Here is a 142,352-nt window from a genome sequence, read left to right on the forward strand (position 1 = left end):
AGTATTAGCTATTTACTGCCCCTATTTGAGACTCTGTCCCCTAATGAATCCGTTAAGAGAAGGAGGTCCTCTGACTGGGCAGCCCTGGCCACTTGCGTATCCTGCACTTTTGGAAGCGTGTGTGTATGTGTGTGTGTGTGTATGTGTGTGCCATGGCTGAGGGCCCCATGAAGGGAGACTGGACACAGGAGATAGGCAGAGAGCTGGGTGTGCACAGCCAGGGCTACCAGACTCTTCTCAGAGAAACTTGCCTTTGAAGATCCTGTCCTGAAGTCAGAAATTCAGGCAGGAATGCAGCCCATCCCACTGGATTGACAAACCAGAGGACTGAGGCCAAGGCCACACTCAAAGTCATCCTCCTGCAGAGGCATGATGTCATTCCTGGCTCCAGCTCTAATTATTCGAATCAGGAGCCAAGTGCAGTGGTCAAAGGGTTGTTTGAGAACTCCCTTCCCCAGAGCATCACAGCAACCAGGCAGGGAGGGGAGGAGGAGATTGCAGAAGTCTTGGCTAGCTCTCCTCCTTCCTAGAGTTCCTTGTTAATAGTACCCCCCCACCACCACCTCCACCCAATCCTCCTCTGCCCACTGAGGTCAAGCAGACTCCAAAGTGGCTGGTTGACTCTGAAGCTGGGAGATCACCCAGCAGGAGGTGGGTCTCCAGGTGAGGTCATGTGATGTCTACAAAGAGAGTTCTAGGACAGCCAGGGCTGTTACACAGAGACACCCTGTCTTAAAAACAAAAAACAAACAAGAAAAAAAAAAAAAAAACTCAGAAAAAAATTCTGCTTACTCCTGTTGTTACAGAACACCCTGCTTTCTGAGATCCTCATTTACATTTGGGAATCAGACCTGTTTTTTTATAATATACATACACACATACATCAAAACATATGTATATGGTTTGAAAGAAAATGGCCCCCAAAGGGAGTGGCACTCTTAGGCAGTACCTACTCCTTGTTGGAGTAGGTGTGGTCTTGTTGGAGGAAGTGTGTCACTGTGGAGGTGGGCTTTGAGGTCTCATATATGCTCAAGATACTGCCCAGCGTCTCAGACCACTTCCTGTTGCCTACATATCAAGCTGTAAAATTCTCAGCTCCTCCAGCACCATCCCTGCCTGCCTGCATGAAAGCATGTCCCACCATGATGATAATGGACTAAACCCCTGAAACTGTAAGCCATCCTCTTAAATGTTTTCCTTTGTAAGAGCTTCTGTGGTCATCGTATCTCTTCACAGCATAGAAACCCTAACCAAAGTTAGTGTGGTGGTGCATGTTTAATCCCAACATTCAGGAGATGGAAGCAGGTGGATTTCTGTGAGTTCAAGGCCAGCCTTGTCTACAGTGAGTTCCAGGACAGCCAGGGCTACCCAGGGAAACTTCGTCTCAAAAACCAAACCAACCAACCAAACAAACAAACAAAAAAAGCAAGCAAAAACTTTAGCTAAGACATATATATGTATGTATACACACACACACACACACTATATATATATATATATATACACTTATATATGTGTATATATATACTTTTACACATACACTTTTATACACACTTTTTAAAAGTTTTTAAAATTGATTTTATTGAGCTATGTATTTTTCTGCTCCTCTCCCTTCCTCTCCCCTCCCCTTCTACCCTCTCCCATGGTTCCTATGCTCCCAAAAATTTACTCAGGAGATTTTGTCTTTTTCTACTTCCCAGGTAAATTAGATCCATGTATGTCTCTCTTAGGGTCCTCATTGTTGTCACTGTTCTCTGTGATTGTAAACTGGTTTTTCTTTGCTTTATGTCTAAAAGCCACTTATGAGTGAATACATATATTTGTCCTTCTGGGTCTGGGTTACCTCACTTAATATGATGTTTTCTAGATCCACCCATTTGCCTGCAGATTTCAAGATGTCATTTTTTTCTGCTGTATAGTACTCCATTGTGTAAATGTACCACATTTTCCTTATCCATTCTTCGGTCAAGGGGCATTTAAGTTGTTTCCAAGTTCTGGCTATGACAAACAATGCTGCTATGGACATAGTTGAGCACATGTCCTTGTGGTACAATTGAGCATCTTTCGGGTATATGCCTAAAAGTGATATTGCTGGTTCTTGAGGTAGGTTGTTTGCTAATTTTCTGAGAAATCACCATACTGACATCCAAAGGAGCTGTACCAGCTTGCATTCCCACCAGCAATGCAGCAGTGTTCCCTTTACCCGACACCCACTCCAGCATAAGTTGTCATCAGTGTTTTTGATCTCGGCCATTCTTACAGATGTAAGATGGAATCTCAGAGTTGTTTTGATTTGCATTTCTCTGATGGCTAAGGATGTTGAACATTTCCTTAAGTGTCTTTCAGTCATTTTAGATTCCTCTGTTGAGAGTTCTCTGTTTAGATCTGTACTCCATTTTTTTTTATTGGATTATTTGTTCTTTTGATGACCTCTTTTTTTTGAGGGGGGGGGTTCGGGACAGGGTTCTCTGTAGCTTTTGAAGCCTGTCCTGGAACTAGCTCTTGTAGACCAGGCTGGCCTCGAACTCACAGAGACCCGCCTGCCTCTGCCTCCCGAGTGCTGGGATTAAAGGCGTGCGTCACTCAATTTCTTGAGTTCTTTGTATATTTTGGAGATCAGCCAAAAGAAGATTTTTTTCCCATTCTGTAGGCTGTCATTTTTGTCTTGTTGACAATGTCCTTTGCTTTACAGAAGCCTCTCAGTTTCAGGAGGTCTCATTTATTAATTGTTGTTCTCAGTGTCTGTGCTACTGGGCTTATATTTATGAAGTGGTTTCCTATGCCGGTACGTTTGAGTGTACTTCCCATTTTCTCTTCTGTGAGATTCAGTCTGGTTGGCTTTATGTTGAGATCTTTGATCCATTTGGACTTGAGTTTTGTACATGGTGATAGATATGAATCTATTTTCATTCTTCTACATGTCAATATCTAGTTATGCCAGGACCATTTGTTGAATATGTTTTTCTTTTTTCCATTTTGTATTTTTTGCTTCTTTGTCAAAAATCAAGTCTTTGTAAGTGTGTGGATTGGTATCTGGGTCTTCGATTCAGTTCCATTGGTCCTGTCTGTTTTTATGCTGTAGCTCTGTAGTAGAATTTGAAGTGAGAGACTGTGATGCCTCCAGAAGTTCCTTTATTGTACAGGATTGTTTTGGCTATCCTGGGTTTAATACAAAAAAAAAAACTTCATCTGGTTTATTTACTTGCTTTGAAAGTTATCTATCTGTCTGTCTGTCTGTCTATCTATCTATCTATCTATCTATCTATCTATCTATCTTGTGACAATGTCTTGCTACATATTTCTGGCTGTGCTGGAACTCATTCTGTAGGCCAGGCTGACATCAACACACAGAGATCCACCTGTCCCTGCCTCATGAGTGCTGAGATTAAAGACATTTTTATTTTATTTTATTTTATTTTTGACAGGATTTCGTTCTGTAGCCCTGGTTGCTGGCTCAGATCGCACAGAGATCTGCCTGCCTTTATCTCCAGAGCTCTGGGATTGAAAGTGTTTGCTACCATACTCAGTTAAATTCATCTTTAAAAAAGATTTATTTAAGACTGGGCAGTGGTGGCGCCACTCAGGAGACAGAGGCAGGTAGGTCTCTGTGAATTGGAGACCAGCCTGGTCTACAGAGTGAGTTCCAGGACAGCCAGGGCTACACCGAGAAACTCTGTCAAAAAAAAAAAAAAAAAAAAAAAAAAAACCAAGCAAAAAGATTTACTTATTTTAAAATTATGTTCAACTGTGTGTGCCTGTGTTTGAGTATGTGCGAGCAGGTGCCTGTGGGGGCCAGAAGGTGTCTGTCACCCTGGAACTACAGTTCCAGGCAGTTGTGAGCCTTCTGATATGGGAACTAGGAGCTGAACTTGGGTCCTCTGTAAGAGCAGTGCATCCTTTTAACCATGGAACCAGCTCTCCAGCCTTCTGGATAGATTTCTTTTTTAGTTTCTCAAGACAGGGTCTCTCTGTGCAACCACTGTAGCTGTCCGGGAACTTGTTTTGTAGACCAGGCTGGCCTTATATAGATATTTTAAAGACAGGATCTCAATATGGAGTAGTCTAGTAGGACTTCAGACTTACAACAACTCTCTTGCCATAGACCCCCATGTGTGACACTACACCAGACTATTGCACTGTGTACTGTATCGTGTTGTACTGTAGTATATTGTATTAAGGTGTGTGTGTGTGTGCGTGTGTGTGCGTGTGTGTGTGTGCATGCACATTTGTGCTGTATGTGTGTGCATAGCATTTGGAAGTGCAGATTTGCATTTCTTTCTACACACCTGTGGAAGCCAGAGAAGGAAACTGGACATCTTATTTTGTCACCTGGGCTAGGCTGGCCAGAGAGCTCTCAGGTGTAGAGACTACACGTATGTTTCCCAGACTCCCAGACCCAAATAATCACACAAAAACTATATTAATTACAACACTGTTTGGCCGACGGCTCAGGCATATTTCTAGCTCGCTCTTACTTTAATCCATTTCTATTAACCTATGTATTGCCATGAGACTTGGCTTACCAGTAAGGTTCTGGCATCTTTCTCCTTTGGCAGTTACAAGATGTCTCTTGGACTCTGACTTCTTTCCTCCTCTGTCTCTGCTTGGATTTCCCACCTTTCTATATTCTGTCCTGCCTAGGCCTACAGGCCAAAGCAACTTCTTTAGTAACCACTGGTAATGAAACATATTCAAAGCATACAGAGGGGAATCCCACATCACTCAGGATCTGCCAGTCTCTGCCCACAAATGCTGGGGTTACAGGTAGGCACAGTTATGCCTGACATTTTATGTGGATGCTGGAGATTGGAACTCAGGCCCTCATACTTGCAGAACAAAAGCCCTTACCACCTGAGCCATTTTCCCAGTGCCTGTATTTAATTTTTTAACGATCCATCTCTTCATGCTGTTTTGTAATCTGCACCTAATTCCATCTTGACCATCTTTCTAAGCCGTTTAAAATTTTTTTTTCCTATAAAGAAATGTCAGCAGCTGCCCAGGAATCCATAAATAAACTGCTGTTTGTCTAGCCTACCCGTTGATGTTTTCTACCTCATTCATGACCTTGTTTGGATCCTGGCTCTGTTGATAGCTGTGTGATAGCAAAAAAGCCCTGTCTACTTTCTGAGCCCTTCTTGGCTGGGAAGTCTGGTGCCTCTATGCCCTTGGGCATTGCTTTGAAGATTGTTCTGCTGGCGAATGATGTAGCCCTTGGCATGGTGCCTGGGCTAGCTTTGTTTTCTCAGTGTGACTCCTCAGTATCTTCCCTGCTGGATTCTTCTGCTGGCTCGGGAGTTCATCTTGGCTACTCTCATGGCCCCAAGGCATGACCATCTTTTTTTTTTTTTGGTTTCTCGAGACAGGGTTTCTCTGTAGCTTTGGAGCCTGGTCTAGGCCTAGCTCTTGTAGACCAGGCTGGCCTCGAACTCACAGAGATCCGCCTGCCTCTGCCTCCCAAGTGCTGGAATTAAAGGCGCGTGCCACCACCGCCCGCCTGGCATGACCATCTTTTAGTACACAAGTCTTTTGCTCAGTTCCCAGCAGCATTTAGCCTTGAGAACTGGCCTCAGACGCTGGACTAGGCACTAGCATCTGTGGGGATTGGGCAGATGTGCAAGTCAACTTCTGTGGCTGAGCTTGGGTTGAACTCAGCTCTCTGAGGGCAGATCCCCTGGGGCAGAGCTTCCTTTTACTAAGCCAGCAGGAGCACCACCCTACCTATCTCTAGCAAGGTCATCTGCTCTGGTCCCTGGCAGATGCAGAGCCCTGGGCTACCCCTTTGGCATTCAAAGATGTGGCCTTTCAGGATAGCAGACAGTTATAAGAAACTTTTTACACTGCCACAGGCCAACTTCCTAGAGCTAACTGCGTGTGAAGATCTGACCCTGGCTGTTGGGACCAGTAAGGGTGTAGTTGCCGATCCCAACGTAGCCTCCACCTCCACTAGTCCCCGGCTGAAACCTTTGGTGACTAAAGGCTACTCTCAGCTTGGCATCTGCTTCCAACAGCTGGGCTGCAAACCCTGACTCCAAACAGAAAACACATGTAGAGGACCGAAATGCACACGTATATTTTCTCACACACCCTCCCACAATCCCTTGCTGTCAAGCCCCTCCCTCCCCCCCATCTCATTCACACACTCTCATGGACCCAAGAGTCCGTCTGTACCAGAGCCACATGGCTGTCTCACAGCCATCTGCAAGTCTCTGTCTTAGATCTCCTGAGTCAAATGGGAGAATGGGTACTATGGGAGAGGGTTGAAGGGAAATGGGGAGGATGGGATGGGAGGAGAAAAATGTATATAGCTCAATAAAATTAATATATAGAAAGAGTCTCTGCTGTACATTCTTAGGGCTGCCGGCATCGCTGCTTTAACCCTCTATTCCCTCCCTTTTGTTCTCACATCCGCCCCTCCATTGCATCTGTGGTTTCCCTCAGGGGCCCTTTTCTTTCTCCTGTATGATGAGTGAGCCAGCTCGTGATTCTCGTCTTTCCTTCCTTCCCTATTTTCAGGGTCTCAGAGATCCCAGGCTAGCTATGTAGCCTAGGTCTATTAGCATAGACTCCTAATCCTCGGATCAGAGGGATGTATCGCCCTGCCTGGGGCCCTCAGTTTCTCTCTACCCCAGAAGGTAGGTGTGTCAGCACCACGCTGCCGCTGCCGCCACCTGGCAGTCATCCTTCCTGGAGAGGGGGCAAGAGAGCTGGCAAAGGTGGGGGACTTTGGTGTCACATCTGGCTCAGCTACAGACTGGCTGGGTAGCCTTGCCGGCCTCACTCAGCGGAACACCAAGTAGCGGTCACTCATCAAAGAAGAACCAGGCGGTGGTGGCGCACGCCTTTAATCCCAGCACTCAGAAGGCAGAGGCAGGTGGATCTTTGTAACTTGGGGCCAGCCTGGTCATTCATTATAGTGAGTTCCAGGACACCATACTCAACTCACCTTTCAGGGCCACCCATATGTGTTGGCATCTGCTGCTCTGCCCTTTATGAAATGACCTTTGCCGTTGTCCTTTTGGAGACAGGGTCTCACGTGTCCCAGGATGGAGCGGATGCTGGCCTCCACCTCCTGATCTTTCAGCCGGGCTACAGGGAGATGACATCACGCCTGGCCTGCCCTACGCACCTTTGACAAGCTCTCTTTCATTGTTCCCTCTTAGTCACCATGTTACATCATGCTTTGTGGCACACAGTCTTTCCTCAGGAATGCAGACTCAGGACCAAGGCCATCCAACCCTGGTGGCCGCTCCTATGAGTGGGAAGTGTGGGTGCAGGGTGTATGCTCTGCTGCTGCTGTTCCTGCACCCCTCCACACCCCAGGGAGTGGGGCAGATGGGGAGGGAGAGGAGGAAGGAGCAAAGAGAAAGGAGAAGTATCCTGCTTAGACCGTCTGTAGGGCCCAGCAGATGATCTATAAAAATTCTGGGGTCTTTCCAACAGATTTCCTGCTTTTCTCAATCGGGCCGAAGTTGGTTTCTATCCCTCACCACCACGGTCCCAAAGAATTTGGAATGAGCAAGTTGGAGCCAAGAACAAAGTCTTGACACGTGGTATATAGTATATGGTGCATTCCAGAGCCAAATATGGTAAAACCTCAATTGCCCAGAGGTCACCAGTATGGCCTGCTTGTCTGGACAGAACACTGGGAAACCCCAGAAGGGGAAGGGGGGCTTATTATTTTTGTGCCTCTCTGAGGGAGGGGACCAGAAGATGCAGAGACAAGTTGTGATATCAAAGACAAACACAGAATGAAGTATGAGGTATGGCAAGGAACCAGAACACAGGGGAACAGAAGCCGAAGAGGCCAGGCAGGCCCCAATGGGTACAGAACTCGTGCTTAAACATGGTACCGCCAGGATCTGACCAGGCACCAGGAAGCCTGCTGGGCACCAAAGCAGAGGACAGGGAGCCACCTCCTCCTGAATTCCCTCTGACACCAACCACAGCAGTGGTTTCTGTTTTCATACTCCCGAGGGAGAAGAATTCAGGCAAGTAGAGTAAGTAAGGCATCAAGGTTTGTTTTTTATCAGGTAAGAAGTAAAAGCAAAGGGCGCCCTCCAGGGTAGGGCAAACTGCTGCCTCTAACATCTGGACTTAGTCTTGGTCTAACCTGGGGCAGTCTTCTTTCTGGAACAGGTGGATGTTGTTTTAGAAGCCATCCTTACCCATAATTCAGTCTGCTACAATTAGATGCATAGATGTGATAATATGTATAAAAGGGCTGGAGAGATGGCTTATCTGGTAAGGATGTTTTAGATATCTGGGACGTATGTAGTGAAAAATGAGACCCCATTCCTGACAGCTGTTCTCTGACCTTCACATACTCACACACACACACACACACACACACACAGAGAGAGAGAGAGAGAGAGAGAGAGAGAGAGAGAGAGAGAGAGAGAGAAATCTAATATAATTTAATTTAAAAAGAATATGTGGGGCTGAAGAGATGGCTCAGAGGTTAAGAGCACTGGCTACTCTTCCAGAGGTTCTGAGTTCAATTCCCAGCACTCACATGGTGACTCACAACTGAAAGACCTCCGGAGTGGGGAGACTCTCACTCAAGTCTCTGGATAACACAACCCCCCAGGAACTCATGAGAGACCATCCTTGCTGCAATCACATGAGGTTTATTGACAGGAACCAGTGCACTGGGGCTGAAACTCATTTCCTACACAGGGGTAGAGAGTTAGACTCCGAGTAGCTGGGAGAAGGGGTATTTAAGGGAAGAAACCACAACCCAGTAATCCAAAGGGGGTAGGGAGGATGTCATTAGAAAATTCCGAAAATACCAGTGATCATTGAAAAATTTCGAAAATACCAGTGATAATCACAAGGGGGTGACTCCCTGTTTCTCAAGATTATTCTCAAGATTATAATCTAACTTTATCTTCATCTAGTTCCTGAAACAGAGTCACTGAACTGCCTAGCCTAGATTTTTGGCTCTTCTCTTCCAGCTGGATGGGTCTGGGTTTATCTGGGTCTTTCACAACCATCTATAATGAGATCTAGTGCCTTCTTCTGGCATACAGGCATACTATATGTACAATAAATAATTAAAAAAAAAGACTCAAATCCTGCCCTCCGTGAAGTACTTCTTCCAGAAGCCTCCCCAAACAAAGCTACCAACTGGGGACCAACTGTTCTGAGCCTGTGGGGACATTTCTCATTCAAACCACCACAGTCTTAGCAAGTTTGACTGAGCAGCAGCCTCAAGGCCTGCAGCAGAGGAGGTGGGCATGGAGACAGATGGTTCTAGAAGGATGCTTAGACAACATCAGAACTGATATTTCAGCTGGGCGGTGGTGATGCATGCCTTTAATCCCAGTACTTGGGAGGGAGAAGCAGGTGCACTTTTGTGAGTTTGAGACCAGCCTGGTCTACAAGAGCTAGCTAAACAAACAAACAACAACAATAACAAAACAACAACAAAAAACCCCAAAACAAAAACAGAAACAAAAGAAAAAAAGAAAAAGAAGAAAAAAAGAGCTGATGTTCCTTGGCGGTGCTTCTCTGCTTCTCTCTGCTCTGCTGTCACTCAAGGCCAGCAGTGCTCTGTTGGGGGACGGTCCTCTGCTCTACAGGGCATCTGATGGCATCACTGGCCTCCACACTCTGGGTGCCAATAGCACACCTCCCTTATGTCAACCCAAAAGAAGAAAAAGAAAAAAATAATAATAAGAAGAAGTGACACATGTCCCTGAGGGGGGGAAATCACCTCAGAGAGCTAGGCATAGTGACCCATAGCTATGATCCCAGCACTTGGAAGCTGAGGCAGGAGAATCTGGGTTGCACAGTGAGTCCTTGACTCAAAAACAATAAAATGTACAACCCTCATCAGAAAAGTGGGCTGGGATGCAGCTCTGTTCAGAGGAGCGCTTGCCCAGTGTGCATGAAGCCCGCACAGCACACACAGGGCACAGGGGTTGACATAAGTAGCACTCGGGAGGTGGAGGAGGGAATCAGAAATTCAAAGTCATTCTCAACTATATTGGGAGTGTGAGACTAAGCCTGGACTACAAGAGATTGTCTCAGTCCGGTGGTAGTGGTGATGCACACCATTAATATCAGGACTGAGGGGGCAGAGAAAGGTGGATCTCTGTGAGTTCCAGGCCTGATCTACAGAGCAAGTTCCAGGACAAACAGGGCTACACAGAGAAACTGTGGGTTTTTTTTTTTTTCTGTCTCAGAAAAAAGAAAGAAAGAAAGAATCAAAAAACAAGCCATCTATGACCTTTAGACTTATGAGTCCATACCTATTAGTGAATTTGAGGCTAGCCTGTGTAACATGAGGAACTTCCCCGCTCAGGAAAAAAATAAGATGATGTGGAATTCCCCTCTGTATACTGTGAATATTTTATTTCCATTTTTATTCTTTATTACCATTGGTTAATAAAGGATCTGCTTTGGCCAATGGCCTAGCAGAGTAAAGTCAGGAGGGAAATACAAACAGAGATATATAAAGAGAGTAGGCAGAGTCAGACAGATGCCATGTAGCTGCCGAAGGAGAAGGATGCCATACTGGTAAACCACAGCCTTGTGGCGATACACAGATGAAGAGAAATGGGTTAATTTGAGATGTAAGAGCTAACTAGGAATACACCTAAGCTGTTGACCAAACAGTGTTGCAATTAATATAGTTTCAGTGATTATTCAGGTCTGAGCGGCCGGTAAATCTAAGTGCAGTCTCTGTTTATAATAAGATGTACAGAGAGAGAGAGAGAGAGAGAGAGAGAGAGAGAGAGAGAGAGTCTGTTGCCTTAGAAGTTATGAATGGGGGTTGGATGAAGAAAATCAGAAACATCATTGAATCTAAGTTGGGGAATTATCAATCTATTCCATCTAACAGTTTTTTTTAAAAAAGATTTATTTATTTATTTTATGTGTATAAGTTCTCTATCTGCGTGTATGCCTGCAGGCCAGAAGAGTGCATCAGATCCCATTATAGATGGTTGTGAGCCACCACGTGGTTGCTGGGAATTGAACCTGGGTCCTCTGGAAGACCAGCTGGTGCTCTAAACTGCTGAGCCATCTCTCTGGCTCCCTCTTCCCCATCCAACACAGTTTTAAAGGCAGGGTCTCCCTATGTAGCTCAGGCTAGCCTCTTAGGTGCTGGCATTGCATTTGACACATACGCTTTTTGTTTGGTTTCCATTTGTGTTTTTCCAGAAAGTCTCATGTATCTCAGGCTGACCTCATACTCATTCATAGTCAAGGGTGGCCTTGAACTCCTGATCTCCCTGCTCCTATCTCCCAAGAGCTGAGATGACCCACTGGTACTACCACATCTGCTTCGGACATCTTTTCTTTTAACATTTATTTATTTTTTGGGGGGAGGGAGATGCCGTGGTGACCTGTGGAGGTCAGAGGACAGCCTGTGGGAATATATTCTCTCCTTCCACTATGTGGGTTCCTAGGGTTAAACTTGTATCATCAGGTTTGGCAGCAAGGGCCCCTAACGGCTGAGCCATCTTGCCAACCCATTCTTGGCATTTCTTTACCAGGTGGGTAGCACATGCCTTTGTTCCAATTTTTGAAGTTCCACCCCCAAGCAGATCCCAGGTAAAGAGAGACCCGGACAGACACACGGAAAACTAGAGGATCAGTTGGGGCTTTCCAGAATCCAGAGACACAGGCAGATGTCTTGCAGGTACCAGTGAAGGGGACAGTGAACCCTAACGGGCTGGGTTAGTTTATGTAAAGCTACTAGGGGAAGAGCCCCTGGGGAGAGCCCCTAGAAGTGGGGGGATGGGGGAGAAGGAAGGGAAATGGTTGTGCCAGGAGCTCAGGGAAAGTCTCCAGGGTCTTGGGTGGGATCAGAAACTCAATATCCTTGTGTAAATATCTTTTTTCCTTTGCCCACCGACTCCCGTCTTTCCAACCTTTGCTTAGTGGCTAAAATGTTCATTTAGAACTCTTACGGTACTGAAGTCAGAAATCCAGCATGAGTCTTGTGCATTTGTTTGTTCTGAGACAGGGTCTTGGCATTGTCGCCCAGGCTCACCTCGAATTCAAGATCCTTTTGCTTCAAGCCTCGCAAGCAATGGGGATTAAAGGTGTGCCTGGCTCGAAATGAATCTTATACGGCAGAGTCAAGAGCGAGAGTCCACACAGCCAGTAGAGTTAATTCCCTGCCCTTGTCGAGCTTCTAAGAGTGGTCAGCACTCCTTGGTTTAGAGCCCTTTCCTCCACTTCAGAGGCACCAGTTTAATCTGTACGTCTCTGTCCCGTCTCCTTCCACCTTTGTCCTGTCCTTCTTGTCTAAGAACCCTTCTTAGGGTTTGGGTTCCTAGGGTTCACCTGGATCACTGGACAATCTTCTCATGGAAAAATCCTTAACTTCACCATACTAAGAAGTCCCACTTGCTATCAATAGCGTGTAGCAACCCAGTGTTCAAGGGTTGGGATATGCTCATCTTTGGGGGCCTCCATTTGGTCTCCTCACCCTTCCCCATTTCTTTACACCGGAAACAAAGTCTGTAGAGATAGCTCTGAGACAGCAAAGCTCTCCTGAAACATAGGTGTCTAGTAGGGTGGGGATAGAGTGCTTCTGGAGTTATACTTTGGGCTATCCTAGGCTAAGCAGATGAAGCAGACTTTTCCTGTAGGTTTTAAACAGCAGAGCTGTTTAAACAGTCTCCAGTGTTCCTTTGTGACACATGTCCCCACCCCGCCATAATTATTACGTGCAAAAGGGATTTTGGCTGTTGGGGGGTCCAAACCACTGCGGGTGAGAGACCACTAAAGGTGAGGGACAGATATGTCTTGTAGATAGAGCTTAAGTGGGGAGTTTAATGACATAAATGGAGTGGGAGAAGGGAAGGGAGAGAGAAAGAGAGAGAGAGGCAGAAAGAAAGGAAGAAGAGGAAGAGAGAAGTAGGCGGAGTTTCACCTTTTAGGGACAGGGTTATAACATGCACAAAGGGCTTAGAGCACTCTGCCAAGTCCCCAAAGGATGGGGTCAAGGTGTGCCCGGATGCACCCCCCCCCCATCAGCTATATAAAGATCCTTGCAGTAAGCCCTGCCTCCCTGGGTTTCAGTTTCTTCGGCTTTACTTGGAGGGTTGAGGAGGGCTGTTTAGGGTCTAGAGCTGAGGAGGAAGCTGGAGGCCCCTGAAGGTTAGCAATGAGCATTCGAAAGCTGGTTCTGTAAGCAAGGCTTTGCTTAGATCCCTTTGTGTTCTCCTGAGGGCGTGAGAGGGAATGGAGGGTCCCCCACTTCTGCCACAGTTACAGACACACCAGAGCCCTGGGAGAAGGAAGTCCAAAGCCCAGAGGAAAAGGGCTCATTGTCCATCACGTGACTGGGACACAGTGGGATTCTGTGCTTGGTCCCAGGACCGAGCCATTCTCAATACATTTCTAGGAGTTTGCCCCGGAGGAAAAGACTGGAAGGGGTCATGTGAGCCGTCTCTGGAAGCTAGAAAAAAATCGCATTTGTTGAGTGTGAAGGAAGTGTTGCTAATTTCTCCGGAAATGTCGAGAAACAAGTGTTTATCTTTCTGAGACACAGGAGCTCAGATAGTTCAGGAATGTCTTGAGATTCCACTGGAGTTGGGGGTCTGCCTATCACTCCCAAGAGATGGCTTCAGCCTTGTCCCAAAGCTGACTCTCTAAAAATGCGTGCAGATAGGGCTGTCGGGGCTTGCCCAAAGTCATTCTGTTCCTTCTTTCCTGGTAGAGCACACCGTGAGGGTAAAGATGGCCCTGCTCCTAGGAAGCCCACAGTGACACATTCTAACTTATGTGGCAGAAGCAAAAGTCAACTGGGCAGTTTGGGGAAAGTTGTCTTGGTGCCTTTCCTTTGTGTGTGTATGAGTGTGAGCGTGCGTGTGTGCGTGTGTGTGTGTGTGTGTGTGTGTGTGAGAGAGAGAGAGAGAGAGAGAGAGAGAGAGAGAGAGAGAGAGAGAGAGTGCTTGTGAAGTCAGAAGACAATTTTCTGCCCCGTTGAGGCAGGGTCTCCCTTGTTTCTGTCATACTGTGTACTGCAGTCTGGCCAGCCTAGGGGCTTCTGGATGATTCTCTCATCTTGTCATGGGACTGTTGGGATTACAGGTTTGTAATACTGCATACTGCATCTGAGTTTTTGTTTTGTTTTGTTTTTTTTTGTTTTTTTAAATGTGGGTTCTGAGGACTGAACCTGGGTCATAAATCTTATATGGATAGATGGATAGCACCTTTAATAGCTGAGCCTTTTCCCTGATTGTCTATTGTTCCTTCCTTCCTATCCTTCCTTCCTATCCTTCCTTCCTTCCTTCCTTCCTTCCTTCCTTCCTTCCTTCCTTCCTTCCTATCCTTCCTTCCTTCCTATCCTTCCTTCCGTCTTTCCTTCTTTCCTTTCTTTCAATGCAGAGTCTTTCTATTATGTATCCCTGGCTGTTCTGGAACTTGCTCTGTAGACCGGGCTGGCCTAGAACTCAGAGATTTGCCTCTAGAATGCTGGGATTAAAGGCATCCAACACCACAACTGACTTTTTTTTTTTTTAAAGACAGGTCTCACTATGTAGTCCTCCCTGTCCTGAAACACACTCTGTATAACAGGTTGGACTCAAACTCACAGAAACCTGCCAGCATCTGACTCCAGAGTGCTGGGATTAAAAGCATGGACCACCAAGTTTGGTGGATTTATTTATTTATGTGTGGGTAGCTGCACCAGTCCCCCAGAACTTGTGTAAAGATCAGAACGCCCACTGTGGCTGGATTTGAAGGGTGGTACATGCCTATGATCCCAGGACTTGGGCAGTGGAGTCTCCTTGGTTACACAGAACTCAAAGCCATCCTGAACAATGTAAGTCTAACCCAAGTGGTGAGCTCCAGGGAAATGAGAGATTCTGTTTCACAGGAAGCAGGAGTTGCTGAGGTTGTCCTTTGGCCTCCCTATGTTATAACGTGCACACACACCATATGCGTGTACACCCACAAGCATGTGCACTTACTCGGGTGTTCAATTTGGTGGGTTTTTAAAGCAAAAAACTCCAGTGCTTAGAAACAAAATCAAAGAAGAGAAGGAGGAATCCTCTGCCCTTGTGCCCCGCCATTCACAGCCCTTGGCTGGAGCTGTCTGTTCTACTTTGCCCTCAGGCAGTGCTTGGTGCCCAGCAGTGCAGGACTGCAGCACAGTGTGCCCTGAGCCTTGAGACCAGCAGGTGAGTGTGAGGCCGGCAGGTGAGTGTGACGTTTAATCGCCACAGCCACCTGACTGGGTTTAGGATCACCCACGGGACACACCTCTGACTGTGTCTAGGAGGCCATTCCTAGAGAGGGTAACTGAGGGCAAACACCCACCCTGAAAATAGTAGCATCTTCCCTTGGTCTGAGGAACTCTACCGAATAAGAAGGGAAAGCTGAGAAAGTGAGCTGAGCTCCGGTATTCACCACCCAGCTTCCTGACTGTGGATGCAGTGACCAGCTGCTCTGAGCGCTGCCGTCATCCACCATGATGGGCTACATCTTCACGCTGCCAGCCAAACCAAACCCTTCTTTATTCAAGTTACCTGTGTTAGGAATAATCTTAAGACGAGCCTCTCCACTGATGCAAATAATTCCAATCAGACCAAATTAGATAGAATAAAAAATGCCCACGTTTACGCCAGCACTCCCGGATGGCGGGGAACATGGCGAGGGAAAGAAGGGGTGGGGACCATGCAAAACCTGAAGACCACGTGTTCCTTTCCTGGGCAGCAGCCTAAACAGCCTGTGGGAGTGGTCCAGACCCTCCCTGGGGAGGGGTCAGCGCTTGGCAAACTTTTCTGGAGGTGGAGTCATGACTAAGGCAACTCCCAGCCAGGGCTGGGGTGACACTTCCAATCATCCCAGGTTCCTTGAATACAGCAGTGTCAGAGGGCTGGGATCTCACTTTTGACCACACATCCCGTAGTCCTTGGATATAGGGGCATCAGCTCAAGTCTGGCTACTTCCTGTGGGCATGGGGTGACGTGGGGGAAAGGAGAACTGGAAGTTGCTGGGCTCACGCTCAGTGAGAAGTGTGACTGGAGGGGCATCTGGTTTACTGTCATTCTGGAGTCCTCAGATATTACTGGGTCTTGAGGAAGGTTGTTTCCTAATTTTCTGAGAAATCGCCACACTGACATCCAGAGGGGTTGTACCAGCTTGCATTCCCACCAGCAATGCAGAAGTGTTCCCTTTTCTCCACAACCTCTCCAGCATAAGTTGTCATCAGGGGTCAGTGCTTGGTGGGCTTTTCCAGAGGTGGAGTCTGGACTAAGGGAACTCCCAGGCCAGGGGCTGGGGTGACACTTTCAATCATTCCAAGCTCCTTGGATATAGAGGTGCCAGGGGGCTGGGATCTCACTTTTGACCAAACAACCTGGTATTTTGTCACAAGGAGAAAGGCCATCATTGATGGAGGAAGGTCATTGGTTAATTAATAAAGAAACTTCTTGGCCTCATAGGTTAGAACATAGGTGGGTGGAGTAAACAGAACAGAATGCTGGGAGGAAGAGGAAGTGAGCTCAGATGCAGGGCAGCTCCTCAGAGAGCCAGACACCAGGTCAGACATGCTGAATCTTTCCCAGTAAGCGCACCTAGTGGTGCTACGCAGATTATTAGAAATGGGCTAAATTAATACGTGAGAATTAGCCTAGAAGAGGCTAGATATAATGGGCCAGGCAGTGTTTAAAAGAATACAGTTTGTGTGTTGTTATTTCAGGGCATAAGCTAGCCAGGCGGCCGGGAGCTGGGTGGGAGGAACGCAGCCCGCAGCTCTCACAACACATCATCACACCAAGGATTCTACAAGCAGAAAGGAGACTCCTTGGGAAGTGCTGCAGAAGAACAGACTTCACACCTTCCAGGAGGCTTCTGCTGGATCCCACAGGACAAAGCCTCAGTACTTCTTACAATTTTAGTTGATTAAATTGCCAAATGACTGTGGGAGACAGAGGATCCTGGAGAAGATAGTGTTCAAAGCTGGATGACAGATAGAGCTTCTAGAGGAAGACTGTCTCCATCTGAACCTGCTAAAACAGGAGAGCTGGCCCCACCAGGCACGTTGCTAGAGTCAGAGGGCAGCTGCCAGCTTGTCCCTCTGAGTAGAGCATCTTATGTAATATGTTGATGTGGCAGTCAGTTAGACCCAGATGAGAAGACACTTGGGGCAGAGTGTCTCCCAGCATGTATGGTGGAGACTCAGTGTGTTATTCTAATTCCTGTCAATGATAGGCTGTTTCTTTCTTAAAGGAATTCGAAGAAATTGCTAGAAAGATGAAGGGGAAAAGCATCATACAAAGTTAGAGTCCCATCATTTTATTTAAATTGTTAAACTGTCATGAAACCACTCTGCCCCACCGCTGGAGAAGTTTCTAAATGTTCCCGGGACACGTCTGATCCTACCTCCCCTTGGGCCTGCTCTGCCCAGGCCGGCTGTGGAGGAGGGCGGGATGGCTGTGTGGGACCATGGGAGGCCTCCTATTCCCCTCTCTCTGCAGTTTGCAGGAGGCCTGGGAGCCACATCTTTAGTCCGTCTGCGAGGGAAAGCAGACATGCTGCTAGAACACTCAGGGGACACCCAGAAGTTGAGGCTGGAAAGACGTGTCTCCTAATCTCGTCTCCATGTGGAAAGTGATGGTTTCTGAGTGGCCAACGGTCCTGGCTGGGGTGGGGTTCAGAGGCTTCCCAGTGGTGTTTTACATGGCATACATGGGTTCAGAGTCCTTCAGAGGAGATATTGAGCCTTCTATGAGAGCTTAGGGCACAGGGGTAGTCTGGGAACAGCCTCAGTTTCTCCCACATTTGCTGCAATCTGGCTCCATGTCAACCTGTTGAGGCATTTCCCTAAAGCCTTGCCTCTGCCTCCCCAGTGCTGCGGTTAAAGGTGTGCACCACCACACCTGGGTCATTTTCTATTAAATTACTTGTTTGTGTGCGTGTCTCATGTGGTTATGTGCACATGAGTGCAGGTCCCCTGGAGCTGGAGTCACAGGCAGTTGTGGGCTGCCCTATGTAGATGCTGGGATCCTAACTCAGGTCCCTGCAAGAGCAACACTCGCTTTCAACTGCTGAGCCATCCCTCCAGCCCCTAGAACGCTCACTTTTCTTTCTTTCTTTTTTTAAAGGTTAAATTTGGACTGATGTGAGCAAGGCATTCAGGTAAGATCAACTTCGCTCCACTTGCTCCCACATCACCAAATCAGACAGAGAAAGGCAGTTCTCCAGGCCAGGGGAAGACAGCTGCAGCCTTGGCTAACTGCTAGAGAGAAGGAGCTAGGAGCTTTAGGAGCTTGCCCGGCACCTCTCTCGCTGTCCCACCTCAAGCTGGGCTGCATCTTCTTAGTGGGGAATGGGATGGCTCAGTGATCTTTGGATAAGCAAGTGGAGGGGCCTGTATCCCTTCCAGGCTATGGTTCTGGGAGCAGATGGTCTGAGGACACCAGGGTGTGGACACTCCACGCACCCCTGTGGCCCTGTGGTCCTGATTAGGGTTCCTGCAGCCTCCCTTCAAAGCTTAAATAACAAAGCCTCTGCAGTCCACAGTAAAGAGCGGGCTGAGGCCTTGGGTTGTTCACGGTCTGGTGACATAGTTGAGAGTCCAAAGCCTTGTCCTTTGGTTTTCTGGAGAGCCAGACAGGATATGGTGACCTGCGTTGGAGCCGTTTACCTTGGCGGTGAGGAAGTTGTAGATTGTCCAAGTCCTGTGACTGTAAGTACCAAGCCTGGAATCTGCCGCATCCTGGAGGGCTCAGGATAGATGGTGAGGAGGTCTCGCCTGGGGGCAGTTGCTTAACTGTTGACCCCATTTCTACATTTCTGGGCCTCAGTTTCTCTGCCTGTCCCACCCCCACCCCAACTCAGGCTGGCCGACAGATCTCTTCACCAGCTTGAGGACGAGGAGCCTGTATCAGTTTCTTCCGGGCTCTGGGAGAGTTGGCATCTGTGCAGGGAGGGGATGAACTGGCTGACTTGGGAGATGCTAAGGGAGGAACTTGAGGCCAGGTTCCCAGCCTTCTGGACAGAAGGTGGGTGTTACAGAGTGGGTGGTGCCGCCTGAGGCCCTGGCTGCTGTCTAGCTTGTTCTTGCCAGGGAGGGCGGGTTTTCTGCTGTCTGGCTTTCGAGAATCCAGGCTGGACTGAAGACAGGTCTGGAGGCTGTCTCCACTGTCCTCACCCCAGCACACACAGGGTGGGGCCCTCTCTCCCCCTCTTCTGTGGAGCCTGGATCCTTCCCCAGGCCTAGTTCCCTCCCATCAGCTCAGTTTCAGGTACCAACTGACCCTGGACCAGCTGACAGGGGACACAGCTGGAAGGTGGGTCTGCTGTGGCTGCTGGCCTTGGCAGCTGGCTTGAGCTAGGAGGAGCAAGGCAAGCAGGCCCCAGCAGCAATCTGGAGAGTTTCTGAATTACCCACTGGCTAGAGACCAGAGGCCAGAGCTCGCCTGGGCCCGCCCTGCTGGCTGGAATTCTAAAGAGCCTCCTGGCTCTAGGCCTTGCCGCCACTTCCTCTCTCCTTGTGTCTTCAGCAGCCTCCTTGCTCTGCAGGCTCCTATCCAAAGGCACTGCCAGCTCACAGTGACTATCAGCTGTACACTCATTTTACCCATGCGGCAGACAGAGGAGACCACCCAGGGCTAGTGGCTGCTCTCTCCCTGACTCTACCTGCCACCTGTTGAGGTCAGTCCTGGACTCTGCCTCTTTTGTCTTAGAGACATGAATTCCATTTGTCAAGCCCAGGCGGAGGCCTGGCCACATTCTTCACCGTTCCCAGAAATGTGTGACTGAGATTGTAGTAAGGGGTTCACTGTCACCACAGCCTCTACTGCTGACCTCCAGGCAGGATGGCCTCTTAGGTTTAACGTCCCTCCCATCAGGGCTAGGGATCTGGCTCCGTTGGTAGAGCGTCTAGTGTACACAGATGTTCTGGGATAGCTCTACAGCACCACGGAAACCGGTTGTGGTGGCATACTACTTTAATCCTCATGCTCTGCAATCCCAGCCCTCAGGAGGTGGAGGCAGTCTGGGCTAACTGAGATCATATCTTAAAGAAAAAGGTTCTCCCCCAGACATGATGGGCTGTATAATTTCTGAGGTCATTTGTTTCAAAAATTAAAATGTTTCGCCACTGGGCGTGGTGGCACACACCTTTAATCCCAGCACTCGGGAGGCAGAGGCAGATCTCTGAGTTTGAGGCCAGCCTGGTGTACAAAGTGAGTTCCAGGACAACCAGGGCTACACAGGAAAACCCTGTCTCAAATAAATAAATAAATAAATAAATAAATAAGTAAGTAAATAAATAAATAAATAAATAAATGTTTAAGATAGTTAGCCGGGCAGTGGTGGCACACGCCTTTAATCCCAACACTCGGGAGGCCAGCCTGGTCTACAAGAGCTAGTTCCAGGACAGGCTCCAAAGCTACAAAGAAAAAAAAGATAATAACAAGAGAGCATGAAACTCACTGTGGGGCCTTGTGCGACTTGTGAGCCCATGAAACAGAGTCCCCAGAAGCCTTGGTCCTCCCCAGCCCGCTCCAGTTTTCCTAGATTTGCTTCAAAAGCTTGGCTGCAGAGTCTTGGCACTCACCCACCCCATTGTCCCCCCTCCCTTCCAGCTCATCTTCAGTGGAAGGCTTTACCTTCTCATGAACACTAGGGAAACTGAGGTAACGGAACCCCTAGGCCTTCTGATCCTTTGCAGAATCGCCCATTTCAGTTGGCCAGGGGAGGGGCTGACTCCGCTGGGGATGAACTCTGGGACCAAGGGCCCTCAAGTGCTGACAGGTGCCAATCAAGGCTCTTGGCAGGAGTCTGGTAAAGGTGGAGTCCAGCCATGTCTTCTGTTCCCTATTAGTGTGGTTTTTCCTGGGCGGAGCCAGGGAGCACTAGCGTCTGCAGGGCCCTGCTCGGTGTTATGTTCATGCTGCCATCACGTGCTTGCTGGTTGCGACTTTTATATGTTTTTCTAAAAAAATGCTTCAAGATCCCCGGCGGCAGTAGGCAGCAGAAATGCTGTAGGTCCCAAATGGTGGTAGCAGGCCCTGTGGCAGACAGCGGGGGGCCTGGGAACAGCCAGTCCCAGGCAGAGATGTCTGCCGGTCCCAGAGTGGTGGCCCAAGCGGTGGTGGTGGTGGTGGTGGGGGCCCTGGGAGCAGCCAATCCCAGGCAGAAATGGCTGCCGGTCCCGAGCAGTGGCTGGTCCCAGGCAGGGAGACACATGGCGGGCGGGCAGAAGACAGAGACATGGATAGACACGACTTGCAGAGTGAGGTTGAATATTTATTCAGGGAGTTATGAAGGGGGAAGGGAGAAGGGCGGAGAGAGAGAAGGAGAAAGAGACGGGGGAGGGGGGAAGTGCAGAAGTGGGGGGAGAGGCAGAAGCGAAGCTGAGAAGATGGAAAAGAGAGCAAGCTCAGGCCGGAAGCTGAAGATCAGCCTGCCTCAGCGATGGGGGAGGGAGTGGGCGTGGCTTGTCTCTTAACAGAAAACCATAACAGCGACAAGCTGGTGCCGTAACTGTCTTTGGAGCTGTTCAGTCCCCTGAGCCATGGGGAAGGCCGGGACCTAGGTTAGTGCTCAAACATTTCTTGGTTTAGGAGGTGGGCTGGCTCTGGCAGACAACTGGGCAAAGTCAGTGCAGAGAAGGGTGAGACCCTGTAGACAGATGGGCCAACGCTCTCTCTGATGGGCTGTGCTGGCCATGGCCAACTCCAAGCCCCTGCTCTCATGGCCTGGTCTAGTCATCCGGGCATGTCATTTGCATCTCTGCTTTTCCATTAGGGGGTGCTTAGTCAGGACACTGGGAGTCGCAAGAGTGGGATTCAGATTAACAAGCAATGGCTTGTCCCACAGCTACGAAGTGGCTCCTGGATGGTGTCTTCTAAGAGTGTCCTTATGATCGTTTAACATGTGCCTCTTTAATTAGGGCTTTGTGTTCCATGTTACCGAGTAGAGCGGCCATTTGAATTCCCTCGTATCTGTGATGCACTACTCAAGGTGGTAGCCTGGGCACTCGATAGGACTTCCATACACAATAAGGAATCCAACGTAAGTCAAGCTGGTGCCAAGCCCGTGTCCTCACCACTAGACAGCATTTCCTCACCAACACCTGTATCCCCTGAGGAACTTCTGTATAGGGCCTGAGCTGGGCAAGGGGGTTGGACTGATCTTAGCTTTGTGGAAGGAGTTTAAGCAGATGGGGGAAGGAAGCCCTGTCTACTCAATGAACATCTTCACTCTTGTGTTAGGAGTGTCCGACTTCATGGGGGACCCTTGGGTCTAACTGGATTGACTCATTGCCCCCCAAGTCCTGTAACATGGCGTTCTTAGGCAACTGGGAAAGGTTACTGTCAGGAAGGTGTTGAAGTTTCTGCATTCCTAGTATGCTTTCAGCCTTGCTCACGGAAGTCAACTTCTCAGTGTCCCAATGCAGCTGGGGGTGCCTGCTCTCACAGTTTTTAAATGTCACGTGTTTGTGGGTGTGGCTAAGTGGAGGTGTGTCCATAGAGGTCGGAAGAGGACATTGGATCACTGGATGGTCCCCTGGAACTGGTGGTACCGGCAGTTGTGAGCTGCCATATGGGTGCTGGGAATCGAACCTGGGCCCTCTGGAAGAGCAGCCAGTGCACTTAACCACTGAGCCATCTCTCCAAGCCCTGCTCTTACAGTTTTGTTGGAGCTTCAGCCTTTGAGATATCCCTCTGTCTTCCTGAGTGTCTGGGGGCATTCGCCCAGGGGGTGCTTATGCGTTGGCACTGTCAGACAGTTACTCTCAGGGGAAACCCGCAGCAGGGCGGCAGAGAGTATTGTCTGCTTGCCCTTCTGCCTGGCCTTTAAATGTATGCATTGCATTTCCCAAGGTCTGCACTGTTTCTGGCATGGTCCAGGCAAGGAAATCACTAGGGCATGGCGGGAACTCAAGGGGCTCTAAGTCTGAGGATGATGCATCGCTAGACTCTGACCACACAAAGTGTTCATATGCAAGGAGCGCATGGTGTGAGCGTTCATCTTCTAGGATGCTTTAGGATAAATAGCTACAGTTGTACTTTCTCGTCGGGACCGCCAGGCAGAAAATAATGACATGAAGGTTTATTACTAGTTATGAAAGCATGGCCTTAGCTTAGGCTTTTCCCCACCTAGCTCTTATAACTCAACTTAGCGTGCTTCTGTTAATCCACATTCTGCCACGTGGCTTGGTTACCTCTCCTCTGGACTATGTGTTCGACTTGTTTCGAGTTTTGCCAGCATCTCCACCTCTCTTCTTCCCAGAGTTCTCTCTCTCCCAGAAATCCCGCCAATTCTCTCCTGCTTATCTATTGGCCATTCAGCTCTTTATTAAACCAATCACATCTTCACACAGCGTAAACAAATATTCCACATCAAGTAACAGAGAAGTGGAGTGAAAGCAGCCTAGAAATACTTGCCCACTTCACAAGAAAGGCTTGGGGTAGTGGTGCCATCAACGACTATGCAGAGATGGGTGTCCTTCTGCCTTGCCATCCTCTCTCTGTTCCATCATCTTTAGTATGACTGGGGACACTACCTGCATTTTTTTTGTTTTTAAAGATTATTTATTATGTATACAGTGTTCTGCCTGCATGTATGCCTGCATACTAGAAGAGGACACCAGAGCTCATTATAGATGGTTGCGAGGCACTACGTGGCTGTTGGGAATTGAACTCAGGACCTCTGGAAGAGCAGCCAGCACCTGCAATCTCTAAGATGGATGCCACAGTTCCAAACATCACATCCTCACACAACCATGGCAATTCAGAGTGGAAAGCAGGCAAACCTCCTGCATCTATTCCTTTCATCAGAGGTCCCTGATACACGTCCCTTTATGTCACCTTGGGTTAACTGGGTCACCTAAGGATGTGTAGCTGCAAGGGAAGCTGAATGTTCTGGTTAGCTTTTCGTCAGTTTGGCACCAGCTAGAGTCATCAGGGAAGGTAGAACTTCAATTGAGAAATTGACTCCATCAGACTGGCCAGTGGCATGTCTGGGGGCACATTTTCTTGATTAGTGATTGATGTGGGAGGGCCCAGCTCACTGTGGGTGGTGCCACACCTGGGCAGGTGGCCAAGGGTTCTATAAGAAAGCAAGTTGAGCAAGCCATGGGGAGCAAGGCAGTGAGCAGTGTTCTTCCATGGCCTCTGCATCAGTTGCTGCCTGGAGTTCCTGCCCTGACTTCCTTTCATTATACAGGGTGGTTAGGACAGGTGATCTGACAATAACCCTTTGTCTCCCCAGGTTGGTTTCAGTCAGTATTTATCACAGACAGATAAGTAGATTGGGACACTGGAGAAGTGAATTCCGGGAATGCTAAGTTTCGGTCTCAGTAGAAGACAGAAGAGAGGCAGTAGGTACGGAGTGGGAAACATCACCCGCCTCTGCCTCATCAGTGAAGAGTCCCAACTGTGGCATAACCAACATGGCTGATAATTAATTTTATGCATGTGTGTTTCTCTGCCTACCTTTTGTGGTGTGATACACTTGGTTGCAGGCAACAAACAGAAGGCTTTGGCTTTTGCCTGAATTCACTGGTCTGTGGATTTTGGTTGGGGAACGAGGTCATTCAGAGTTAATATTCAGAGTTAGTTTGGAAAGTGGATATTGGCTTTTGCCTTTTTTGTGGTGTTTTTCCTCCCCCCTATTCTCTTGCTTAGTATTGTGCTAGCATGGTTTATTTATTTACTTTTTTTTTTTTGGAGACAGCATTTCTCTGTGTAGCCCCAGATGTCCTGAACTCTCTTTATAGACCAGTCTGGCCTCAAACTCATAGAAATCCGCCTGCCTCTGCCTCCTGAGCTCTGGGATTAAAAGTGTGCTCTGCCACCATCCAGCTGCTTTATTCTTTTCGTGGGTGAGGACTCTTCTCTGACTGCATCCTGGGCCTTTATTTCAGGTCCATCCAGGTTATCTTAAGTGGGGCGAAGAGCAGGGAGTAAAATCACTATTGATAGCCACTTAGTAAATCTTCCCTGAGTCTTTAGGAGGAGCAGGGAAAGGGATCTCAGTTTATTTTCTGTTGCTGAAACCAAATATCCGAGGCTGGTGATGCATAGAGAAAAGAGGGTTTCCAGGTGTGGTGGTCACACCTCTAATCCGGGAACGTGGAGGCTGATCTTAGGGACTCCTGCACTCCTGCTCCGGGCCTTCGCAATCCTCCCAGCTGGCACAGCTCCTCGAGGCGTCCACAGGGCTCCTCATTGCCTCTATCCTTCAAACTCCATTTCTCATCATCTAATTGTAGCCCTTCTCTCGTTCCCCTGCACCACGGCTGACTTACTGGATGATATAGTATTGTTGTCAGTTTTCTCTTGTAAGAATGTAGACTCTGTTTAAGAAAGTCTTTTCTTTAAAGAAAGATTTACAGGCGGGAGAGATGGCTCAGAGGTTAAGAGTGCTGGCTGTTCTTTCAGAGATTCTGAGTTCGGTTCCCAGCAACCACATGGTGGCTCACAACCATCTGTAATGAGGTCTGGTGCCCTCATTAGGCCTGCAGGCAGAACTCTGTATACACAATAAATACATAAATCTTTAAAAAAATATTTAAAAAAAAGACTTATCTTAAGGCAGGCATGATGGTACACGCCTGTTAGCAGAGGCTGCTTGTTTGTTCCCAGCCACCCAGACCGGAGATAATCACACAGAATGTATTAATTACAACACTGTTTGGCCAATAGCTTAAGCGTATTTCTAGCTAGCTTTTATATCTTAAATTAACCCCTCTCTGTTAATCTGTGCATCACCACGAGGTCGTGGCCTACTGGTAAGGTTCCCAGGCATCTGTCTCCTTAAGTGGCTACATGACATCTCCCTGACTCTGCCTACTTTCTCCTCTATCTCTGCTTGGAATTCCTGCCTTGCTTTATTCTGCCCTCCTGGTAGGCCAAAGCAGCTTTATTCACTAACCAATAAAAGCAACATATAGACAGAAGGATTTCCCACACCTCATCCAGTACTTAGGAGGCAGAGGCAGGCAGATTGTAGGTTTGAGGCCAGCCTGGTCTACAGAGTGAGTTCAGGGACAGTCAGGGTTGCAGTTATAGTAAGATCTTGTCTCAGACAAACAGAAGGATTTATTGTTGCGCGCGCACGCGCACGTGCGTGTGTGCGTGCATGTGTGTGTGTGTGTCTGCCTATATGTTTGTGGGTGCTGGCGGAGGCTGGAAGGGGTGTTACACCCCCTGAAGCTGTAATTACAGGCTGTAGTGAGATGCCTACTGCTGGGAACTGAGCTCCTGTCTCCTGAAACAATGACCTTTCTCTTCCAGTCTTCCTATTGCCACCCTGAGAGCTGGAATTGCTACTATGTTCCACCACACACCACGGTTTACGTGTTACTGGGATTAAAACCCAGGGCCTCAGGCATGCTAGGGAGACATTCTACCCACCGAGCTTCACCCCCAGAGTCCGCCCCTGTTTTTATTAATTAATTAAAACATTATTCTTTTATTTTGAGATAAGAGTCATTTTGTTTGAAGGTTTATTTATTTATTTATTTATTTATTTATTTATTTATTACATAGACAGTGTTCTGCCTGCATGTATGCCTGCAGGCCAGAAGAGGGTGCCAGGTCTCATTTCAGATGGTTGTGAGCCACCATGTGGTTGCTGGGAGCTGAACTCAGAAATTCCCCACTGTTTTTTTTTTTGTTTTGTTTTTTTGTTTTTCCAGACAGAGTTTCTCTGTAGCTTTGGAGCCTGCCTGTTAACTGCCTCCCCAGTGCCGGGATAAAAGACATGTGCCACCACTGCCTGGCTTTCTTTGTTTTTAAATTTTGTTTTTAATGTACTTGAAGTGTACATACACACACTATATGTCTGCCTGGTGCCTGCAGAGGCCAGAAGAGGGCTCCCTGGGACTGAAGTTACAGACAGTTGTAAGCTACCATGTGACTGCTAGAAGTCAAACCTGGGTCTTTTTCAAGAGCAGCCAGTGCTTTTAACTGCTGAACCATCTCTTTTGCTCCCTCCGTTTTCTGAAGGATATATATTCTGAATTTCCCCCAGGACCAACTGTGGGGCCAGGAAGCAAGGATGCGGAAGTACTTAGAGCCATCCAAGAGCCGGCTGGTGTGGCAACCTCCCCTCGTGTGTCTGGGGGAAGGGAAAGCTTTCCACACTTGTCTGTGGGGTGCCTACACTTGTCTCCTTCTCAGACAGGGAAAGACAGTGCTGGCACTCCTTGCTGGGAAACAAAAAGGAGCAGCTGGAACTGGGGACCCTCACTACAGCAGGGGACACATTGGGGCCTCCCAAAGAAGCTCCTTGCGAGACCCCAGGATTTGATGTTCATCACATTGTCAGCTTTTGCAGTTTCTCACTGGCTCCAATTCTAAATAAACATCTAATCCATCCCCTAACATTGTCTGCATCTTTTTTTAAAAAAGGGACTCTCTGAGTTGCCCAAGCTTGGCGCCCACACGACCTGAACTATCCATGTCAAGAAGCTGCTCCCCAGGCGGGTCGAGGTTCTGACCCAGGTTGTCAGTATGCTGTGTGCTGCTGTTGATGCCAAGAACAAGGCTGCTTTCTTTTCCTCCCTCCCTCTCTCCCTTCCTCCCTCCATCCCTCCCTCCCTCCCTCCGTCCCTCCCTCCCTTCCTTCCTCCCGTCTTTTCTTCCTTCCTTCCCATCCCTCCCCGCCCCGCTCTCACTCTCTTCTTCATTTTTTTTATAGCCAATAGGAATCTGATTTTCTTGAGCCAGCGGGGTTCTGTTTTCTTTCCCCTTTTTCCCATTACCAGGTTTCAGAGAACTGGGTAAATCTTAGCCCAAATGGAGGACTTGTAAGGTCAGAGCGCCGCCTGCTGGGCAAAGTAGAACACAACACGGAGAGGCGGCGTCTCAGCAGGACTCTCAGGGATGAGGCCAGTTCTTGCCGGCTTCTGTCTCTGACAGGCGCCTGTTTCAGTATGGAACACACAACCGATTCAGACATGAGCATGCTTTTGCGTACACTCGTATTTCTCGTTTGACTTGGGCTAACTCCGATGGATCTGCCGCAATTCTCATCGACCCTACTCACGCTCGACCCTACTCAACGCTTGACCCTTCTGCACCAAGACTCTATGGGTTTAAAGGCTCTATCCTATGCAGGACAGCTACTTAAAACACCAGCTGCAAATGGGGTCACTGGGATGTCTGCATTTCTGACTGGCCATGTAAAAGTCTGAGGGTCCTGTTTCCCCCTCCCTGCAGGTGCCGCACCAATGATTAGAATTTCATCATAGAGGCTGCAGGCTGGGGCGGGTGGCTCGTTTGGTAAATGTGCACGCTACTCAAGCCGGAAACCTGAATCTGGATCCCAGAAGCCCATGTAAAAGCCAGATAGGGTGGCCTGTGTCTGGATGCGTACCCCTCCCACGGTAAGATGGGAGGAAACAGGGAGCTTGTCGACCTGATATCCAGAAGTATTCAGCCAAACCAGAAAACAGAATCTATACCCAACACCGTGGAAGGTGACGACCCACACTTGAGGTTGTCCTCTACCTCTACACGCACACTGTGACACGCACATATTCTGAAACATGCACATGCGTGTGTGGGAACACACACACACACACACACTAAAAATAAACCAGACTCATAAAGGACAGCACTCCAGGACAGCCAAATGAAGGGGAACTTAGAGCAGGATCCGAGGGCTGACGCTTGGGGACCCCTCTTTGTGGAGTCTGGACACACCACCTCCTCCACAATGCTGTTCACCATCAGGCACTCCAGGAGCCAGAGTTTTCTGGAGTTTCATGAGGTGGGCATGATTGACAGGAGGAGGCTAGAGAATTAAACTCTACCTCCAAGCCACCCTCCTGGGAGCGGGACATCTGAGTCTGGATTGGGAAACCCAGCTGTAGTCTTGGTCTTTTTGACGTCAGCTCCCATCCCAAAGCCATCTGAGGGTTGTGTGGTTCATCCATTGCCACGACAAAGACATTTCTTCTCAGGAAATTCCAAGGGTTTTGGCACTCTTGCCTAAGAACTACAGAAAAGACCAACCTATTGTTTTTAAGCTGGGGATGAGGGGTTTCTCCTCTAGCCTAGTCTGACTTCAATATGGCAAATGCTTTTTTTTTTCTTAAAAAAAAAAAAAAAAAGCCAGGCGGTGGTGGCGCACGCCTTTAATCCCAGCACTCGGGAGGCAGAGGCAGGCGGATCTCTGTGAGTTCGAGACCAACCTGGTCTACAAGAGCTAGTTCCAGGATAGGCTCCCAAACCACAGAGAAACCCTGTCTTGAAAAACCGAAATAAATAAATAAATAAATAATAAATAAAATAAAATAAAAACACAACTGTATCTGCACACATTCGTACAAGTAGGAATGTTGTGTACCAGGCATCTTGAACTCAGAGCAGTCAGCCAGTTATCCTGGCATCGACAAGCACTCTCAAAAACCATGGTAAGACAAAGTTTTTTTTTTTTTTTTTAAAAAATCTCCCTGCCAGGCATGATGGCTCCGGTCTAAGAGACTAGCACTCAGGAGGCTAAGATAAGAGGATTGCAGAAAGCTTGAGGCTAGTCTGGGCTGCAGTGTGAGACCAGAGGTGGGGACATCGGGAGGGGGGAGGGTGGGGAGGGCGGGTGAGGTCCCTCTGAGGATCAAGCCACTATTCTTCCCTGTGGGGCATGCTGGGCTGGGAGCCAGCTTCCACAGCTGCCCAGCCTTCCTCTCCCCCTGGAATGCAATGCCGGCTTCCTGAGAGCCTTCCCTTCATTATGGTTCAAGGCTGCTGGTCAGAAGCCAGGGTCTTAGGACACAGGCTAGCTTTGCCAGCCATTGTTTTCTTTTGTTTAAAACCAAACGAATCCTGAGCCCCCACTTGGCAGGCAGGCTTGGTTTCCTGAGGACACTGTAGCTGTCACCAAGGCTGACATTGGAGGCGGTGGCATGTGTACATGCTCTCACCCATTCCTAACCAGCATCAGGACCATGCCTGCTCTGAGAAACAAGTGGGTTATGATGCTTGCTTCTAGGATGGAAGCTTCTGAATCTGGAGTCGGTGCCTTCCCCAGGACTGAGGGTGGGGCTGGCATCCTGCTCTGTTGGTCGGTGAGCTTGTGATGCCCACTGTCCGCCCTGTGAGCTAGCACTGGAATTCCTGCCTCCTGTTTCCCTGTCATTCTTAAGACCCGGGGCTGTTTGCCAGTCTTAGCCAAGGCTCAAGGTTGAAACTCCTCCAGAGCGTTTTTAAGATTCATTACTGGGGTGTATTGAGTGCGCCCCGCCTGTGCCCTTTGGGTCCTGTAGTTCCCACTCCCCTTTCTCAGGAGTGGAATACCACTGTAAGGAGGTTGAGACAGGGGTAAAAAAAGAAAGGGTTTCTTTCATATACATTATTCCATTTACTCTTCACAGGGATCTATAGAAGAAAGGGTGCTATTATCACCCCCATTTACAGATGAGAAAACTGAAGCCAGAAACATGGAACCCACTTGCTGCTCAAGGTGATGAAGGTGGTAACTGGTAAAGCTAGTTAGATTTCAAACTGAGAATTGTAAAATGCCAGGATTTACGTGGGTTGACCGCGTTATGGCGCTAGCACACAGAGGTATCCACCCAGTGTCCTGCCACTTTAGTTCCCCCAGTAGGATAGCTGAGCCCCGTGGGAGTGGAGGCCGGGGTGGGGATCGGCAGGACTTAACCACTGAAGAGAATGGGATTCCTCTCACAAGCCGTTCCAGCCCTCACAATGTATTTCCCACTTTGATGTCTTCAGAGCGATCCGCCTTAAACTGCCCCCTGGTGGTGAAAAGGTGCGAGGCCGCCTCAGAGGGACAGGGAAAGGTCAGGGTTAAGACACATTGCAGGGTCCTGAAATCTCAGCGTTGTTCTTTGCTACCTGGGAGATCGTGGAAAGGATGCTGAAGTCCTCCTAACTGGGAAATGAATTGAACGGTGCCCATTCTACAGTCCCGGGAGGATACAGAGCTTGTTCTCAAAGCCCAGTTGGAGTATAGAACGAGGGATAAACCCAGTCTGCCGTGTCCTAGGGTTTATCTCTCTCCTTGATGGCCTCTGCTATTCCTGCAGGGTCCTCCCGCTTAAGCCTACGGTTTACCAGTAGAGAAAGAGTTGCCGCAACCCCTCCCCACCTCCGTGCTCCCGCCGGTTTTCTTGTCGGGCTGGGCTTGCTGGTGCTCCTGCAGTCCTACTCGGTGTTTCCTGCTACTTAGCCGGCTGGCTAGATAGGGGGCTAACTTTTCTTCCTGATTACAGACGTGCACGGTAGTTCTTAGTAATCCCAATCGACTGTGAGGACACGGAGCCTTGGAGGGGTCAGCGCGGGTATGGACTCCTGGGTTCCTGGGGCTGATCAGGGTAGGTTCCAGGGGCAGACGTTCAAGATGTTGAAAGAAGTTTCTGGAAGACTCCAAGTAAAGGGACCGTCTCTAATGAGGACTTTTGAGGCTAACCTGACACCTAGTGGCTATAAATGGGAATGACGCCATCTTTGGGAGTTGCAAAAACAATCTGGTTTTGGGGGGAGGCCTCTTGAGATACTGGGGGAAGGTTTGGGTTTGACCACCTGTCTCTCACTTACTTAGAGTGGAGTGTCAGGGGCAAGGGGTGACCTAGAGGGATGGAACTGGTCATAGGGGTAGGTTTTAGCTGTCTAGAATCTCCACCATTTCTAGAAATCAGCCTGAAAGAAAATCAAATGCATAGTAATCATTGCTCCCTTTTCAATTTTATACAAAGAAGAACAAAGAAATGGGAGCTTTAACTGATGCACAACTATCCTAATTTTCATTTTTTTTTTTTACACATTTGGATGTTCGTTTCAGCCACACACAATCCCTAGGCCCTACCAGTTATGGATGCTCCATAGTAAGTTTGTAGGTTATGAAAGCTTTAAAAGATCCCTGACTTCAAAAACCTCACCTCCCTTTGAGGAGACAGTTCCAACATCCACAGAACACCCCGATATGTCTGCTGCACTTTCTCCACCATCCTAGCCGTGACCCTGAGCCCTTATTTTACCACCCAGCTACTGGAGACTCAGCTTCAGCTTGGGATTCCTGTGGCACTGACCTGTGAGTCATCTTATTATCACATGCATAAGACAGGTATTGCCTGCCCCGACTGCTCCACAGTGTAATTGGTGACCTTATGCTTGACACCCTTCAGCAGGCCACAGCCTGACCAGTGATGACTTGAAAGAAGAGGGAAGGGCACTACTTGGTGTGACCTTGTTGGAGTAGGTGTGGTCTTGTTGGAGGAAGTGTGTCACTGTGGAGGTGGGCTTTGAGGTCTCATATATGCTCAAGCTTACTGCCCAGGGTCTCAGACCACTTCCTGTTGCTTGCAAGATGAAGGACTCTCAGCTGCTTTTCCTGCACCATCTCTGCCTGCATGCTGCCATGTTGCACCATGAGGTCAATGGGCTGAACTTTGAACTGTAAGTGAGCCACCCCAATGAAATGTTTTCCTTTGTAAGAGTTGCCGTGGTCATGGTGTCTCTTCACAGCAACAGAAACCCTGACTAAGACACCAACCCACCTGAGCGCTGTGTGTGCTCATGGCTCGTCCTTCCTTCTTTTTACAAAATTCTTGCAACTTGCCTTTCTTTTCTCTTCTTTCCCCCTTTCTTCCTCCCCACTTTTTTGCATTCACATATGTGGGTGTAGGTATGTGTGTGTCACAATACCTTTAACTCCAGAGCTACCTCTCTGGCCTCTTTAGTTTTTTGAGACTGGCCTTGGAGTCACTATGTAGGCTAAGCCACTCTCAAACTTATGGCAATAAATTTTCTGTCTTGACCTTGAGAGCGCTGGGATTGTAGATAGGGGCAGCCACACCTGGCTTTGCCTGCCTCTTTTCTCAAGACTTAAACCCTTTTGTAGTGTGTGTGCATGTGTGTGTGTGTGTGTCTGTGTGTGTGTATGCTCACACCACAGCATGCATATGCAGGTCAGAGGACAACATCCAAGTGTTTTCTCCTTCCGTCATGGATTCCAGGATTGAATTAATGTAAACTGGCTTGGCCAGCAAGCGCCTTTGCCACCTGAGCCATTTTAAAACATAACACAGAATGATGAGCTCTGGAACACACTGAGAAATCAGTTTCATTGTTCCATTGGTCAGGCAAGACCATGGAGGCTCCAAGGTCAAGTGACCAGCTCATGCTGTGATCGAGTTGGACTAGATGCCAAGTCTTTGGTTTCTTATCCTAGGGTCCTTCTATGTGGCCCCACAAAGTTTCCTTCTAAAGGGCCCTTGTTTCTTCAGTGGCTCTTTCTCCTACCACTGCCTCCTGTCTATACAGTCTTTCCCCTTGACAGAGTTTAACCCATTCCCTGTAGACTCTTTTCCTTCTGTCTAGCAATTCTACATTTCCAGTTAGTCTCATAGACTGTGTCCTCTTGATGTAACTAAACCCTGAGTGTTTCCCCACCCCAGTGAAGGGAACAACATGAGCAGCACAGAGAGAGATGCCCATGACCAACATGAGCAGCACAGAGAGAGATGCCCACGACCAACATCAGCAGTACAGAGAGAGATGCCCAGCCCACGACCAACATCAGCAGCACAGAGATAGATGCCCAGCCCAGGACCAACATCAGCAGCGCAGCACAGAGAGAGATGCCCACGACCAACATCAGCAGCATAGAGAGAGAGATGCCCACAACCAACATCAGCAGCACAGAGAGATGCCCAGAATCAGCACACACACACACACACACACACACACACACACACACACACACATACACAGAGAGAGAGAGACAGACAGACAGACAGACAGACAGAGAGAAACAGGACCAACATCAGCAGCACACAGAGAGATTCTATTTGTGGGATTTAGCCCTAGTCATGACATCCATCTGCCCTTTGATTGAATCTTCTCACAGCCTCCACAACTTGCCAGGACTTTTCTTGTTGGGGCGTCTCCCCGGACCTGACCGGCTGTTGTGATTTTCAGCCTTTAAGAAGCTGATTTGAAAGGAAAGGGAACAGGGGGAACGATAGGCTGGGGGGATGATAGGGTTCCCGGCATGCGAGCATGAGGACCTGAGTTCAGATCCCTAGTGCCCACACGAAAGCCTGTGTGATGGTGTTCTAGTGCTAGAGCTGGGCTAGGAAGCTCACTGGCCAGTACATCTAGCCAATCGGAGAGCTCCTTGTTCAGTGAGAGACACTGTTTCAAAAATTAAAGGGGAGCGCAGTCAATGAAGATGCCAAGCCTCTGGCCCCTGTATGCATGCACACACATGCATGCGTGCGCACAACAAATGACCAGAGAGACAGAGAGATGACTCAGCAGTTAATGGCCCTTGTCAGAAACCCGACAACCCGAATTTGCTCCCCAGAACCCATGTCATGGAAGTGGCGAACTTACTCCCACAAGATGTCCTGGACCTCTGTAACAGAAACGTGGCATGCGTCTACCCATCTTGTCGGACCCAGCTGAAGCACTGCCCCAGTGATGCCTCCCTCGGTCTTCGGCATACTCCCCTCCCCAGTCTCTCCTGTCCTCACCTTGGAGGCCTGAACATTGTCCCTTTGTCACGTGGGCTGGCGTTCCTCAGGCACGGGTCCCAGTGTCTTGTTCAAGTCTTGCTACATAAGGCAGCTGAGGAAGGGAAGGAAGGAGGACTTTGGAGCCCGGTCGTGGGATCTGGGGCGGGGCCTCTGGTCCACTGTAAGCAGTGTCCGCTATCTCACAGAACACAGACGGCTGGATCCCCGGGCTGATGCCCCTCCCACTAGGGCCCTTTGGCAAGCCAGGTGGGGGAAGACCATGCTCACCTGAAGTCCACCATACCGTTCTTCTCATCCAGTTTCTTTAGGAGCTCCCTGACCTGGTACCGGTTGATGGGGACCTTGTTTTGCTGGGAAGGTGGGGGTAATGCGTTATGGATCCCTCTGTTCCTTCACACCCAGTGACACCCCCCCCCCCCATAATGTCTCACTCTTGGGACCGGTGGTGTCATTTGAGGACTCAGAGGTGGCTGCACCTACCACAGGGAGGTACTGGAGGCAGTGGCTTTCCATGGCATGGCCTTGCCTCCAGAGTGACCCCCCCCCCCCCCCCCGCTTCTGCAAAGTGGCAAGGCTCAGGATCCGGGAGCAATGAGTGGCTTGCTGAGGGGGGCAGAAGCTGCACTCTCCAACATGTGAAGGTCATTCTTGCTCCCGGATACCTAATCCTGGCCAACCCTCTTGCTCCATGGGTCTGGGTCCTTAAGCACTCATCCCTGCCCGGGTCCCTAGACCCTTCTCCCAAGGCCTCCCCAGAATGCTGTCACAATCGATCCCTTCGTGCATACATTTCAGGGGACCTGCAATCCAGTCACTATATTGCTAAGAGGGACGGCGGGGGGCTCAGGTAAGCTGGGAAGGTGAAAAGCAGAGTGTGGGAACTACAGGGAAATGTCATTTCCCCCACTCTCACTTTTCATCTTCCTAGGAGCCAAACACAGCACGACGAGGGGTCGGAGGCCCCTGAGATGGACGTATGCCTCTGGGGTGAGGAGTGGCATCAGGCCACGTGACAGATTTTGGTGGAGGGTTGAAGGAGGTGTTGCATTTCCCTCTAAGTCTAGATGAATGACAGCAGTGTCCTCAACCAAGCTTACAGGGCAGTGTGAAATGCGAGCATATGCTTGCCGGTCCGCTCCGCTCCCCCACCCCCATTACCCAGAGTCTCCGGGAATCAGCACACCTGTATCATGGCTTTCCGAAAGTCCCCCACAGGCATTATCATTGATCCCGCTGGATTCAAGCTCTTGAAGAACTCCACAGTTGAGATCTTCTGTTGTTCTGCGTAGTTCTGAGAGGAGCAGGAGGTGCCAGGAGCAAGCACTTGCCTTTATTACGGCTACCACACCTCTCCCCTCCGCCCCCAAAGGATGGGCCACCACACGCTTGGACCCAGAAATGCTTGGGAAGTGGGGGAAGGCAGCTCCAGCTTGAGGCATCTGTAGTTTAAACACGGCTTTAAAGCAAGCACCAAGTGCAGACAGAGACGTGACAGCCTCACCCCAACCTAAAAGAGGCCCCACTCATCCCATTTACTCCCTGACTTCACAGAGGGACACCAAAGCGGCTAAGCGGCCCCTAAATATCACAGAGGCACAGACGGTGACCGGATCTAAGTCCGGAATTTGGCTTTGAAATGGCCTCTATTAACACTGGCACAGTCGGTGCTTTGTGGCTTTCCCTCAGCTGCTGCGTGATTGGTTGGACAGGCTCTGGGCACACCTAGGCTTCTCGCAGTTTCCCTACAGCGTACACATGGGGAACCGCCTTGCTAGGCACCTTAAAGGTAGCATCTCATGCCGCTCCCCCGGAGTTCTGGCGGGTTCATGCCGCTTCCAGTACTCCACGGTTCTCATGGCTCCCTATGCCGGATGGAATCCAACCCCAACTCAAGGTCTGCAGTTTGAGGATTCCAACCACTTCTAGCCCAGTTTGGGCTTTCTGGCTCTTTTTGGAGTCTGGCGTCCCGGGCTTCCTCAATTGGACTGACTTGGTTGTGTCTCCAGTGCCCCTGAAGGCTGCCTGCACTGTCAGTGTGCAAAAACCCTCCCTGCTCTGCTGGCAGAAACCCTCTTGCTAGAACCATCTTCCAGGCTCTGTATCATTCCAGTTCTTCCCATTCATCCAGGACCTTCCCCAGCCCCACTTCTGCCGGGAAGTCCTTCTTTTCTCTTTGCCTCATCCTGGCATGTCCTGACTTCAAATTCTGATGGAGCTTTGTAATATTTCTTCTGTGACATTTTTTTGGTCATTACTGAATCCATCCCATCTTTCTAAACACACGGTCGCCTCTTTCCAACTATAGTGTACCCAGATGTCTTGTTTGGTCTGTACCTGAAGATTTTTTTCCTACTCTCTCTTTGTTCTTTATGGTGCTGTGGTTGAACCTGGGACTTCACGTATGTTAAACAAATGCACTAGCACTGACCTATATACTTAGCTAGCCTTCTTTTTACTTAGAATTTTGAGATAAGGTCTTGTTAAGTTGCCCAGGCTGGCCTTGAACCCACTCTGTCTGTAGCCCAGGAAGGTATTCTGTGTACTGTGGTTGTAAGTCTGCACACCACTGGAGATCCAGTGGCATCTGGCTCAGAGTCTTCAGCTACTAGGGTTTCTCTGTAGAGCCCTGGCTGTCCCAGAACTACATTCTGTAGACAAGACTGACCTCAAACTCAGAGATTCACCCGCCTCTGCCTCCTGAGCACTGGGATTAAAGGTGTGTGCCACCACTGCCTGGCCCATTTTTATATTCTTTTAAAACAAGGGGTGGGACCGTCGCTCTACATCCGGCTGTCCTTGTAAAACCTCCCCCTGGTTCCATTGGAGTCACTTCTTCCTAAACAAACCCGATATCTTCTGCCTTCTTGAACTTTGCACAAAATTTTCATGTAAGACCTTTTTAGATTTGGTTTTGAAAATTGAGGAGCAGAGCATATCAACCAGAGGCCAGAAGCTGCCTGAGGGGGGCATCCAGTCTCAGAAAGAAGCTTCAAGCTCTGGGCACTTACTATGTCCGGGCGTAACTCTGAGCACCTCATAACTGCCGAAGAATTCATCCTTCACAACCACCCTTTTCATCTCTTTCCATTTTACAGGTGGAAAGACTGAGGCACTTAAGACCTCAATGACTTGCCTTTGGTGACACATTAGTAAAAGGCAGGTCCCAGGTAGCAGACTCCATCTTGTGCCTCCATCCCCTCTCCACCTTCTTCCCCTCCACCATATCAGCTCTTCTTTGGGGTGAGAAGCAGTATCCAGTGACCCAATAACCCAGGGCAATGTTCCAGGTCTCCATGGAAAAGAACCTTATTAGAAAGGACCTATGGGCACGCAGACAGAGCCAGTGCTGGGTGGGTGATTTGGGACCCATGTGGCAGCATTCCTCCAGGCTTCTCTGAGGCTCTGAGGGCTCACCTGGATCAGTTTCATGGGGTTGGTCCACAGAGAGGCGGTTTTCTTGCTGGAGAGACCCTGCAATCCCTTGTATATCACATCCAGCTGGGGGTGAATGGCACAGACCCCATCCAGGGCTTTCACAAATTGCTCTGTTACCAGAATGTTCTGCAGCAGGGAGAGATGGGCCGTGGTGGAGATGCTGTCATCATTCCATGTGTCTGCTGCCCGGAGTACCCTTCCCTCCCACCCAAGCCAAGTTTAGGGGTGCTGGTCCTTTCTGGTTTGTTCTTCTGGACTGGTACGGGTTCTGGTGTTTTCTAGCTTGTGACTAACTTGGGTCCTGGGTTCCTTTTTGAGGCAGAGTCTCACTCATTCTGTAATCTGATATAGCTTTGGATGTCACCCAAGCTGGCTTGTCTCTTCTCCCAAATGCTGATTATGGGGGATTATGGGGTGTGTCATTATGGGGTGCTAGGCAAGGAATCCCAGACTTTGAGCATGCTAGGCAAGCAGTCTACCAAATTTAGCTACATCCTCAGGGCTGCTCTGGTGTTATGGAGCTTGTGATCTGATTTGTAAGTTTCCCAGAGTTAACTATTTATAGTCTTACTCTGCAGCTGGCCTTGAACTTACTACGGAGCACAGGCTGGCTTTGAACTCATGGTGACCCTTCTGCCTTAGTCTTCTGAGCACTGGGATTATAGGCATGTGTTAATCTGCCCATATCTAGGAGATTTTGATTAGATGTTTTCTTTGTATTCGGGTGGCTTGTTTGTCACATGTTTGTCACTCAGCTCTTCTCTGAGGCGGTTCTTTAAGTGACTACATTTGATGAAAGCGGTTCTTTAAGTGACTACATTTGATGAACAGAGGTCAGAGACTGGTCTATGCACAGATATCCTGACCTGTCCAGGTTCTTGTGAATGTGGTTCTTCGGAGCAGGTACCCAGGATCCCTGGTGCCAACCATCCTGCTGTGGCTCACAGCAAACTACAAACTCCTCTTTTTGGAAGAAGTCAGAGTTGACTTCCAGGACATGGAGAGTGTGTGCTTTGGAAGAGCGATCTAGCTTGCTCTCCATCAGCTAGACGACCCTCATCTTCAAGTGTGTTCCTGAGTATCTTTCGTCTTTTTTAAATAATTTAATTTTATTTTATATGAATTGGTGTTTCACCTTCATGTATGTCTGTGTGAGGGTGTTGGATCATCTGGAATTGGAGTCACAGACAGATATGAGCTGTTATGTGGGTGCTGGGAATTGAACCCGGGTCCTCTGAAAGAGTAGTCAGTGCTCTTAACCTCTAAGCCATCTCGCCAGCCCCTGTTTGCCTTTTCAAAGGCCTGAACTCACACTTAAGGGCTCAAGGCTTTGCAGATACTCTGGTCCTAGGAGCATCTACAGAGCAGGAATTCCAGTACATTCAGAGTCTTGGCGTCATCACTGACAAGAGGGTAGGACCCGTGGTCCCCAGGGTGGCAGTGTGAGTAGTGATGGAATCTTTCAGAGGTGCAGCCTAGCGGGAGGACACTGGGTCACTGGGGACACTGCCCTCCCAGGAACAGATGTCATGCTCAGGGGACCCGCCAGTTCAAGAAGGAAATGGACTGTCTCTCCATGCAGCATCCTTTCTGTCCCCTATGCAAGACCACGATGATGCCATCTGCTGTGAGGTAAGGTGATCCAGAGGGCCATCACCAGAGCTGGAGCCGTGCTACTGGGTCATTCGGCCTCCAGGGATGTGAAGTAAATAGCAATCCTTTGTAGCATCTTGGCTTCAATCATTTCATCAGAGTTCCGGGAAAAGACTAACGGGATAACAGTCTATTGGCTGTGGCAGGCTCATTTACTAGCAGTTAAGTCATGGCTCACGGACCCCTGTGCCATCTAAGCCCTAAGCAATGCAGGTTCCCTCAAGTGTACCAAGCATGCAGGAGTTAGATGAGCCAGTGACTACGAAACCTGGATATGGCTGAGTGGGTTGGGGCTGAGTGGGTTTTGCATCCTGGCGCAGTGGAGGCTATAGTGTGAGTGTGGAGAGATGGGGCCTCTGAGGAGAAGGACTGAGGAGCAGGAGGAGCAGGGAGGGGTGGGTGGCGGAGGAAAGAAAAAGAAGAGCATCAGCGGCTTCAGGTGGAGAAACGTTCAGCTTCGGATATTCCAACTATCATGGCTCAGATAGTGGCAAGCATTTGGGGAATCTTATAAAACACCGCTGGGAAGAATAGGGGAAGAAAGGGACTCTTGTATAGCACCAACCTTCACGGGACTAGAGAAGGAGGCGGGGCCCTAGCTGACTCCTCAGTGTTTCTCATTTGCTGTGGGTCCTGGGCAAATCACCTAATGACTCTGCTTCAGATTCCTCATGGGTAAAGTGGGAAATGAGGGAAAGTATGCGCTATGGACTGAGTTCACACCCCTACCTACATGATGGTTGGTTGTTTGGTTTTTCGAGACGGGGTTTCTCCGTGTAGCTTTGGAGCCTGTCCTAAAACTCGCTTTGTAGACTAGGCTGACCTCGAACTCATAGAGATCACCTGTCTCTGCCTCCCGAGTGCTGGGATTAAAGGCATGAGCCACCACCACCGGGCATCGTGATGGTTAGTTTTAAATATCAATTAGCCACAACCTGAGAATCACTGGGGAAGGGGACCTGCAGGAGACCTGCTAGCTCGGGTTGGCTTGTAGACGTGTCTGTGTTGGATGGTCTTGATCCCATTAACTGATGTGGGAAGACCCAGACCATTCCCTGGACTGGGGACCTGGGCTATGTAAGAGTAGAGAGGGTTAGCCAAGCACTAAGCCTGCGAGCATGCATGCAGTCATTTCTCTCTGCTCCTGACTGGTTGTGACCTGCTGCAAGCTCCTGCAGCTGTGAACTTGTCTGCTATGATGGACTGTAGCCTGAAATAAGCTTCTCTTTCCTCATTGGTCTATTTTTTTTTATTGTCAGGGTAGTATACCACAGCAACAGCAACAGAAATAAAACTTGAATATACCCTCCCAGGGCGCTTGAACTCTTTTCTGTTTTGTTTTGGTTTTGGAGACAGGGTCTCACTGTGTAACCCTGGCTGTCCTGGCACTCACTCTGTAGAACAGACTGGCCTTGAACTCATAGAGATCCACCAACCTCTGCCTCCAAAATCCTGGGATTAAAGGCACATACCCCTGCACCAAGTGGGTTTGAAGCCTTAACCCCGTAGATGCGATCTCATTTGGAAATAGGGTCTTTGCAAGAGGGAATCTAACAAGTTAAAATGAAGTCAGTAGGGTGGGCCCTGATTAAATAATGGAATCCTTACAAAAAAAGAGGCGGGGGGGGGGATTTTGTTTAGAGATGGACGTGCACTTAAGGAAAAAGCCATGAGAAGCTGAAGGCAAGGACTGGGGTGGTAAGTCTGCAAGCCAAGGGGTGTCGATGACTGCCAGCAATAGCAGACACTGGGAGAGAAGCCAGGGGCAGGTTCCTTCTCAGGTCTAGAGAAGGAACCTAGCCACTCCACACTCACTGCTTACATTTCTGGACTCCAGAACTAAAAGGCAATGCATTTTTGCTATTTAAGCCACCTGGTTTGTGGTATTTTGGTACAGCTGCTCTGGCAATGAACACAGTGCTTTACCAACCTTCTATGGTAGCATTTGAGGAGCTAGCACCCTAAAACTGCTTTGGGGTCAAAAGCACCGGTGGTTAAAACTGTAGGATGTTAGTATCCACTGCCCTCCCTGCGGTGGTTAGTACCCGCTGCCATCCCTGCGATGGTTTGTTAGTACCTACTGCCCTCCTGCGGTGGTTTGTTAGTCCCTGCTGCCCTCCTGTGATGGTTTGTTAGGATCCGCTGCCATCCTGCGGTGGTTTGTTAGTCCTTGTTGCCCTCCCTGCCATGGTTTGTTAGTACCGGCTGCCATCCCTGCGGTAGTTTGTTAGTACCCGCTGCCCTCCTGCGGTGGTTTGTTAGTACCCGCTGCCATCCTGTGGTGATTTGTTAGTACCCGCTGCCCTCCCTGCCATGGTTTGTTAGTACCTGCTGCCATCCTGTGGTGGTTTGTTAGTACTCACTGCCCTCCCTGCGGTGGTTTGTTAGGACCCGCTGCCCTCCCTGCCATGGTTTGTTAGTACCCGCTGCCCTCCCTGCCATGGTTTGTTAGTACCCGCTACCATCCTTCGGTGGTTTGTTAGTACCCGCTGCCATCCTGCGGTGGTTTGTTAGGATCCGCTGCCCTCCCTGCAGTGGTTTGTTAGTACCCGCTGCCCTCCCTGCGGTGGTTTGTTAGGATCCGCTGCCCTCCCTGCGGTGGTTTGTTAGTACCCGCTGCCATCCTGCGGTGGTTTGTTAGTACCCGCTGCCATCCTGTGGTGGTTTGTTAGTACCCGCTGCCCTCCTGCGGTGGTTTGTTAGTACCCGCTGCCCTCCTGCGGTGGTTTGTTAGTACCCACTGCCATCCTGCGGTGGTTTGTTAGTACCCGCTGCCCTCCCTGCAGTGGTTTGGGCAAGTCCCTGGTGAGGCTGGTGACTTCCCTTCCTCCTTCACAGAAGGATCACCTTGCAGCTCTGAGCACAGAAGGCCACACGTGAGGTGGATCCTAAAAACCCTGGGATTCTGGCTGGATATGTAGTGCACACCTTTAATCCCGGCACTCTGGGAGGCAGAGACAGGCAGGTTTCTGTGAGTTTGAGGCCATCCTGGTCTATATAATAGCAAGTTTCAGACGAGCAAGGGCTGAAAAAAAAATCCCAGGATTCTGGAACATTCTGAGACTCGATCCATTTATTACCGAATTTGGTAGTGTACAAATTTGTTCTGGAGTTCTCCACGCCCTGGCCCCTTTTTGGTTTTTCCTCATTAGTACTCTTAGGTGCTCATATTCTAGGTTCCCAGGATCAAATAAATTCTTTTACACTGTGGTGAGATTTACTGAAGGGTTACTCCCGTCAATTGAGCCCCTTACTTCTTGTGTGTGAGGGTCTGTGAGGGACACAGCTGGTGGCACTAGTGGTAGAGCCAGGAGCGAATAAATGGTATTTGAGCACTTACGGAAATGTCAAGCTCTTCCATCCTGGATTTGGGGTTCCTCTTGATGGACATGATGAGATAAACTGCCCCCTCCATACTCATAGGGTTCAGGAAAAGCTGTGGTAGGAAGACACAGCAGGAGGAGGTTGTGTTAGACTAATTTCACCTTCCCCGCCGAATTGCGACCTCCATGCTGCTCCTAGACTTCTCCATCTATTCCTGTCCGTCTGTCCAACCATGCGTCCATCCATCCATCCATCCATGCATCCACCCATCCATCCATCATCCATCCATCCACCCACCCACCCATCCATCCATCATCCATCCATCCATGCATCCATCCATCCATCCACCCATCCATCCATCCATCCATGCATCCATCCATCCACCCATCCATGCATCCATTCATCCATCCATGCATCCACCCATCCATCCATCATCCATCCATCCATGCATCCATCCATCCATCCATGCATCCATTCATCCATCCATCTATCCATCCACCCATCCATCCATCTGCATCCATCCATCCACCCATCCATCCATCATCTATCCATGCATCCATCCATCTTACCACCTTACTACCCATCCATCCAAAAACCTATCCATCAATCCACTTCACCCTCCACCCATTCAACACATCCATCCTCCAACAAATATTTATCAAGGCCTGCTAAGCCCAGGTCAACTTGACAAGGGCTCTGTCTTCAGATAACATTACTCTAGTTGGAGGAGACAGTTAAGTAAATGGTATCAGATATATGATGGTAGCAGTGACAGAGGGACATACTGTAGGAGCAAAGTCCATCGTGGGTAGGAGACCCTTGAGTAAAGCCTTGCTGGGATATGGGGAATTAGTCATATCTGAAGGGGGAACAGGAGCAGAGTGGGTAAAGGTTCATGGAAGAAGAGCAGGCAAGGGTGGAGGTGAGCTGGAGGGCACAGCACGCTGTGGTGCTGGGCAATAGCACATGTTCTGTGAGCAGGAACAGAGAGGACGAGGCAACGAAGGCAGGAAAGGCCATGGCATGGTGGACCTTGATAGGTTATTATTGCAAGGGTGTTGAGAGCCACTGAAGCATGGATGGAGATTAGCAAGAGGGAACTTGTAGGCAGCTGGCCTTGGGTTTCACTTCCTGGCTTCTTTGTACCTGGCTCCATGGAGGAGCTGTCCCAAGGGTCCCAACCTAATAATCCAATCAAAGCATCCAAAAGGTGCCCAGTGAACAGCACACAGTGTATGAATGGTGGCCATTGCTATAGAAGGCCACTTCAGGTAGCTACATTAGGAGGGAGGCCAGGGGTTTTATTGAGCATTTGCTGTGTGCCAATTTCCTAGGCTCTGATGTTCTCTGGTGAGAAAAACCCAGTGCTTATGCATCTTGGCATGTGAACTTTGTGGGACTCATTTCCCAAGGAAATTTCTTAGTTTCCCAAGACTGGGGGCTGAGGGAGGATGAGTGTGGAGAACAGTAGATACTTCCTTCGGGAATTTCCTCTTCTATTTTTTCTTTTATTTAAAACATTAAAAAATGGTGTGTGTGTGTGTGCGCGCGCGCGTGTGTGTGTGCATGCTCCAGATCCCCTGGAGTTGGAGTTACAGGTGGTTGTGAGCCACCCGACATGGGTGCTGGTAATCTAACCCAGGTCCTCTGCTAGAGCAGCCAGTGCTCTTAACTGCTGAGCCATCTCTCCAGCCCCACTTGAAACTTCTTTTAGATTTAAAATTCATTTGTTACACATGACCATTGTGGAAGATTAGAAGCTGAAAACATGTTTTGGACCATTTAATTCCAATAGTCGGAGGCGACCAGATTCCTTCTGTGATGTAGCCTCTTAGTCTTAAAAAAAAAAAAAAAAAAAAAAAAGAGAGATATGGGGCTGGAGAGACGGCTCAGAGGTTAAGAGCACTGGCTGCTCTTCCAGAGGTCCTGAGTTCAATTCACAGCAACCACATGGTGGCTCACAACTATCTGTAATGAGATCTGGTGCCCTCCTCTGGCATGTGGGTATACATGGAGGCAGAATGTTGTATACATAATAAATAAATCTTTTTTTTTTAAAGAGATATGTTTTAAAGCTATATGTATTTGTGTGTGTGTGTGTGTGTGTGTGTACACGAGTGCAAAAGGAGTCAGAGGACAGTTCTCAGTAGTTTTTGTTCTTTCAACATGTGGTTCTGGGGACTGAACTCAGGTCATTAGCCTGGCATCTCGCCAGCCTGATGTCTTAGTCAACAGAACGTTTAGAAAGGTTTGGGTTCTTTCAGCAATCCCTGGTTCCACCGGACCTTGAGGCTGAGTTGCTCGCTGCCTGGGCCAGTTCTCTGAGTGGTCCCATTCTGCTGCAGGGGGCTTCCCGTTTTCCTCCTTGATGTCCTTCCCGTGTTCCTCCTCTATTGGCCATTGTCACACTCCCTCTGCCAGAATCTGGCTTTTTGTCCCTTTGATGGCACCTCAGGCAGCAGGTTCATCCTCAGTTTTCTCATGCCCATCCCTCCTCCATTAGTAAGGATCCCAACACCTGCCGTGACTCTACCAACCTTTTGCAGGGAGTTAGAATGGCCTTAGAAAGCCAGATACAAGTGGCCACCCACTTTATAGTTATGTGGTCTGAATGAGTGTCACTTGGCCTCTGTTTTTCCATCTGGAGAGGGGAGCTGGCAGAGATACCCGGTCACCCTGGGCAATGGCTGATGAATTATCGCATCATCATATTCAGGGTATGGCTTGAAAGAGCCCAGAGAGAAGATCTTGGAGCAAATGTCCTCTTGCATCTGTTTCCAAACTATCCAACGGCCTGTGTCATAATTAGTCTCCACAGGTAAACTAATTTACAAATAATATTAATCCATTTATCCATTTACTTCTACATATTCATGGTGTGTCCAGCACCATGTGGTATGAGGGGTATGATCAGGGCCAAAATAACATTCTTTTTTTTTTTTTTTTTTTATTTTTCGAGACAGGGTTTCTCTGTAGTTTTTGGTGCCTGTCCTGGAACTAGCTCTGTAGACCAGGCTGGCCTCAAACTCCCAGAGATCCGCCTGCCTCTGCCTCCCGAGTGCTGGGATTAAAGGCGTGCGCCACCACCGCCTGGCCCAAAATAACAATCTTGTCCTTAGGGAGATTTCACATTCACATGAGCGTATAGTTAGGAACCATAGAATAAAGTTCTGCAGGGAGGGGAGAGCAGAGTGCTGGCCGCAGTCCCCTAACTCAGGAGGACGCAGGCTGACATAGACCTTTGTGTGCCATGCTCTGCAGCAGAGCAGACATGAAAGCAGGTGTGGGCATAGGCAGTGCTACTACCAAGAGGAGGAGCCAGGGGAAGCCACAGAGAGCAGGGGTGAGCTGAGGCTGCAGGGAGAGCCACGGAGAGCAGGGCTAAGCTGAGCTGCAGGGAGAGTCACGGAGAACAGGGGTGAGCTGAGGCTGCAGGGAGAGCCACGGAGAGCAGGGGTGAGCTGAGGCTGCAGGGGCTCATGGGATCAGAGGACCAGACTGGAATGCAAGCAACCACTGGGTTTAGTATCCTCAAAGCATAATATGGCCTTAGTATGAAGAAAATCCCAAGAGAGACCCAGATGGCATGAGGGAAGACTTGTATAGATGCACACGTCACCAGAGAGCCGAGGCAGCCCTGGGTCTATAGCAAACATGTGCACATGGAAGTGTGGGACAGGGGCTAATGATCGTCCCCAGCATTCTGTCTAGTTCTACCGCCCTGCTTTCCCACAGATGAATCACATCCATACATATGCACATACACGCACACATTCACGGACATACACTCACGGACACATAGGCAGACGTTCATGGCATCCAGACGCAGAGGTGCATATGAAGACGCCAGCTCAGCGAGTCTACCTTCAGCACTTGGAGGCTCTCGTTGACTTCTAGTCCCTTGCTGATTCTGGAGGCTCCCTCATTGGTGATGCCATTTCTGCTGATGTCGATGTAGACCAGACAGCTGTTGAGTCTGAGGACATCCCCCAGAGCCAGAGCGCCTTCATTCCCAAAGCCATTCATGGACACGTCCAGTTTCTTCAGGGTCACGTTAGACTCCAGGGGAGGGGAACAGCACTAGCATCAGGGTGGAGTGAGGCTTACCCAGGAAAATGTCTTGACTGCCAGCCCAGCCCCAATTCTCACCCTCACCCTCATCTAAACCTCAACCCTCATCTTCACCCCTGACACATTCCTTCACCCCCTGCGACTCTTACCCCATCCCGTCCCATCCTAACGCCATTGCCCCGCCCCCACCCCCCAGCCCGGTGGTTTTCTGTAGAGACAGATCTACACAATTATTCTGCTGCCTCCAGATGGGGGTTCATTCTCAAGACCTCTTGAGAGATTCATCCCTTTTGAGAGCTCGTCTCTCTGCCCTCAAGCTAAAGCACCCTCTGAAGCACCCCTAACGACGGTGCTCAGGCCTCAGCAGAGAGGATCTATATACAACAGAAGCGCACACCGGGAGTCACGGAAGGAAACCCAGCAGCTTCAAAGACACTTGGTGAGAGCTCTGAACACCCAAGTCCACGGTGACCGCGAGGAAGCAGTTCAACTCACCTCTCAGAGTGTGACTTACCCGGAGACCGTTACACAGGGCCACAGCTGCCCGAATGTGGAAGTGATTCCAGCTTAGGTTCAGCGACTGGAGCCCTACATTGAGGGCTGGAGGGGGACAGAGACTCCGGTCAGCATATCCCCCATCCTGGAGATCCAGCCGCAGACCCACAGTACTGGAGATGGGTATGCAAGCTGCGACACTCGGGTGACAACTTTTTTAATTTAAAAAATGTTTTGAAAATCTTATGTGCATTGATGTTTTTCTGTGAGTGTCAGGTCCCCTGGAACTGAAATTACAGACAGTTGTGAGCTGCCATGTGGGTGCTGGGAATTGAACCTGGGTCCTCTGGAAGAGGAGTCAGTGCTCTTAACCACTGAGCTATCTCTCCAGAGACCTCTCCTCCCTTAAAAAACTTTAAAGACAGAAGCTCACTATGTAGCCCTGGCTGGCTTGGAATGCACAGAGATCCATCTATGCCTCCCAAATGCTGGGATTAAACTTGTGTGCCACCATATCTGGCCAGATGTAACTTTCAGCTAGTTACTTAGGTTGAAAAATGACCCTTAATCTGGGGAAAGATGACTTAAAACAGTCCCGCTTTTCTACTGAAGAGGGGACAGTCTTCAGGGGCAGTATGGGAGCCCATGGTGACTCTAGTCCATCTTGACCTAAGGTCAGAGAGTGCAAGCTTGTTCTTGCTCCTCAAGGTCAGTTAACAGGATGTTTGGTCAAAGGCGGGGTCTCAGATGTCTTGCTCCTCAACTAGATGTCTTGAGAATTAAGGAGGTGATTATGCTTGTTTGTTCCTCGAGCCTTGGTAAGGAAGTCTTTGCCCACCTCTTTTGCTTTGGTTGTAAAAGGGCTAAAAGAAATAAACTCGAGGCTTCTGCAGTATTCACTGAGAGCCCTCCCGATTCTATCTCTGTCTTTTGTCTCTTTCTTTCCTAATCCTGACTCCCCATTGAGGCACTGTTTGACAGGTTGGCTGGCCCCGACAAGTGGCACGATCTACCTGGTAAGTATGTGGCCACAGATATTCTCCCATGGAGAGGTGTATACGCCGAGACACCACCTGAGAACATAGCCCAGAGTGGAAAGATTCCATTATAGATGTTTACCCCAATGACACAAATACAGTGTTGTGTATCTTTCTTTTCTTCTTATATGGGAAAACATTTCACTGAGGCTGACTTACAGCTCAGAGGTTTAGTCCATTATTTTTATGGTGGGAAACAGGGTGGCATGCAGGCAGATACTGTGCTGAAGAGGTTCTATAGCTTGATCAACAGGCAGGAAAAGGAGACTGTGAAGCCTACTGGGTATATCTTGAGCATATGAGATCTCAAAGCCTGCCCCCACAGTGACACATTTCCTCTACCAAGGCCATACATCTCTTAATAGTGCCACTCCCTATGGGCCAAGCATTCTAATCCATGAGTCCTATTCAAACCAGCACACTCCACTCCCGGCCCCCGTAGGCTTGTATCCATAACATAGTATGGAAATGCTTTTAGTCCGACTTCGAAATTCCCATAGTCTATACCAGTCTCAATCCTGCTTAAAAGTTCAAAGTCTCTTCTGAGGTTCGTGCAATCACTTAATGGTAAAATCAAAATCAAAATGCAGATCACATACTTCCAAGACACGGTGGTACAGGATACACATTACTGTCTTGAATGGTAGGGAAAGGAGCATAGTGAGGAAATACTGGACCAAAACAAGACTTAAAAAAAAAAAGCTGGACAGATTCAACGCAATGCCCATCAAAATCCCAGCAAAATTCCTCAAAGACCTCGAAAGAACAGTACTCAACTTCATATGGAAAAGCAAAAAAACCCAGGATAGCCAAAACAATCCTGTACAATAAAAGAACTTCTGGAGGCATCACAATTCCTGACTTTAAACTCTACTACAGAGCTACAGTACTGAAAACAGCCTGGTATTGGCATAAGAACAGGCAGGAGGACCAATGGAACCGAATAGAAGACCCGGATATCAAACCACACATCTTTGAACACCTGATCTTTGATAAAGAAGCGAAAAATATCAAATGGAAAAAAGAAAGCATATTTAACAAGTGGTGCTGGCATAACTGGATATCAACATGTAGAAGAATGAAAATAGACCCATATCTATCACCATGCACAAAACTCAAGTCCAAATGGATCAAAGACCTCAGCATAAAGCCAACCACACTGAACCGTATAGAAAAGAAAGTGGGAAGTACACTTGAATGCATTGGCACAGGGAACCACTTCCTAAATAGAACCCCAGCAGCACAGATACTCAGAGAAACATTTAATAAATGGGACCTCCTGAAAATGAAAAGCTTCTGTAAAGCAAAGGACATGGTCAACAAGACAAAATGACAGCCTACAGAATGGGAAAAGATCTTCACTAACCCCACATCAGACAGAGGTCTGATCTCCAAAATATACAAAGAACTCAAGAAATTGGACACCAAAAGATCACATAATCCAATAAAAAAATGGAGTACAGACCTAAACAGAGAACTCTCAATAGGGGAATCTAAAATGACTGAAAGACACTTAAGGAAATGTTCAACATCCTTAGTTATCAGAGAAATGCAAATCAAAACAACTCTGAGATTCCATCCTACACCTGTTAAGAATGGCCAAGATCAAAAACACTGATGACAACTTATGCTGGAAAGGTTGTGGAGAAAAGGGAATACTTCTGCATTGCTGGTGGGAATGCAGGCTGGTACAACCCCTCTGGATGTCAGTGTGGCAATTTCTCAGAAAATTAGGAAACAACCTTCCGCAAGACCCAGTAATACCACTTTTGGGTATATATCCAAAGGATGCTCAATCGTACCACAAGGACATGTGCTCAGCTATGTTCATAGCAGCTTTGTTTGTCATAGCCAGAACCTAGAAACAACCTAAATGCCCCTCGACCAAAGAATGGATAAGGAAAATGTGGTATATTTACACAATGGAGTACTACACAGCAGAAAAAAATTACGACAACTTGAATTTTGCAGGAAAGTGGATGGAGCTAGAAAACATTATTTTGAGTGAGGTAACCTAGACACAGAAAGACAATTAATCATATGTACTAACTCATAGGTGGTTTTTAAACATAAAGCAAAGAAAGCCAGCCTACAAACCACAGTCCCAGAGAACTTAGACAACAATGCAGACACTAAGAGAGACTTACATAGATCTAATCTACATGGGAAGTAGAAAGTAGAAAAAGACAAGATCTTCTGAGTAAATTGGGAGCATGGGGACCTTGGGGGAGGATTGAAGGGGGAAGGGAACAGAGAAAAATGTAGAGCTCAATAAATATTAATAAAAGAATGTAAAAAAATAAAATAAAGAAAATTCAAGGTAAAAAAATCAAAATAAGAAATATTCCCAAAAGATCATCTTTGTTATCTTTCATCATGTATATGTTTTCAATAAATTTTTCTAAAATATGTGAATTCTTTTAGGTGAGGTTTGTGTTACCAGTGTGACAATACCAGCCAGTAGCTTTTAAAAAGGTTTATTTAGTCTGGTTTTTTTTATGGATATAATTTTTAAACTTTTTATTTAGACTTTCTCAGTTTTGTTTATGTGTGAATGTTTTGCCTGCATATATGTACGTGTGCCAATGTGTGTTTGGAGCCCGTGGAGGTCAGAAGAAGGCATTGGATTCCCCAGAAGTGGAGTTAGAGGTAGTTGTTAATAATCACGTGGGTGCTGGGAATCCAGCTGGGAGCCTCTGTAAGAGCAACAAGTGCTCTTAACTGCCGAGCCGTCTCGCCAGCTCTGGGCTTCATTCTGTTTTTATCCATGTATATGTGTGTGTATCAGTGTGAGTGCATGCCATGTGTGTGGCTGCCCAAGGTACTGGGAACAGAACTCTGGTCCTCTGCGAGAGCAGCAAGCAGCCTGAACTGCTGAGCCGTCTCTCCAGTCCTCTCGTGCAAGCTGCTTCTCTACACCATCTCAATCTCAGTGGCAAGTTTTGTCTCTCACACCCAGATGTTGGCTTTGCTCTATTATTCCGAGCATGATTTGCACCACTTTTGTAATGGGAACACTCAGGACACACACCTACGATCCAAACACTTGGGAGGCAGACGCAGAAGGACCTCAAGTTCAAGGCCAGTCTGGGATTCAGTAACAGTGAGATTCTGTTTAAAACAAACAAACCAACCAACCCAACCAATAAACTGAAGAACAATAACACAGCAGCAACAGAAGCATCAGAAAACAAATCAAAAGAGGAACCAACAAAACAAACCCCGCAAAGGAAACAGTCATGGCTAAGTTAATAAGAAAGGGAATGGGGATGGAGAGATGGCTCAGTGGTTAAGAGGACTGGATGCTCTTGCAGAGGGCTTGGATTCAATTCCCAGTGCCCATATGGTGGTTCAAAACTGTCTGTAACTCCAGTTCTGGGCAGTCCAGTGCCAATGCCCCACCTGGCCTCCACAGGCATCGGACACACTCACGGTACGTGTATATACATTCAGGCAAAACACCCATATGCATACAGGGAGAGCTGGAAGTGGTCTCCTCCCAACCCTTCCCTCCATGGGGACATACCTAGCATCTGTCCCAGATGCTCCCCTCCTATGTCAGAGAATTGGTTGTGGCTGAGGTTCAGTGACCTAATTCGGTAGTTGGACTAAAGGGACAAATTGTAGAGAGGTTAGTTGTCTTCCACTTAGTTATCGCGAGACAGGATATTATTGCATAGCTAGTACAGGCTGGCATGTACTCCATCCTTCTCCCTCAGCCTCCTGAGTTCTGGGATTTCTTTGATGGCATCTCTTTCAGTCAACCTTAAGGCAGAAGGATGAGGGCTCCTAGGTACCTGAAACTGGGTGGGCTAGTGTTCTTTTTTTTTTAAAAAAAATATTTATTTATTTATTTATTTATTTATTTATTATGTATACAATATTCTGTCTGTGTGTATGTCTGCAGGCCAGAAGAGGGCACCAGACCTCATTACAGATGGTTGTGACCCACCATGTGGTTGCTGGGAACTGAACTCAGGACCTTTGGAAGAGCAAGCAATGCTCTTAACCACTGAGCCATCTCTCCAGCCCTGGGCTAGTGTTCTTAAGCAAATGATTTCCTATACAATTAAAAAAAAAACTTAACTATCAGGCTGGAGAGATGGCTCAGCAGTTAAGAGCACTGGCTGCTCTTCCAGAGGTCCTGAGTTCAATTCCCAGCAACCACATGATGGCTCACAATGATGCGTAATGAGATATAGTGCCCTCTTCTGGCCAGCAAACATACGTGCAGGCAGAACACTATGCATAAAAAAATTAAAAAAAAAAAGAGCTCCATTAAAAAAATAAATAAAGGCCGGGCGGTGGTGGCACACGCCTTTAATCCCAGCACTCGGGAGGCAGAGGCAGGCAGATCTCTGTGAGTTCGAGACCAGCCTGGTCTACAAGAGCTAGTTCCAGGCACAGGCTCCAAAACCACAGAGAAACCCTGTCTCGAAAAACAAACAAACAAACAAAAATAAATAAATAAAATAAACAAAATAAAAATAAAGACATACTTTGGGCTAAGAATGGAGATTTAAAAAAAAAAAAACTTAAGTACCAATGGTTTCTTGGAGAATTATTCCTACCCAGGAAGCCCTATGACTTGCTGAAGCTTTTGCAGGGAACAAACATATGTTAGTTTCCCAAACCAAGCAAGTGGCTTTGCCCAGTGTCCCCCCAGGTCACCCAGAATTCCCAAGGGACATCCTCACATGCTCCTTACCGACAGGGCTTGGCATAAAAGTGCTGCAGATTCCTCCTTGAAGTTGTTTCCTGCGGTCAGCGAGGGTGCGCTGTTAGCAATGCACTCCAGACCATCTGCGCTCCCTTGCCCTCCCACGCCTGCTAGGCCTTTTGATAGAACAGTCATGTCATCCCTCCCCCCCCGAAGCTCTTAAAGCAAACAGGAAGACACAAGGAATGGGGGAGACTGCTGACCATTTCCTTCCTCCTCTCTGACATCAGATATGAACATCCTTAGTGTATTAGGGATGACTAACATTAGTACTGAAGAGATGGCTCAGTGGTTAAGAGCACTGACTGTTCTCCCAGAGGGGGCCCTGGTTCATTTCGCTACATGACAGCTTACAGCCATCTGTAACTCTAATTCCAGGGGCAGAAGCAAGCACATGAAGTCAGTCACCACCTTCCACTGAGCCCCACTTCCTTCTTTTGAGATTTATTTTTCCACATGGCTTGTGCATGTCTGAGAATTCTACTGTCTGAAACTGTGAGTGTCTGCTTTTTAAGTTTGTTCCTTGTTAGTTTTGCAGTTTTGGATCATGTGGACTGGGGCTTATCTATGGGAATCCCAAACCAACTGGGTAAAGAGTGTCCCTCCAAAGAGGTCCTACTTTTTCAGCATAGGACCGCTCTTCGTATTCATTTCTTGGCATAGAAGTTCCAGAGTCCCTCAGATAGCATAAATCTGCAAACCCAAGTGAGGGCATGTCTGGGCACTAGAACTTTCAAGTGGCCCTGTTCCCCTAATAACAGATAGAACATCACTCATTTCAAAGTGGACCTGCAATGATCAAGTGGTTAATGAACATTAAGACAACTGGAGAAACGGGACAGCAATTGCTGTCGTGACAGGCATCAGAGAAGTCCCTTGAAAAGATGACGTGAGCATGAGGGCGTGCATGGCATGAGAGAGTAAGGCAAATGAGCCAGGCAGACCCCAGGAGGTGGAGATGTCCAAGACAAGGAAGGGCGCTGCAAAGAGAACCTGTTCAGGAAAGCAGGGGCTTGGTGTGGCCCTTGAGGGGCAAGGCTGCCTGGTCCAGCGAGGGGACAATGCAGCGTCGTGTTCTGCATCAAACCAAAACTAAAACAGGGACCCAAGATCCTCTGTTCTTCTCTCCTTCTGTTGCCAGTGTCCTTTCCTCCCCTGCTATGGGCTCACCTGAAAGTTTCAGTTTCCAGAGTGAAGAATTGTTTTCCTGGAGGAAGTCTGAGATGATCCTTGCTCCCTCCAAACCAAGGTCATTGTCAGACATGTTCTGAGAGGTAAGAGCACACACATGCGGGAGAGGATCACACAAGAAAACCCTCGGAAACAAGGTCGGGGGTGGGACTGGTCAGGGTGACTGAGAGATTAAGCTGGGGTAAAATGTTTAGGATCAGGGAAATGTGAAGGACGGAGAGGCGGAAGGCAAGGAAGCTTGATCCTAGTCTGACTTCTCTAGCGTTTCTCACAGGGTCTCACTCATTGTCTTCAACAACACTGCACTACCTCAATTTAGCCTTGGTACTTCACATAAACATACAGATTGTTTGCTTTAACAAGACAGATTCATTTGGAGGATTTGAAAATGAGCCACCTCATCAGGTCCCTGCTTTGCAAAGAAGAAAGATTGTTTGTGTTAGTTAGGATGGGTAAACCATTCCATCTGGGAACTTGTAAACACGCATCCAGAGATGCCTCTTTAGGTTTTCCCACAGCCACCTTTGATACCTGAGGAGGAGCCCACAGACTGCCTAGAGATAGCCCAAAGCTGACTTAGGCCTGGGGTGGGAGGTTCTGACCGGGCTTGAGTGGTTCTGAGTCCCCGGGTATGCCAGGAGGAGTTGGAGGAGGAGGAGGGCATCCTACCAGCTCCTGGAGGTAGTAATTCTCATGAAGCATCTCCATCAGACTCAAGACGCCCTCCTCCATGATGGCGTTGTCTTCCAGTTCCAGTTTGAGGATCGTTGTATTGGACTTCGGCCGCCACAGTGGGAGAGGAAGGAAGACAAAGAAGTGGTTAATGACTAGGGTAGCTCTCTGTCCACTCTGGTCCAGAGCTTCGTTTCTCTCTAGAACATCCCAGGCGTGTGAGAGGGTGCTGTGTTGGAGGTCTGGGCCACGGTGTGTAGATGTTTCAGACTTAGTGAGACCATGGTGTCTGTAAGAGATGGCTCTGTCGGTAATGTGATTGTTTGGCAGGCAAGCATGAGGAGGACCTGAGTTCAGATCCTTAGCACCAATATATGTAATGGTGCATGCCTGTAATCCCAGCCCTGGGAAGTGGAGACTGGAGGACCTTGAGGCTTGCAGGTCAACCAGTCAAGCTGAATCAGTGAGTTCCGTGTTCGGTGAGAGATCCTGAATATGTTGGAGAGCAATAGGAGAAGTCACCTGACGTCAACCTCTCTCTCTTCTCTCCTCTCTCCTCTCTCTCTCTCTCTCTCTCTCTCTCTCTCTCTCTCTCTCTCTCTCACACACACACACACACACACACACACACACACGTAAGTGAGAACTTTAAGGAGTGGGGCCAGGGGATAGAGAGGTGGCTTGGTGGCTAGGCACGCATACTTCTTTTGCAGAGGGCCTGAGTTTGATTCTCAGTACCTACACTGGGTGACTCGCAACTGCTTGGGTTGCAGCTTAAAGGGCATCGGGCTTCTCTGCTGGCATGTGCGCTCACACGCTCCCCACCCCTCCATAGCCATGTGGAAAAATAAATCTCAAAAAAAGGAAGTGGGGCTCAGTGGAAGGTGGTGACAGACTTCCTGTGCTTGCCTCTTCTAGCCTTCCTGGGTTTTTTTTTTTTTTTTTTTTTTTTTTTGAGACAGGGTTTCTCTGTGTCTCTGTGTAGCTTTGGAACCTGTCCTGGAACTAGCTCTTGTAGACCAGGCTGACCTCGAACTCACAGAGATCCGTCTGCCTCTGCTGGGATTAAAGGTGTGTGCCACCACTGCCTGGCCCTTATCTTTTCATCTCTTCCTCTCATGCTCATTCCCTCCGTTGTTATGCTAGGAGGTCATTACCAGGGCAGAGCTAATGCCAGCCTTTAAGCCCAGGTAGTTAAACAAACCTTTTTTATGAAGTCGCTAAGCCTCAGGTATTATAGCAACAGATAAGGATTGATGGAAAGGGTCTGGAGACGTAGACTAGGAACCCGAAAGTGTGGGGAGGATGAGGACGGCAGTACAGAGGATGTGCCATCCCTTTAGACCTCACTGGAGCAATGTTTTCTGCAGATCCCAGAAGCTTTTGACGGTGATGCTGTTCCCCCAATGAACAAGTTTGGAATATTGCAAGACTTTGAAAATTGCTGTGAGTTTTGTAGCTTGATAGACATCAAAGTCAGAGTTTCCTTCCTTGTCCATCATCCTCTCAGGCTGCATCACTGAACCAGTGTCCTCTACCCTCTTGACTCCTGTCACAGAGGTCCAGCTGTCTGTCCCCGCTGCCCCACAGTCTGCTCCTTATGAGCTTGTGACTTCTTTCTCTCTTCAGACCCTTTATAGATAGGATGCGTTAAGGATCCCTTCTTGGTCCCTTTTGCTTTTTTGTTCTTTCTAAAGATGGTTGAAATATTACTGATTTTTATTTTGAGGCAGGGGTCTCATACAGTCCCAGGCTTACTTGGAACCCGCTATGAGGTCAAATTGAGTTTTAACTCCTAGTCCTGATCCTACTGCCTCAGCCACCAAAGTGCTTGGATTACTGATATGTGCCAACATATCCGGTGTTATGATGTCATATCCAGTATTTTTACTAATTAAAAAAGTTTGTGTGTATATGTGTGAATGTGCATGTTGTGTGCACAGCATGAGGAAGTTAGAGGTCAATGTCAACATGTTCTCTACTGCTTCCACTTTTTTTTTTTTTAATGAGACTGGGCCTCACTGTATATCCCTCACTGGGTTGGAACTTAGTTTATAGGCCAGGGTGGCCTTGAACTCAGAGAGATCCCTGCACTTCTGCCTCCCAGTGCTGGGACTAAAGGCCTGTGCTACCACCACCCAGCCCTCTCCATCTTATTCTTGAGAGAGTCTCTCACAAATCCAGAGCTCACCAGATCCAGGGAACTTCATGTCTACAGACGTACACCACCAAGCCTAGCTTTTACATGAGTGCTGGGTACCTGAACTGAGATCTGCATGCCCACGTGACAGACACTTTATCAACTGAGCCAACTTACTATTATTGCTTATTTTTAAATGTTCCCTCCTAAGAACACCTGCCTGTTTACTTTGCTGAGTTCCTTTGAAATCAAACTTTCTCTTCACCCTCCCAAGTGAGCAGCCAGGGAGGCACTGACATACAGTTGTCGAATTTCCTGTGATGTAGCCAGTTTTATATGTAATCAACTATATAAATCTGTGATGCACTGAAGGTCAAGTCCTTGTTTGGTCATGGTGAGCCAAGAGGTAATGTCTTTCATGTGGAAAAATGTGATTTACTCTGCAATATGATTTCTAAAAATGATAATGTGAAAGGCAGACATTGAATGGAGTGGCTCAGGAATGGCTCCACATACGGCCAAGGCTGGCTTTGGAATGAAAACCCAGGTCTACATTTTATAATTGTAGTAACTCTTGGGCCTGGACCTAGCCCATTCAGACTGATGTCTTGCTTCCCAACTAGTGTCTTGCTTCCCAACTAGGAAAGGCCACAGTCTTCAAAGCACAACCTCTTCCGTGAACTAACAGGTAAAATGACCAATGACTGAGAAAGGACCTGGGTAAGTAGCTCTTTAGACACCAAAGAGGGTGCCCTCTGAATGTCAAACCAGTCACCCTGAGAATCCTCTTCCATCAGGTTTGATGTGTTCCTTTGTCCAGCATGCTCACCACCAGAGTTATAGCAATGGCCTTGGTACCCTTGGGGCCCAGCCCATGATGGTTGAGGTTCATGCAGGACTCCTCCATGTTCCGGATGAAGTAGGAGGCAGGCACTACGCCCACCAGTCTGCAGGCCTCCAGGTACAGTTCCTTCTGTCCGATGGTGAGGAATTTCTCTGTGTCTGTAGAGAAAGGCAGAATGAAATAAGCTTTCTCTTCCAGGCTGCCTTAGCTCCCCGACCTCCCCAGGGGAGGTGCTCTTCTGCCTGGACTTTCCTGGGATCTGCCTTTGTGGGTATGTGCTCTAGAACCCAACTCCTCCAGTTGTGGGCGCTGCTGGGCATACAGGAGAGTGTAACCAAATGTGGGGGACACATTCGAAAGAGACTGGCCACAGTAAAAGGTTTCTCAAGGTGTGATGACCACAAGTTAGCTTACAATCACACATGTGATGAATCCAACGTGTTTCTGGCTGTGCTTGCCCGTGTGGCATCTTGGATCTTTCACACAGGCTTCATTCTGAACACATGTACTCTTAGCACTGACATGCTCTTACACAGCAGAACACCACAGCTGCCAAAGCACCTGGGCTGCAACTCCTGGTTCTTGCATATTAGGAACTGCAGTGATTTTTACTGAACATCCAAAGACTCCCCCTCTTGTAAAACCGTGTTTTATCCAGGTAGTGGTGATGCATGCCTTTAATCCCAGCACTGGGGTGACAGAGGCAGGCAGGTCTCTGAGTTCTGGAGCTATAGAGTGAGTCCCAGAACAGCCAGGGCATGAAGAAACCCTGTCTTGAAAGACCAAAAATCCAACCAAACCCAAACAAAACCAAAACAAACAAGCAAACAACTCACGTGGTTTAACTATGAAAACCAGAGACTTTTAATATTTCTCAACCTCAGCATGTATATATCAAATCAGTACATTTTTGGATTGGATTGGATTATAATACAATTGTGTTAAAGTCCAATACAAAAATATTTGAATTGTTTAATTTAATTTTGAGACAGGGTCTTTTTATGCACTGCTCCGTCTGTCCTGAAATTCACTATATAGAGCAGTCTGGCTTTGAATGCCCAGAGATCCACCTGACTTGGCCTCATAGGTACTGTGGTTAAAGGGTGTGATGACACATCTGGATGCAATGTTTGATTTTTAAAATTCCTGTTTGAGTTGTTGACTTGCTGTGGGATATTCAATCACACTGTGAACCCTGAATTTGCGTTTGTATCAATTAAATAAAATCAACCTTGGGTCAGGAGGCCATGCTAGCAACTAGTTGGCAGAAAGTAGTCATAGAGAATCAGAAAGTGTCTAGAAGGATGATAGACACACAGGAAGTAGTAGGGAGGGACTTAGTGTAGCAGGTTTTTTTTTTTATTTTTCTGGGGGGTGGGAGAGAGCAGAAGGACACTCTCTCTTGGAGATGCCAGCAAAGAGAGGTCAGCTAGTTGCTCTTCAACCTCTCTGAGCTAGCCGGTTGTCACTGCAGCCTCTGACTCCCGAGTCTTATTGATAAATAGAACAATAGAGATTTAATTAAAAGCTATATTAGGTGGCAGTGACAGAGCCAGTGCCTGTGGAAAAGGAATTCCCACCAGGCCTCGGCCTGAGTGGCTGCCAGAGAAGTAGGCTGGTAACTGCAGGGCTGTAATTACCAGCTGAAGCAGTAACAGGTTAAAGCACAGCCTCTGTGATGGACGGAAAAGCAACACTGGCTCAAGTTTCACAGAAGAGTTATTGAATCGGTTTTGGCTTGGGATTAGAAAACAACTTCCATCAACGACTGAAATGCTTATTTACATACGTGTGTGTGTGTGTGTGTTTGTGTTTGTGTGTGTGCGCACACGATTGCCAGAAGTCAACCTCAAGGGACATTCTTCAGGCATCTTCACCTTGCTTTTGAGATGGTTTCTCCTGTCCTAGGACTTTGTGAGTAGGCTAAGCTGCTTGGCCAGTGGGCGAGGGATCTGTGTGTCTCTGCTGCCCCAGTGCTAGCAGCAGAGGAGCAGGGCCGCAGGTCAGCTGTTGTGTGTGGGTTCTGAAGGCTGAGCCCAGGTCTTCAGGATGCAGCAAGCATCCTACCAACTGCCTCTCCAGCTCTCCAGCTACCATTTTGTCATACATTTTTATGTGAGCAGCATCCCCAGCCTTGATGGTTATAAATTAAAATGTTGATCTCCTTTCAAGACTATTGGGGATGTTGTAGGTCCTACAATATCAACCATCCAACCAAGATTTAGGTCTTTTTGTTGTTTTGAGATAGGGTCTGGATGGCCTGGAATTCACTACATAGACTAGGCTGGTCTTGAACTCACGGAGATCCTCTTGCCTGTGCCTCCTGGGTGCTGAGATCAAAGGCAAGATTGAATTTTTTATATAAAAACAAACAAGCACATCTATCTGACTACTATTTGAGTTTGCTTTTTATCTTTAACAAATGTGAAATTATATATACCCCCAAAAGGAGCTGTTCTAAAATAAATTTGTTATCAGTAAATGTTAGATCCATATGCCTATTTTATATACGTGCATCCCCAGGGTGGCGTAAGAACTGCTCTGAGGTGGAGGCATCGTGAGTGGAAAGTTTAAGAAGTCCTGCCCTAGACGTAGACTTCAGGCCCAGAGCCAGGAGTTTGGGAAGAGAGGGGACACTGACTTCAGATAGCCCAGGTGGACATATCCCTTTGGTTAAGAGGAAAGGCCAGTGGTTGTATGTCCCAGGCCTTGCTAGGAAACAGGAACACTGTATGCCTTTGTCATTTTCTCAGGCTGGCCACATTCAAAGACTGGTCCATTAGTGGTATTTAAAGTCCCAGTGTCTGCCTTCAGACACTGCAGGGCCAAGTAGTAGCCCAGAGCTGTTGGCTTTTGGTGGTTGAAGGCATCTTGAATTCAATCTTAGTTTCACCAGCACTGCTTTTTATTACTGCTATTATTTAATTTTTGGGGTATAGGTGTCTGGCCTGCATGTGTGTCTGTCTACCATGTGTGTGTTGTCCATAGAGACCAGAAGAGTGTGTTGGACCCCTTATATTAGAGTTAGAGATGGTTGTGAGCCACCATGCGGATGCTAGGAACTGAACCCGGGTCCTCCAGAAGAGCAGCCAGTACTCTTCACCACTGAGTCATCTCTCCAGGCCCAGTTAGTCTTCTTAAAACATAAGCTGTGGCTGGAGCTGCTGCTTTACAGTTGAGTGAAGCCACCAGGTCACAGCTGTGTGAGTCTTCGGCTTGATTCCCAGTTCCACAAAAAACTGTGAGCCATGAATCAAGCTTTGCCAGAGATTTGGAGAAGCGCCTGCTTAAACAAAAAGCCAGTCTTTTTTTTTTTTTTTTTTTTTTTTTAAAGACACACTTGTATCCCATCAGATTATTTAAGCAATTAGGATTTCCCAGGTGTCTCATGCAGGAAAAAGTTAAAGCCTGGTGCTAGCTGGAATAGGAGCTTGTCTCCTGGAAAGAGAGTTCGCACAGATCTGACAGGCAGTGAGATCACCTTGAAGGGCAGTGGAGCAGAGACATTGATGGTGATCTGAACCACACTGGCCTTGGACTGCCCAGTTATGCACACCTCATGCCCTCTATTTAAACCCAAACCTTATGCCAGGATCCTGAATATGGACTTGGCAGGGGTAGGCCGCTGGGTTTCTTTATTTCTTCCTCTTCATAATGAGGTTTTGTGGAGTAAGTCTCCTTTTTTTGCTTTTCACTTAGTTGTGTCTTTAACTGACCTATTGCAGGTGGGTGGCTGGACCCAGTTAAGGCTGTCAGGGTTGGGGCAATTAACACAGGGCCCTGACCTGAACAACCCTGGTAATAGCCTCGAGACAACAAATTAACCCAAATCAGCCAAAACCAAGCAAGCTTGCACCTTCATAGGCTTTCCTATCCTGGTGGACTTTCCCACGTTAGACTCTGTGTCCCCAATGACAAATGTAGACACAGATAGATTCCAAGCAGTTGATCAGTACTAATAGAACGAGAACCCCAACTCTTTATTGCAAGCCCTTGGGTTCTTCGTTCCCTAGATTTCAGACCAGCCTGGTCCATGGTCAGTGGACATCAAGCCTTCCTGGATGAGGGAGAATGAGATGGAGCTAGGAGCCTCAGGCAAAACATCCAGTGCTGCTCTTTGCCACGTCCTCCAGCTAGGTAAAATGAGGTGCTGGAGGCAGAAGGATCTCTGTGAGTGCAAGGCCAGCCTGGTCTACAGAGCAAGTTCCAGGACAGCCAAGGCTACACAGAGAAACTCTGTCTCAAAAAAAAAAAAAAACCGAATTAACAATAGCCTTAAAGAACCCCAGGATGACTGGGAGCAGTGGGGAGGGGTCTGAGTAGAAGAGGGAATTTGATGCTGACTGGTAGGATGGATGGTCTTATAAGTTGACCCTGGGGGTAAAGGTCACTTTGCCCTCCCCCTATTGATGGGGTCTGAGAATCACTGAGTGCCACCCATGTTCAAGAACACACGAGAGGGTGGGGGTAATGATGCATAGATGTAATCTCAGCACTTGGGGGTGGGGGGGTCAAGAGGTCAAAGTCATCCTTGGCAATGTAGTGAATTCAAGGTCTGTCTGGACTCCATAAAACCTTGCCTCAAAAAAACAAAAGCCACAAGAGAGGAAGGGTGTCTCAGGCTGGACCAAGCTAGGAAGCTAAAGGCTGCTCCCATCCAGTGGGACCAGCATCATTCTCCCCTTGCTTCACAGATGCTCACAGATAATCCTTCTCGGTACCCCTCTCCTTGGGGATAGCGGGAAGAAAGGGATGCTGGCGGAGCTGTTTCGGCTCCATCAGCTGGGGTAACCAGGCATGCTTGATTTGTTGTGACAAAGCTTGGGACTCTGAAGCAGGAGAAACGAGAGCTCTCAGGTGACTGGAAAGTCATGAGGTTAGGGTAGCAGAGACGCTCTAGGGCACTGCGTGGAACACTGACTAACAAAGACAGGTCAAACGTGGCATCTGCTTGTGGAACCCTGGCCAGCTCTTAGTGGCTTTGGGTGACTCTCACAATCTTGAAGCCATGGTTTCCTTTTTAGAAAAGATGTAATAAAGTCCACCTTCTTGGACTATGAAAAAATTATGTAAGAGTCACATGAGGTGGGGTGAGGTAGAGGAAGGTGGGGCTGGAGAGGTAGCTCAGAGGTTAAAAGCACATACTGCTCTTCCAGAAGACCTGAATTCAGTTGCCAGAACCCATGTCAAAAGACCTGTAACTGTCAGTAACTTCAACTCCAGGGGGTTATCTGATGCCTCCAGCCTCTGTGAAAGCAGTTGCACTTGTACACACACACACACACACACACACACAGCCACATGGGAGAGATTTAAAGACCAGAAACTTCTGCATGTTGCTTTAGATTGTAACAACAACCTGCTCGGAAGGTCCTGTGTGGTCCCCAGCCAACCAGGAGGAGCAGGTAGTCTAGAATGGAGCTTTCCCGCCCCCATCTTCCAGTAGGACAGAGAGGAACATTCTGGTGGAACCAGATCTCTCCAGTTTCTGAGGAAGCTGGTTGGCCACCCACCTTTCATCCATCAGATGTTACCTCACCTTCAATTTCCAAGTCGGTTTCTGAGTCCTCCCTGGTGGGTTTCTCCTTCTCAACACTGGGAGGGGCTTCGGCTTCGCAGTAGAGGATGTCATCGCTGTTCTGCAGTGATGGTGTGGTTTCTGTCTCATCTGGAGGAAAAGCCCATCCCATTCCGGGAATTAAACTTGCAGCCCATTGGGTGACACCTACCACTGACTCCCCTTAGTCTTGGCCTCCCTCCTCTGCCTCCCAGGTCCTGCCTACAGCTTTTATCCCATAGCTCACATAGCAGCCCTGATGAGGAAACCCCCTTCTATAAGATCTCCGTATGGAGCCGGGCGGTGGAGGCGCATGCCTTTAATCTCAGCATTCAGGAGGAGGAGACAGGAGGATTTCTGTGAGTTCGAGGCCAGCCTGGTCTACAGAATGAGTTCCAGGAAGGTTCCAAAGCTACAGAGAAACCCTGTCTCAAACAACAACAACAACAACAAAAAAGCAAAACAAAGACGTCCATATGGTTGAATTGGTGGAGTCCCGTGTCCCTTGTCAACGGGCAGCTCCAGTCCCCTTCGCTGGTCTGCCTGCTTTTGGTGGGGTCCCTGCCCACACTCCTCCCTCATGATTTGCATGGAAGGATTTTGGGGTCTGCTGTTGAGTCAGTTACTCATTTTGGTAAAAGATGTGTCCCAAAGCCTGGGCAACTTCATGGTCACACACTGTTTTGCTGGGAGGTAGGTGAAGGGCAGGACAGGTGGGGACTGGGATCTGAGGCAAAGGAAACAGGCGGGGTCGGCTTCAGGGAGCAGAGGAGACAGTCAGATTTCCAGGAAGCTGGTCTCGCTTCCCTTCCCTCAAGTCCAGCACTGTTTCTGGGCCTATGAAGGAGAGGCTTGAAGATATCTCCGGAGCGGAAGTTCATTGCTACGAGCTAAGCACACTTAGCAGCCGTGCCTCCTTCGCACTGGTCCCTGCACTTGCTGGACGTGGCTTGTTCACTGGGCTGCTGAGTGCTGGGCTGCTGAAAGCCACACCCAGGACTCAGAGATGAATCCTCTGGCCTCCGCAGGCCTCAGGGGTTTAAGAAATCACACGTGTGCTTCCTGAAGGCCTGGCAGACAGGGTCAGCCTGCTCTCTCTCTCCCTTACCTGTTGGTTTTATTTATTTTTATTCTTTGAGAATTTCATACATGGCTACCCATCCATCTACTCTGAGTGGGCTGAGCATTGCGTGCCCCTCCCCCTTCACAATTCAGATTCTAGGATGGCAGACTTCTTAATGATCCCAAGTAGGTGTGTATCTTCGTTTTTTTCCCCCCAACAGAGCCAAGCCCCAATATTTATCCCCAAGCCTCTGTGACAAGTTTCCATGTGACCTGTAATTTGAGTAGCAGTGACCCGGTGGTTAGAGAACACTCAGCAGCCGAGCTGCCCAGATTGCTGCCCTGTGCTTTGATAGGAAGGGAACATTTCTGAGTCTTTGTTTCTTCAGACAATGAAAGAAAGGAAGGAAAGAAGGAAGGAAGGGAAGAAAAGGAAAGAAAAGGAAGGGAGAAAGAAACGTGTGCTGGGAGGAGTGCATAAATGTGCGCTTGCAGTTGCTTGTGGGGGCCAGAAGAGGGCGCTGAGTACCCTGGGGTTGACTTACAAGTTCTTGAGTTCCTGGGAATGGAACTACAGTTCTCTAGAAAGGCAAAAACTCCAAGTGCTGATCCATCTCTCCAGCCCCTCAAACAAGTTTTAGAACTCCACTCAACCAGGGGTATGCAAGCAAATTAACCACCATTGGTCAATTCATGTGGTGTGAACATTCCCAATATGGCTGGCTTTTAACTATCAGTGTGATGTCAACCAGTTCACAAAACGAAAACTGACATTGGCCAGAACTCTTAAGAGCCAAGTCTAGCACCACAACTCACTGTATTCGAGTGGTTTCTAAACCCTGCCGCTAACGTAACACACCATCTCCATTGCAGAGACTCAGGGAGAAGGGGGGGATTTAGGGGGTCTACCTGATCACTGGCAGAGTTGGGGAGAGAGATGGGGGGCCTTTTCACCTTTGGTCTCAGACTCAAGAGGCTCATCATCAAAATAGTCCATGCTGCCAGGACTCTCTTGGGGGCTGGTGACAGCTTCTTGTCCCCTGGTGGCTGCTTCCCTAAGGTCCACACCTGTCCATTCAGCTCGGTCTCAAACTATGTGCACTGCACCCTCCAGGGCGAATCCCAAGGGAACCTGTAGCTAGTTTTTCATCCCAGTAAGCTTGGAGGAGAGCCGGCTTTGGTGGGAATCCGGCCTGCATGGATTTGCCTCCGACTCTGTCTGGGGGAGGTAGCTAGGCCTGGGGCTCATTGGGGACAAGGGTAGAGCTCTATTCCCCCAGCTCCCAGGCAAAAAGGATGGCCACCTACTTAGGACTTTGTGATGTAAGAGCTACTTTCCTTTTAACTTCAACATTCCATGATCTCATGTGGTCATTGTGATCCCTGAGGGTGGACCCGGCAACAGCAGGCCTCACGCCCCTTGGGTGGCTGTGGTGGTCATCTTTTTTCATATGTTAGCTGGGTCCAAGCCCAGACTTGGCTGTGAGAGCTTGGGTACTGTGGGGGGACCTCTTAGTGACAGCCTATTTCCCTCTGAGTCAGCACCAAACCCAAGGCTCTTAGTCAGGTGACCGTGAAGCGCCGCCACCATGTTTTTCTCTCAAGGTGGCTGTGCTTCAGGTACAAAGTATTTCAGTGATGGGTGAAGTCAGTTTTCTTCTGCCCCGTTCTTCTTTTTGGCTTACACCCTTGGGAGAGCATCCTCACCCTTGGAGAGGCAGGACGAAAGCAAAACACCACAAGCTTATGCTCTATCACTACGGCTTGCTGCAGCCACAGCACCGTTCAAGCCGGACTGCCAGGCTGTTTAGCTGGAAGCCAGCATTCCCACGTTCAGCCGGTATTCCCACGCTCAGCTGTGTTCCCATGTGGAGCTGAAGTTCGCTTGCCTCGTGGTGTCAAGAGAACCTGAGGGCTTGTCGGCTGCTCTTTGGTAAAGGCTTCAGAACATCCACAGTCAGGTCAGTGGCTGGAAGACATGGGGGAAGGCGGGTGAAAGTCCTCTTTGTCATTGACGAGGTGAAGATCTAGAAATCAGGCTAGGGAAGATGATAGTCACGGGTATGTATGCGTAGGCAAGAGGACTTCTCGTCGGTTCTCTTCTTCCGTCTTGCTTGTGAGGCCGTTTTTTTTGTTTCTGTGTTGTAAACTATGTTGTGTCCTAGGATGGCTGGTCCGTGAGAGGCCAATTCTCCCATCCCCTCACCACAGGAGTGCTGGGATTACAGATGTTCACCACCACATCTGCATCTTTCCCTAGGTTCTGGGGACTAAACTCAGGTCGTCAGGCTTTTGAGCTGATCTTTGTGCGTGAGGCAGAGAGTCATTCGCGCCTGCTCGATTGTCTCAGCATGGCCCCTAAGAGGACTCTTTCCACTTAAGTGTTCCCATCATTTTCCTTCATTGTTGAAACTGTGCCCTTTTGGTTTTGTGTCATAACCAACCAGGCCAGGTGGCACTTGCCTATGATCCCAATACCCAGGAAGCAGAGCTGGGAGGATCACAAGTTCAAGGCCATCTTGGACCATAGTTTCAAACAAAACCAAACCTCAGAGTGCCGCATTGCGCTGTCAATTAAACCGCTGTGCTTTAAAATGGCTGCTTTGTGAGACCGTCCCTTGCAATGCCTGCAGGTGGGCCTGAGGGCTCCTGGGAGAGGAACTGATGCTGCCGGGAATTCACGGAGCAGGCTGCTATGATTTTGGAATACATCAAAGAGGATCATTTTCTGGGGCAAGGTTTGGATGCCAATACGAACAGGAGGATAATTGGGCTATGAGGATGACTCATTGGTTAAAAGCTCTTGCCACCAAGTCTGATGGAGCTAAGTTAGATCCCTGGGACCCACATGGTGGAAGGAGAGAATGGAATCCTGGAAGCTGTCCTTTGATTTCTACGTGTGTGCTGTGGCACAGCCTTACCACACACACACACACACACACACACATACACACACACACACACACACACACAAAGCTGGTTTTAAAAAGATGAGGGCCAGACTGTGGTGGCGCATAACTTTAAACCTAGCACTCAGGAGGCAGAGACAGGCGGATCTCTGTGAGTTCAAGGCCAGCCTGGTCTACAGAGCAAGTTCCAGGACAGGCTCCAAAGCAACAAAGAAACCCTGTCTCCAAAACCAAACCAAAAAGATAAGGATAACCTTCTCTTTCTCTTTTCCTCTCTCTCTCTCTCTCTCTCTCTCTCTCTCTCTCTCTCTCTCTCTCTTCTCACATATGCATGCAGAGGACAGGGTAGGGGCTTCAGGAGTCTTCCTCTATTGCCCTCCATTTTATTTTATTTTATGTATTATGGGTGTTTTGTCTGCATATAGGTCTATGTGCTGCTTGCATGGCTGGGTAGGGCAAGCATCTTGAACTGTAGTTACAGATCGATGTCTTATCAGGGCTGGAGATGGAAGATGGGTCCTCTGAAAGAGTAGCCAGTGCTCTTAACTACTGAGCAATCTTTCCATCCCCCACTAGCATTTTTGTTGTTTGTTTGTTTTAGTGGGATCTTTCACTGAATCTGAAGCTTTTATGGTTGGTTTTGTTTGGGGCTAGATTGACTTGCAAGTTTGCTCCCAAGACCAACATTAGGGTTATAGGCATACGTGGCCATGCTTGGTTTTCATGTAGGTGCCAGGGGTTAGAGTTCAGGTGTTCTTTTTTTTTTTTTTTTTTTTTTTTTTTGGTTTTTAGAGACAGGGTTTCTTTGTGGTTTTGTATCCTGTCCTGGAACTAGCTCTTGTAGACCAGGCTGGTCTCGAACTCACAGAGATCCGCCTGCCTCTGCCTCCCAAGTGCTGGGATTAAAGGCGTGCGCCACCACCGCCCGGCGAGTTCAGGTGTTATTGCTTTTCCAGTAAGTGCTTGTGATGGATATCCTTGGTTATCAACTTTACTACATCTGGAATAGCCAATGCAGGTACTGAAAACACAGTCACTGGGTATACCTGTGAGAGATGTGTAGGGAATTCCAGATGCAGGCAAGTTGACAACCAAGAATATCAGGCATCCCAGTACTCTTAATCACAGAGACACCCCCCCAATTTCCTTCTTCATTACCAGGATTCCTGTTCACTGATCAGCAGTAAGGTTTAAAGCAGAGGGAGTCCGTTGTGGCCTCCATGCTGGCATTTCTATAGCCCAATGATCACCATGCTTTGCTCCATGGACTTTAAATGTTTTAATGTGTTCCAGTTGCTCAGCACCTCGATTGTTTCAGCTGCCCAGCGCCTCTGTTATTCCCATTTTGCAGATGCAGAGACTGACAGAAGGAAGGATTAAGTAACTGGTCCAAAGTCCCAAAGCTAGTAGCTGACGGAGTGGGGATGTAAGTGGACTCCGTGTGGCTTCAGAGCCCATGCTGCCTCTGCCAGAGTCACACAAGGTTCTTTCTCTCTGGGGCAACCGTAACTCTTGGCTGAGAAAGATTTGTGCTCAAGTGATGTAGTTCAGGATTGGTGAACTATTTAGTCCACGGGCTAAATTTGGACCATGGCTTGTTTTTGTAAGTTTTGTTGACACACAGTTATTTCAGCCCGCTTTTAGGCATGGCCTACTATTGCTTTCAGAATGCTAGAAAACCCAAACTACTTTTCATCTGGTTCTTTAGGAATGAATATTTGATGGCAATTAGATAAGATGATCCAGGAAGGAAGGCCCAGTTTCTTAGAGGGCAGAGACTAGAGACGAAGGGTTTAGAGCTGTGGTTCTCAACCTCCCTAATCCTGTGACCCTTTGATACAGTTCCTCATGTTGTGGTGACCCCCAACCATAAAATTATCTTTGTTGCTACTTTATAACTATAATTTTGCTGTTGTTATGAATCATAATGTAAATATTTGATATGCAGGATATCTGATATGCAACCACTAGAGGGTGTCGACCCACAGGTTGAGAACCACTGGATTAAATGAAGTTAGCAGAAGTTGCATTAGGAGGAAATACAACCTAAGAAAGGAATAAAAGTTGCTGTCTTAGTTATAATAATGTCTGATTTTATGCCAAAAATTTATTTTGATATAGGGTCTTGCTATGTAACCCAGGTTGGCTTTGAACTCATGTTTGCCCTGCTTCAGCCTCCTAAGTACTGGGATTATAATCATAGGCAATCATGTCTGCATGGGATTTATTGCTGCTGTTGATGCTGCATGTGTGTGTGTGTGTGTGACCAGAGGTTAATGCTCCATTGCTTTCCATCTGTTTTTTAAAAAAATTGTGTATGTGTATATGTGTGTGTGTCAGTGTATGGGTTTGTACATGTGCATGCAGTGCCTTTGAAGGGCACAAGAGGGCACCAGATCTTCTGGAGCTGGATTTACAGATAGCTGTGAGGCTCCTGATGTGGGTGCTGGGAACCAAGTCCTCTGTAAGAGCAGTGTATGCTCTTAATCACCGAACCAGCTCTCCAGCCCCATTTCCACCATTTATTTATTTTGGATACAGGGTCTCCCACTGAACTTGGAGCTCTCTGGGTTTGAACCCCAGCAATGCATAAAGCTGGATGTGGTAGCTTCTTCCAGTAATCTCAGCTCTTAGGAGGTGGAGGAAGGGGATCCTGAAGTTGAAGGTCATCTTAGGTTACACAGTGAGTTCGAGGCCAGCCTTGGATACATGAGACCCTGTCACAAAGATAAACGAATGAATGAAAGAGTAACTGAATCCTCTGCTCCACAAAACCCTCCACTGGTGTGAGAGCTGTCATCTATGAATGGTGTTTGAAGCTACTACAGTGGTAGACATTTCTCAAAGGAGAGACTGTAGGGTAGGGGAAAAGAGGCCGAAAGCGAAGTCTAGGGCACAGAATCCGTGAAAGAAGGGTGCTCAGAGGGACACACTGAAAGCAGGAGGATAGAATGACCACAGAGAAGAAGGAAAACGAACATCACAGAAACCAAGACGGGAAAGCACGTGCAATTATATCACAGCCAGGAACCAATGAGACCTGAGATGTATCCTTTCTACAGCTCCCCAATGTCCTCAACAGGGAAGTCGGAGGGAACATTAGGGAAGAAGGCTCAGTGGAGTGATGGAAGATATATGTCAGAGAAATGTGTGCTAACAAGAGGTAAAGAAGTACAGACCACAGAGTTGGCTCTGGAGGAGATATGGGAAAGCAGAGGGAGAGCCAGAGGGAGACCTAAGTGTCACAACATAGGACCGACTGAATGACTGAATGTGTCTAAGAACGGATGTGGGGACTCAGTGGGAAAAGGAGTGGGGGCGCCATCTCCGGGAGGAGGGACACAGGGTCCTGAGCTTGGTGGAAGGGCCAGCCACTGTGTTGGGAGGCAAGGGGGGGAGGTGGCTCCGGGTGTTGTCTCACACTCTTGTGATAGCATGGAACAGCTTAGTTTTGGTGGTTCCACTTCTCAAGAGCTGATGGGGAGCCAGTCTCCTAAGAGCCAAGGAACTGGGTAAGGTAGAAAATCAGAGGGCAGACATGGGAAGCTGATGGACATTGAACTTGAGACACGGCTAATGGAGACCCGGTGTCATGACTTAGTAGCTGAGAGAATGAACGAATGTCTGGATCATTTTAGGGACATCTAGTCATTAATTCGGAGATGCTGGAGGAAACACTAGGCTCAGAGAAGCAAGGTGCTTTGTTTCTTTCTTTTCTTTTTTTCCCCCGAGACACGGTTTCTCTGTGCAGTCCTGACTGTCCTGGAACCTGCTTCATAGATCAGGCTGAGCTCAGTTGTTAGATCTGTACAGATTCAATATGGAAGCCACTAACTAACTCACTGTAGCTCTTCAGCCCTTGGAGTGTTGCTACTTCAGTTTGAGATGTGATGTCTAGCTAACGCACCTACTAGATTTCAAAGTACAAAAATAAATATTAACCCACCATTTAAAAATATAAACTGTAGGCTTATTTTTTAATATAAAGGGTTGAATTAAAGAATATTTTTATCTAAAGGGTTGAATTAAAGACTATTAAAACTAATTTCACTTGTTTTATTTACTTAGGTTTTTTATTTCCTTTGTGTGATGCTTGGGTTAAATACAGGATCTTTTTGTTTGTTTGTTTTTTGTTTTTGTTTTTGGTTATTTGAGACTGGGTTTCTCTATGTAGTCTTGACTGTCTTGGAACTCGCTCTGTAAACGAGGCTGGCCTCAAACTGAGAGAGCTGCCTGCCTCTGCCTCTCAAGTGCTGGGATTAAAGGTGTGGGCCACCACCACATGCTAGGCAAACACTTTATTACCAAGTCACACCCTCAAGTCTCTGGTGTACATTTTCCTTTTATTTTATTTCATGTGTATGGATGCCCCCGCTGAATCTATGTCTGTGTACCATTTGTATGCCTTGTGCCTGCAGAGGCCCGAAGAAGGATGTTATAGATGGTTGTGAGCCATTTTGTAGGTGCTGGGAATCGAACCCTTATCCTCTGGAAGAGCAGCCAATGTTCTTAACTGCTGAGTCACCTCTCTAGTTCTCTCTAGTATAAGTTTAAAAAATCACTATTATTATTATGTTTATGGATGTTTTATTTCCATGTATGTGTGTGCATTATATGCGTGCCTTGTGTCCACAGAGGTTGGAAGAAGGCATTGGATCCCCTGGAACTGGAGTTATAGACAGTTGTGAGCTGCCATGTAGCTGGCATATTCTCTGGATAAGCGGGCACTGCTCTTAACTACTGCCCTATCTCTTTGGCTCCCTAAGATAAAAATTTAAACTACATATGTGGTTCACATTTTTTTTTTTTTTTGGTGGGTCGGGCAGCACTCTCGGGGCCTTGGTCAGTAACTTCTACATTGTGAAGGTAACTGGCAGAAGTATGACAGAAAGGTTATAGGCATTCAACTTCCACATGTACCAAGATGAATTATTGCAAACCTTTCTCTTCCACTGAGTGGCAGGTAGATACACCTTGAAGCCGTGCTGACAGAGAAGGCATGAGGTCCTCTCATTGCCATTGTTCCCACAGCTGAGATGAATGACAGGGCTCACCCCTCAGATTATTTCTCTCGAGATGAAGCACGCAGTGAACATGATGCTTGGAATTTTCCTTTGTCTGAGGAACTGTGGTTCACAGGTGTCATTGTGTGGGACCATCGGTCACTTCCCTTCTTAGAAGCTTGCATGGCGCCTTCTGGTTCCAGGAAAGCTAGTACTCAGAAAAGAGGAGCTCAGGGCAGACCCAGCTCAGGTCCTCCGGGTCCTGTGTCTGAAGTGCATGTGTCATTAGCCATAGGGACTTTCCTTCCACATCTTGGGGGGAAACCCAAGGACAACAGCAGTAGCCTATAACATTTGGGGAGTCTCTTGAACAACCCTGACCAACAACACAAAAGATAGCTGCTTATGTCTGTCTGGTGTTGGAGTTTTTCTTGGGTCTATGGCTCTCTGAGGGAGCATTATCAGCTCAGATGGGAAATTTGTATTTAAATCATATATGGAATCTCTAGTTACTGACTCCCTTGGCAATCCAGTGTTGCAGTCTGGAGAGAAGCAACTGTATTTTAGCCAGGGATTATGGGAGAAGACCCAACATTCACAGCTGTAGATGACTTTTTTCCGAGTTTAAAAAAACCCGATAGACACTTAGCATTCACAAAACCCCAGGTTTGATTCCTACCATTGCATACTGGGAATTGGGGTGCAAATCTGTAATCCCAACACTCGGGAGAAGGAGGCAGGAGGAGCCGAAGTTCAAAGTCATCCTTCGATACATGGAACAAGTTCAAAGTCATTCTGGTATGAGACCCTATTTGAAGAGAAAATGAAGAAGAAAAAGAAAAAAAGAAAGCAAACATCGAGAACCAATTCTGGCTCAGCATGGTGAGGGAACTGAGGCTCCAAGAGGATGGGTAACCCCGGAGGCTTCATGGGGAAGAAACGGCTGAACAAGGCTTCTGAGCTCCAGGGACCAAAATCCAAAGCTTGTGTGACTCTCCGATCACCCTTCACCTTCTAAATAAAGTAACCAACTATAAGTCAGGAAACAAAGAGGGAAGCCTAGCTTCACTGGCTTCAGGAAAAGCTTCTGAAAGAGTGTGGCATCAATTAGCTGGTCATACTGTGTTCATAGTTGTGTCCCGGAGGCCCAGGTGAGGCTAGTTCTTTCAGCAGAAGCTTTGTTTATTTGTTTAATTAATTAGCTTTATTATGTACACAGTGTTCTGCCTGCATGTATCCCTGCAGGCCAGAAGAGGGCACCAGATTTCATTACAGATGTATGAGCACCATGTGGTCGCTGGGAATTGAATCCAGGTTCTCTGGAAGAGCAGCCAGTGCTCTTAACCTCTGAGCCATCTCTCCAGTCCCCAAGGCTTCCTGTCTCAAAGCAATTTGATGAGTGTCTAAGGGCCTCGCCTCAGACCTGCGAGGCAGAACTCTGGAAGGAGGGCCTAGACTACCTGTATTTTAAAGCTTCGCGAAAAGCATAGCCCTTGATTTTTGGTCTGATTTGAAATTTGGGCTTGCAGATAGATTTCGGGAGAAAGTGGAGCGTTTACTTAAGGAGTGGGCTTGCGGGTTCCATAGGTAGTACTAATGGTTGCGTGCCGACTGATGAATGGCTCCGCAGCCTTCAGATGGCTGGAGTGCATCTCAGGTAAAGGGGTGAGTGCTGGCTGCCACCGCCACCGCTGCTGTTGCCGTAAGCAAATGCTGAGGGGGGAATCTCAGGAAGACCACATCACTGACCCTCTCCTTCTTCTTCCTTTCAGCCCTTCAGTGTTATGATGTATCCAGCTGGTCCAGGATCTGGTGATTCCCCAGAGGGCTTCCCCGAACAGCCAAAGCTCCAGCCACAAATTGGAAATGGCACAGCTCAGACACTGGGTACTGGAACTGGGTATACAATGTGGTCCTTCCTTCCTTAGGTCACGGCTGAGGAAGAAGACCATGTAACAGACAAGGAAAGAGCAATTCAAAGAGGTCTTTGGTTAGCACAGACTTGATGGAAGAACTGGCCTTCGTTTAAGTGACACACACTTTATTCAGTCATCAGTCCCTTCTACGTGACTGGCTGTCTTATTTATTTCGAGACAAGGTCTTTGTAGCCCTGGCTAACTTGGAACTCAGAGATCCACCTGCCTCTGTCTACAGAGTGGCCTGCCATGCTGCACACCGCACCCCCGTGTCTGTGCTCTGTGCACTGGCACCCAGTTCCCGAGCTTCGGGCAAGGGGGCTGGAGGTTAAAATGCACAGACACACACAGACAGAGAGACAGCGATACGGGTCATCCTTGAATTCCCCAAGAATGCCCCCTTTATTGTGTTCAGGGACAGATGGCATTTGCTGCCATCAGGAACTCCTGAAGGTTTCGTGCTCAGAGCAGCTGTAGGCACTCAGATCAGGGGATTACAAGAAATTCAGGATCTGGGGTCTCACTGCTCCCAACACTGCCATGCCCAGCTTCAGTGTCCTATTGCTGTGATAAAACACCTTGACCAAGACATTTTACAGAAGGAAGGATTTATTTGAAGCATACAGTTCCAGAAAGATAAGAGTCACAGCAGGCAGCAGACATGCAATAGAATGGGAGCTGATGGCTCCCATCTCAAACTGCAAGCAGCCAAGGGAACAAACTGAAAATAGCTTGAGTCTTTAGAGACCTCAGGGCCAGCCTCCAGTGATGAAGTATTGCCTCTAGCAAGGCCACACTCCTAACCCTCCTCAAACAGCCACCAGCTGGGGGGACCAGCTCTTCAAATGCTGGAGGCTGAAGGTTGACGAGGACCACCTTATTCAAACTACCACACTGACCTAGCATTGGGCACAATAGAGATGCAGGGTAAACACACCGCCAGCCATACTTGGTTCCTGGTATTGAGGAGACCTCCTTTCATTCCATTTGGGCCACATCACTTTTACCTCATGATAAACACACTACCCACCAGCCATTCAGTCTTGGTCCCTGACCTTGTGGCGTCTTCCCTCCCTCCAATTCTCTCTCCCAACAGGACACAGCTTCTCCCCATAACCCATTTGAAACAGGTGGGGGAAGTAAAAATCTTATGTGCCCAAAGCAAGGGAGGGACTCCATTTGTGACCTCGAATCTGAGCTGGACAGTAAAGGCGGGAAGAGGTGTGGGAATGAGGAAGAATTGTTCCCTGCCTTCTTGCCTCAGCAGAGCTGGGTACAGAAGTTATGGTCAGACGTCTTAGCAAAAAGTCCAGTTTTTCATACTACAGATGAGGAAAGGGCTAAAAAGGGCATGCGGTGTTCCACACCTAGATAGTGGCAGAAGTCAGAATAAAACAGTGGGTCCTTAAAGATACCTTAGAGCCTCCAACAAGCCCCTTAACATTATTATTTATATTTATTTATTTAAATAAACTTTTAAAGTTAGCATACAGAGTAACGGGCTTCAGGCCCGGCTGTTCCGTTGCCATGGAAGCCCCTTTCCTCGCAACCGCTCTTCCCCTTCCCCTTTACTCCTAATAAAGTTGTTGTTGAAGCGATGGCCTGGGGCGGGGCCCGGGCTAAGTTGATGGGAGGAGCCTGGGCGGCTCGACGCAAAGCCTCGGCGGCGTGGGGGGCGGAGCCTGGGGCGGCTCGAGGCAGAGCCTGGGCAGCGTGGGGGCGGAGCCTGGGGAGACTCGAGGCAAAGCCTCGGCGGCGTGCGGGAGGAGCCCGGGTGGCGCGGGGCCGAACCGTACAGAGGGAGACGGGTGTGCGGCAGTGTGGAGGGGCGGCGGCGCGGGCAGGCGGCCGGCCATGATCGCGTCATGCCTATGTTACCTGCTGCTGCCGGCCGCGCGCCTCTTCCGCTCCCTCTCAGGTACCGGCTTCGCGTCCTGATGGGCCGGAGCTAGGCTGCGCCCTGTAGGGGTCCGCGGACCCTGGAGTGGAGCGCCGGGCCTCACAACCGCAGTCCTCGGCTGGTGGCAAGGTGTGAGGTGGCCCTTGACCCCGGGCCTCGGGCCGTCCTGGCCCCACGAGCCTCGGGCTGACTCTCGTGGGCAGCCTCTCCTCACGCTGTGGTCTGATGACGTCGGGCCACGGTTAACGTGGACCCAGGGCTGGGGAAGGGGGCGCCCTCCTTGGCTGTGGCGGTGGTCGTGGGCCTGGCTGAGACACTCCTAGGGGTCGGGAGCGGTGGCAACCCCGGACAGGCGAGGACCGGACTTCTCGGCGGGTAGAATCCGGGAGGGGTGTGCCCTTAGGTGGGTGGGCTCATTTCACTTAGGCTTCTCACTGCGGCCTGTCATCTGCTGCCCTCTCCAATTCAATTCTGGTTGAGAAAATTGCTTATGCTCAGAAGGCAGAGGCTTTTAAACCTCGGCTTTGGAGCAAGTGTTTAGAAAGAGTTGTGATAGGTTGGATGCCTTGGTGAGGGGGTGGTGGTTACTTCTGCACAGTCTGCCTTCTCTCTGCTTTTGAAATGCACAGGCTTTCATGCAACCCCGGCTTTTATTTGAGGTCCCTCAGAACTCCAGACTTTTCTCCTGTAGCTTAGGGGGCAGTATCAAGAAGGGTTTTCTTAGAAATAGGAGGCCCAACTGCATTCTGTGTCTTTTCTCTGTGGAACTGCACTCTGTTGGCAATGAATACTATGTTTTTATAACAAATATTAAAATTTTTAAAACACTGTCTCCACTAGACTGCTAGCTTCAGCAGAGCAGGGGGCTCACTGTAATTCTTGCCAACTGGCTTGCTGGAGGTCATGGGTTTCCAGAGAATTCAGGAAGGCTTTGGGTGTCCATGCTTCTCAGGAATGGGAATTCCTACAGAAGTCACTGTTTACAGAGAACTCAGCATATTTCTTTAATTACGTGGCTATCTAATGTCCACAATGGTAGTCTTAATATCAGTCCACATGTTTCCTACTCAGTAGAATTCTAGGGATCTCAGAGGAGCCTTCCATCCACACATTCTAAAGTGGCAGGTATAATTAATTTTGTGTATTTAATATTTTTAAAAAAAGATTTGTTTAAGAAGCCTTCTCCCCTTGAAAAACAATCACGCCAATATTGTCTGCTAAATTGGAAAGTGAGGGGCTTTATGCCCATCAACCAAAGCTCCTCGGTGGCATGTGTTTCAAGGGACGGATATTTAACAAGTTCCTAACTGAAACCCAGCAACTAGCCTGTGGCTTGAAGAGTGTTCTTGACAGTTTAGACCATTTATTGTATTGTAGGATGCTTGGTGTCACAGTTGTGGCCTCATAGTGGCTCTGGACATTGCTGTTCCTTAAGGACAAAATCTGCAATACTGATTTAATTTTTTTGTTTTCTGTTTTGTTTTTTTCGAGACAGGATTTCTCTGTGTAACAGCCCTGGCTCTCCTTGGAACTCAAATTGTAGACCAGGCTGGCCTCAAACTCACAGAGATCTGCTTGCTTCTGCCTCCCAAATGCTGGGATTAAGATGTGTGCCACCACTGCCTGGCCACTGACTTAATTTTTAAAAGATTTATTTATTATTCTGTGTGTTTGTGTGCACACAAAATGTACGTATGTGGTGGTGGTGGGGCTTGCCATGGCGCTTGTGGGAGTCAGAGGACAGCTTTGTGGATTTGGTCCCTTCACCCTTTTTGGCAAGTGCCTTTACTTGCTGAGCCATCTTGCTGGCCCAGATTAACCTCTTATTCAGAGTGACATGAATTCATATATTTCACATGGACGTTTGAATGTCACCAATTTGAGGTTTTTCATCCCTCTATAAAACTGCCAGTAAAGTGGGTGTCTAATGGTTGTGGGCCCCCAGTGTGTGTATGTCATTTGTTCTGAGATGTGAATACGTGCTCTGGAGTGTGAGCACGTATGGGGGGGGTTACTTGCTGTCATCACGACCTTACTTGAAGCTCCAATTTTAGAGTTCCCTGCCTGCTTTATTGCCTGTTGACTGTCATTCATGGTTGCTGTAGCAGAAATGACAGCTGTCTTGTAACTGTCAGTTGCTGGTGCCTTCTAATTTACAGTGTCTGACGTGTTAGGGAGTGGGAAAACGGATAATGAGGTTTGTGAAAATGTCATGGGTGGAATGAATAGCTCTGGGAAGAGGCCTAGGATTTTGTTAAAAAGTAAGTTGATATTTAAGGCTGCCCACTTTATTATTATTGGAATACTTTCTTAGACTGGGGCATCTATAGAGCTTGAAAACTCTTGGGAGTGGCCTGGTTTGAACAACTCTGGCTCTCATCTTAAGGTCGAGAGTAAGCCCTTCTGAAGGAACACTGTTTAGGATCGGCTTTGTTAACTTTATTACAAAGTGTTAGTTCTAATGTAATATGGTTTTCAGGCCCCGAGAATTGATCTTAAAAGTAGTGTTTACTTTTGTTCATGAAGAATGGCTCAGGGGTTAAGAGCACTGGTTACTTTTCTAGGGAACCCAGGTTTGATTGATTCCCAGCCCCTATGTGGTGGCTTACAACAGTCTGTAACCTCAGGCCCGGTGAATCCCACACCCTTATCTGACCCTGTAGGTACCAGGCACTCACATGATACACGGACATCCATGTAGACAGAACACCCATACACATAAAATAAATTAAAAACTAAACAGTGTGTTTACCTCCAGGAAAAGAGATGAGTTCTATGTGCCTGTCTGTGTTGTAGGTTATCCCCTGGGATTGGCTGTTCTTTCATTATTGCATTGAAAGGTACCGGATCTAAACCATGCAAATTGATTAATACTTATAAAGCAATTAAAACAGTATCTGGCTCACAGAAAGCACTGCTAAGACGATGCTCCAGGTAGTAGGTAGGGAGGCTGTGCAGTACCATATGGGGCTTCTAGTCTAGCTGGGGAATACTGTGGTATGAGTAATGCTATCTTATAACCTGATATTTTGGCTTCCTTTCTAGATGCTTTCTTTACATGTCGAAAAAATGCCCTTCTGGCGAAGAGCTCGTCCCCCCAGGTAGAGGGTAACTTTGCCATGGCCCCTCGGGGGCCTGACCAAGAGGAGTGTGAGGGCCTGCTGCAGCAGTGGCGAGAAGAAGGGTGGAACCAGGCACTCTCAACTGCCAGTGAGGGTCCTCTTGCAGATAAGGGACTAGCTGAGAGCAGTCTGGCACTCCTGATGGATAATTCTGGAGAACAGGATGCCACCTCGGAGGACAAGTGGTCCAGCAGGCAGCTGAGTGACCTTCGGGCAGCAGAGAGCCTGGACCAGCCTTTCCCTGAGGTGCTAGAGGAGGAGCCACTGGCTGAGGTTGAGGGCCCTCTGTGGGCAGCTGTTCCTGTGCAGACAGGGCCCCAGTATGCAGACTGTGCTGTCCTCCCAATGAGCGCAGTGGCTGCAGAGCACTGGGAAGAGGACCCTGCAATGGTGGCCTGGAGCATAGCACCAGAGCCTATGCCCCAGGAAGAGACGTCCATGTGGCCCTTTGAAGGCATGGAGCAGCTTCAGCCTCCCCCAATGGAAATACCGTATCATGGTGAGCCTGGCAGCCAGCATAGCGAGCCATGGTGGCAGGTCCTGTAGTGGGGAGTTCTGCTGCTACTCTTAGTTTTTCTGAGACTCTTGCAGGGTCAGATATTGGGGGTGGGGAGTTGGGGGTGTCTTAAAGGTCATCACATCTGTCCTCACGGGACTACAGATGAAAATATCACAGTGCAGAGAGGCAGTGGAACCTGTCTCATGTTTTGCAGTCAGGCAGTAGAGAACTGAGGCCTGGCCTGTGCTACTCTACTTTGTTGCTTTGCCAGTGTGACAGGGTGTTGTGGAGGCAAGGGGAGAGAGCTCGCAGACCTCCACTCTGCCTCAGTGAGAGTGACTGCTTTCATTTTTGTTACATTTATTGGGAGTCTGTGAAGATGTGAAGAAAATTCTGTGGTCTAAATAGGGTTTAAATCTGTTGAGGTGCCTCATAGTGTAACCAGAACCCAGGTACAGAGACAGAAAGCCCTCAGGAATAAAAAATTACTCTAGAGATTTCTTTAACCCCAGGAGACTATTAATCACAAAAGACATGATTCCCCAGAGACTCATGATCATATTATAGGTGGGAGCTTGTTAGGTTCCTAAGTATTCTTGAGCATATGCTAGTGCTAGGTAACCAGGGGCGACAGTGATGGACAGGCGAAGATTATCTCTAGCTCTGAGGAACTTACTGTCAGCTCCGAAAAATGCCCTTAGAGGGATGGGTTTCAGAGGTGATGGCGAAAGGAACCTCAGGCATGACATTGTGACTTTGGGTAGTATTGGCTTGGCCTCTGGATAACTTGCATGTGTTCTGGAACTCTTCTCTTGACCCCTTTGCAGAAATCCTGTGGCGAGAATGGGAGGATTTCTCCACGCAGCCAGATGCCCAGGGTCTGGAGGCAGGGGATGGCCCTCAGTTTCAGTTCACGCTGATGTCATATAACATCCTGGCCCAAGACCTGATGCAGCAGAGTTCAGAGCTCTATCTGCATTGCCATCCAGATATCCTCAACTGGAATTACCGCTTTGCCAACCTCATGCAGGAGTTCCAGCACTGGGACCCGGATGTGAGTGTAGAGGGAGATGCGCCATCTTGCATAGGTGCAGAAAACCCAAACTGCTTTCTGATGCTCAGGGAGAATGAGTTCCATAGCTATTCAGATGATGGCAGTAGTGCCAGACAAGCCAAGATTATCTTTGGCTCTATGGATGACAGATGGGTTTGAATTTGCCTGCCCTGGACTCAGGCAGATGCCAAGGCGATTCCCTAGTGTACACTTTCTAGTCCCCTTATATGGGAATTCACAGGATGGGGAAGCCTAACATACCTGTTGTTGCTGGTGGTGACTATCTGTCTGGGAAGTGAGCCCTGTGGGAAGTTTCACTATGACCCCCAATCTGTTCTGGGGCCTGCTCCTAGGGAGTAGGAGTTACATTGCTTCTGGCCCTTGGGAGTGATTGGTTCCTTGTCAATTTCCCAGATCCTGTGTCTTCAGGAAGTCCAGGAAGACCATTACTGGGAACAGCTGGAGCCCTCTCTGCGGATGATGGGTACTGCAGCTCCCCAGCGTGTGTGCCAGCCCTTCCTCCTCCAGCCCTGCAGACTCTCTGAAGAGCTTTCCTCCTCTTTGTATCTTAGCAAACCAGCAGCCTTGCCTGTGGGCTAGTTCTTTCCATGTGTGGGTGAGAAAGTAGAGCTCTAGTTTTTTAAATCTTTGAAGTAACCAACTCCATGAACTCCAGTGAGGCTGCATGTTATTAATCCCATTTTACAGATGACAAACAGGTTCCAAAAATTGGTGTTACTTGTTCAGAATTCCCAAACTACAAATCTAATAAGTTGTGGAGCCAGGGCTCCTATTTATCTGACTCTAGATTCAGGGCACCAGGGACTGGGGAAGCCACATTGCTGATAACCCACTAGGTCACAGGACTCCCATTTGCAGGCAGTTTTGCCTCTGATGACAAGCCTCTGTTCTTCCTGCTGTGTGTAGGACCCAGAGGTGGCAAGGGCTCACTCTTATGGGGCTCCAGGATCAGTGCCTTAGGCGCAGACTGTGCTGCTGCTGTGGTTAGACTGACCATCTCTGTGGTGGTGTTTCTTTACAGGCTTCACCTGCTTTTACAAGAGGAGGACTGGGTGTAAAACGGATGGCTGTGCTGTGTGCTACAAGCCCACCAGGTTCCGTCTGCTCTGTGCCAGCCCTGTGGAGTACTTCCGGCCTGGGCTAGAGCTCCTCAATCGGGACAATGTAGGCTTAGTGTTGCTGCTGCAGCCGCTAGTCCCAGAAGGTCTGGGGCAAGTCTCGGTGGCTCCCCTGTGTGTGGCAAATACCCATGTCCTGTACAACCCACGTCGGGGTGATGTCAAGCTGGCCCAGATGGCCATCCTTCTGGCCGAAGTGGACAAGGTGGCCAGGTTGTCAGATGGCAGCCACTGCCCTATCATCTTGTGTGGGGACCTGAATTCTGTCCCTGATTCACCCCTCTACAACTTCATCAGGGATGGAGAGCTCCAGTACAATGGGATGCCAGCCTGGAAGGTGAAGTGGGGCAGCCACTGTGGGGCGGGAACATGGATGAGGGAGAGAGCATCAAGTGCTGCGTCTGTGGCAGGGGACTATGCTGCTGATGTTGTATAGCTGTGTCTGCTCCTAGAGGCTAACAGGACATCCTCCCATTTTTATCATTTTTAATTTGCAAGTGATTCTTATGAATTATTTAAGAATTAAGCTGGGCAGTGGTGGCGCACACCTTTAATCCCAGCACTCTGGAGGCAGAGGTAGGCGGATCTCTGTGAGTTCAAGGCCAGTCTGGTCTACAAGAGCTAGTTCCAGGACAGGTTCCAAAGCTACAGAGAAACCCTGTCTCGAAAAACAAAACACAAAACAAAACAAACAAAAAAGAATTAAAACATAAGAGAAAAAATACCCCTTTATGACCCAAATCCCCTACCGTCCATGTAGAGGGAGTGATGACTCTTCGAAGTTTAGCAGCACTCTCATTTTTTGTGTATTTATGCTCTCAGAAGCAGTATCACAGTTGACATTTGTTAAGTTCTTAGTTGTGCCTCAAGTACTATTTTGAGCACTTTTTATGTATCAACTCTAATTTTCACTGTTTCTATCACTGTTTCCATTTTAATAAGTGCACAAACTAAGGCATTTTGTTTAAGTTATGCAGTTAGTGGAGGGTTCAAGAATGGTAACCAGGTGGTTTAGCCTTTGATAGTCACCATCACAGGGGATATGTAAGGCTACCATATTTGTTTTATAAACACAGTACAGTATTGTTTTTGTTATGGGCTTTTTTTCTTTCAATCAGTTTGCATTTGAATCTATTTTTTTGTTTGTTTGCTTTTTAAGACAGGGTTTTTCTTTGTAGCTTTGGAGCCTGTCCTGCAATTCACTCTATAGACCAAGCTGATCTAGAACTCACAGAAATCCGCCTCCTCTATCTCCCAAGTGCTGGGATTAAAGGTGTGCGCCACCACCGCCCGGCTGACTCTAATTTCTTACAGCTGCCAAATATTGGTAGCATAAATAGCTCACAGTGTTATCAGCTCATGCTGACTTTATTGTATATTACTTAATCTCCTCGTTCCTGTTTGGTCTCTTCTGGTTCAGTTTATTGCTTAATTTTCAACAAAGCCCAATGGAGAAGGGACACAAAATGACCAAACTATTATTGAGTACTTGGACTTTTATTTTAATGAGGTTACTTAGTTCTGGCAATGTCCTGGTTGCCAAGAGCAGGGTATTAGCCTGCTCTAAAGGAGCTGTCTTCAAGAAGCTCAGGGGCAGAAGAATTTGTTGAGTGCCTGCCAAACAACAGGCACTGTTAGACATGGGCTGTGAGAGCACTTGTTTTGAAACCAGACAGCCCTGAATTCAGATCCCTGCTCTGCCATCTTGGGCAAGTTAGGGAACTTTCTTAAGCCCTCTTTGCTTCATCTGTACACTGAGAATATAATGGGACCAATAGTAGATGCTTTATGATTATATGAAATGGCACGGGTAAAGTTTCCAGTGCTTTATTCACTGGGAGCAGTCAGTAATGGTAGTGGTTATTATTAGTGTAAGATTTTTATTGTATTATGCTATTAATGTCCCATCTCCTAGTAAAGGATATTAACTTAAAGAACATTGAGTAACTTGTCTCAAGTCACAGCCATTCAGTTCCAAGTCTCTTTTACTCTGGATTATAGACAATGTTTATGCCCTTTCATGGCAGAGGGCTTATGTCACAAGTCTATCTCAGTCCCTTGCACATAGTTGGCATTTAAATATTTGTTGTTAAATGAAATAAATGGAATTTTGCTGCCCACATTGGGGATATGCAGATGACTGATATTGCTGAATGTTTCCCCTATACGCTCTGTCCATTCCCAGGCTGCTCATGACTTTGACTGAGGATGGTGACATAGATACGGTAAAGTGTTTGGTGCATTTCCCATTTGGTTTTACCCTGTGGTTTCCCAATGATATACTCAAGGAGTTGACTTTGATCTAGAAGATGTAGAGTTGGGGATGACAGAATAAACCTGCATCCTCCCTGGTGGAGGATTGCGTAGATCTTAGATGAGGTGAACCTTAGGACCACATGCTCATACAGTTCTGTTTTCCTGGACTTACTCTTTGCTCTTTCCATTCTTTCCTATCTCATGGACATGGACGTGTTTTTAGTGAGAATGTAACGTTATAACTAGTTCTATTGTTGCCTTCCCCTGAGATTTACATGGCTTGCTCATTTCACGTTTACACTGTCTGATTGTGTGTGTTTGTACTTGTTCAAATGCCCCCAAACATGAATCATTTCCTTTTTCTGTCTTAGCTTCCTCATCCCCACCTTGCTCTTTCTTGTAGGTTTCTGGACAGGAAGACTTCTCTCATCAGCTTTACCAGAGGAAGCTACAGGCCCCACTGTGGCCCAGCTCTCTGGGCATCACTGATTGCTGTCAGTATGTCACCTCCTGTCATCCCAAGAAATCAGGTAAACACATATGCTTTTGTTTAAGTGTTTTATTGCTGGTATGTTTCTATATCCACCACTTGTGTGCCTGGTGCCTGCAGAGGCTAGAGGAAGGCCTCAGACCCCTTGGCACCAGAGTTAACAGATGGTTGTAAACTGTCACGTGGGTGCTGGGAACCAAACTTGGGTCTTCTCCAAGAGTAACTTGTGCTTTTAACGATCAAGCCCTCTCTTCAGCCCTCACATATCCATTCTGTTTTTTGGGGGGTGGGGGTGAGGGTGAGATGGTTTCTCTGTGTAGTTCTTGATGTCCTGGAACTCACTATGTAGACCAGGCTGGCCTCCAACTCAGGGATCCACCTGCATCTGCCTCCCCATTGCTGGAATTAAAGGTGTGTACCACCATGCCTGGCTCGTATATCACATTCTTGATTTGCTGTGTCTTCATGTTCATGTGGGGTGAAAACTTGCTCTCACTATCAAGAGAAAGTGTAACCTCCTGAAGTCCTTTAGCAAGCTCCCCTGCTTTTCTCACTGTCCTCCATATGCCGCCAAATGATATGAACAAGTTGGAAACTCTCCCTGTCCTCAGAGTCAGATTTCCTGCGTTGTCATGCTAGGAGGTTCCTGGTACTTAGGAGGCCTTAGCATGTGACTCTTTGCCTTTCTTTTACCGTATGGCATTTCCTGGTTTATAGAGAGACGTAAGTACGGCCGAGACTTCCTACTACGATTCCGCTTCTGCAACATCGCTTGTCAGCGGCCAGAAGGACTGGTTCTCATGGAAGGAGTGACAGACACTAAGCCAGGTAACAGACACTAAGCCTGTTTTCTTGGCTCTCCCCTTTCTTCACCCCTGACATATGTCAGTGCCTGTTTTCTAGTCTTCTATCTCCTTTAAAAGCTTTATTTTGTGTGTATGTGCATATATGTACCATGTGCATGCAGATGCCTGCAGAGGACAGACTAGGGCATCAGATCCCCCAGGAGCTGGAATTACAGGTGTTTGTGAGCTTTCTAATGTGGGTGCTGGGAACTGAACCTGCGTCCTCTTCAAGAGCAACAAGTGCTTTTAACTGCTGAGCCGTCTTTCCAGCCCATTCCTCTTCTCTTCTAAATCTAATTCTTGATCCACTTCTGATGAGTTTGGAAGAAGGAAGGTGAACTGAGTGAATGCATTGATAAGAGCACTGGACCATAAACCTAGAGCCCTGGGTTCTCGCCAGTTTTTTTAGGCTCAGCTGCTGTTATGTAGCATGTGTTTAGCATTTATAGGGAGATATATATGCATATATCATAGGGCCTTGAAAATTGAGAGGTAACAGTGGACCTGATACAAAAAAAACTTCCAATTTGGATGTCACAGTATTTTTGATAGCCTTACTTTCTTGTCTCTGAAACCACTTCAAAGTAATAAGGAAGATGGAATATAAAAAAAGCCAAATGCAAACCCCATCTTTTATAAAACGAGGCAATCTGAAGCTGTGAACCACAGTGAATTTATAATGGCTACAAGGGAACTGGGTCCAGAGGCAATATGGAGTCTTATGTGTGGGGCTGTATAGGTCTCAGACTACACTGTATTTCCCTGGGGGGAGGCACACCTTTTGAGGGACAAACCCAAACTCCCTTGCTTTTTCAACAAGAGTAGAATGCATACAGCTTGATAGAAAAGTCTGAAAGGCAGCGTGAGGACGACTATTTGGGAAAGCAGTCTGCTGAGTGTCTGGGGGGGCGATGGTGGTTCTTCCAGAGCTGCGTAGCCCTCTGGCTCCGGAGACGTGGAGATGAAAAGATTCCATACACAATCCTGTGTTAAAGGAAAATTCTCATTACTTAGACCATGTGCTCAGTGTTTTCTTTATATAAACTGCATATCAATGGCTGGTATAGAGTAACAGCTAACTCAAAGATGGCCTGTGGAATCTATACTAAAATATATGAAGAAAGGAATAATAGAAAACCAAAGACAGGTAAAAGATGCCGTAGAAGAGAAAGATAAATAAAATACTTCTTCAAAGATAAACCTTATGGAAAGATTTATATAGAAAGAAAGATAAGGCATATGGAAATTATGATTATTTCTTCACGAATAAAAAGATGAAACAATCCCTAGCAGAGGAGCTATTGGCAGTTGATGGCTTCTGGGAGAGAGTTTGTTTTCTTTAGGGATGTGACCCTGTGAGACTGCCCATGATCCAGTAGGTGGCCCTGTACTCATGCACATAGCAGCAGCACTAAGTGGACTCAGTGGGTCTGAAAACAAAACAAAAAAAGAACACACAAAACTGGGAGGGAATAGTGATGGGGATACAGGGGGCACTGGAAGAGAGGGGAAGCTGGGAGGGCCTGATCAACACACACCCATTATATGCGTGTATGAAGTTCTCAGAAGAAGTGATTATATCTTTATAAAATAGTGCAAAAAACAAAACAGTTGCCCTGAAAAGTCAGTTCGGGCACATAGCAAGACATGGAGAAGATGAAAACTAAGCTGCGGTGCTCGGAATGAAAGGAGAAAGCTGAAGTGTGCTCAGAAGCAGAGCATTTCCTTGGCATACGGCCTTGGAGGAGATGATGTAGATATCTCAATTAGGGCCAGCAGCTCATCTCAGAATTTTAAGATTACAAAATCCCAAAGTATACAATAATAATCTCACATGGATAACATTTTATTAAGAATAGATTATTTTGCCAGGTGGTGGTGGCACACACCTTTAATCCTAGTACTCAGGAGGCAGAGACAGGTGAATTTCTGTGAGTTTGAGGCCAACCTGGTCTACAAAGTGAGTTCCAGAACAGGCAGGGCTGTTACGCAGAGAAACCCTGTCTTGAAAAACCATAAAAAATAGATTATTTTAAAAATGAACGTGCACTCGAATGAAACATAAGATAGCACTGAAACATAACAGCAAACAAATCAGACCAAGACATTTAACTTTCATGCTGATAATCACTTTATAAGCAGAAAATAAATTGTTCTGCTGGGCATGGTGGTGCGGAGGAGGCTAGGGAGAGGAGATCAAGGCTGTTCAGCCTAAGCGACATAACAAGATCTTGTATCAAAAAAGTTTTATAATGGGAATGACTGAATAACAGTGCAAAATATTGGTAGTGTTTTCACATTTGAAGCTGGATCTGGGTAAGTGCACATGCTTACCACATACTTTGTCACCCCCTCATTGGCTCAGCGCCCCCAATCTAGAGCTGAGCAGGCTGCTGTTGAAAAGCTTGCATCACTGTAAACGAGAAATGAAGACATTTGCTAAGTGCAAACGGTTTTCTAGAGGACCTGTTTAAATATGTGAACAGATACAGTTTCTAGCTTAATACCAAAGTTACATATCAAAACATGCCAACTTGTCTGTGACACTAACTTTAACGGTGACCTTCTAGTGCAGAGGAAGATGCAGTGCTAGCTAGCGATGGTCTGATTCCCAGGACTGGCATAGCATTTATATCACCCACAGTGATATAAAACACTGATTCTTATCTTCCCAACTTCCTTTAGGAAAGAATGATTCTTTTTATAAGACTTTTTTTTATGTGTATGAGTGTTTTGCCTGCCTGTATGTCTGTATACCAGTTGCATTCAGTGCCCCTAGAAGTCAGAAAGAGGGTGTTGGGTCCTCTGGAAGGAGAGTTACATACAGATGGTTGTTAGCTGCCATATGGGTCCTTTGAACCTGGGTCCTTTGCAAGACCAACAAGTTCTCCTGACTGCTGAGCCATCTCTCCAGCCTCCATAATGATTCTTTTTTGTTTTTGTTTTTTTGAGACAAGGTTTCTCTGTGCAGCTCTGGCTGTACTGGAAACTCGCTCTGTAGACCAAGCTGGCCTCCAACTCTTGCCTTTGCCTCCCAAGTGCTGGGATTAAAGGTTTGTGCCACCACTGCCTGGCCTATAGTGATTACTTTTTCTTTTAAATTAAATTTTTTAAAAAATTTATTTTATCTCTTTGTTTGTTATATGTACGAGTGCTCTGTCTGCATGTATGCCTGCATGCCAGAAGAGGGCATCAAATCCTATTATAGATGGTTGTAAGCCACCATGTAGTTGCTGGGAAATGAACTCGGGCCAGTGCTTTTAACTCTGAGTCATCTCTCCAGCCCCCTTATAATAATTTTTAAGTAGGATATTTAAATTAAAGCCTTCTCTTGCTAATGTTTCCAAGCGTAGTGAACCCCCTCCCCATTTTTCACCATGTTAATGGATGGGAAATCCGTCTTGGGCAAATGATATCCAAGACATTTAGAAGGACACAAATTCCATTAATGACTGTTTATCACAATGGTTCTCTGTGACCCCCTTGGGGGTCAAATGAACCTTTTTATAGGAGTTGCCCAAGACCATTGGAAATAACAGCTATTTACATTACAATTCATAACAGTAGCAAAATTACAGCTATGAAATAGCAATGAAAAAATTTTATGTTTGGGGTCACCACAACATGAAGAACTGTATTACAGGGTCACAGCATTAGGAAGAGTGAGAAGCACTGGTTTGGCAGAGTAACAATAGCAGGTTCTCCCCTAGGGCCTATCTGGCCACAGGTTCTCAGCCCCAGTAGTGGTTCAGTCTTTGAATTGGGCCTCAACTAGAATCAGAAAAGAAGTTCACTACTCCCATAACGTTGGGTCCGTATTGCATTAGTAGGTGTGTCCTGCCAGGCCGGTCCCTGCAGCTCACATAGGAGCCCTCAGCTAGGTAAGAACGATGACTCTTTCCAATAGTGTACATAGCACCTTACAGCACACTGACAGCTAGCCAGTAGGAAGAAGCCTCTAGGTCAGCACCAGTTTGATTTCTCCTCATCCTGTGACTCAGTATGTGGTAATACTTCAGTATTAGGGTCTCGCCATCACCTTCTGAAGGGTAGCCAAGAGCACCAACAATAGCCTGTAATTATTGGGTGTCTGTGGGACCCACTGGCTAACTACTCCAAAAGAGGTAGCCCATTTAAGTTCTGTGTTTTTTGTTAGCCCATTGTGTCTAGTAGTAGTGTTGTTTAGGGTAACTCCATATCTCTGTTTTTTTTTGGTTTTTTTTTTTTTTTTTTTTGGTTTTTTTCGAGACAGGGTTTCTCTGTAGCTTTGGTGTCTGTCCCGGAACTAGTTCTTGTAGACCAGGCTGGCCTTGAACTCCCAGAGATCCGCCTGCCTCTGCCCCCGAGTGCTGAGATTAAAGGCGTGCGCCACCACTGCCCGGCCTATATCTCTGTTTTTCATCTATGTATAGATGACTTTTCAAAAGGGCTTTAGCATTAGAATAAGGACTCCACACTTGTGGCCTAAAGCTGCCATTCTTCATATCATTGTTTTCTGGAGAATTAGGATTTCAATTTATGTCTTTATAAGGTTCACAAATAATCACACTGTTGTATACACTAAAGAGGTTCCCCGTGTTTCCTTTCTCATGGACACTTGTGTGTTTACATTGGGTACTACTCTGTGGCCCAGGGTGGCCTAAAACTTTCTATGTAGCAACTTACACAACTCCTTTCTCAGCCTTCTGAGTGTTAGTATTACAGGTATGAGCCACCGCACCTGGCACTTAAAGGTTTTTAAAAGTGTGGGTGACTTTTTTTGTGGGTGATAGAGCTGCAAACTCATGCCCTCAGGCTTGTGTTGTGTTACTCTTACTCACTGACCCATCTCTCTAGCACTTCAGATTTAAAAATATTTAGAGATTATTTTATGTGTATGAATATTTTGCTTGCATGTCTGTGCACCATAGGCATGCCTGGTGCCCAGAGGCCAGAAGAGTTGTCAGATCCCCTGTATCTGGAGTTACATATGGTTATGAAACATCATGTGGGTTCTGAGAATCAAAACAGTGCAAGAGGACCAAATGCTCTAACCTGCTGAGCCATCTCTTCAGCCCCCACTTAACAGTTTTTAATAGGAGCAAGCCATGTATCAAATTTAGTACATTATAGAAGTTCTGAATCTTGATTGCCCCACCAGCTTGTGTATGCTTTAACTGAGGGTCCTTCTTCCAAGTGCTTGCGTGGTTGGCTTCCATCAAGGAACAGGACCTGGGGAGATGTTGCAGCTGTGTGGAGATAAGTACTCCTCATGTGAGGCCGTGAGTTCTGTGTAACTACCAGAGCAGTGCTGTTTGTACGCAGTACTGCATGCATGGGAAGAACCAATTATTTTGGGAAACATTCTGTACAGTTTTGCTGAGAAGAAGCCAGGTGTAGTGGCACATGCCTTTAATCCCAGGGAGGATTAAACTTGGAGGCAGAGGCAGGGGATCTTTGTGAGTTTGAGGCCAGCCTGGTCTACATACCAAATTCTAGGACAGTCAGAGCTAATATAGAGAAACCCTGTCTCAATAAAGCAAAGCAAACAAACCAATATAGCTGAGAAGAAAGGATTGAGACTCAGTAGCACTCAATCTTCCATTTGCAAGACTCCGGGATCAGTCCCCAGCTCCACCAAAAAAATAAAGATAAACAAATACACGAAGAAAGAGCCTGCTGGTTAGTGTGTTTGTCTGGTGTATGGCAGTGATGGAGTGTGCAACTCAAAGTGAAGATCTGGCATGAGAATGTGAAGGTCCACGATGTCACTCAGTAGGTGGAGTGGTCAGGAAACTAATAAAAGTAGAAAGTTTTAATTCACAGTTCACAGCCTACAACCAAGATGCTTTGTTCAAATAGAAGAAAAGTGTTCACCTTCCAGCACCATAAAGAACAAAAACCAAAACCAAAGATAATGCAGCTCCACCGATAGCATCTTGCTTAGAGAAAGAAGCTTCAGTGCATTCCTGATAGAGTGAGGAACAAGGCAGGAACACCTCCTAGCAGAAAAGAAGTAGAAAATAGAAGCAAAAGAAAACGGAAGTGTTTAGATTGGTCAAGAGAAACAACCAAGGCCAGTAACATTAAAAGTAAGTTAATCCTGGAAAGTAACTAGTTATAAATTAATATGTAGAAATCAGTAATGGTCACATTTAATGTTCTTTGTTAAAAGATATAATGAAAGCAAGATTCTATTTGTAGGAGGAACAACAACAAAATAAATGATAGAAAAATGTATCAGATACATAAAGTGGGATTTCCTTCCATCTGAACTACCAATTTTTTTGGGACAAAGTTGTCCATAATAGTCATTTATCCTTATAATTAAAACAATTCTATTTAGGTAAAATTTATATATTACAAAATCCACTTATCTAAAGTTCACTGGCTCTTAGTATATTTCAGAGTTGGAATAGCCACGACCACAATATAATTTTAGAACGTTTTGTTCTTGTCCCATTACACTCATATTGGGGACTAAACCCAGGGCTGTGCATTTGCTAAGCAAACACTCTGTCCCTGAGCTAAATTCTTCTTTTTATTTAATTTTAAATAAATTTTTACATACAAGCTAAGTTCTTGAGTCTTAGTTGCAGAGCATTTTCACCCGCGCCCAGGGAACTGCATGCATACTGCTGGCCAGTTTCCATTCATCTTCCCCGTGTCAAGAATGGAAGGGCCGTAGGTGTGTGGGTTTCTGAACTTTTATATTTTCCTTTCATACAATATAGTATAATTATATTCTTTTCCCTCCCCCCACTCCAACTTCTTGTGGATTGGACTCCTTATCTCCTGACCTACCAACTCCATGTTCTCTCTCTCTCTCTCTCTCAAGAAAAAAAAAGCAGACAAAGAAAGAAAGAAAAAAAAATCAGTAAGACAAAAACTATCAAAATGAAACAAAAAGCACACAAAACAAACAAACATGGAGTTTGTGTGTGTTGGCCAGCTACTCCAGGGCATGGGGCCTGCCCTGGAGCGTGGTTGATACAGCCAGTGACACCATTGAAGAAAATTGATTTTCCCTTTTCCAGCATGTTTCAAATGCAGACGGTTTCCAGGTTGGGGTGGCACTCTGTGTCCATTCCCTTTCTCAGTGCTGGGATTGTGTGGTCCTGTGACTGCGGGCACAGCCTCTGTGGGTTCACACACATGAGTTCTGTTGGGTCTGGAAATGCTGTTTCTTTGAAGCCATCCATCACCTCTGGCTCTTAAGATCTTTCTGCGTCCTCCTCCCTATAGATCTCGGAGCCTTGAGAGGAGGGTTTTGATAGAGACGTCCCATTTAGGACTGAGTGCTCCAAAGTCTCTGCAAGAAGAAGCTTTTCTGATGAGGGCTCTGCGATGCTCTGGTATCACTCAGGACCACTGTTTCTAGGGCCATCCATTTACTTGAAAATTTCATAACAGCTGAATAATATTCTATTGTGTAAACGTACCGCATTTCTATTATCCATTCATGAGTTGATGGACATCTGGGCTGTTTCTAATTTCTGACTTTTATAAATAGAGCAGCAGTGAACATGGATGAGTATCTCTGTAGTAGGATGTAGAGTCCTTTGAATAGACGCTGGCTTCCATGGGACTGCACCAGTTTGCACTTCCACCAGCAGGTAGTAAGTGTCCCCTTTTCCCACATCCTCACCAGCATGAGCTATCATTTGTTTTATTGATCTTGGCCGTTCTGACTGGGATAAGATGAAATCTCAAAGACAGGTTTAATTTGTATTTTCCTGATGGCTAAAAGATGAACATTTTAAAAGTGTTTCTTAGGCATTTGCATTTCTTCTTTTAGAACTCTATTTAGTTCTGTACCCCATTTAAAAATTGAGTTATTTTTCCCTTGATGTTCATTTTTTTTAGTTCTTTATTTCTAGATACTAACTCTCTCTCCTTTCCTCCCTCCCTCCCCCCTCACACATTACACACATAAAATTGGTAAATTTTTTCCCATTCTGTAGGCTGTCACTTTTCTTAATAATGGTGTCCTTTGTTGTTCAGAAGCTGTTTAGCTTCCTGAGATTCCCTTAATTAATTGTTGGTCTTAGTGACCACTTAGTGGTCAGTGTCCTGTTCAGAAAGTCTTTTCCTATGCCAGTCAGTTCAAGCCTATTCCCTAGTCTGTCTCCTGTCAGATTCAGGGTATCTGGTTTTTTTGTGTGTTTTTTGTTTTGTTTTGTTTTTGAAGTTCTTAACCCATTTGGAGTTGAGTGTAGGATGATAGGTGTAGACCTATTTACATTCAAATACATACAGCTATCCAATTTGACCAGCACCATTTGTTGAAATTGCTCTTTTCTCCAGTGTGTATTTTGGTTTCTTTATTAAAAAAAATCATATGTCTATAGGTATACATAATTATGTCTGAGTGTTTATGTTATTAAATTGATCAACATGTCTGTTTTTATTCTAATACCATGCTGTTTTTCTTACCATAACTCTGTGATACAACTTGAAATCTAAGGTGGTGAGACCTCCAGCAGTTCTTTTATACTCAGGATTGTTTTAGCTGTCCTGGTTTTGTGTGTGTGTGTGTGTGTGTGTCTGTCTCCATATGAAGCTGAAGATTATTTTTTCAAATTCTGTGAGTTGTGTTGGAATTTTGATGGGATTGCATTGAATTGGTAAATTGTTTTTGATAGGATGGCCATTTTCACAATATTAATCCTACCAATCTGTGAGAATGGGAGATTTTTCCATCTCTTGGTGTCTTCTTCAATTTCTTTCCTCAGTGTCTTTCACTTTCTAGGTTAGAGTTATCCAAAGGTATTTTATTTTTACTTATTTTTTGAGGCTATTGTGAAAGGTACCGTTCATCTGGTTTCTTTATCATTATGCTTGTCATTTATATATAAGGAAGTCTACTTCTTTTTGTGTGCTAATTTTGTCAAAGAAATTTGATAGTATTAGTTGCGCCTGTACAAGAAAAATGAATGGTAAGGGTTGAGTAGGAGGAACTCTTGACTGATTGATTTTCTTCTTCATTTTGTACCACGTGGCCGAATGACGTATTTTAAAAAATGCAGGTTTTTAGCCTTGGTTCATTTTCCTCCTTTCATCACTGTTTTTTTCTTTTCTTTTTTCCTTTTCCCTCTCTGACGTTCTGGAGCAGTACAGTCTGAGAGGGATCTGCAAGTGAAAGGTTCTGACCCCGCTGCACTGCCATCCCATGGATAACAAAACCTTTTCCTTTCTTACTCTCTACAGATCGACCTGCTGGTTGGGCCGAGAGTATCTTTGAGGAAGAGATATCAGAGCTCGAACCTGTCCTCTCCAGGTAAACTTTCCAGTTCTTCTCAGTTTCAGTCCAGGCAGGAGAGATTCTCACTGGCTATGCTGAAGCAACTGGGGACGACTTTTTGTCAAGCTTCCTCTTTTCCCTAGTAAGCTTATAGAGGACATGCATATTTGCAAAAGCCAGGTGAAGAGCCCATGGAGTCTTTCCCTGAGGGAGAAAGCCTTCCGGCAGACGTGCTGGCTCACATGAGTACACTGGTATTCTTTACCAGTGAGTGGAGAATGGGGATAAGGAGTATAAGGGGGTCTCAGCTTTCATTTCTGTTTCGAGGTCAATTTTAGCTGAGATCTCTAGCCACTTATTAGTATGGGCAGGAATTTACTGAGACTGAATAATGTATTAGCTTTCCTTGCTGTGATAACAGACCCTGAGAAACACAGCATAAGGGAGGAAAAGCTTATTATCCAGGCTCAAAGCCACAGCTCATCATGGGCACCTGCAGTCAGGAACAGGAACTGAACACCAGGCTTTGCCCACGTCTCTGTTGAGTCCAAGACCTCTGCCTGTGGACTGGTGTCGCCCACAGTTAAGGTGGGCTTCCTGTCTCAACCTAATCTAGGTAACTCCTCACAGGCATGCCCAGAGGTGATTCTAAGATCTGGTCACGTTGACAACTTTCACCATCACAGCTCTACCTCCTGTCACCTGGACAGCTAACCACGTCACTTTTAAGCCATGTCTTTCCTCCCACGTCTCATAGGTTCCTGGCAATCTCATAATATAAAATGCATTCAGCCTAACTTCAAAAGTCACCATAGTCTTAGCAGATCCAACGCTATTTATAAGTGTAAGTGATGAGCCTCTTCTGAAGTCACTGTAAGCCCCTGAGTGGGCAGGAAGCTGCGTGTGGAGACACACATCTTTAACCCCAGCCCTTGATCTCTGTGAATCTGAAGCCTGTCCAGTTGGGCTACATAGTGAGTTCTAGGCTAGCCAAGGCTACTCAGCGAAACCATGTCTCAAAAAAATTAAAAGCAAAGCAAAACAAAACAAAACTCAAACAACAAAAAGAAGTCCCACACTTCAAAATACGATGGCACGGAGTAAACATTCCCTTTCCAAAAGATCAAGATCCAGCAGGGAAAAACACTAAACCTTGGAGCTCCATGTCAGCAGTCTGGGGCTCGTGACAGTGTCATCCAGATTCCTAAAGACTTGGGTAGTCCGCCTCTCCAGCTGTGCTGCCAGTAGCACACATGGTTTCTCTCTCAGACTAGCTCTGCTCTGTACCTCCAGCTTTCCTTGGTGGATATACCATGGTTATAGTGTCTCCAGTATTCTGGTGTCTTAGTTACTGTTCTATTGCTGTGATGAAACACCATGACCAAGGCAGATAATAAAAGAAAGAAAGCATTTAACTGGGGGGTTGCTTACGGTTTCAGAGCATTAGTTCATTGACCATCATGGCAGGGGGCATAGAGGCAGGCAGGAGGGCATGGTGCTAGAGGAGTAGCTGAGAGCTTACATTCTGATCCACAGGAAGTAGGCAGAGCGAGAGGATGGGGCAAGAGGAGAGAGAGAGAGACTGGGCCTGATGCCAGCTTTTGAAACCTTAGAACTCACCCCAGCAACACATTTTCTCCACCAAAGCTATACCTCCTAGTCCTTCTCAAACAGTTGCAGTAACAGGGGACCAAGTACTCAAACATGAGCCTATTCTCATTCAAACCACCACACCTCGTGGCTCCACTGAAACTTAGACTTTGTCTTCACAATGTTACACAGCCGCTCAGAACTCCTTACAGGGACTCTAACACATAGCCTGGCATCAGCAAAATTTGAAATCAACAGTAGGCATTATTCTTTACAAAATATTCATAGCCAGGAGGTGGTGGCACACGTCTTTAATCCCAGCACTTGAGACGCAGAGGCAGGTGGATCTCTGTGAGTTTGAGACCAGCCTGGTCTACAAGAGCTACTTCCAGAACAGAACAGGCTCCAAAGCAACACAGAGAAACCCTATCTCAAAATAATAATAATAAATATAAATAAAAAAATTAAAAAGATAAAAGCCACAGAGGAAGTGACCTGAGGGAAAATGTAATGCTTTTGTTAGCTGACATCTTACCTTCTGTCCCTGTAGGACTATAGGCACCATCCAGCACTGCCTCCACCTGACCTCAGTGTACACCCATTTCCTGCCCCAGCATGGCTGCCCAGAGGTCACAACGATGCCCTTAGGTCTTGGGATGACAGTGGACTACATTTTCTTCTCAGCTGAATCCTGTGAAAATGAGAATAGAGCTGGTAAGTCTGGTGAATCAGAGGTTTCTAGAAGCCACCCTAGGGTGTCTGGCTGTAGCTTATGGTAGGTGTCTCTGGCTGCCTGGCTTGGGTTACAGGACCTGAGCATCACAGGAGCAGTCATTCCATCAGTTTTGTGCACATTCTTTCTGCAGACTACCTACTTACAGTGTCAGGGTGGGGGAACAGTATTCCTATTCCCACCACAGAGATAATTACTAGAAGGAATTAGACTTGTCTAGGGGCAGAAACTGGGGAGGGACTTGGTAGGGCCAGACTCTGTTTCTTGTAACTGGAGGTTTCTTTCCTGCCTGTCAGTTCCCAAATTACCACTCTGAGGCTTAACATTAATTACAAACTGTTTGGCCTATTAGCTCAGCTTATTATTAATTAGTTCTTATAACTTAAATCAATCCATTTCTATTAGTCTATATTTTACCACAAGGTTCTTGGCTTGTTACCTCACCTCTTGCTTCTCCAGCTGCTGCTGGTGTCTCTCAGACTCCTCCTCCTTTCTCACTGTATCTTTGCTTGGATTTTCCACTTGACTCTATTCTGCTTGGCTATTAGTCAAATCAGCTTCTTTATTAACCAATTATAATAAGACATATTCACAGCATACAGAAGGGAATTCCATATCAATTTCTTCTTGCCACTAGTTATGGAGAGCAGTGTGCCAGCCCTATGCCTAGTGTGTTTGTTACTTTTGTAATGTTTGAATTAATTGCCTATATTTAGAATCATATTTTATATAAGGTCTTTATTTCTGTGTCTTGAAAAATCAAAAACTTTGTAATATTGGACCCAGAGCCTGTGCTCCATTTGTCCCTGTACCTGTTTTCATTCACTGATGTTATCACAGGGAAGCCTTCTAGTCAGAATGTCAGGTGTGTGTGTGTGTACATGTATGCATGCGTGTGCACGCATGCGTGCATATAATGTGATTTAAAGTGCAAGCTCTGAGGTCCATGTCTAGTATGCAGCATGGCTGGTGACTGTTGTACCTATTGGCTTCTGCTTTGTGCCCAGATCACAGGTTGGATAGAGATGGAACTCTCAAGCTCCTGGGCCGCCTCTCCCTCCTCTCTGAAGAGATTCTCTGGGCTGCCAATGGCTTACCCAACCCCTTCTACTCTTCAGACCATCTCTGCCTGCTCGCCAGCTTTGGCATGGAAGTCACTGCCCCATGAGGGCCCCCAGGGAAAGAGCTCACCGGATCGACGACTGCAGATGCCCCGTGCTGTGGAAACTTGTGTCCCTCCCCTCATTCCCTCCTGCCCGTGGTTAGACTTTCTCCAGGCCTGTCCACGTTCTCTGCCTGTGGTCCCTGCCCTGTCCCAACCTCTTCCTAATCCCGTGCCACATGCTAGGTGGCCCTGGGAGAGGTGGAAAGCGTTCCCTTTCCTTCTGTGTACCCAGAGCCCCCTCCTCCATTAATTTTTAATGACCAGGGTTGCGGGAGTTATTGATCTCATTGGTTATTTGCTTTCAGGCCATTTCTTGGTTGCACCCTCTGACCTAACTTCTCCCTACCTTTATAACCTCTGGGCTCTGGCATGCACATGCAAGGTGTGTGTAAAGTGTGAGCTCTCCAGGGGGAACTGCCCAGCACAGCCAGGCCTGCCTCTGCCTAGTCCATGTGCCGCCACGAGGTGCTGGAGTAGAGGCAGGTGGAGAGCATGACACAGTAGCTGTGTGCTGCCGGGAGGCAGCAGGTGTGGGACCCTTTATCCTCTGAGTTTCATTAGTCAGTCACCTAGGCAGCCTGGGTACACTTGTTATTTCTGGAGACAGATTGGTCCACAGCCTGGAGCAGCAACTCAGGGATGCACCATACACCAGAACTCCTTGGACCCAGATGATTTGGTAGGACTTCTCTGAGGAAGGCAATTTGACGTCTTATGTCGGGGTTTAGTGGGCTGGCACAATGGTGTGACGTTTATAACATTTTAAGGATAGGAAAATGGACTTTTGTCTCACTGGACTCTGCAGAACTGGGCAAGAGTTGAAGTCCCAGTAGAAAGAGCAAGAGGCGCTCCAGCTGCCTTCATCAGGACTGGAGCCCCAGGGTCTTATTCTCTGACCCCTGTACACTAAGAGAGTTTCTTTTCTTCTCACTCTGCCCCAGCCCCCTCCCGCCTTCATTGTTCCTTTCTGTTTTTCTCTAGAGAAGCCTGCTGTTTAACTCCGTCCAAACCATCTGAACAGAAGCCTGACTTTGTGCAAACTAGGCCCAAGAACTCAGGGTGGCAGTGCTTGCATATTTGCTCTGCCTTTCCTCCCCAAACACGGGACCCCTACCCTCTCAAGAACCCCGTAGCCTGTACCATGTCACCTGCATGCCTTACTCATTGCTGGGGTATAGTCTAAGGTGTCCTTGGGCCAGATCCTTCACATAGCTTTAACTTAGTGTCTGCTGGTCCTTGTTGGTCGTCCGCTCCATTTCCCCTGGAGACTGGAGGGAATGGCTGAGATGCTGTGATAGGGATGGTGGGCCAGACTTAAGTTCTTTCCTTTCTCTGAAAGCCAAAGACCTAGCTGGAATGCTGCGCATTGCTGACTCTCAGCTCCCCAAGCTCAGGCTCTGGGGAACTTCTTTTCCTGTGTGTGTCTACTTTTAAGCTTTGTTTTCTGGGTACTGGATGTATGCCTGTCTGAGCCCCAGGCCTGTCTGTCCACAGCCCACTTTTCACCATCTCTCTCTGGGCACCTCCTGAGATGGTTTCACGACCATGCCCTGTTGGTTCTCGGGACAAGGGCCAATGACTATTCCCTCTGCCAGGAAATGCAGGTTCAGCTGCTAAGGAAGGTGGAGGGTGGAGGGCCAGAGTTTGATGGTTTATCTTTTCCTTGTTTCTTATTTGTTTCTGTTTTAGAAATGAAGTGTGGGGGTTTAAATGGCATTTAAACTGCACTCTGTAGCCGGCAGAACCAGGCAACATTTATCCAAATAAAGGCTTATCATTACCCCTTCCATGGTTGGTCTTTTCATTAGGACTCTGAGAGGCATGGGGTTTGAGAGAAGGTTGGAGGATGTGGAGGGCAGAGAGAGGGTCTGAGGATCCTGGGGGTGGGGCCTTAAGTGAGGATGGGGCCTTAGGATCTAAATGGAGAACAGAAAATCTTGCCATCTGCCTGTGTTCTTCCCTGTGCTCTGGGGCTTGGGAGGAACAGGGTTTGAGTGAAGTCCCCCACCCTGCCCTCTGCAGGGTGCAGCTGCCTTCTCTGTCCCCCGTGAGAAAAGCAGGGCTCTAATTTAGCTGCTTTTCACTCTTACTCCATCTGCTGCTCTGCATCTCGTAGATTGTAGACTTTTGCAGATGGATCGGTGTGGAAAGCGGGATGTTCCTGGTCAAAGCAGTGGCAGCTGCGTGAGGCATGATGTGTGTGGCAGATGCCCCTTGTCGGGTATCTATTTCTGATCATCTCTTGTAGTTGGAGCCAGGGTTGAGCCGTGGCCATCTGTCATTGGAAACACTTCTCTTCCTTGCCGGGCCTAACTGCCAGTACTTATGTCCTCCCCTCGTCTTCGTATGCAGTACACCAAGCCAAGCCTTGTGAGAGGAGCCGTGGTTTTCTGTCTTACCCACAGCTTGTCAGCCCCGTACTCAATCACGAGGCAGTGTCTCCCCAGGGACCTGGCATTATTTAGAGCTGCTGGCGCACTCTGGGTCAGAATCCACTGGTTTAGGAGAAAGCAACTCTATCCAGGGATTTGGATTAGGGTGCCTTACCTTGGCCAGATTGGTTGATGAGTAGGTAAGTCACTGACTCCCTCCGCCTTTCAGTTTGCATCCTTTTGTGAAAGGAAGTTGAGAGGGGCGGAGGGCGTTAGGTTTGTGTTGCTAGTGCTGCGGCAAGGAAGGAATGCTAAGAATGCCAAAAAATTCTGGTAGACTGGGGAGGATGGTTGTTCCCAGGAAGGTTAGAGGATTGGCCCCATGGGCTGGGAAGTCTTTGAAAGCTCCAGGCTTTGAGTTACAGTTCTAGTGTACTTTTTCCCTGCATGGAGGGTCCCCCAGTGCCTCGATCCCTAAACACACACACTCAGAATTTAGTTTAACAGTTTATACTGAGCTTCCACTTAATGTGTGTGTGTATGCATGGGCATATGTTCAGGTGGGTGCATGTGTGCATGGATGCTTGTTAATGTGTGCGCGTGCATGTGGCGATCAGAGACCAACTGTGGGTGCCACCTTTCAGGATCTGTCCACCCTGTTTTTTGAGACAGGGCCACTCAATGGCTTAGGACTTAAAGAGTAGTCTAGACTGAATGGGCAGTGAGCTCCAGGGATCCCTTCTGCTTCCCCAGGGCTGGGATTACAAGAATGTGCCACCAGACCCACCCAGTTTTACGTTGGCTTTAAGGATCCAACTCAGGCTTGCACAACAAACACTTTATGGAGTGATTTCCCTTTCCCAGTAGGAGGCAGTAGGGGTGTGGCCTTGACAACTCTTTCACCCAGGGACAAGCTCAGAGTCTTGAAGCTTGGCTTAATTTCTTGCCGATTTATGCTCCTCCGACATAGCCTTCCCAGAGGAACAGGGGAGCCAGACTTTCTTGCAGGTTGCCCTGTAGGGCAGGGGCCTGGAAGAGCTCGGAAACACCTTTCAGCTGGAGGGAAGGAAAGGGATCCGGTCAACCAACTTCTTCCGCTTTTTCTTTCCAGTTCCTGTGCTGGTATGCAGTGAGCCACTGGAGAACTGGGTTTTGGTGTGTTGAGTAATCTACGCTGCAGTTTCTCTTTTCCCAGGGCATGAAAGCCCCTCTCCAGGGTTTCTACCAGGAAAATGCTGTCTGGGACCCAGGGCCCCCAACAGCCTGCTGCACCTTTGCCTGTCCTTTGATTGCTGAAGACAAGGGGCATCTAGAAAGCCTGGTGAGGTTCAGATCACACTGGGGCAGAAGAATGTGAACTCCATGTGTTTTGCAGGGAAGTTGGCCCCTCTGTACTACCCCCAGTCCCTATGATCCACCGAGCGAGACTTGAGCTAGCTCTGGAGAGAATGACGACTTATATTCTATTACACTTACAGTCTGGAAATCTGGTTTTCCATTAGCAAGTTCTCTCTGGCTAGGGATTGCAAAGAGTTGTCATGTGTGGGCTGGCTCAACGAGTTAGCCAGTCTGTCTTCTCCACCTGTCAGGCCTTAACAGCTGGTTCTCCACCCCCTTGGCAAACACTTAAGTGTTGCCAGGCAACCTTAGTGCATCTGGGTCAGTCTTAGTCCTTGGTATGACAATTGCTTCCCGTTGCCACTGCCCTCCACAGTAGCAGTCGAAATGCTGGGTCCTGGTAGATGGGAAGGACGAGTCAGTCCTTCCATCTCTTCAGGACTTTGGGGAAGTGTCAATTTAGTCATGTGCCTGAATGAGGAAGGGCCGGGCTGTGTGACTGGGAGAGCCCAGGCAGCAGAAAATAAGGCAAATGCTTCCCCCAGGAAAAGGGTTCTGAGTGGCCCAGAGGTCAGCAGCAATACATCTGCATTCTATGAAAGTTGCTCCGCAGTGACCACGATAAACCTGCTTCCCTGATGCCCTAGGCTCACCTCAACTCATCCCTATCCCTGAATTCAGAAATAGTTCCAGGCCCATTGGGCTTCCCACCAAGTCCTGTGCTGTGTTCCACTGTAGCTGGACTTACATGGGTAAACAGCACACCCTCATGGAATTCTGTACATTCACCATATCCACAAACTCCAGTTACCTTTGTGTAAATGCTTGTTTTAAGTTGGGAGCGGGTATTTTAGCTGGCAACAAAACTGCCTCAATAATTTAAGTGGTCACCTTAAACTAAGGGGTCAAGCTATCCCTAGATATTAGCAGATCACCTTTCCTCCCCAGCTGCAGTGCTGACCCCAGGCATTGTGATCTGGTCATCACAGCACTGCAAATGACAGAGGCTTGCTGGGTTAAAACCGTCCTCGCCAGGACAAGGTGGGGTTTGCTGTCCTGTAACACGGCCTCCTCTCTACAGTCTGCATTTTACTCTTAGGCTTGTGAGGTATGGGGAGTGAGTCTAGCTGTCAAACGCTGCATTCTTGTGAGTGTTGGCTTGGTTTCCGGTGTTTGCACTTAGTGTGAGTGGACAAGAGGCTCGGAGCCAAAGGACAATGGAGAGAACAGTGGTGGTCCAGAGGTTTCCCCAAAGCTGTGGATAGGCAACTGTTGAGAAGGAACTTCAGATTTCTGTGGTGGCTTCCTGAAAGGAACCGTCTTTCTCCTTTCCCCTGATTGACTGTGGAGGGCTAGGGCATGGCTCTATCCTCAGAGCTGTGTGAGGAAGAGGCACCTGCCAGCAGGATGGGAAACATGATCCCCGACTAAGGCTAGCAAGAGCTGAATAGCTCTGACAGGCTGAGAGTCAGAATCCAGAAATCCCATCACAGCTCGCCAGGGCTAGGAGGCTTCCTGTTCCCCATTCTTTGGTTCTCCTTCCATCTGCTTGGGATCTTGGCTGCTTCCTGCAGTCAGTGAGGCTGATGAGTGTGGGAATGGGTTTGGGCTCCAGCTCCCAAAGCGAAGCAGACAAGGTTTCATGTGATTTCTGCCAGCCCATACAAGAGGAGCTGGGAAGACTTTATTCATTTCGGGGAAGAAAGTGAGAAAGGAATGAGACAGTATGCGGTGAAAGGCGGGGGTAATACTGACAAAAAGACGGGTAACGACATCTAGGACAGCACAGCAGTCGGACAAAGCACAGGGGGTGGATGTCCATCATTATGGGCCCAGGGCTCGACTATATCCAGACTTCTCTTTAGACTTAACAAGGAGGCTTGGGACCCCAAAGCACTGAGCTGGACGGAGTGAGAGGGTCCTAGCAGGGGACTTGCAGCTAACCCTGTGGCAACCCCACCTGCCCCGAGCTGCTGGGGGGAACGCTGTGGTACCTGGCAGGGTTAACCCTTAGCTCCCACCTACTCCTCCTAGAATAGCCTTGCCTTTTACACCTCTGGCTTCTTGGTTCTCACCTGCACATCCTTGCACTCTTAACACCACTGGCAGCATGTCAGGGTGGGGCAGGCATGCGTTAAGCCAGAATTCATTCCAGGCAGGACAGCTAGGGATACATACACACAGTCCTCAGGGCACCCACTGCACAGCTATCATCAGACCTATTCCCTTGAGCCGGAAGTCATCCCACCTGGCAGGGGATGGGGCGTAATACGACAGGACTAGACATCAGCCATGGTTGTTTTCTGAGTCTGCTCCTCAGTACCCGGTCTCTAGGCTTCATCATCGAGTCTGGGGCCAGGGAGCTGCTGCTCTGCCCACTTGGCCATGCCCACTAAGGATGGGTGGCTGGCATGAGGGAACAGGGGAGCATGGGAATGTGAGGTTTTGGAGGGAAAGGACTGGCCGGTAGCTGGGTGGAGAGGAAAGTTCTCTGAAGACGGCTTCCCAGTGTTCTGACCAACACCTCTGCCCTCACCTTGACCCTCCTCAGCCAGCAGTCCCCAAGGGCGGGTCTGAGAAGCTAAGGCAGGTGTGAGCCAGGAGCCTGGGGTCACACCTGCCAGATCCCTGTCCCTCACAGGAAGTGAGATGAAGTGATGCAATGGTGGTCACTAAGGCCCCAAAGTCCCTGCCCCTGCCTCTGCCAGAAGCCATCCAGCCAGGCCAGCCCCCAGAAAGCACAGCATGTGTAAACGGCCCCAGAGGGGAGGATGACTTGCTACATACGACTAAAGAGTAAAAAATAAAAAGCACCACGGTGGCCCATGACAGTCTTCATAGGCCGGAGGTCCTTAGCTCAGGAGAGGTGAACAGCATGGGGGGGGGGGTCACACTGGCCATCAACTGTTCCCCCACACCCGGAACAAGTCAGTGCCCCACCCACCTGCTCCCTTCTTTCCCGGGCCACATACCTAACTCCAGATCCCCTTACAGCTCTTTCTCCCATATTCTGTCACATCTTGACATTCCCAGAGACATACAGGGCTACGGATAAGCAGCCACGTTCAGATCCAAAAAAGATCTTGTCCAGCCTTGTACCGCTTAAGGTGGGCACAGGAACATGGGGATCACTGCCCTACTTCCTGAACTCTGAGGCAGATCCAATAGTCTTATGCTCCTTTGGGGCTCCAGCCATGGGCCTAGCCAGGGGTATAGCCTAGGGGAAAGCTATGCACTTCCCAGGGACCCTCTGACCCCAGGAGGAAGCAGGTGATGCAAGGGACAAAGCAGCCAGCCCCCCATGCCTCCTTGTGCTGGGTTCCACGGGCCTGGCTCTGGGTCTAGGAACTGTTGGTGTGATGGGCAGCCAACCTCTGTGCGACACAGGTCAGCAGCAAAGGCATCCCTCCTCCCCTTCCCTCTCCCCCTCCCTCCTCTCTACTTCCAGCCACCATCCATTTCCTGGCAGGCATGAGCTTCACCATTCTATCCCATTGTACCCCCTCTGGTGAGCCAGCAACCACACGCATGGTCTCTGTAGGGTGGGGTAAGGGGGATGACACAGGAAGCGGGCCCTTTCTGCCTCTGGGAAACTTAGAACTGCCACTTTTCCATGCACAGTGCCACAGGAGCCTCCCCAGAACCAGTCCAAGCTCTCTACCCGAGAGGCCTGCTATTCTCCCCTATAGCGATCATTTCTTGAACGGATTGTTAATTTTTAAAAATTACAATTCATGTTCTAATTCAGAGCCTTGGCCTTAAAAAAACAAAACAACAACAACAAAAAAAAACAAAGCAACCCCCCCCCCAAACTACCTCATAGGGTCTGCCCTGTGGGAACAGCAGAACACAGCAGCCCACTTTAACGGGGTGTGCTCTTTCTTGGACACAGTCGCCCCCCAACACTCTTCCTCATTATCCACTGGCCCTGCAGGCATTTGAGTTCGGTTGCTCTTATCCAAGCCCTCTACCCTCTGCAGTCACAAGGCAGCTGCTCTGGCTGACTCTGCTTCTCAGGAAAGCCCATTCATGGTCACCTCATCCTGCTATCCTGTCACTTAAAGCCTCCAGCAACCTGACAAGTACTGTCTGTGCTGCAGGGAACGCAGGCCCCACGCGGCCCCTTCCTGCACTGCTTCCCACTGTCTCACTTACACTCCCAGCTCCTGGGTCTCCTCCCCCAGCCCTGACAGCCCCTCTCCGGGATCTCTTGCCTGAGGGCCGGGGAGAGACAACGCCTGCTGCTGCCTGCCTGGCCTCCTCCCTTCCAGTGCCCCACGGATCCGGATGCGTCCACTCAAGTTGGCTGCCACCCCAAGCCTAACTGGGCAGCTAAGGCAGGGAAGGTGGGCCTTGGGTATAGGCATCCTGGTCTTGTTTCCCCCGCAAGGGCTGAGACGATTAGAACGGGAGAGAAGAGCCCACTCACACAACTAGAGGCCCCCACTCAGCTACCCCACCCCCAGGCAGTTTCTTAAGGTCATGGTATCCTCAGTGCGATTCTGGGTGCTCTACAAAGTCCAGCCCTTCTGCAAGGAGTCCCCAGGCTGCAGCAATAGTCAAGACTAGACTGAACCAGTCTAGTGTGCTGGCGGCCAGGAACTCTTCCCTGAACAGTCCTCTCCTTGTTTGCCTATAGCTTAATCCCACACTGGCTATGGTGACATATGGCTATGTGCCTGTGTATGTGTTGGGAGGGGCTCAGTGCTGTCAAGAGTCACACTGACCCAAGGCCTCTCCTGGGTCATAGGCTTCCATCTTAAACAGATGTGTCCTCTGCCACGTTCCTGATTTGAGGACTACATGGACCTTTCTCAGGGGGACCCCTATCCTGCTTCCCTTCCCTGGGTCATGATTCTCCATCCCGACCCCACCCCACCCTCACCCCACAGACTGGCAAGGCTCGCCAACCTCATCACTGCTGATTGGAGCACCACAGAGCCAGCAAGCCCTCCTCCCCAAGCCACAGGGTGCGCAGAGAGAGCAAGCCTTGCCAGCTACCAGCATATCCACGTGCCTTTCCCTCCAAATACCTTAAACTTCAGTTGTAGGGTTAAAACTCCAAATAAAATACTAACTGCTTCTTGGCCCAAGGTTAGGGGCTTGGCTCCGTGAGAGGGGAAGTCACCTGGGGCTGATCTGCAAGGCATCCTTCCTGCCTCCCACTCCTAGCCCACCTGATCACCAGCCCCTGCCTGAAGGAAGTAGATTCTTTCCTGCAGGTAGGTCAGGGCCTCCAGAAGCAGAGGAGGCCTGGGGGTGCTGGCAGCAGCCTCACACCCGGATCTGGTACCCATTGAGGTCTGGCATGGCTTTGGGCTCTGCAGGCTTCTTCTCCCCTGACGGCCTGCAGAAGAAAAACAGGGGGTTCAGAAGAGGATCCGGTGGTTCCTAGGGAGATGGAGAAGAGGGATGGAAGGAGGGAGGGAGGGAGGGAGGGAGGGAGGGAGGGAGGGAGGGAAGGAGGGAGAGAGGGCTGTCCAGCTGGCTTCCCTCCTCTAAGGGGTCTTTACAGCAGCAGCAAGGGTATAGGGACTGTTTCTGGAGCCGCAGTCAGTCAGCCTGGGGTGTCCTAGGTAATTCCCTGCAGCTGTCTCACAGCCTCTTGCTCAGGGTGATGGTGTTTTAGCGCCAGATGTCTGCTCAGCACCCCTCCCTTCGCAGCGGACAGGAGACTCCAGAGGGACAATTATACTTAAAGCAAGAGTCGGGATGATTTGTGGGAGAGGGCACCAGAGCAAGAGGCCTGCTCTTTAAATAGCAAATCTTGCCATTTGATCCCAGACAAAAACCCAGACCACAGGGGCAAAAGTTGTGTTCGAAGCCTTCTCTCCTGGCTGTGCAGCCTTGGGTCATAGACAGAGTCCCTTCAGCAAACGGCAGGAGTGCTCAAGGCTTTGTAGGAACCCCACAGAATCCATCCTCCCTCTTCAGTCCATCCTGCTGTCTACCTCAGACAACTGAGGGTGTTTTCTTTAGGGGAAATGGCACCACACCGCTAGAGGCAATGCCAACACACCAACGCCTGAACCCGGCATCCCACGTGACTTCCCAAAGAGAAATGGATGGGAAGAAAAGAGGAGTGAGGAGGGGCCAGGAAGAGGAGATAAGCCTCCCTTCTCACCGTCTCTCACTGCGACTGTTCCTGCGGTGCGGGCTGGACTGGGCTCTCTGTGGGGAGGAAACATCCTTCTTCCGGTCCTTGGTGGGAGAGGGAGGGCCTGTCCCCTTGCCAATCTGGATGGGGAGGAAGAAACAAAAGCATGTTTTGGGCCGCCCCTTGGCCCACTCTGCTCTGTCAGGAGTGTCCCTGGAAGCTGCCCTGGGCACTGTGCACTCCAAGCCTCAGGTGGCCTTTGCCTTGTCTCTGGGTCACCCTGGCACTTAAACCACCAGGGCAGTAGATTCTTGGTAGGGCTGTCTACTGTGAGGGTTCTGAACACAGTGTATCTGTCACTGGGCTGCCACAGGACTGGAAGACATCTTTAAAGGTAGTTGTGCCTGCCAGATGGGGCTATGGCAGATGCTCTGGGACAAGTCCTACCAGCCCGACGGTGACACTGACTATCTTAGGTCAATCAGATGCCAGACTGGTGATTATAACTCTGATTCAGAAAAACAAAATGAAAAAACAAAACGAACAAAAAAGCCGAGTCATCCTTTATGTAGTATGGTCAGCCTGCTTTGAGTTTTCTCCTCTCCCAAATGGGGAGCTGCAAAAGAAGCAACATGGGGAGTCTAGTGCTGAGCAGGCTGAGTCAAAAGCACCGAAGAAGGAATCTTTAGGCTGCCTGAAAACACTGAACGGAGGGGGCGTGGGGTGGGTGGTGGGTGGGTGGGTGGGTGGTGGTGGTGGTGGTGGTGGTGGTGCAGGGCCAGGGAGAAGGGAGTGGCTACAGCACGGAGAACCGGAGAACATCTCTGTAATGCAGGCCTAGGGCAGCATCTACCTTAGGGGAAGACAATGTTAACCACAGGGGTTTGAAGGAGCAGGTCTGAGTGCAGTCGGGCTGTGGAGGCTCACTACCCTACTCCGCCACCCTCTCAGATAGGCCAGGCACCGTTTCTTCCACTCAACACACCCTGGCCCGATGTACCATGTCCCTGGCCTTCACATATCCAAGCCTATGCTTGTGCAAAAGCCGCTCACTCCCTTCCTCCTCCTAGAGTAGGGTTCTTGGTCTGCCCACCCAAGGTTCAACTTCAACAGCAGGACTTTTTTGAGTAATGCCTGATCCTGAGTCCAAATAGATACTTCATTCTCAGGAGCCCCTACTGGTCGGGGCAAGCCAGCGAAAGCATGGAGATCCTATGAGGATGCAGGGTTGACAGTGGCCCCGGGGACCACTGCTGATCCTAACCTTGAGACGCATGTCTCGGGCGTGCCGCTCCAGCTCCTTGCGGAAGTCCTCCCGACCCAGCCGCTCCACGTCCAGCACCGAGTGCTTCCATTCAATTTGTTCCACGCTGTGGGGGTCGTGGGATACGCACTGGCCCAGCTTTACCTTCTTCAACACATGCCAGCAGCGGCCATAGGCCGCCTCGTAGTCCAGCACGAGCTCACTGAGTGTGCGGAAGGCTGGAGGTTTATACATCAGGTCCTCCCTTCGGCTCATGCCCAGGGCTCCATAGCGGCCCCCAAAGTTAACCCCCAGCACAATGTGGCGGAAGTAGTTCCCTGAGAAATAGGTCTTGAAGCTGATGGGGAAACGTTCCAGGGTGGGCATGCTGTTGGTGAGGTAACTGGTGAAGCGGTGAGTTACAGAAAGCGCCAGGGCAGAATGGCCTATGAGTGCCAAAGAGCGCCTAAACGGGACCTATCTCCCTCCCCAGCCCTGACTGGGGTCCCCCGCAGAGGGCTGCTTCTGGGGGGGGGTACTTGCCAGCTTTCCCAGGTGCTCCCCTGCCCTGGGAGGGGTCTGGGCGAGAAACCCTGTGCATCTTTGTAGGTAGTTGTGTTTTTGAGACCCCATCTGCCTTTTCTACAGATCAGCACTATCCGGACGCGCCAACAGGGGGCCTCTCGCCGGCTGCTCCAGGACTTAGAAACAGCGCGACAGCCAGAGTGCAACACTGTACCCAGATGTGGAGTGCCAAAACCAGGGTCACCTTGTCTATGCTGCTATCCAGCAGGCCTGGCATGGTAGCAAAAGGGAACACTGAGACGACAGCCTCCTCAAGGATCCTCTCTCTTGCAGGGATTCCTCCTCTCCGTGAGGCCGCTCCATGCTGGGGGGCAAGAGAACCTAGAAATGGTAGGAGCCCCGGAGCCCTGAAGACCCTCCCCTTCTACAGCAGGCAGCCAAGGCACTCTGAACCACTCCCAGGCCCCAGGAAGGATACATTCCCAGGATCACAGCTTCCAGGCATTTGATTGGCAGAGCCTCTTTGGTCATTTCCTTGGCCAGGTCCATCAGCCTATGAGAAAGGGAGGCGGAGCTGTGTGGAGAGCGTTTTCAGGCCCCTCAAGCTCTATTTGGTGAGGAGCCAGAAAGACTAGGCTGAGACTGCTCACCAAGCCGTTATCCTCCCGGGCCTGGTGTTTCCTTCCCCCTCCCAAGTCTAGCGTCTCAGGGGGTGACTAGGGGCAGGGCCTGGAGCTCAGGAAGTAGGCCTACTCTCTGCACTTCCCTCCATTCGCTTCTTCCTCTCTGGCCTGGCTCCTGCTTAGACTTCCCGGAGAGGGGAGCATGAATGGTGGGTCCCATGCAATGCAATAGGGCTGAGGGGAGGTGAGAAGCTTAGCATTGATGGTTTCCCTTCCTGAGCACAGCCAGCAAACATGCCTCATCCAACCCCAGCGGCCGAAGAACTTGCTAACTGATGGAAAGTACTCTCTGCAGCCTGGATGTAGGATCTCGGAAAGACAGCGGTCCCTGCCTGCCCCTGAACTTGGAATTTAGCCCCCCTCCCTTTTGTTTTTCAAGATAGGGTTTGTCTGTGTAGCCCTGGCTGTCCTATCCTGGAGTTCACTCTGTTGACCAGGCTGGTCTTGAACTTAGAGATCCGCCTGCCTCTGCCTCCCAAGTGCTGGGACTAAAGGTGTGGGCCATCACCACCTGGCAAAAATTAGGCCATTTCAAAACAGCCTGTCCTCCAGGTCTGGGGCCTCAGCTTAGCCACTGGCATTGCCTGGGACTCCTGTATCCTATGGGAAGATGGGATGGGACACCAGCACACAGCAGCAACTGACGGACAAGAGCAAAGCCCAGGATCAGAGAAGGTGGGTTCGACCCAAGAATTTCTAGACCAGGCAATTAATTAAATAAGCAATTCAGGGCATCCCCCACCCCCTGCCACAACTAAGCACCTTAAAACAGACTGTCTAGAACAAGAGATTCGGTCTATATGCTGAGTCTGCATGCTGAGTCACGACAGGCTAGGAAGTGAGAGATGCAGTCTCTTTCCTGTGGGATCTGATGCTTAGACACTGGACTTTCTACTTCATGACAAGGAGAATCCAGGACAAACTGGGTAAGTATATAGGTACCATGTGATGCAGAGTGCATGGGAGGCTTTAGGAAAGAAGAGGGAGAGGTTCTTCCCTGTTCCCACACCAATCCCGCCCGCCCTGCCCACAGCACCTACCAGACAATCTGGGGAGGGGGGTTACCCTACTTACTAGTTCAGCTGAGCTTTGCTTTCCTAAGCCTTGGGTGGCTATGTCATCGGGATTTCCCTTCCCAGCGTAGTGCCCTTCCCCCATCCTATGGCTGACTTTTCTCAGGAAAGTCCCCGCCTACCTTCTTAAACTGTCATTCAAAGGCAAACCACCGAGGTTCCCTAGTGATCAAACCCACGGGGAGGGCGGGAGAAACCCTGAGAGCCCAGCCAGAGGCCTGGTACTTACCCTGTCAGAGGTCTGCTCTTCTTAATTTCAAAGAACTGTGTCCCTGTGTGATTGTACCTGGGGACAGTGGTTAAGGGCTTCCCGGCTTGGTCGGGAAAGCTGTGTCTTTCCCTTGACTGCCACCCCAGAGGCCAGGATAGCTACAGAAGAACCCCTTTGCAACATCTGCCACAGAGCACCATACGGACCACTTAGGACTTGTTCTCTGGGAAGAGGGGCTAGGGTCCAGCATGGGGGTTCTCTTTGCTCTCGCGGTTCTTCTCCCCACTCTTTGCACTCTCCCTCGTCCTCTCCTGCCCTCCTGTCTCAGCACAGGACACTGAGTGGGCAGCCAGTCCAGCGGGGCTGAGAAAGTAGCCTTAGCTGGGGGCAGCTCCTTGGAGTGCTGGGTTTTCCAAACAGCTAAGAAAGCTGGAAGGCCACCACCTCCCCTGTGCCAGCTAGTTTTATGTCAGCTCAGCACAAGCTAGAGTCATTTGGGAAAGGGGAACGTCAATTGAGAAGACGCCTCTACTAGACTGGCCTGTGATGAGTTCTCTTAGTGACTGATGTGGGGAGGGGGCCCAGCTCATTGTGTGTGGCGCAACCCCTGGGCTGGTGGTCCTGGATGTTCTAAGAAAGCAGGATGTATGAACCACAAGGAGCAAGCAAGTAAGGAACACAGAGCCCAGGACACATGGCTCTCGGGCAGAAACTTCAGGGGCCCAGAGCAGAGACATAACGGAACTGACCTGCTATCAGGGAAAAAAAGTTCCAAGAATTGGGAGAAAACTTCAAGCTATGGATAATATATCTTGGAGCAAAAGGTCCCTTTCCCTCCCCCATCCTCCCAAACCCAGCACTGCAATAGCCCCAAAGAGCTTCTTCCGTCCCTTTGCTGGGGCAGGATGAATGACAGCTGACACCCTTTTCTCATCAAGCTACTTAGGAAGCTCCTTCTCTCCGCGTGCGCACACACACACACACAAACACACACAGGCATGCACATGCACGCACACACGCATGCGCACACACAAACGCAGCATGCACGTGCGCGCGCACACACACACACACGCACGCACACACACGCACACATGCAGAGCATGGGGAAACTGGTGCTGGAGAAGCTGGAGCGGGTCCAGCACTCAGACACAGCCTTGGCAGCTCCAGGGAACAAAAATGCCAGCGAATGGCAGCTCTGGAGCTGGGAGGGAGCTGGCCCTGAGGATCCCTATCCAGGCCCCACTTGGTCTTTGGGGCTGTCACTAAGTGGTGGCCACGGCTCCGGACCCAAGAGGATACTGCAGCTCCCTGATGTAGCGCTGCACGGCTTCCAGGCGCTCGGGGATGGGTGTCGTCGGCTGGAAAGTAGGCACACTTGGTATGGGAATCTAGGGACAGATGGAGGAAAGAAGCTCTGTCACATGGATAGGCACACCCTGGAGCTTCCAGCACCCCCAGAGCAACAGCCAGGGGAGGCTCCTACTCTGAGCCTCTTTCCCTGGGAACCTTTCTTTCCCAAGCTTCCTCCCAGGCCTCCAGCTTAGCCATCCCTGATACCTGACTGTACTTCTAATGTGGAACTTAGGTTGACCTTGAAATTTTATGCTGTTAAATAATTTTAGAAAAAATAGGAGGATCCACTGACTGACTATATTAAATTTAAAATATGCATTATTGATGCTTAACAAGAATGTCCGTATTGGGGCTAATTTGTTTGGGTTTGGGGGGTTCACTCTGGTCTATGGCTTGGATGTGGCAAAGGTGTTAGGCACTTTTCCCTGGGTAGGTTCTAGATAAAAGTATTGGGGTACTGCAGGCACACCCTGGGAAAGGCAGAAGGCAGTTCTCAGGATTGTCATCAAAGGGGCGGAACCAGCTCCTCCTTCCTATGGCCTCTTGCATCCAGTGTGATCTGCCTCTCCATGCTCCTGTCATGATGTCATCCACTGCCATCAGACCTTCCACAGTCTCAACCAACACAGGCCCCTCCAGTCCCCAAAGATGCAAGCCAAATAAACCTCATTTCTTCCTAAGTGTCCTGCCTCAGGCATTTCATTATCGCAATGAGAAGACAGCCTAATACACTGTGGCTCGGGCACTAGATCAAAACTGGTTTCCACAGTGTTCCATTCTACTGCGTGGTACCGTAAGCTAGGGGATCTATCCTAGACCGGTGGATATGACATCGGCCAGGGATGTCCGTGGCAGGACAGGTGTGCCAGGACTTCCAAAGCCCCAACCTGAACTGTCAAGGAGTGTGGCAGTGGGAGGGGGGACAGTGTGGGATCTTGCTTCAAAGCACCCTTTCCCCACCCACTCCACATCTTACTAGTAAGTTCCCATCATTTCCCAGTAGGCTGCCATTGGACCACACAGAATTTGCCCATGACCACCTAGCTGCAAATGTACCAGGAATTCCAAGTAAGTACACTCAGGGTGGGGCTGTAGGGCGAGGAAGGACTCATCGTTGGTATAAGACGCTGGGCCCAAGAAGGATTTTACAATACTCTAGTCGCTGTGGCTGGGCTCTGTCGGGAAGGGAAGTAGACACACTGGTTATCGCCAGACACTTGTCTCTAGGGTGCTTCTGGCGGTGGGAGACCAGGACCGTGTCTCTGGCAGATACTGTTCCATTCCATAGGGTGCAGATGCAGGAAGAAAGGGCCCTAGCTCAGAGACAGTCTAGCATGTCTTTCTTCCCTCTTCCCTCCCCAGGGTCCTTTGCTTCCTGTCTGGGCAGTCTCTAGCAGCAGATACCACAGCCTGGGGAGGTTACTTCCCCTTCCACATCAGTACCATCTTCAAACTGGCACCGTCACTTATAGCCGCCTGCGGGAGACAAGCTCAGGGTGGGCCCTACCTTCACCTGTCTGTCAAACATGACCTAGGATCCTAAGCGTGTCTTAGAGACCACTTTCCCAAGGGCAAAGCTTGATCCCGGAACCAGACAGTCCAGGGTTGTAGGACAATCCTACTGAAAGGATCCCTCAGGCCAACACAACAAGGATGCTTGCGGGGGGGGGAGAGCCTATGGCTGGACTTGGGGCTGAGTCAGGAAGACTTAGTGATGACCAGAGCGGAACTGGCTCTGCTATGGAATCCAGCTCTGTGATTTCAGTGATGTCCTGAACAGCAGTGCCTCAGAGAGCTCATTGGTGAATGTTCCTCACTTGTGAAAGTGCAGCCACGGAATCTGCCTGGGGTATCACCGAGCTACTGCAAGCAGACACCTCAGGACACTGCCCAACACCTGGCTACCGATGTGTGCCAAGGACAGTCCAGCACACTCTGCCCTGGGCTATCTGGCCCTCTAGAGACGCCTGGATGTCCATCTGCAGGTGCTCAGTGGTCAAAGCCACAGCCAGATCTTCAGCATCAGGGTTGGGTCAGTGGTTGCTGGACTTTCAAAGGGGATAACAGCTGGAAACAGCTAGAGAAATTCTCACGAAGGAGCATAGCCTGCTGCTGGCTTCTGGATGCTTCCGGAAACTGTTACGTTTGGGCTCACTCTCGCAGATACTGCAAGTGCTTGTGGCTTGCTGCATGCCCTTGCTATGGAGGGGACCCTATTAGACGCTCACCTAATGAGGTGTTACGTGCTTTCCATGACCAGTTCATCTCAACATCCCCATAAGTGGGCACTGCCGCTGATCAGTACACTGGCAGCTGGGGATGCTGAGGGGCAAGGATGCTGTACACCTTCCTCTTGAAAGTAGTTATGAGATAGCAAGGGTGAGAAGACATGGTGGCTTCCCCTGCAGAGAACTGCCTTTCACTGCACTGCCCTGCTGCTGTGGATCCAGCTTCCTGCAGAGGCTTAGCCTGTAAAACTCGGGGAAAGCAGGTGGGGGCATGGGAAGCTGTAGCAAAATGAGGGAGAGGACAACACACCCCAGCCCCTCCTGCCAGCTGCCGTACGCTTGCTGTTCCCATATCTCTTACTTTCCTGTAAAGATGCCAAAAAGTATGGATCATTATGAGAGAAATCACCCAATGCTATTGTTTGGCTCAAGTGGTCTGTTAAGATAATGTGTATCTTAAGAAACCGTTCCCGGGCCCATCAAGAACAGTGTGACGTCTGAAGCAGGCCACCAGGGAGGGGAAAGGCCAGGCTCAGGCCTTTCTGCGGTTCACAGTATGACACCCAATATTTGCTGCTCTTCTCCACAGCCTCTAGGGCTCCTCCACATTCCCTGGACCAAGTTTCCAGTTGAGCTTCATGGTTCCTCACTTCCTCCATCTGAGACACTTTCCCAAAAAGCTTAAAGTTTCAGAATTCTCTCTGACTTTCTCACCTGACTCCATACTTTCCTCTCTAACAAACAGCTGATCCTTCGAACCTGTCCTTTCTTCCTGAGCATGAGGCCTGAGGACCAATCACTGTTGAAGACACTAATGGATTGAGTCCTCCAAAGCAGTGACCATTCTGCCACTCTCCTATGGTCCAATCCAGACAGAACCAGGAGGACTGGATGCTGTGGGGGATGTGTGTAGCCTTGGCCTCATCAGCCTGATACTTTGGGTGGCCTCTTGTCTCCCTCCTCACAATAGTCCTGGTTTCTCGTTTCACCCTCTCCACCACCAGCCCATTTTTCAGATAAGAAAACTGTGGCTCAAGCAGGCTGGAGCGGATTGCCTTGAGCTCATATGGGCAGGCAGGAGATCCAAAACAATACCTAAATTCCGCGATGTCACACTTTCTTGTTTGGGAATTTGTCCCAAGGTCAAAAAAAAAAAAATCAAAGCAGGATCCCAAAATTTGTGTTTTAGAATGTTCGACAGTGTTCGTTTTAAGGATAAGACAGTGGAAACAATGTCCAGTTCAGATTAGCTAAATAAATGAGAGGACTCTGATGTAACTATTCAAAGTCAGTCTAGCTTATTCCCCTGGGAGGCATTAGGCACTAGGAGCTCAACCTTCAACCTCAGATTATCTTTCCCCCAAACAGTTTTCTGATGGCTATGCCAATAACCCAGTGAAAGCAACACAGGCCTGGTCCCCAGGCATCAGGAACTCCATTCTCCCCTCTCTTCCTTCAGGACTAAGCTATAGGTCTGATTTCTGACCAATGGCCTCAGTACGTGAAACAGTGCTTCCTTAGACAAAACATAAACATTAACACACACACGCACACATGCACGCACACACTATAGCACTGCACAGCCCAGCACAACCCAAACACCCTTTCATTTAGCAAACACACATAAGCGCCCGCCCTGTGCCAGGCACACAGGAGACCTCAAGAAGACAAAGATGAATGAGACAGAGCCTCCCCTTCCTGAGCAGCACCATGGAGGCACTGTTGTGGCAGAGGAGCTCTAGTCAATGCAGAACACTTTGCTCCTCTCTTCCCACAGGGTCACTGCTACGCCCCTGAATCTGGTACCCAACAGAGCTGAGCATCTGGAGCCCTAAGATCTGGTGCTGAATCCCAGCTCGGCCACTTCCCATGTACCTTTTGAGTTTCTCATCTTAAAAGGGAGTCCAAACTACTTCCTTTGGACTGTTGCTGGTCAAATTAAGTAGATAATATATGAAAATATTTTCTCATCATACAAAGTCATTCATCATTAGTCTCATTGTTTTTTGGCTTGTCAAATGTCCTGAGCCAGAAAGATGCCAAACCACATTGGTTCCCCAGTTCACCTGTGGTCCTACCCAGAAAGTCATGGGAGATGGCCTCCTGGAGATAGGGCACTGAGTCTTCCTCATCAAATGACCCCGAAAGCACTGGAAAGAAAGTTCTGGACAGGTGCCACCTACCTATATTAAAAAAAAAAATCTTACCAATGGTCCCCTACTGTTTCCATCAGAAGCAAGATGTGGGTTATTTTCTTAGCTTCAAGGTCAATAAAACCCATCTTCATTGTGCCTGCCCGCTCCCTGTCTTACCTTGGGAAGGTCCGTGGCCCCACGGATCCGCAGGGCCACCTTCTCTCCATCCGGGTGGATCTTGGCCACATGCTTCCACATCCTTTCCCAGGTGGCTTCGTCCACTGGCAGTCCACCTCGGTTGACGAAGAAAGGGACACCTCCATCTCGTAGGTCCTCTTCCCCTTCCTCTTCTGGTTCCTCGTCTCTCTGTGCTGAGGCCCCTTCGCTGGTCTCCAAACGTTTAATGCCAGAGTGGGAGGCGGCAGCAGCAGCAGCACTGGCGGCTGCATTCGGGGAGGCACCGCTGCTGCCACTCGGGACCACCTTCTTTCCCCCTGGCATCCCTAAATCCTCGATGGGGGTGGGAGGATATATCAGGAGGCGGGAAAACTAAGTGCCTCACAGGAGGCTTCCCACACACCCGCTATAAAGATAACACATGGCCAAACAGTGCCGGGCGCCTTTAAGAAACCAGGGCGTGGCTCCTATACAATAAAATACTATTTGGTAAGAAAGAATCAGCGCATCAGCTTGGAGTGATGGCCAGGTGGGTTGCCTAGGGTTCGCTTTAGAAGCCCTGTTTTGTTAGAAAAACTGGATGAAGAGAACACACCCCAACTTGGCAGTCTGTACAAAGCACCCCCATTTGGCAGCAAGAACAATGATCCGCAGCGATCTAGAATGGCTGAGAGGAGAAAAGTGGGGTTCCGGGGGTGGGGAGACTGAGGCCAGACAGCTCTTGAAGCAATGCTGAAAAGGAGGCCCAAGGCACCGGTGCCCACTCCCCGTTTTGGAGAGAAGAAATTCTTCTACGGAATCCTTGCACACTCACACTGGAGCGAGCGGAGGGGGCCCGCGTGAGCTCCCAGTCTGGACCCCAGGGATCGGGGATGCGGGGGGGGGGGGGGGACGCGGCGCCGGGGGCGACTTCTCTGTCGCGACCCTTCCGGGTGCCAAGACTCGCAGCTGGCGGGGCGGGGAGGGGGCGCGCGCCGCCGCACACATTCCACGCCCGCCTCCCGCACAAAGTGGAGCTTTGTCTAGATCCCCTAGCCCCTAGCCCCGGGGAACAGCAGTAAAGAGGGCGGAGGGGAAGGGCGCGGCGGGGAGGCAAGGGGTGGGGGAGCTCGGGCCCTGCTATCCCCGGCCTGGAGCGGATCAGCGGGGGTACCGGGGGCACCTGGCGCGGCTCGGTCCCAGCTGAGCCAAAGAGGGACGCGGGGCCCCAGGCTCAGCCATCGTGGGGAGCGGCTCTGGCGACTCGCGGGGGACCAGGCTGAGGTCGCTGAGCGGCAGACTGGCCACTCGCCACCAGCTTCAGCATGAGCGGTTGGAGGATGCTGCACTGGGGTTCCCACGGCCAGGCTGAGCCGGGCTGGGCGCGCGGGGTGCGAGGGCAGGTCCGTAGGCTCCGCCCGCGGCGGAGAGTGACAAAGCCCTGGAGGATGTCGGTGCACCGATCCCCAGGGAGCAGCAGCCTATGAAGGTGCAGCCCGCCGGCCGATGGCGGCGTCCCGGCTCGGCGAAGCAGAAGCCACCGCTGCCGCCGGCCGGGTCCCCCGTGCCTCCCGCCGCCCACCAGGCTCGACTCTGGCCCGCGCCGCGCATGCGCCCCGTCCCCCCCTTAAAGGGCCAGCGCGTTCCCGCCGGGTCCTCCTGCTGCCGCCACCCCACTACCCCGCATAGCTACAAGTTATCACAGGACTGTCCTGAACGTTCCCTCCTTCTCACCTCTCTCTTAGGGCGTTGAGAAGTGGGTGCAGAGCTGCGGAGGAAGTTTACACCCCGCCACATAGAGCGCAAACTCCTGGGGGATTCCTGGCGCGGAAGGAATTGTGGCGGTCGGTCAGGAATTTCCTGAAGGACAGACACATCGAGGAGGGGCGGCCCTCAGCTATATAGAATCAAAAATGCTGACCTGGAAACCGCGAGTTCTAGACGGTGTTCATGCCCATTTTCTTCTGGGACGTTTTGTAAATCTCTTCTCTTTGCAGACTTCAGTTTCCCCATCCGTCACACTGGATGAACTCTGCTCTTCTGACAATGCTCCTCAGGGGAGGATTTGTAAGGGTTGAGAGTTGCTCTGCTTATTTCGGTTACTTGCATGGGGTCCCGGGAGTGTGCCCCTAGTTCTGGCTTTGGATGTCCCAGTCCCTGGCACCTGACTGGAGACAAGAGCTTTCCCAATCATGGGACCAAGACAGCAACACAAGGGTGGGAGGCAGTGTTTGGGGAGAGTTGACCTGCCCAGATAAGTACCATTGAGGTTTGTGTGTGGCATGTGGATGCTTTAGACCCAACACACCCTCTCCTTTCCCTGTAGCACAGATCTGCGTGTAACTCCCAAACTAAGAACTTTACCAGGCATCTACAGCTGAGCAGTGTAAGACTTTTTTCCCCCTGCCAGTAGTTGGTATGAAGAGCCGTCATCTGGGAGAAATGTTCCTCACAGATATAGTTTGGATATTGAGGGTCTCCCAGAGATCAATGTGTCCCCAGATGGTGTTATTTGGAGGTAGCAGAACCTGTAGGGGGTGGGGCTGTATGTATGCGTGTGTGTGTGTGTAGGTGGCTGAAGGTATCCTATCCATCCTAAAGTCATCCTGTTACTATGATAAGCAACTTAGGGTGGAAGGGATTTGTTTTGGTCTATACTTCCAGGTCACAGTCCATCACTGAGGGATGGAATTCAAGGCAAAACCATGAGGAATGCTGCTTACTGACTTAGTCAATCATGCTAAGCTATTTATTTATTTATAGGTGAGATCTCATTATGTAGCACCGACTGATCTGGAACTTGATAAGCAGACCGGTTTGGCCCCAGACTCACAGAGATCCGCCTGTCTTTGCCTCTGAAGTGCTGGGGTTAAAGGCGTGTACCCACATCAGGAGTAGAGAGACCTGAGATTCACCAGGCCCTTAATGCTTCTCCATGGGGTCCTTAAAGTTCCTCCTGGTGTCAGATCTTTCTGAGCTTCAGTCACAACCTTTTGTGGCCTCCAGTGTCAAAAACCAGGCATGGTCAGTGCTAGGGATGTTTCCAGAAGGCCAGGTTCTTCCTAAACTCGCTCTCAAGGAGTGTCCAGCATGCAGATAGCACCAGAGATCAACAGCTGCTTCCTTCTTGTTGTGTAAATGGGGAAGCCTGACTCTCAGAGTGCAAGTTCCCCAAGCCCACACAGAAACCAGTCACAGAACCAGACTGAGAGCAGAAGGCCTCCTTGCGACACTGCCTCTTGGCTTAATAATGCCTGTCTCGTGTTTACCCAGTGCTCATGGTGAACTTACAGGATGTTCACAAGTTCTCTGCCCTCTCTTTGTGAATGTTGGAGTCTGATTCCCCTTCCTCTGAACGTGCTAAGCTCAAGGACTCTAAAGAATAGAATGAGAAGAGGTGGATGGGCTGAGACTTCACGGCAGGGTCGGGGAAATGAGATGCTGTCTTCCGAAGACACCAGCTGCCATGTTGTGAGGAAGCCCAAGTAATCCAGATGTCACATGAGGGCTTCCTGGCTGACAGCTCCCAGTAGATCGCGGCCAACGGAGACAATCAATACAGGTGGTAAACTGAGTCCTCAGAAGATTCAGCCCCTGGCCTTCGGGTCTTAGACCCAAGGTCTCAGACATGGAGCAGAGACAAGTCAACCACACACACCCTGTCCGAATTTTTCTCCTATGGAAATAGAAATAACAAGTGATTATTTTTTTTTAAAAAGCAGGTAAGTTTGAGCTGTAATTTGTGACATAGCATCAGATAATTAGCACAGCTGTTTTCCTAAAATGAAGTAGATTTGTGATTTTCATAATACATACTAAATAGATGTAGGTTACTCACTGAAACCTTCAAATGGTGTAAGGATCAGGGAACATCTACATTGGTAGCTGTCGCTATGGATACAATGTGAACAAAAGGGATGTGGTCTTTGTCCCAACAGACCTTATGGTCTGCTAACTGAGGAGAAAGCTGGACACAATTGCCATGAAGTCCTCTGCCAGAGAGCAGTGCAGTCAATTGTGAGAGTGCATATTCTAGGTAACTTCCCAGGAATGTGGAAGGCGGGAAAGGAAGAAAGGGTTACAAACCTTCAGGATCTACTCTGGGGATTGGCTGGCTTGTGCTGGTAGAAATAGGAGATATGCATCCAGCAAGGGAGATGCAAAAATACCAGGCATTGGAGAACCTGGAAAGGGCTGTGTCTCAGTCTCTGGCAAAAGTCCAGAGAAGACAAGTGTCTTGCCTATTGTTGCACAGCTTGTAAATTGGGACCAGATCCTGACTTCTTGTCTAACCCTCCCAGGACTCTTCCAGACTTGTGCCCTGAGCACAACATCTATAAGAGACACAGGTAACTCCTTACGTTTGTTCAGAGTGCTTATGACATGATCTCCTTTGCTATCCAAACAAAATCTCCAGAAGAAGGGGTGGGGTGTGTCGCAGTTTGAAGAGTGCCTGTCTAGCATATCTGGGACTCTGAGTTCAACCCCCAGCACTGCATAAACCAGTTGTAGTAGTGTGCACATATAATACCAGCTCTTGGGAGGTGGAGGCAGGAGGATCAGAAGTTCAAGGCTCTCCTCAGATATATAGTGAACTCAAGGTCAGTCTGGGTTGCACACGACTCTGTCTCAAAACAGGGCTGGAAGAAGGTAGGATGGGCATGATTTCCACGGTGCAGATGAAGAAGGGCTGCATGGCTTATGTCTCTAGTAGAGGTGCTGGCACATCAGAGCTACTGGATACCGGTGATTTTGATGATGAAGATAAAGTTCATATTATACACATCACAGTTGCTATCACATTCTAGACTATAGTTCTAGAGGTGAATACGATGTCTTAGGACATCAGCATTCATAGAAATCTTCTTTGATTAATGTTTTTGTTTGCTTGTTTGAGACAGTCTCACTATGTAGCCCTGGCTGTCCTGGAACTTGATGTGTAGACTAGGCTGGCCTCAATTCAGAGATCTGCCTGCCTCTGCCTCCTGGGTGCTGTGATTAGAGGCATGCATCGCCACCTCTGCCTCCTGGTGCTGTGGTTAGAGGCGTATACCACCACCCTGGCCCTTGTTTTCTGTTTCTGACACTAAACCTCGAGTCAGCCCCAGAGAGGAGCATCTGACTTAGCTTGGTCTTGGGCCTATCGCCTGTCTGAAGGAGAGCAGTACAATCTTAGCAGTTGTCTAGCTATGGCCATAGACAGTGGGGACAGAAGGACACCCTGAAAGCAATGGGGTGCTGCTAGTAAAAGAGAGGTATAGAAGTCCACAGGCATAGATAGCGTATATAACTGACTGATCCATGGCGTGGATACTACAAATCACATGTGTGCTTTAAACTTAACCCTAAATCAACTCGAAAAGCTAGAGCCCCGGTTACACTAGACACATTGCACGCACTTAGTAACCACATCCGGCTCAGAGCTACCATGATGAGCAGCTGAGGCTGCAGAACCTTCCACCACCCCGGAGACTTTGCTAGTCAGTGCTCTTCCAGTTCCACTCAGAAGTCACTTTTTCTGTCCTTTATTTCCTCCCTCCCTCCCTCCCTTTGACAATCACGTGCATCAGACTGTTGTCAAACTCACTATGCAGCCGTGGCTGACCTTGAACTCCTGATCTTCCTGCCTCTACCTGGTGGTGGAGGGTCACAGGAAGGTGCCACCCCACTCGGTAACTTTTCTTTCACCTCATTAGTTATGAATATGGAAACAACTAAAGAGGTGAGTCATGATTCTTACTCTTGTATACACCGAGTCTATGCCAATGTCTGCTTCCAGAAAGGAGCCTGGAAGTAAATCGCAGGACCACAGGCTCCAGGGACACCTGGGAAGAACCTCAGAGCTCTTTTGGCAAAGTGGTTCTCAGGTTAGACTCACCCAGGGAGCTCTCAAAATTACTGATAACCTGAGCTCCAGCCAGCAGTCTTGCAAGGCGCATGTGACGGACACCAGCTTCCAGACAAGTAGACCGAGAGCCACAGTTGCTGAGAGTTGTAGCTTGTCTATGATCGCATGGCTGGGATTCCAGCTCCAGGGTATCCTGTTTCTCCCTCACCACCCCATAACAGAGAGTGCAGAGCGAGGAGCCAGGCTTGCAACTTCACTTTGCCCTGGGAAGAAGGCTCTGTGTAGGCGAGGTGCAACCCCTGCTGTGCGTGTCTTCGGAAGCCCCAACGCTAAGGCAATCTGGACAGCAAGAGTCCCAGGATTCTGAAAGGAAGGGAGATTTCAAGATATGTGGGGTAAGAGGTTAGGGGTGGATTCCTTGTCTTGGGAATTTGGCACAGGCAGCTGAGAACACTCCTGTGCCTGGAGTGGGTTTGGCTCTAGGCACCCCGTAGTTATGGTGCACGCTTGATGGGTACAATATCTACCCTTGGCTTGGAGGCCTGTGAGATGGTGGACTGTCTCTGTCACCATGTATCTTTGCAATCTGAGCTCCTGTGCAGGGACTTCCTGGGCAACACAGCCTGCTCTCCAGGGGCCGAGAGGAAGCAGGACACATCATGCTCCACTACAAAGGACTCTACCCGCTGCTGTCCTCTGAGAACCACTCCCTACAATAATAGGAGATCGATGCCTTTAGATGACATCAAGGGAAAGACTTAAAAGTGGATCAGGTCTTGTCTGCTTGTCATTCATCAGGTCTACATAGGAGCAAAACAATGACTAGTGATAGAATGAGTGATGTCATTGCTGGAAGTACCTTACAAAGATTCCCTGTCCAGCTCTCGATTTACAGATGGGAGCCGAGGCTCGGTAAGGTGGTGAGATGTCTTTCAGATTGCGTAGACAGGTAGGGTAAGGAGCCGGGCATGGTGGTGCACACCTGTTTCAGTACTTGGAGGCAGGAGGATTTGAAGTTCAAGGTCATTCTCAGCTGCATAGCAGATTCAGAGTCATCCTGCATGGCATGAGATCACGTCTCAGAAACAAACGAAGACCAGCAAGATGGTTCTGCAGGTGAGGCGCCTGCTGCCAAGCCTGACTTCTTAAGTTCGACCCCTGGGGTTCACATGGCAGAGGGAGGGAATGAACTTCACAGTTGTTCTCTGATCTCTGTGTGTACATCCCCACCATGAAGAAATAAAACCTAACAAAAGCAAGCAAACAAAAACTAACCAAAACCTGTACCCTAAACAAACCTATGGATGTTAGTGGTAGGACTCATTCTGGGACTCTGGGCCCTGCTCTATTCCTGGCTCAGTCTGCCCTTCTTTCCCAAGGTGATCTTTAGCAACAGAGAGGCTGGCTCCAGGAGAGCCCTTGTGAGCTTGGCAGGAGCAATGGACAAAGGAGGTTTGTGTCGGCTGTGATCGAGCTGTGTGAAGCAGGGGGTGGGTGAGAAAAGTCCTCTCCGGTCCAGGGGATAGGGTGGCCTGTAGCTGCCCCAGGGCCAGGACTGCTCAGAGACTACAAGATCTGCTTTCCTTTCATTTCTTTTGCTGTGATGAAACTAGCTGACAAAGGCAACCTGGGAAAGAAAGGGTTTGTTTGACTTATTTGCTATTATTTAAATTTAGTAGTCACTTTTTTTTTTTTTTTTTTTTTTTTTTTTTTTGGTTTTTCGAGACAGGGTTTCTCTGTGGTTTTGGAACCTGTCCTGGAACTAGCTCTTGTAGACCAGGCTGGTCTCGAACTCACAGAGATCCACCAGCCTCTGCCTCCCAAGTGCTGGGATTAAAGGCGTGCGCCACCACCGCCCGGCAGTAGTCACTTATTTTTATTTTATGTGCATGTGCTTTGTTTATCTTATGTGTTTTGCCTGCATGTATGTCTGTGCACCATGTGCATGCCTAGTGCCCGTGGTAGCCAAAAGTGGGTGTCAGATCCCCTGGATTGAGAGCCACGGGTAGTTGCAAGCTGTCACGTTAGTGCCAAGAACTGAGCCCAGATCCTCTGCAAGAGCAGCAAGCATTCTTGACTTCTGAGCCATCTCTCCAGCTCCAAAAGGGTTTGTGTTAGCGACAGTTCCAGGTATAGTCCGCCACTGTGGGGAAGTCACGATGGCAGGAGCTTGAGGGAATCAGTCACATCACATCCATAATCAAGACCAGAAAGCAATGAGTGCATGCATGAGGCTAGAGCTCAGTATCCTCCGCTGAGCAAATAGTGCTACCCATAGTGGGTGAGACCTTCCACTTCCATTAAGGTGATTATGATGATCCACCACAGACATGCCCATAGGCCAGCTCAATTTAAGCAATTGAGACTCTCTTTCTAGATGATTCTATACTGTGGCAAGCTGACAACCAAAGCTAACCACACAGCTCCACCCCTTGTCAAGTTGACACCCACACACGTCACTGTTAATTGATAACTTTCTATCCTTTATTCCCAAAGTTTTACTTTTATCTTATCATGTAAAATAGAGTCCAACTTTAAAAGTCCTTAGTCTTTAAAAATTCCAGTCCATTGCATGTCCAAAAGTCTCTTAACTGTGAGTTCCCATAACCCAACGAAGCAAATTACTCACTCCCAATGTACAGTAACATGTTCTTATTTCAAAATGAAAGATTCAGGGCATAGCAAGGAATAATCACACCAAAGAGAAATGAGTCAACAGGGAAAACACCAAATTCAGATTCTCCATGTTCATCGTCTGGGGCTCGTCATGTAACTAACTGGCTGGGCTCCAAAGGCTTGCCCAACCCCATCCCTCTAGCCCTGCTACCTACAGCACACACAGCTTCTCTCTTAGGCCTGGGCTGCACTCCACACCTACAGCTCTCCTTAGAGGACAGCCTTTCGTCTCTGGTGGTTCCAGGGCTAGGGTCTCCATGGCAGCTTAGGCTTCTCCTTCTAAGCTTCACATGTTTGCCCAGGCCCTCTGCACAGAGACTTCAGTCATGCCACACATCATCTGGCCTCTGCTGCGTGTGTGAGCCACTCAATCTTGCATCTTTTATGCCTACGAAACCAGCACCACATGGACAATGCCTACGACATTGCCAACTCTGCTGCCAGCTTGAGATGTAGCCCGGATCATTGGATCAGCTCCTGTGTTCTGACTCCAGGGAACTTTCCTCTAAGCAGTTGCTTTTGAGAATCAGTGAACCCTTTTAGCTTAGATTTTTTTCTTTTAAGTGAATTTGGATATTTAAAAGATGGAGCGTCCTCTGTAGTATAGGGTTTCACCCAGAGGATGGATACTATGCCCATCCTTCCAGGGTAGCACAGCATGGTTCTGCACTGTCATGCTGGTCTCTATCAGCTGCTTCTTCAGCACCAGCCTTAGGACAGCCAGAATGTGAATGCCCCCCACAGGCTCACATGTTTGAATACTTGGTCCTGAGTTGGTGGAACTGTTTGGAAAGGATTAGTGGGTGTGGCCTTGTTGGAGGAAGTGTGGTGCAAAGAGGGGGAAGTGCTGCAGAAGAATTGTCTGTATTCTGTCAGTCATATTTTAAATAAATGCTGATTGGCCAGACAGGAAATATAGGCCAGAAAACCAGACAGGAAGTAGAAATGATGTAATGAGAACAGGAGAATTCTGGGAAGGAGGAAGTTGATTCCTCCCACTCCTCCCCAGACCACCAAAGCAGCAGGATGTGATGTGCCTCACTGAAAAAGGTACCGAGCCACATGGCTAACATAGATCAGAAAAATGGGTTAATCAAGATGTGACGAGTTAGCCAGTGAGAGGCTAGAGCTAATGGGCCAATCAGCTTTATAACTTACAAATCTTTGTGTGATTTTCTTTGGGGCTAAACAGTTGTGGGGTACTGGGTGGGACAAAAACCCCAACAACAAACAAGCCAATGTTCATGTTACAGAGGTGTGTCACTGGGAGCATGCCTTGAAGTTTCAAAAGACTCCATTATCTGGTGTCTCTCTCTCTCTCTCCCCTTTCTTCCTCCCCTCCCTCCTTCCTGCTTCCTGATTAAAGTGTAATCTCTCAGTTCTTCTTGCCACCAGGCCTTCACCATGAACTCTTACCCTCTGAAACCATAAGCCTCAAATTAAACATTTTCTTTTCTAAGTGCCCTTGGTCACAGTATGTTGTCACAGCAGTGGAAAGTGACTAAGACTTTGTCCCATCTTGAAATCTCCTCTGCCAGACAAATCAGTTCATCACCCTCCAGCTCACATTCTCGGGATACAGGTAGACTGCAGCAAGACTCTTGGCCACAATCTCACATGCACGATTCCATCCCAGTCCCCTGCAGAATCCTTGTTCTCAGAATCCCTAAATTCTGCTCAGGGTATGCATTAGCTTTTCTTGGCACAAAATTCGAATTTTTTTCTACATTCCTCCCACATGGTCATGTTTAATCCCAACAACAACCACTCCATTTGGGGCACCAAATTCTGTTCTAGCTTAGTTTCTGTTGCATGGTAAAATATCGGGATGAAAGTTACTTAGGAGGGAAATGGTTTATTTTAGCTCACAGTTCCATTCTGTCGCTGGGTGGACGTCACAGGGGCAGGGGCTTGAGGAACTGGCTGTACTGCATCCATAATGAGGAGCAGAGGGCGCTGACTGTGCGCATGCTCACTTATTTCCTTGCTTGTGTTCATTCTCCAGGCATACGGTTCAGAATGTCCTACCTAGGGAATGATCCCACCCACAGTGGACAGGTCTTTCAGGTAATTAGGATAATCCCCCCAGGCTTGTCCTTGCACCCATGTGGTCTAGACAATTCTTCAGTGAGATTCTCATCCTAGATGACTCTACACTAGTGCTCCTCACCCTTCCTAATGTTGTGACCATTTAATGTAGCTCTTCATGTTGTGGTGACCCCCAGCCATAAATTATTTTCATTGCTATGTCATCACTATAGGTTTGCTACTGTTATGAATCATAATGTAAATACCTGTGTTTCGATGGTTTTAGGAAACCCCTTTGAAAGGGTTGTTCAATTCCAAAGGGGTCATGACCCACAGGTTGAGAACCACTGCCCTATGCTGTGTGAAGTTGACAACTGAAGCTATCACACCTCTCTGTACTCCCTCAATCCCTGGCCCTGTGGGATCATTCTGTGCTCCAAGTTCCTCCCCTTTCTAGACCCTTTTAGTGAATACACTTTATCATGAATAATGGTCACCAACTACTGATGCTCACCCAGCCTGTTGGGAGTGATTTTATGATGACTGCTTTGTTACGGTGAGGTCTGGAGTTCTCGCTGCACTCAGAAGGAGGTCTTCTTGACATCGCTCTCTACACTGGAGAGCATGGGGATTAGAAGAAGCATGCCACAAACCCAAGTACCCAGCCTTGCTGGGTGTGGCAGAGAAACAGGATTTAAATACAGACCAGCTAAGCACTTTTTAAAACTCATCGTGCTGTGCTGGCTTCCCAGAATGCCCTTCTCCAGTGTGCTGCCCCCTGGCATTTATTGTCTCTCATGATGAAGGCACAGGAGGCCTATGGGAAGCAGCTGGTTCCAGCAGGCTTGGCAGGATGGGGTGGTTGGTGGTGGATCATCGGGTGGGAGGTAGTTGTGCCGAGGAAGGGGACAGAGTTTCTAGTGGCTCCTTTCCCACTATCCGGTAATTATACAGCTTGTTCTGCAGTCAGGGAGGGCTTCCTGGGTCCAGGGCAGAGTGCCCAGGCAGGCAAATGGGTGGCATATGTGCTCCAGTCCAACACACAATGGGCTTGTGATTATACATCTGCACACAGTGAAATAACAGTCTATTGTTGCAGGATGCAGAGAATAATCACAGTATGTGGGAATGGGCCCTGAGACCATCTGTGTCCCTTCTCCCTGGGCACATGGCCCTGTGGGGGGGGGGGCGAAGCTTTGGGGAGGTATTGGCCTCTCAGGGTCAGAGTAGCAGGTGCCAACAGGTGGATGACAGGTACATAAATAGTAGGTGACCCCTTCAAAGAAACGTTGACACTCTGGTTTGTCAGGTTCATATATGACCTTTATTTACTTAACTGTGGGGAAAGACATAGGCGTGAGCTACAGGATAAACGGTCAGTCCCTGGAGATGAGAAAGAAGAATGACCGGCCTGTCCCTGTCCATCACTGGCAGGCTATGTTGGTGACCATTAGGTTGCAAGGTTTTATTTGACTGAATCAAGGCTAAAGTATCATCTTGACAGTGTTTGGTGTGTGAAGTCACATATCTTCATGTTGAGTGCATTCCAGAAAAAGCTATAGGCTTCCCACAACACGGATGGCTGGGCTTTGCCCTACAATCGCTCATTCATGTCCGGGTGAGACCCTCCATTTCTGACAAGCTTGATGGAGGAAGGTCATTGGTTAAAAAATAAAGAAACTGCTTGGCCCTCATAGGTTAGAACATAGGTGGGTGGAGTAAACAGAACAGAATGCTGGGAGGAAGAGGAAGTGAGCTCAGACGCCATGCTCCCCTCTCCGGGGCAGACGCGATGAAGCAAGCCACCAGGTCAGACATGCTGAATCTTTCCCTGTAAGACTGGTGCTACACAGATTACTAAAAATGGGTTAGGCAAAATATGAGAATTAGCCCGTAAGAGGCTAGAGCTAGTGGGCCAAACAGTATTTAAAGAATACAGTTTGTGTGTCGTTATTTTGGGGCATAAGCTAGCCAGGCTACCAGGAGCTGGGGCGGCAGGAACACAGCCCGCAGCTCCCACAACACAAGCTCTTGCTGGCCTTTGCCTGGCCCAAGACTGCCCTTTGAGAATTATGCTAAAGTATAATTTTCAAAAAGGCAGATCTGGGCAAGGGAAATGATTCAGCTTGTAAAGGTGCTTGAGGCCCAAGCTGATGACCTGAGTTTGATCCCTGGGACCTACACAGTGAGAGGAGAGAAATGACTCCCGCAAGTTGCCCTCTGACCTCATGAGCACATGCTCAGGCACACATACACAAGATAAAACATATCGAAAGTGTAAAAAGGAGACAAGAGGCTGGGACACGGCTCCATAGTTAAGAGCACTTGCCATGCTCCCAGAGGACCCACGTGACAGTTCCTAGCTGTCTGGAACTCCAGTTCCAGGAGATCCAATGTCCTCTTCTGGCCTCTGCAGGGATCAAGTACACATATGATGTACGGAACACATGCTGATAAAATACCTATGCACATAAAATAAAAACGAGTAAACTTTAAGAAAAGGGGGGAACTTCAAAACTGTGGAAGTTTAAAACAAATTTCTGTTAAAAATTTTGTTTTATTTAATTAATGAGTGAACTAGAGAGTTGTTAAAACCTGGCAAAAGAGATGGCTTAGTCATTAAAATGCTTGCCTGCCAAACATGAGGACCTGAGTTCAGTTTCTCAGAATCCACGTAAACATCTGGATGCGGTGGTGCATGCTTGTTATCCTGGAGCTGATGCAGTGGACACAGGCAATTCCCTAGACTCGCTAGCCTGACAGCCTAACAGCATCAATGAGTTCAAGGCCAGCACAAGTCCTTGTATCCAAAAACAGGAGGGATGACGTCTAAAGATGACAGTTGAGGCTGTCTTCTGACTTCTCCTTGAAACTATGCACAATGAACATAAAATGGCTTAGTTTCCTATGACCTGAAGTAGGATTTATCTTTTTTAAAGGTTTGTGTGTCTCCTGAGCACAATTAACTTGCATAGAGCTATAGCTTGGGTCTTGAGTGGCCCCCAAGGACTCCTGTCTTAAGGACTGACCCTCAAAGTGGTGCTGGTGGGACTGGTGGAACTTTAAGAGGTAGGGTCTGCTGAAAGGTCCTTAAGGCAACTGGGGTGTATCCTCAACGGAGTCTGTGGAACTCTTGCCCCCCTTCTTCCTTCCTATCCATAAACTGAGCAATTCTGCTCTGCCATGCCCCACGACATGCAGCCTGATACAGGCCTAAAGCAATAGGACCAACCAATCCACAGCTACCACAGCCAGCCAAAGTGTGAGTCAAAAAAACCTGCTCGGCTCCCTGCCGAGGGCAGCCAGGGTGGCATTACCCTTCTAAGTGCACAAAATACAGACTTTCCACATTAACAATTTAAGGCAAACAACAATCTGAAACATTTAAAACTTAAATGAATATCATGATTATCAAATTCTTGATCAAATGGAAAATCCTGTGATTGCATTTTGTTCCACTTTTACGAAATGAGACCACCTTCTCTGCCTTCCATTCTAAAGACACATAGAAGTTAGAAAACTACTTCTATTGAGTTCAGAATTGTCACTAATCTCATAACAACACAGAAATTAAACTGGAATTTAATTTAAGATTCAGTGAATACGTGTTTAATAAATGGACCTAGTTATATACTTGTGGTGAAAAGATCAAGTTCTAGATATTTCTATATTATGTTTTCTCTAATGTATGTAATCTTGTCTAAAGGTTGAAAATTGTACTTACTGCATTTCTATAATCCTTACAAAATTAATATTCTGATCATTATTGTAAGTTCCATTTGATGTATAAAATACTGACCGTTTTTAAGAAAATATTTGAACTTCACAAAATTCATTAATAACAAAATATCTTATTTGGAGATAATTTAATGGTCACTGAAAGTTGCCTTGATAATCATTATGTAGTAAAAGAAAACTATTTGTAGGGTCACAACAACTAATTACTGTACAGCAATAGAACACCTTCCTTTTACAATGATGCAATAAAACAGCCTTAAAAAAAAAATATATATATATATATATATATATATATACCTGCTCATAAATGGGTTACCTCATGTATTTCATTATATTACCTGAAGGTTGACGAGCAGATAACATAATTTGCATTATTATCAGCTTTCTATAATCTAACTTCTATCCTTACAGGATAAATAGAATAGTTCACTGTAAGTATGTGCCTCTGTAGGGTCAGATCGGATTAGAGAGCCCCAAAGGCAACTATAGAGCCTGTTAGACACAAATTACTAGGCCTCAGTCCCAGACTGCTTTGATCAACTATAGACCCAAGAAACTAGAATCTATTTCTTATCATGTTAACGTCCCCAAGACTCATTATTTGCCATTTTCTTCTCGATGTCATTGGAGCAAGAAAAAAGATGAGAGCCAGGTCGTGTGTGACTGATAAAGGTGGGCAGGGGTGGGGTGGGGTGGGGAGGGCCCTGGAAGGCTTGGCAGGGGTGGGAGTCACCAGTTCAGATCCAGAGACACCAAATGTTAGAGAAGTTCCTCACCAAGGACAGTTTCTGGGAAGCAACAATGTCTTCATCCTTCAGCAGCTGAGGAGTCCTGTGAATACCCGAGCACCCCAAGAGCTTGGACCCTCCTCTTAGGGACCGTGGAAGCACCCGATTCTCTGCAGCAGTGTGGGAAGTGCTTCTCACTGTACAAGTGAGGCCTTGTAGAGATGGCATGTCTTCTCCTAAGGCCATCTAGTGGCTGTTGGATAAAAAGCATCCAGATAGAAAATTCTTAGCGTTTATTGCAGGCCAGTAAATGAACTCTCCTCCTGGTCACCAGTGTGACTTACTGGTTGTGTGGCCTCCGCATCTTGACTGATCAGTAGTCACCGAGTATTTTTCACTTTTCAAAATGATGTGCTTAGTGATGCTGGTGAGAAAAGCCTCAAATTCATAGAATGTTTTCCATTTTTCAAAGTATTTTTCTCCAGACATCATCTCATTCAATTTCTGTTAATGTTTGTCTATTACAACACACACTACATACAACACACACCATATACAACACATAACACACACCACATACAACACACACCACATACAACACACACCACATACAACACACACCACATACAACACACACCATATACAATACACACCACATACAACATACACAGCACACACCACACAACACATCCAGCACACAACACACAACACATCCAGCACATAACACAAAACACACAACACATCCAGCACATATCACACACCACATACAACACACCACACACACAACACACACCACATACAACATATACCACATACAACAACACATCACACACAACAAAGCATTTTGTCATCGTTTTGATCTGGGTGTCCTTCCAGAGTCTTATGTGTTGAAGGCTTGGTCACCAGTTTGTGGTGCTACTATGAGGTGGTTGGACCTTTAGGAGGGGTGAGTTCTAGTGGGTATACTGGTACCCCAGCCTTCCCTTCTGGTTCCCAGTCTCCAGAAGGTGATCAGGCCACCTTTGCCATGTGTCCACCAGGATGTACTGTGCTGCCAGATGATCATGGAGTGAAACCTCTGGGACCAGAAGCCAAATAAAGCTTCTTCCTTTAAGTTGTTGACCTCAGGGGCTTTGCCATAGTGATAAAAAGTTAACATTTTTATCACTGTTTGAAATGTCTGGCATTTCAAACTGCAATAGCTCCCAAATGAAAAAAAGACAACCACTGTCTGTCTATTGCTTATGGTTACTGTTGCTGCGATGAAACACCATGAACAGAGGCAGTTTGGTGAGGAAAGGGTTGATTTCACTCACTCTTCCATAGAACAGTTCATCAGCAAAAGCAGTGAGGGCGGGAACTCAAGCGGGCGGGAACCTGGAGGCAGGAGCTCATGCAGAGGCCATGAAGGGGTGCTGCTTACTGGCTTGCTCCCCATGGTTGCCCAGTCTGCTTTCTTATAGAACCCAGGACCACCAGCCCAGAGATGGCACCAGCTCTGTGGGCCGGGTCCTCCCACATCAGTCACTAATTAAGAAAATGCCCTGCAGGCTTGCCTATAGCCTGTTCTTAAGGAGGCGTTTTCTCAGCTGAGACTTCCTCCTCTCTGATGACTCTAGTTTGTATCAAATTCACATAAAACTACCAAGCACCCAGCCCCAGCTCCTTAGGAAGGCTGGAAGAGAACCATGCACTCTCTGGCTCTGCCTGCCTGCCCTTCTAGCCTTGCCCTCAACCACACTCTCCAAACCTTTTGGATACTTTGAGTGACTTGAGTCTTAGTGGATTTCCATGATTCCGTTGCATGGCTGAGGCTCAGGACAGCCAGGGCTCTTAGATGGTGAGACTCCCTGCCACACACTCTTTGGGCCTCCATTGCTCCTGACTTTCAGGACCTCGATTCAGTATCTGTCCTTCCAGCATCATGGGGCTGGGAACTGCCTAAGTGATGTGTTTCTTGAACTGTGCCTGGCACCAGGTAAATGCTCAGTCAATATCTGACCATATTACCATATAGACGACTGTATAAATTACTAATACCTGTCATCAAGTCTTACTTAACTCTGCCTTGGGCAAAGATGGCCAGTTTATGATGTATTTGGTCTCATGTCTGAAATTCTGGGAAGGGCTGGCCCAGTGCCTTTTCACCATCCCCCAAACCTGTCTGTCCTCCTTGTCCAAATGGATGTCAGACCGGATGAGAGAATACGACAGGAACAGGACCAGCTCTTCCCCACCCCTGGAAATCAGACCGGAGTGGATTGACAGCGTCGTTATCGCATGTGAAGAATCAGACAGACCCATTCTCATGGCTACCTGGTCCTGAAAACCAGAGGTTTGTTCTTGCTGGTTGGTCCTAGCAGGAAGTCCTCTGGTGGGCAAAACCACAAATGCCAAACTTAAGATTGCTGGAGGATCCTGTCCCTAGAGCCGTGGCTCTCAACCTTCCTAATGCTGTGGCCTTTTAATATATTGTGGTGGTCACCAACCATGAAATTGCTTTCGTTGTTACTTCATAGCTAATTTTGCTACTGTTGTGGATCGTAATGTAAATATCTGTTTTCCAAAGGTCATAGGCACCCCCTGTGAAAGGGTCATTTGACCCCAAAGGGGTTGCCGCCCATAGGTTGAGAACCACTGCCCGAAAGGCTGCGTTTGCTCCCAGTTTTGTGTGCTGATGTTGCATAAATAGGCCATTTACATGTAACATTTTTTTGGTTCAAAGGTATTTTGTTATAATAAAGGAATTTCTGGTATTGAGAGATTAGAAAATGAAGGTAGAGGTGGGAAATGGAAGAAAAACTAGGTGCTCCAGCACACAGATTTCACACACGCCCAGCAAGCAGGAAATCACAGAGTTCTAGGCCCACAGAATGATTCTGTTTTCTTAACAGTGGAGAAAAGGAATGATGACATCGACGTATGATAATGACTCTAACAAGGTGCACCACACCGCACACGCTCAGAGCGCTGGGAAGGACTCCGGCCCTTAGGCATGGCCATCCTCAGCGGTATGCCAATGCCATCATGGAATAGAATTCTCTGCTGCTGTGTATGGAGGGAGGGGCTCACAGAGGCAACAGTGCCTAACACTCATAAAAGTCATAATGGGCTCTGTGCAAGCAACCAGTTCTCACGACTGGTGTTCTGATGATCTGGTTTCCTAGTATGTATATGCGCTCGTTAGTGCCCGTGTTCACATTTATACCATTTTTACAAAGATGGCATTGTATTTGCAGTTTTTAAATGATTTTTTAGCTGAACGATATGTTTCCGTGCCTATCTATATTAATGAATGCATTTAGATTTTAAAATTACACTTATTTATTTATTTATTTGGTGTGTGTGTGTGTGAGACCATGGTGCACATGAGGAGATCAGAGGACAACCTGTTCCTTCCTTCCACCATATGGGTCCTCAGGGTCAAATTCAGGTGCCAGGCTTGGTGGCAGACAGTTTCATCTCTGGAGAAATGTTTTTCTTTGATGTCTTATTTCTCATCATAAAGGCAACATATACAGCCTCATCCTGAACGCCCTCATGCTGCTCCAGTGAGTATTATAACACACGGAGCTAACTTATCTGTGGTACTCCTGAACTTTTTCTGTGATAAATGACAGTCACCTGGACACTGGGTCAGTAAAATCAGTGCTTTGTCCAGCACCGTCTCCTTAGGGCAAATTTCTAGATGTCTAATTTTGAAATTTGATGCTGAAAGAGTCAAGTAGATGCCACCGCCTGAAGACGCTACGCTGGCATGCTGGCTATTTTGAGGTAACGGCACTTGGAACACAGCAGGCTGGAGATGGGCCTCCAGCTGTGGTAGTGTTTCCTCACTCAAAAGCAGGGGCAGGGAGGGGAGAACCTGTGTGGGAAAGGCCCTCCCTTCGCCAGAAGGAGAGGAACATACCACCATCAAGGGCAGGAGGCAGGAGAAATTGTCTTCTTTTTCTTTATTCAGTTGTGATCTTCCATTGGCCTAGGGCTGACTAATCAGGAGAGGCTGGCTGGCCAGTGAGTCCCAGGGATCCTCCTGTCTCTGTCTCTCCAGCCCTGTCAGCTACCATCTTTGACTTTTTTTCCTGTGGGTTCTGAGAATCAAACTCAGATTTTCATGCTTCTTCAGTAGGCTCTTCATGCTACTGACGGCCATCTCTCCTGCCCTGAGCCTCGCCATTAAATGGTCATAAAATATACGCACAGAGCTGGGCAGTGGTGGCGCACGCCTTTAATCCCAACTCCAATGGTAGAGTCAGGCGCATCTCTGTGAGTTCGAGGCCAGCCTGGTCTACAGAGCGAGTTCCAGGACAGGCTCCAAAGTTACAGAGAAAGCCTGTCTTGAAAAACAAAATAACCCCCACCCCCCCAAATACCATATGCACAGAGAAAGGCATGCAGACTTATTTGATGCAACTTTTACATGACCTGGGAGCCTTCATGAGGGAAGAAAAGACCCCCAAATGCAGTTTGAGTTGAACATGTATGCATGGAACTGGGCAGAGAGTAGCCAAGTCCTGAGGAAACAAGTTACAGGGGGAGGCTCAGGGGAGGTGAGCGTCAGCCATAACCCAGTCTGCACAGAACTGCCACGATGCTGGCTAGCTCCCCATCGTTACCCCCCTCCCTGCCCTTTCTTTTTCAACAGGGTGTCCTGTAGCACAGGCTGGCTTCCAGTTTTCTGTGTAGCTGAGGAAAACCTAGAACTCCTGATCCTCCTGCCTCTGCTTCCTGCGTGGCAGGACTGCAGGCATGCACCGCCACTGTGAACTTCCACTGTTGATGAAAATACCACGGAAGGATATAGTGAGGGCCCCGGTCATCTGGGAATATCACCTCATGCTTCAAGAAACAGAAGGAAGTTTGGGGGCACCTCATTGTTTGGCTTCACAGGTGTCTCTGACTGAAAATGGTTGCGGCAGCCAAGTGGTTGATTTGATGCGGCATGCTCTTAACTCCTGTGGGAAGGAAACAGCGGGAAACAACGTCTGATTTTTGAGGGGAAACCCTTGTGTTTCCTCAAGCCTTTGTTTGGGGTTTGTTTTGACTGCACCTGCATTTCTTACAGTTTTTTACAAAGAAACTTTCCTTTTGAGAGTCACAATATTTCAACTCATGTTCTCCCCCACCCCCCACCCCGCAGGGAAATGCTGGCAAACTCAGCATTTGTTAGCCCACCGACATTGTTCCGCTGACATTGATTGAAATAATCATTTCCTTTGGGAAGCCTTTACCATGGAAACAAACGTGGGAAGGAGTCCTCCCGTGCTACAGCTTCCAATGGCTGCCAGTCTTTTGTCATAGAGCTATGGGAGTTAGGATCTGCAGGACGGGGCAGAGGACCATGTTCCCAGTGGCCTGGCGGATGCTATGAGGCGAGACAGAACGGTGTCAGGACACAGAGCCTTCACAGCTGGGCGGCCTGGGTTTCCAAGCCTCCCTCTGCTACTGCATGCTGACCTCTGAGACTACGACAGAATGGGGGTGACAGCACCCTTTACTTCCTAAAATTGTTCTAATTACTAACTAGCTCGCTAAGTGGCACTTACAGATGGCTCGCTGCCGATAAGAGCTATAGTTTAGAGGATAGCGATACCCAGGTAAATTCTTTACCCATGAACTACAGACGGACTATAGTTGCAGCTTTGTGAACATTTAGTGTCTATACAGGGTCATTCAAGCTGTGATATGGCTAAATAGCCAAGGCTGGATAATGTATGAAGAACAGAAATTTAATTTTTGTGTTGTGGTTGTATAGCGGGTGTCATCCGTGGGGTAAAGCAGGAAAGGGGTGCATGGGAACTCGTGGTATTTCTGGAATTACTTCAGAGTACAAAGCACCTAGAAGACCTCAATTTGATCATGTGATCCTTTGGACAAATGCATTTCCAGGAACCTATGAGACTCTCTTTGGCACCTACCCCATTGTCTGATCTATCCTAGGCTTACAACACATTTTTTTTGCTCAATGAATAAAGAAAAGAATAAAGAAGGAAATTGGGAGGAGTGAGAGGTGGGCAGATCTCTTTGAGGCCAGCCTGGACTACAAAGTGATTTCCAGGACAACCAAAGCTACATAGAGAAACTCTGTCTCAACAACAACAACAACATAAATAAATAAATGAAAGAAGGAAGGAAGGAAGGAAAGAAAGAAAGAAAGAAGTTGGAATTCTAAACGTGGCCACCAAGAGCCAAAGCAGAAAAAGAGATGAATTAATCCTGTGTTTGGGGATGGGAAGAAAAAGGCAAGAAAAAGTTGATATACCAACTTTTTTTGGTTTGTTTTGTTTTTCAAGACAGGGTTTCTCTGTGCAACAGTCCTGGCTGTCCTGGAACTCACTCTAGACCAGGCTGGTCTTGGACTCACAGAGATCTGCCTGCCTCTGCCACCCAAGCACTGGGATTATAGGCGTGTGCCACCACTGCCAGGCAATGTACCAACTTGATAGAACCCTCAATAAACACACACAGATGCACTATCCTCATGCATCTTGGGGAAGAGGTGGAGTCCAGTAGCATGGTTGTTGCATAAGGAGCGCTGGCAGTACAGCCAGGAAGAAAAGATGAACCTTGGGTAAGGACCCAGCAGATGCAGCTCCGCAGCACAGAACCAGAGGAAACCACACAACCATGGACTGATCCCGGCACTTGGAGCTGGGATCCAGCTCACTGTGTATATGAGGATCAGCACCCTCATCTCATTCTCCAGTGCTAAAATGTGACAATGGCTTTAACACAGGTTGTAGCCCAAAGAATGTTGGAATGTCACTGCTGGGAAAGAATAGTTTTGGTGTCCCACAAAAGCACCCACTGACACAGTGAAGGAATCTTGCCAGGTGATTTATTTTGCAAACAAGGCTGTGCCAGAATGCAAGCTGGGCTAGCGAGCAGCACATTTGGCCAAACTGGGTTCTGTCTTTCACCCTTGATGTTGGTGATGACTGCGTCTCATCCCAGTGGTTCGAACTTGACTTCACAACCTGATGCAATTAGCTAACTGGCACAAAGAGAAAGGGGATTCAGAAAAAATACAGCCCTTGTTGGGCTATCTATCTTTGCTAGAAACCATTTTCACACTCCCTATTTTGCTGGCACCTAGTGGCCAAGCTCGGGAGTAAAGTCAGACTACGTGAAGTGACAGGTGTGTCGGGCTCTGCACTGACAACTCTGTTTACGGTGTGAAATGTGCTAGAAATCAAGAGACCACTTGCTGTGTTTGTAACCTGAGAAAGACAAAAGGTTCCGGTTTGCATTGGGTTTGTATGTCACACGAAGCCAGTTCATCAGAAAGGCGACAGTTCCTAGAGAGCCTCCGAGCTCTGAAAGGCGGTCTGGGGACAGCTTTCAGGACTTGCTTCTCTCCTGCTACCTTACTACCTTGTGGGACCCAGGGATCGAATTCCAGTTGTCAGACATGCACATAACACCCCTGGCTTATACACAGCACCCTGGCCTGCACACAAGCAACCCCTAGGCTGTGCACAAGTACCCCTGGGCTGCACACAAGTGCCCCATGGACTGTGGACAAGCACCCCTGGGCTGCACACAAGTGCCCTGGGCTCTACATAAACACCCCTACCAGACTCTACCTCACCCTTAGCCACCTTGCAGGCTTATTTTTGTTTTGGACATGTATTTCTTATTTATTATTTTATTATTTTGGGTATTAGAACCTGTCCTGGCTCTCCAGCTCATTCCCATTATTGGGAGGCCCCTTTTCTTCTTTAATAAACGGTCTTTATTTCTATCACTTAAAATTTAAAAAATGCATTCATTGTGATAAATGCAAATAGTACAGAAAAATACGGGGAAAAGGAAAACCAGGTACAATATCTGTGGGAAGAGGTAATCAAACTCTGATAATTTTACATGTAAACTGGACATAGAGATGATTTTCTGCAAAAGGGGGATTTAAATAACACACTGTCGATACCTTGTTAATTATTGTGATCTAGAAAAGTCTTGTCATTACATGTAGATCAAGGAGATTACCCTTGCTGACTTCATAATATTCGTTCTATATACACAATGTAAGTTCAATCCCTGCTGGCGAACATTTGAGGCACGTCTAATCCATTAATGTTACAGTAACAAAATACCCAAGACTGGGTAAAGAACAGAAAGTAGTTCTCACAGTTCAGGAGGCTGGGAAGTCCAAGAGCAAGACATCAAAATCCACTTCTGGTGAAGGGCTTCTTGCTCCATACTCACGTGGCAGAAGGGAGAAGAGCGAAAGGAACCAACACTGTGTGAAGTCGTCTATAATCTATTAAGTGCTCTCATGGATGACGAGCCCCATCCCATGGTCATCTCCTAAGGCTCCACTGTTTAATAAAATAACATTGGCAAGGGAATCTCAACATGAATTTTGAAGGGGACACAATCATTTAAACCATAACGTTCCATCTTTGCCCCACTTCAACCATGTCCTTCTTACATACATGAACATATAATTCCATCCCATTAGCTTCCTAAACCCTAAGCTGGTTCAGTATCAACCTCAAACTCTAAGACAGGGTCACTGTGTATGCCGGGCAGTCTCCTGTCTCCACCTCCAATTTCACTGTAGGAGTGCTGGGATTTCAGATGTGTGTTACTGAATCCAGCAGCAATGTGGATTCCAGTGATCCAAATTCAGGTCCTCATGGTCATAAGCAAGTGTTTTACCAACTAAACATCTCCCTAGCTCTATCTATCTATCTATCTATCTATCTATCTATCTATCTATCTATCTATCTATCTATCTATCTATCCATCCATCCTAGAATTCACTATGTAGACCAGGCTGGCCTCAAACTCACAGAGATTCACTTGCCTCTGCCTTCCCAGTGCCAAGACTAAAGACCTGGGCACTACACCTGACTCTGTGGTTGGTTTTGAGGTTTGTTGTAGATTTGTTGTAGGTGGATTTTTTTCATGGGCCTCAAAGCTCACAAAATGACATTATTAATTATGAAACCTTGGCCTGTTGCTTAGGCTTATCCAGCTAGCTCTTATAACCTAAATTAACCCATTTATATTAATCTACATTTTGCCTCATGATGTTTTACCTCTCTTTCATCTTGCACCTCTGTTGTTTCCTCTCTGTATCCTGTGGCGTCTCTCCAGTGCCTAACTTCATCTCTTCTCCCTCTGCCTGAAAGTTCTGCCTAATCCCTTCCTGCCTAGCTATTAGCCATTCAGGTCTTTATCGAATCAATCAGAAGGCACCTTGGCAGAGACACATCTTCACAGTGCACAGGAAGATTATTCTATAACAGTTTGTCTTCAGCAGACTGTGGGAAAGAGCTGACTCCGGTGTCCCTCAGCTGATGTGCCAGGAGGACTGGGCTGCTTTAAAGCTGAAGGCTGAGCCCTGTCTTCTTCAAATGCATGTTGGTGCCTCACGGCTCTTCACTTGGAGGTCTCTGCTAATCTAAATTTTCAGAGCTGCAAAAAAGAGAGAC

At 48.2% G+C, this 142,352-nt stretch overlaps 3 protein-coding genes across 4 annotated transcripts; 1 reads left to right on the plus strand and 2 right to left on the minus strand.

Moving 5' to 3' along the window:
• Positions 1-34,510: 34,510 nt before the first annotated feature.
• Positions 34,511-65,630, minus strand: Lrrc74a (leucine rich repeat containing 74A). Its single transcript, XM_057783240.1, has 14 exons — positions 65,588-65,630; positions 63,554-63,682; positions 58,000-58,172; positions 55,028-55,135; positions 54,338-54,434; positions 53,156-53,205; positions 51,974-52,055; positions 47,430-47,515; positions 46,709-46,903; positions 42,861-42,956; positions 37,847-37,993; positions 35,616-35,723; positions 34,700-34,782; positions 34,511-34,523 (listed from the first exon to the last, which is right to left on the minus strand). Exons 1-14 carry the CDS (start codon positions 65,628-65,630, stop codon positions 34,511-34,513), a joined length of 1,410 nt encoding a protein of 469 aa, XP_057639223.1.
• Positions 65,631-76,197: 10,567 nt separating this feature from the next.
• Positions 76,198-100,255, plus strand: Angel1 (angel homolog 1). 2 transcript variants are annotated; one of them, XM_057783014.1, is made up of 10 exons: positions 76,198-76,379; positions 79,407-79,982; positions 80,810-81,036; positions 81,451-81,520; positions 82,079-82,512; positions 84,835-84,961; positions 85,639-85,749; positions 94,956-95,025; positions 97,130-97,293; positions 98,320-100,255. In XM_057783014.1, the coding sequence occupies exons 1-10, from the start codon at positions 76,316-76,318 to the stop codon at positions 98,478-98,480; spliced, it is 2,004 nt and encodes a 667-aa protein (XP_057638997.1). In that variant the 5' UTR covers positions 76,198-76,315; the 3' UTR covers positions 98,481-100,255. The 2 variants fall into 2 exon arrangements, with proteins under 2 accessions (XP_057638997.1, XP_057638998.1); XM_057783015.1 differs by lacking the exon at positions 76,198-76,379 and adding an exon at positions 76,386-76,490.
• Positions 100,256-103,835: 3,580 nt separating this feature from the next.
• Positions 103,836-119,491, minus strand: Vash1 (vasohibin 1). Its single transcript, XM_057782410.1, has 7 exons — positions 117,913-119,491; positions 113,319-113,407; positions 112,038-112,094; positions 110,531-110,605; positions 109,549-109,930; positions 108,312-108,424; positions 103,836-107,534 (listed from the first exon to the last, which is right to left on the minus strand). Exons 1-7 carry the CDS (start codon positions 118,234-118,236, stop codon positions 107,462-107,464), a joined length of 1,113 nt encoding a protein of 370 aa, XP_057638393.1. The 5' UTR covers positions 118,237-119,491; the 3' UTR covers positions 103,836-107,461.
• Positions 119,492-142,352: the final 22,861 nt, after the last annotated feature.

This window comes from Chionomys nivalis, chromosome 10 (assembly GCF_950005125.1).
Source record: "Chionomys nivalis chromosome 10, mChiNiv1.1, whole genome shotgun sequence".
NCBI classification, from domain to species: domain Eukaryota; kingdom Metazoa; phylum Chordata; class Mammalia; order Rodentia; family Cricetidae; genus Chionomys; species Chionomys nivalis.

Coding starts and splice junctions, on each gene's coding strand:
- Lrrc74a (XM_057783240.1), bottom strand. CDS start 65,630: ATGGACTATTTTGATGATGAGCCTCTTGAGTCTGAGACCAAAG. Junction 63,683..65,587: donor TCTTGAGTCTGAGACCAAAG/GTGAAAAGGCCC, acceptor CTTTTCCTCCAG/ATGAGACAGAAACCACACCA. Junction 53,206..54,337: donor CTGGAAACTGAAACTTTCAG/GTGAGCCCATAG, acceptor CGCTGACCGCAG/GAAACAACTTCAAGGAGGAA.
- Angel1 (XM_057783014.1), top strand. CDS start 76,316: ATGATCGCGTCATGCCTATGTTACCTGCTGCTGCCGGCCGCGCGCCTC. Junction 81,037..81,450: donor TCCAGCACTGGGACCCGGAT/GTGAGTGTAGAG, acceptor TCAATTTCCCAG/ATCCTGTGTCTTCAGGAAGT. Junction 85,750..94,955: donor AGTGACAGACACTAAGCCAG/GTAACAGACACT, acceptor TACTCTCTACAG/ATCGACCTGCTGGTTGGGCC.
- Vash1 (XM_057782410.1), bottom strand. CDS start 118,236: ATGCCAGGGGGAAAGAAGGTGGTCCCGAGTGGCAGCAGCGGTGCCTCC. Junction 113,408..117,912: donor GGGCCACGGACCTTCCCAAG/GTAAGACAGGGA, acceptor ATCTGTCCCTAG/ATTCCCATACCAAGTGTGCC. Junction 110,606..112,037: donor AAGAGCAGACCTCTGACAGG/GTAAGTACCAGG, acceptor CCTTTCTCATAG/GCTGATGGACCTGGCCAAGG.